The 127,547-nt window shown below is 55.6% G+C and overlaps 3 protein-coding genes across 10 annotated transcripts; 2 read left to right on the top strand and 1 right to left on the bottom strand.

Moving 5' to 3' along the window:
* The first annotated feature begins 6,975 nt into the window (after nt 1-6,975).
* SIN3B (SIN3 transcription regulator family member B) lies at nt 6,976-42,978 on the top strand. Of its 4 annotated transcripts, none has more exons than XM_045778424.2 (19): nt 6,976-7,117; nt 7,363-7,469; nt 8,735-8,888; nt 15,176-15,376; nt 17,318-17,461; nt 24,099-24,221; nt 25,332-25,418; nt 25,860-25,978; nt 30,027-30,234; nt 31,066-31,182; nt 32,305-32,543; nt 33,287-33,470; nt 35,658-36,261; nt 36,452-36,621; nt 38,887-39,060; nt 39,317-39,409; nt 40,411-40,505; nt 40,734-40,938; nt 41,028-42,978. In XM_045778424.2, exons 1-19 carry the CDS (start codon nt 7,001-7,003, stop codon nt 41,256-41,258), a joined length of 3,372 nt encoding a protein of 1,123 aa, XP_045634380.2. In that variant the 5' UTR covers nt 6,976-7,000; the 3' UTR covers nt 41,259-42,978. The 4 variants fall into 4 exon arrangements, with proteins under 4 accessions (XP_045634380.2, XP_045634379.2, XP_087723312.1 ...); XM_045778423.2 differs by having other exon boundaries at nt 25,329-25,418; XM_087867186.1 differs by lacking the exons at nt 6,976-7,117; nt 7,363-7,469; nt 8,735-8,888 and adding an exon at nt 10,196-10,341 and having other exon boundaries at nt 25,329-25,418.
* A 2,065-nt stretch (nt 42,979-45,043) lies between these two features.
* F2RL3 (F2R like thrombin or trypsin receptor 3) lies at nt 45,044-49,664 on the top strand. 2 transcript variants are annotated; one of them, XM_045778837.2, is made up of 3 exons: nt 45,044-47,917; nt 48,209-49,179; nt 49,495-49,664. In XM_045778837.2, the coding sequence occupies exons 1-3, from the start codon at nt 47,638-47,640 to the stop codon at nt 49,567-49,569; spliced, it is 1,326 nt and encodes a 441-aa protein (XP_045634793.2). In that variant the 5' UTR covers nt 45,044-47,637; the 3' UTR covers nt 49,570-49,664. The 2 variants fall into 2 exon arrangements, with proteins under 2 accessions (XP_045634793.2, XP_045634791.2); XM_045778835.2 differs by having other exon boundaries at nt 48,209-49,664.
* A 906-nt stretch (nt 49,665-50,570) lies between these two features.
* Nucleotides 50,571-124,706, bottom strand: CPAMD8 (C3 and PZP like alpha-2-macroglobulin domain containing 8). 4 transcript variants are annotated; one of them, XR_015726699.1, is made up of 42 exons: nt 124,470-124,706; nt 120,295-120,446; nt 118,713-118,735; nt 116,567-116,732; nt 116,433-116,485; nt 116,145-116,162; nt 115,676-115,730; nt 113,654-113,767; nt 112,131-112,215; nt 110,807-110,915; nt 108,932-109,159; nt 106,290-106,460; nt 103,251-103,379; nt 98,439-98,622; nt 97,183-97,355; nt 96,457-96,606; nt 95,917-96,078; nt 93,953-94,095; nt 90,534-90,596; nt 84,996-85,227; nt 80,914-81,067; nt 80,408-80,538; nt 78,506-78,557; nt 72,821-73,119; nt 71,995-72,220; nt 70,227-70,403; nt 66,595-66,676; nt 63,215-63,371; nt 63,027-63,101; nt 61,716-61,881; nt 60,708-60,794; nt 60,495-60,631; nt 59,908-60,063; nt 59,745-59,807; nt 58,779-58,963; nt 57,072-57,159; nt 56,085-56,159; nt 55,335-55,440; nt 55,136-55,246; nt 54,122-54,331; nt 53,431-53,549; nt 50,571-51,784 (listed from the first exon to the last, which is right to left on the bottom strand). XR_015726699.1 is itself a non-coding variant. In XM_045778708.2 (42 exons), the coding sequence occupies exons 1-42, from the start codon at nt 124,697-124,699 to the stop codon at nt 51,763-51,765; spliced, it is 5,523 nt and encodes a 1,840-aa protein (XP_045634664.2). In that variant the 5' UTR covers nt 124,700-124,706; the 3' UTR covers nt 50,571-51,762. The 4 variants fall into 4 exon arrangements, 3 of the variants coding, with proteins under 3 accessions (XP_045634664.2, XP_087723310.1, XP_087723309.1); XM_045778708.2 differs by having other exon boundaries at nt 53,431-53,554; XM_087867184.1 differs by having other exon boundaries at nt 53,431-53,523.
* Between the last annotated feature and the right edge of the window lie 2,841 nt (nt 124,707-127,547).

The raw sequence follows: 127,547 nt of genomic DNA, 5'->3' as shown, positions 1-127,547 counted from the left end.
TATTCTCGGGGCTCCTGGGTGGCTCAGTCAGTTCAAGGTCTGCCTTTAGCTCAGGTCATGATCCCGGGGTCCTGGAATCACACCCTGCATCTGGCTTCCTGCTCATTGGGAAGCCTGCTTCTCCCTCTGCCCCTCCCCCTGTTTGTGTTCCCTCTCTCGCTGTGTTTCTCTCTGTCCAATAAATAAAATCTTTTTTAAAAAAAGGAATAAAGTTATTCTTGAGCATAACCACACACCAATGAAAACGAAGTTGTTTTTTAATATTTAATATCTCTCAGTAGGCATCCCTAATTTTCCTAATCAGCCCTAAAACATTTTTTATTGCTGTTTTTTTTTTTTTCAAACTAGAGCCCAATCAAGATTTGTTCACATACTGCACGTGGTTGTTTTGTCTCTTTCATCTCTTATATTCCAGATCAGGCTTGCCACCTATGTTTTTTTTTTTTTAAGATTTTATTTATTTGATAGAGAGAGAGACAGCCAGCAAGAGAGGAACACAAGCAGGGGGAGTGGGAGAGGAAGAAGTAGGCTCCCAGTGGTGGAGTCTGATGTGGGGCTCGATCCCAGGATTCTGGCATCTGGCATCACACTCTGAGCCAAAGGCAGATGCTTAACGACTGAGCCACCCAGGCGCCCTGCCATCTGTTTTTGTAAATAAAGTTTTATTGGAACATGGCCACACCCATTCATTTACATATAGCCTATGGCAGCTTTCATTAGTGACAGGGAATGTATGGCTCCAAAAGCCAACCTGGCCCTTTACAGAAGTGTGCTGATCCTGGTCTTAAAGCTTGATTAGATTCAAAGTAAAACGTTTTTTAACAGATTTTTTTTTCCTTAAAGAAGGATAAGGTAGGAGGAAAAATTTTTCCTAAGATTTTATTTATTTATTTGTCAGAGAGAGAGAGAGAGAGAGAGCACAAGCAGGGGGAGTGGCAGGCAGAGGGAGAAGCAAGCTCCTTGTGGAGCAGGGAGCCCGATGCGGCACTTGATCCCAGGACCCTGGGATCATGACCTGAGCTGAAAGCAGATGCTTAGCCAAGCCACCCAGGCGTCCCAACAGATTTTTTAAAGATTTTATTTATCTATTTGAGAGAGAGTGAGCATGTGTGCACGCGCAGACACACACACACACACACACACACACACACACACACAAAGTGGTGGAGGGGCAAGCGGACTCCCCGCTGAGCAAGGAGCCCCATGGTGGGGCTCGATTCCAGGATCCCAAGATCATGACCTGAGCTGAAGTTAGACGCTTAGCTGACTGAGACACCCAGGCACCCCAACAGACTTTTTTTTTTTTTTAAGATTTTATGTATTTATTTGACAGAGAGGCAGCGAGAGAGGGAACCCAAGCAGGGGGAGTGGGAGAGGGAGAAGAAGGCTTCCCACTGAGCAGGGAGCCCGCCGACATGGGGCTTGATCCCAGAACCCCAGAACCCCAGAACGCTGGGATCATGACCCAAGCCGAAGGCAGACGCTTGATGACTGAACCACCCAGGCGCCCCGCCCCTAACAGACTTTTAAAAGCGGTTTTAGCTTCATGACGAAATTGAGTGGAAGATACAGAGATTTCCCACATACCCCATGCTCCAAGACACGAACAGCCTCCCTACTATCAAATGGTACCTTAGTTACACTTGATAAACCTGCATTGACACATCTGTTAAAGAAGAAACAACAGGCCTAAAACAGTCACTTGGGCTAAGCTCCACACCAGCAAACCAACCCTTAACACCTAATTCGATAGCCCTTCCCAGGACTGGACTCTTAACCGGTCAGTCTGGAATTTCCTGGTCCGCGCTAGTGAAGTAATCCACCTGAAGGACCCCCTCCATCCCCCAAAGAAAGATAATCTGTTGTTTCCTGCCCCCTTCGGTCTATAAAATCCTTCCATTTTTTACAGCTCCTTTGCGCTCTTTTCTGTTTGCTAGACGGGATACTGCCCAGTTCATGAATCACTGAATGAAGTCAATGTGATCTTTAAATTTACTCAGCTGAATTTTGTTTTTTAACACATCATCATCACAAGGTAAACATTTTTGGCAAGACGACTTCATAAAGGATTGGTTACACGTTGCAGTGTGACAACGTACCCACACTTAGCAGCTGCATGTAATAGCCGTGTATGATCTCACGGTTTCTGTGGGTCGCGAGTCCAGGCTCACTGTGGCTCGGTCCTTTGTTCAGGGTCTCATGAGCCGGGCTGGGATCTCACGGAGAGGCTCACAGCCCTCCTCCCCACTCATTCAGGTTGTTGTCAGAACTGAGCTCTCATTGCTGCAGGATGGTTCCAAAAGGCTGCCTCTGTCCATAGGCATGCACGACATAGCTGGCTCCTTAAAAGAGGAAGGATCGCACCTGTCTGTGGCTTCGAGGCTCTGACCTCCAGATCATCTTTCAAAGGATGTCCCTGATTAGGTCAGGCCCACCCCAAATAATCTCTCTTCTGGTGCCTCAAAATCAACTCAAGGGGACCTTAAACCCACTTGCAAAATCCTTTCATCCTTTGTCATGCGGTGTGATGTAGTTGCAAAAGTGACATCCATTATACTCACAGGTCCTGCCCACACTCCTGGATGGGCGATTAGATGGGGTACACACACCAGGGGTGAAAATATTGGGGCCTGCTTTAGAATCCTGCCGCAACACGTGATTCTGGACTTTAGAGATTTTGGTCATAAAGTTTGCTATCCGGAAAGATTCAGATTAGTTCAAAGTAGGATCCTTTGATCTTTTTAACCCTGCCAAAATACTGTCCAAAGAAAAGACCTACCTATGAATCTTACCATAATGCTATTACGCTTGTAAAATGGTGGAAAATGTGTGTTGGTCCATCTAAACTGTCAACTTTAAGGTTTTTCATTTCATCCGTGTAGACAAAAACAGTAAAGGAAAAAAAAACTCATCATTTTTTATGCTTTATAAAAATAAAAATGAAAGATGTCTGTGTACTGTTGTCCACATATTGAATGTACACACACACACACACACACAGAGGCACGCACACGCACACACATATCCGAGGTAGAACTGGCTTGTGGTTTCCTGTTCTCCAAATGAGTGAGGGCTTTCTCAGATCACGTGAGATCTGTAAAAAGAATGGAAAACTTCAAGTGATCCTTGAAATGTGAATAGACTCATCCGCCTTGGAGGCGGGGAGGCACCGAGGGAGGACCCCGCGGTGTGTCCAAAGCCCACACGTGCAGTTGGCCCTCCAGGACAATGACTAGTAGATTGCCAGGGGGTGCTGGTGTGAGAATGACAGTCCAGACATCTGGTGGCCTCAAGAGGTGCAGGCCGCCTTAGCGGATGTTCATACAGGAATGCGCTGAAACTGAGCTGGATCCCTTTCTGGGCTGGGAGCCCTGAATCCTCGAGGCTTTCTTCCTCCTCACCCCCCCCCCCATCTACCCAGCACCACATTCTCTCTGCTTCACCTTCTGAATATCGCTCCCTTCCACCCCCTTCTCTCCACCTCCACTGCTCCCCTCCTGGTCTAAGCCACCATCGTCCTTCTAAATGATAAACAGCCTCCCCGCACCCTGCCTGGCCACCCTCCAATCACTTCCCTGCAGAACAGCCAGGGCATTCACTTCCAAATTCAAAGCTGCTCAAGCAGCTCCTCGCAGAAAACCCATGCGCGATTTCTACCCAGGACCAAAATTTTTAATTCATTCCATAAGGATGAGTGGTCTGCCTCTTCTGGCCTCAGCACACTTATCCGCACCTCCCTGCCCCCACTGCCACCCCTGACTCTTCTGCAGTCCCACCACCCTGGGGTCTCTGTCTCTCGCTCTAAGTTCAAACGTACCACCTTGCTTCCCATCGATGGGCCCTCGCACAGCTCATGGTGAATGCCTACGAAACCTTTAAAACTCATCTAGAACGCCACCTCCTCCAGGAAGCCTTCCTCATCCCCTGCTAGACTGGGTTAAATCCCTGGGGTGGCAAAACAGTCATGGCAATATTTCCTGTCCCCTGTGCCATTCCAGAGCCTGGTCACTCCCCAGGTTCTGGAGTCTGTTTCCCCTCCTTTTGAATTTGGGATGGACTTTCTTTTTTTTTTTTTTTTTTAAGATTTATTTATTTGAGAGAGAGAGAGCTTAAGCAGGAGGTGCAGGGAGAGGGAGGGAGACTCTCGAGTAAATTGCATGCTGAGCGTGGAGCCCGTTGTGGGGCTCGATCTCATGACCCTGAGATCACGACCTGAGTCAAAACCAAGAGTCAGACCCTTAACCGACTGCACCACCCAGATGCCCTGAATTTGTCAGGGACAAAATTTGTAACAGCCACCACGGAAAGACTACCATGGAAATGATTCTTTGTGACTTCCGAGGCTGGATCAGGGCAATGATCCAGGACAATCGTTCTTAGAACACTGCTGCCATAATGCTCAGGCTGAACAGGGAAAGGTGGGGCTTCAGGTAGGGAAAGAACAGGGGCCCCGACTAGGTTCTGAGGGTATTTCAGGTATCCAGACACTGGGACAGAACAAAAATAGAGATAAGGAAGAAAAACCAGAACCCCTGTCCCAACTGCTAGGGTTCACATGGTTTTCTAAGTAATTACACTGTAACCACAGAAAATAGAAATTAACCACAAAAAAGGATCAGCCTCAAAGGAGAAGTTCACTATAAAGATTAACCAGACCTAGCAAAACACATCTATAGATCACAGATGTCACAAGAAACAAAGACTCACACGCGATGTACAAGCATCCTCTCTAATTCCAGGCCCCTGACCTAACCACGGGCAAATTTCCGCAGAAAGTCCTAATAGAAGGCCAGAGATGAAAAGCCCTCATTGGTAACACTGTCAGGACCCCTCTCACTCCCGAGAGCTTTTTCTGTACGTTTGCTTAATAAAACTCGACCGCTTTGCTCACTCTCCTTTGTCCGTGAGATTCATCCTTCGACTCTGTGAGACAAGAACCTCGTTCTCCTGGGCTTCAAGGCTGCACGTGGGTAGGTGCTTCTGGGAACAGCCGTGGCGCGGATTTCAAACCACAGCCAACAGCAACTGACAGATGTGTGAGTAAACTCTCAGAAGATTCCAGCCCCAGCCTTCCAACCACCCAGCGGACACTGAGGGGCCAGAGCCATGAGCTTTCCCTGCCCGGCTGCCCAAATTACAGACTGCAGAACAAATAAATGTTGTCATTTTAATCCTCTAAATCTTGGGGTGGTTTGGTCTCAGCCACAGTAACTGGAATATAATAAGTGTTAACACTTGTACCTTTTCTTTGAACTGTTACAGTTTAAACTTCGTTGTGTGTGTGTGTGACTATTTGATCCCTGTCTTTCTGGAAACACTGAAACCTCTATGAGGGCAAAAGCCTTGCCCGTTTTGGTCACCATTCTAATCCTGACACGGAGTTTGGCAAATGACGCCCTCCCTGCCAAGGTGTTCTTAGCTTTCCCGCACTTCCTCACACACAAAAAAAGAGATGCCATTTGGTCATTGCTTGAATGTTCATTCATTTGATAAACTCTCACCAATGTGGCTCCATGTCAGGGATTTGTGTCAGAGAGGAAGCGCAAAAAGAAGGTGAGGTGTAGGGGATGGTGGGAAGGCAGAGGAGGGGTCCTGAGGTTGTGTTTTGAAGAATGCGTAGGTGTTTTCTGGGTAATGAAGAGATAGGACAGGGCTTCTGACAAGAGAAATGGTGTGTTGCTGATGCATGGGGCCGGGAAGCAGCCAGGCTGGGCAGGCACTGACAGAGGTTCCACAGAGGTAGTGAGGGTGGGTGGAAAATTCTGCAAGAAAAGGTTTGTAAGAGCGAGGTTCTTGCTGATGTAGGAAGGACAGGGTTCGAAGCTGATGGCCAAGAAAGAACTCTTGAGACGTCTCTGGTGCAAAAAGCTGATTTTATTAAAGCACAGGATGGGACCGTGGGCAGAAAGAGCTGCCCCGAGGTCATGAGGAGTGGCCGATAATATACTTTCAGGTTGGGAGGGGGTTAGGGATAGCGTAAGTCTCTAAGGAATTTTGGAAGCAAGGTTTCCAGGACCTTGAGGGGGCTAGCTACTGCTGGGAAAGTCTTTATTACAATCTAGTAAAACCTGAGTCCTGAGACCCTTCAGATGTATATAGGTGAGTCATATGCTTGGGGGATGATTGCCAACATGTATCTTGGGGGGTTTAGAGACAAAGGAAGTTTCCGAAGGAATTTTTATATGTTTAAGTAGACTTACAGGATCCTGGGGGTCGGGCTAAGACTGCTTTTTGCCCTTAACAAAGTATCAACATTGAGGCAGTTGAGTCCCTAGAGGAAGGTTACTCTGCCTGTTTCAAGGACTTGTTAATGCGCTGTAAGTATTAGAGAAATTTAATAATTTTTCTTCTTAAGAGGCTCCTGAACCGGTCCACTGGGGAAATGATGCGATCAGGGCTAGGGAAGTGAAGAGAGAAAGGGAACTATGTCAGCAGTCAGTTAGCAAAAAACGCACTTTGCAAGATCCCCTGTGGTGCTTTGTGTCCCTGGCCCATTGTCATATGAACCCTATAAAGCAGGGGTCCACAAATATTTTTTAGTAAATATATGACGGTCTGCACATCCTAGGATCTGTCACAGCTACTCACCTTGCTGTCGTAGCGCAAAAGTAGCCACAGATGATAGGTACACGAGTGGGTGTGCCTGTGTTCCAGTAAAATTTTATTTTACAGGCACCGAAATTTGAATTCCAGAAATTTCACGTGTCACGAAATAGCCTTCTCTTTTGAAATTTTTCCAACTTTAAAAAATGTGAAGACCATTATGAGTTCGCTAGTGGAGCCGGACAAAACAAACGGCAGGACTTGGCTTGCTCAGTCGCACTATATAAGGCATTGGTTAGCTTTTCAATTTTGGGAGTAAGATCCCGGAGCAAGTCCTTCAAGGAGCCACGCCCCTCACACGACATCATCAAGCCCCCGCCCCCTCCGGGGCGGAGCCTGCGCATGCGCGGCTGGTCCTCGGGCGGGGGCGGGGCGGGCCGGGGCTCCGACTTCCAACATGGCGCACGCTGGCGGCGGCAGCAGCGGCGGCGGTGGCGGCCCCGCGGGCCGGGGGCTGAGCGGCGCCCGCTGGGGTCGCTCGGGCTCCGCGGGCCACGAGAAGCTGCCGGTGCACGTGAGTGCAGCCCCCACCCTCCCTCGGGAACCCTGTCGTCCGGCCCCCGGGGGCCGATGCCCCTAGCCCGGGCCCCGCCCGGCCCCGCCTCGGCCTCCTATCCTCACGGCCCCGGACCCTAGTCCCCTGACCCCTTACCTCGGCTCCTCGGAGGCTCGCCCCGTCCCCCTCCCCGCCAGGGACCCTTGTCCTCCGTCCCTTCCTCTGCCGACCCCCGCCCACCGGGACCCTCCCCCTCCCCGCAGGTGGAGGACGCCCTCACGTACCTGGACCAGGTGAAGATCCGCTTCGGCAGCGACCCTGCCACCTATAACGGCTTCCTGGAGATCATGAAGGAGTTCAAAAGCCAGAGGTACCCGCGGGACCCCTCCCCACCCCGGGGGGGCCGCCCTGGGCCGCGATCCGGCTGAGCGGGGTGGGAACCCCCCATCCCGGCTGCCTCTCCGCCCCAGTCGGATGACCTTGCGCAGGTCGTGGAACCTCTCAGAGACTCAGTTCCTTCTAAAAAACGGGAGTGGAGAGTATCCCCCTGTGGAGCTCTTGTGGGGATTCCTGGAAGGAGAGCAGGGATGGGGTGAGGAGAGAGCAAGAGAGAAGTCCGCAAGCGCGAGAGTCCGGTCCTGTCTTTACTCAAATTGATTTTTAAATGAATTTTGTTCATCAAGGATTTTTTAAAATTAATTTTAATTTTTTTAAGCACTACATTAAAATGTTGTTTGTCTTGATTACTGAGTGTTTTGGCTCCCTCTCCCCCTTAAATCTTGTCACCAAGGTGAGTGCCTCACCCAACGGCACCCTAGTCCCAGCACTGTTGGACGGTAATGCGCATAAAATGCTTTGTAAGGGGCCTGGCACATAGAAAGGGTTTTAAACACATTGGCTGATTTTGTAGGCACACAGGAGGGTTAGAGCTAGATGGGGGACCTGGAGATCATGCCATCCTCAGACAGGAGGCTCTCTCATGCTTAGAGTGGGCCAGGGCTTGCCCAGACCAACCTTAGGGGCAGTCAGGACTAGAACGCGGGCACTCTGACTCTTAGATTCTCAATGGCCTCATCCCCATCAGGCTGCTTCCCCCCTCTGAGGAAATGTGGCAGGGCTAGCCTGGTTTCCTTCCAGGAAAGACAAGCTAAAGCCTTGAGGGGGCCCCCCTATAGCCATGAGGGAGACCCCTGGCATTGTTGTGTAACCCATACTCGCAAGGCCTTTGGTATTTATGCCTTGCCATCACTTGCTGGGATCAGCACCTGTGTCATAGTTCATCACGTTGCTTAGAGGGCTGTGGCCTCCTGCCACTTCTTGGAGTCCTGGACTTTCACTTGGCTCTCCTGACATTTTCAGAACTGAGCGCGTGTGTGCTCGGAGTGTTTTGGGGGAGCTGTGCCATGCAAATGTCCTGTGGTTCTCGCTAGGAGGGCACCGGGAGCCCGAGCCTGGTTACCATGGAAGTAGATGACACATAACACATTGGCTGAATCACACTGGTCACATTGCAGGGTGTTTTGTTGTCCTTCGAGAAGCTCATTGGGTGGCACTGTCAAGCGAGCTGGGAGTAGATTTCGCTTTCCAGGTGCTCCCCAGGACTGTTCTGCCCACTCTTATTCTTTTTCGTTCTAGCATCGATACGCCTGGAGTCATCCGACGCGTGTCGCAGCTCTTCCACGAACACCCTGACCTCATTGTTGGATTCAACGCTTTCCTTCCCCTCGGGTACAGAATAGACATTCCCAAGAACGGCAAGTTAAACATACAGTCGCCTCTGTCTAGCCAGGTATGCGGCTCTGGTGGTCTGGAGTGATCTGGCCCTAACACGGCGCGCCCTGGTACCCAGGTACTCAGGTCAGGCAGCCCGTCTTGTGTAGCTTGTTGCCGGAAAGCCAGCGAAGATCTAGTCTTTTTCTAGACACGCTGCTCCCTTCTAGCACAGGTCAAAACAGATCAAAATCCCTACCCAGCCAGCCTTTTTATCCCCCATCGATCCATTTGGAGGATTCAGATCAAGAGTGGATATGGTTGTTTGTGTCAGGGGGGCATTCTCTTTAACAGTTCTATGTCCTGTCGAAATAACCACCCACCATCACCAGGCTCTTACCCTGAGGCTCTCCCCGTGAGGGCGCCAGGCAGGCCGCACTTGTACTCCGGTATGGGCTCTCTCTAATCATCCCCAGGTGCCAGCCACAAAATAAAGCTGTTGAGCTGCGTGTGGGAATAACCATTTTGTTGTCTCTGGGCCGCATTTCATTGCCAGCAGGGTCGTTGGCTCAGCTCAGGCTTGTGGCTTGGTTCCTTCTGTCTCTGGTGGCGGCTTGCTGCCTCCTCTGTCCCTACAGTCCCTTCTTGCCTGAGCCCACCAGACCCCCTGAGGAAACGAAAGCCTGCATGAGCTTTCCTCTTATAAAGTAGCCATTGCTTTTCCTCCACCTTGGCCCCGTCGCTGTAATGCCTTAGCAGGGTCCCTGACTCCACCCACGAGGCCCTCCCCCATGGCGACAGCCAAAGCGTCCCCAGACATTGCCAGATGACTGCTGGGAGCCCCATCGCCAACATCGAGAACCCCTGGTCTCCGTGAACCAGCTCTTTCAGCCTCTTCTGTCTCTGCCACAGGGCTTTGGGTTTTAGTGGGGATATAAAAATCTACCCCAGGAAGCCTTCTTTTGGTTCTGCCTCTGATGGAGGAGATTGCGGTGTTGTATCAACACAGGAGTCGCATTTGGAAGGAGAACAGCCAGAGGCAGTGTGACAGTGACCTCCCTCTCCGAGAGGGACCCGCATGTCAATTCTGCCTTCTCTCTATGCGAGGCAAGCTCCGCCACCAGCATGTTGCCTCATTAAAGCCGAGGAGAGCGTCTCAGTTTTGAAAAGGAATTCGCAAGCGCATGGCCGCTGAACTCCAGAGAGCTGCTTCCATTTCACATTTACAGATGGAGCGCGGCCAGCCAGCTGGAGGGCTCGGTGCTCCGGACGATGAAGAGCCATCACGGATTCATCTGCGGAACCATCACGGCTGGGAAGAAAAGCAGGCTCGTTTGCAGCGGTGCGCAGGGAGCACTCGGACGAGTCTGAACATGGGTGTGTTGTGACCATCACTCCCTAAGAAAGAGCGGAGGTCGGAGACCTCAGTTGTAGAAATCGCCTTTCTCAGTCCCGGACCATTGGAGCAGCTCAGCTTGTGCGGCTGGATCTCCGTGTGAACCGCACCGTGGTCACTTGGAGGTGCCCTTCCGGTCAGTAGCCATAAGGCCCTTGCTCTTGTGCTCCCTCCGTGGAGAGGTGCTGCGGACAGAGCGAGACCAGACCGGCCTTGTCTCCCCCTGACTTCACAGCTACTATGTAACCCGGCTTTGTGGTCTTGCTAAAGCCCGAAACCACGACGTCTAGGGCCCCCTTCTTCCGCTGCCCACTCTGTTTCTGTCCACATCGATTGACCTGCCAGGTGTCCTGCCCTGCTTCTCAGCACTCCTTCCCACTAGGCGTAGGCGAGAAGGCCTCTTGGCATTCTGGAGTCCTTTGAGAGGCCACAGTAGCCCGAGAACTTCTCAGGGCTCAGGGCTCCCCACGTGCCATGCCCCGGTGATTTTTTTGTTTTACTGGTTTTCCTAGCTTCCGTATTTTGAGGTTCACCTTCATTGTTTTTTTTTCATTTCTCATCTCCTCGTGGGTCCTGTCAACTCCAGGCAGGGAGGGAATAGCTCTGAGGTGCTGGGGAAGAGGAAGCCGGGGAGTCCCAGGCTGTGGGGAGCCCTTGGTGCAGGTTTCTCAGCCTTGGCCCTATTGCCCTCGGGACCAGATTGTTCTTTTCTGGAGCAGGCTGTCCTGTGCACTCTACGGGGCTGAGCAGCAGCCCCGGCCTCCACCCTCCACCATGTGACAACCTAGAAGTGTCTCCACACGTCGCTAAGGGCCTTCTGGGGGACAGAACGGGCCTCTCTGAGAACACAAGTCTAAGAGGAAGACAGACAGACATGTGCCATGATGTGGGGCATGTGGCCCCAGGAAAGCCACGGCAGCATGGTGGGAAGAATGTCCCCTTGCTGGGGCTACAGCCTCCTGAGTCAGCATCATGTTGGAGCTGGTCATCGGGTCTTGGTTGTAACATCACTCCCCAGAGAGCCCTCTGCTCCCACCCCCCAGTCATTCTTGTACAGCCCCATTTTGTATATTGTAAAATTGCAAAGCCAGGGTTTGAAATTGGAAATCCAGTGTGTCTTGGTCGGCCTCGCCTGGCCGACTGAGCCCAGATCAGGCAGGACCCTTGTCCAGTTCATGACTGTGTCCCTGTTCTGGGGCGGTGCCAGGCACGTGTTGGAGGAGCAAGACACCGTGTGTCGGTGGGAAGGTGATGAATCTCAGCTCCCGGGTTCCGTTCAGAGCCAACCCTGCCTCCTGGGAGCCGGCCCCAGCCGGCTTGAACACAGGTAAAGGTTAACCCTTGAGCTCGTACGATAAGTGACCCTTTACATTCAGAGGCAGGCCTGCCGTGTTCTCTTTCGGGGGGAGGGTCATTTAGAAGTTCAGTGAGTCCCTGGTGGGTTGTCTCTCATATATGTGTCTTAGTCACACGCGGACCAGGTGTCGGCGGCCTCCTCTGTGCCAGGCGCTGGGGTTTATTCAGAGTCTGCTCGGGGCTCTTGCATGGCAAGGTGGGGACTCGTGAGATGCGGGTGGACAGATGAGAAATACGTGAGGGGCTTTAGTGAGTGAAGGCAGGGGCAGGGCTTGAGGGGCCATGGGCAGAGGCCACGTGAGAGCTCAGGAACCCTGCCTGTGTCTCGGGGCGGGGGTTTCCTGGGCCCGGTCTGAAGGCCTGAGGTGGCAATGAGTGGGTGTGCTTGAGAAACGCCCAGGGAGCCTGTGGGGTTGAGAGGTAAAGTGGAGAGGGTGGGGGAGAGAGCCAGGAGCATGGGGGAACCCGTAGAGAGTTCCAAAAAGGCAGTTCTGGCTGTGGTGCCAGAAGTGGACGGGGGGCGCCCCCCGCCCCGGTGATCCAGGCAGAGTGGGTGGTGATGAAGACTGGGGGGGGCAGGGAGTCAGAGTGGGAAGTCCAAGGGGATTCTAGGATGCCTCAGGCTCTGGGTGAAGGTGGCAGCACCTGCTGGGGTGAGGGAGGCCTGGCAGCGGTGGGGACGGCAGGGGCGCCACTCTGTGTTTGGAATGTGCTGTTGGATGAGGTGTCTCGTACGTATCCCGGGGGCTGTGTGTGGCCACTCAGAGGTGGGCTGTGCAGGGCTGCCCATCGGTGTCTAGGAGTATACCTGACTGTGCCTGGATTAGGCCGCCCAGGGCAGGCACAAAAGAGAAGAAACTGGATTGTTCCGGAAGGTTCAGAGCAGGGGTTGGCCAAGGAGCCAGAGCCAGCTTGTATTTGTAGGAGAGTGGTTTTTACATTTTCCAGAGATAAATGTTCTTAAATTATGACAATATTAACATAAACTCACTTTTTGTAACTATTTAAAGTATACAATTCAGCAGGTTTGCGCGTATTTACAGTATCTTACAACCACTCCCCCCTAATTCCAGAACATTTTTATCGCCCCAGAAAGAAACCGTATCTCACAGTTCTTCTCTCCCACCAGCCCCTGGCAACCACTAATCCACTTTGTCTCTGCAGATTTGCCTGTTCTGGACGTTTCGTTTTGTTTTGGTGGAATCGTGTGTAACTCCTTGTGTCTGGCCCCCTCCCCACCCCGCATGATGGTGTCGAGGTTCATCCTCGCAGCCCGTGTCAGAGCTACATTCCTTTCTAGAGCTGAGGAATAGGTCGTCGTAGGGATGCGGCATGTGCGTTTATCCGTTACCGCTTGGTAGACGTTTGGGTCGTTGGCACACCTGTTCGCGATTCTCGGGTAGATACCTGGAAGTGGACTGGCCGGGTCACGCAGTAACTACGTTTGACTTGTGGAAAACTGCCAGGCTGTTGGCGGCGGCAGCTGCACCATTACTGTCTGGCCCTCCTTGCCAAGCCCTGGCCTTGAGGGGCTTCTCCATCTTGTCCCCGCGCCTCAGTCCAGGGCATGGGAAGGGGTGCACGGAGCTTGAAAATGCCCCTGAGGAGTGGTGCGGAGCTCCCACGAGCTCACAGCCTCCTCTGAACCAGATCTCCGCTCCGAGGCTGCCCCCTTGCCCGCCTCCCTGGCTCCTTTTAGCTCCTTCCACTGCCAGGCCAGCACACCTGGAAGGAATGTGGTAATCAGTAAGAGAGTCCCCAGAGGGCCTTAGGAAGCGTCCCACTGCCAGGGAGAGATGGTATTTAGAATTGTGGCTGCTGTGGGTCTCTTGTGTCTCTGCTTGTCTCAGCTCAGACTTTTCTAGAGTTGCCTCTCACCTACAGTTTGGGCTGAATTGTGTCCTCTCCCCAACCCCCCACCCCAATTCATCGGTTGAAGTCCTAACTGTTAGTACGTCAGAATGGGACTGTTTTTGGAGACCTTTACAGAGGTCATTAAGGTAAAATGAGGCCCTTAGAGTGTCCCCTAATCCAGTCTGACTGGTGTGCTTATAAGAAGAGGACATTTGGACACGTGGAGCAACCCCCACACAGAGGGACGACCACGTGAGGACACAGAAGACGGCCGCCCACAAGCCAAGACGCCTCCAGAGATCCCACCTCTGCTGAACCTTGATCGTGGACTTCAGCCTCCAGGACTGTGAGGAACTAAATTTCTGTTGTGTAAGCCGCCCAGTCTGGTGTTTTGTTACGGCAGCCTGAGCAGAGTGGGACACACCCGCCCCGGTGAGAGCGAGCATGCCCAGCAAGTGCGTCTATCCTGATGACAGCTCTGCAGCTTTGTGCCCGGCGTTCCCCATCCTGCTGGAGTCTTCGGGTCCGTGGTTGGTGCCCCGTGCCGAGGGGGATGGAAACACCAGGCTGTCTGTTCTTCATCCATTCGTCTGATTATTCCCAACACTGGCTGGAGCCCACTCTGTTCCAAGCACTGTTCCAGGCACTTGGGCTATGGCAGTGAACAGTGTGGACTGTCTTCCCTCAGGGCGTTTGCCATCTGGTCAAGGGTGGACAGACAATAAAATAAGTAAAATACGTGTGTGTCGGAAGGTGACATGTGCCACAGAAAAAAATAGAGCAAAAAAGGGGCTCGGAGTGCTGGGAGACAGAGGCCATTTTGGTTTGGAGCCCCGCGTTCTGGAAGACTTGCTGAGAAGGTGTCCTCTGACAGATGCCTGGAGCTGCGCTGGGGGGTTCCTGACCTGCTCGAGAACCAGCCCCTGTGTGTGTCGGACCTGCAGGGTGCCGGGGGTCACTCCTGACAGCCCAGTCGTGGTTTGTGGGGAGTCATCAGACATGCATAAAATTTCAGTTTAGAAACATAAACATCCCGTTCTTCAGGGGGGTGGGATCAGTCCCACCCCAAATCAGGATTCTGGGTTTCTAGAGAGAGACGTGTGTGTCTGTTTTCTATTTTTATTTGTATGGACAGAAAAGCACACAGATGGAGTGCAAGCACCATGACTGGTCAGGGCCCGTCTCTTCTCTTAAGTGACTTACCCCCGGCTTAGCAGCAAGAGTCCCACGGTCCTAGACAACCTGGGCGGTGGGCCCCCCCCACCTCCAGGGTCCCCACTTGCCCAGCGCTGCTGACAGCAGGTGCTTTCACGCCTCAAAACAGTCTTGCTGAATGGGCTGGCAGGAGATGTGGAAGGTGGCTTTTGTAAACACAGCCCCAAACTCCACTCTAGAGGGGATTAAACGATCCCGCTTCGCGTTTATTTCTCCTGCATGCTCATTTTTCAAGGTGTCGGGTGTCCGTCAAACTTCCATGCTCTTTGATCAGAGGGAGGTGGGTTCATGAGACTCACCGAGGACGGGGCAGACCCACGGCGCAGTGAGGGAGGGGTTACCTGCCTGTGTGTGCCCCCCGGCCCCCCCTCCCCGCTTCCCTCCCTCCAGGCCCCCACAAGGAACGTTCTCCTGCATCTCCTTAAAAACCTTGGCTCCTTGCTGGGTGTCGCTTGCTCTCAGACAGACCGTGGCTCTGTCTGGTGTTTCTTACATCTGTTTGCGGGGTCGGGACTGCCCGTAACTCACTGTCGTGCTGTTGGCAGGAGAATTCGCACAGCCACAGCGACTGTGCAGAGAACTTCAAGCCGCAGATGCTGTATAAGGAGGACAAGCCGCAGGTGCCCTTGGAGTCGGACTCCGTGGAGTTCAACAACGCCATCAGCTACGTGAACAAGATTAAGACGCGTTTTCTAGACCACCCAGAGATCTATAGGTCGTTCCTGGAGATCCTGCACACTTACCAGGTACGAGGCCCCGCATCACACTGGGTGGGTGCAGGTGGTGCCATCCCGCTTTCAGGGGGCATCTGAGGCTTCCGCATTTTCTGGTCTGAAATTCATGAAATCCTGTACAATTCCAATGCGTTTTTTCCCTTTTTTTCCCCTTTGCATTAATCTTTTTCTTTGTACTGTAATAAAGTATACATAACATAAAACTTACCGTTTTAACCCTTTTTAAGTGTCCAGTTCAGTGGCATTAAGTACATTCATGCGTGCAGCCTTCCCCACCATCCGTCCCCAGAGCTTGTTCATCGTGCAGAACTGAGACTGTCCCCATTGAGCAGTAACTCCTGCAGCCCCTCCCCCAGCCCCGGCTCCCACTGTCGCACTTCCCGTCTCTGTGAATTCGACAGCTCGAGGGACCTCCTATAATACAGTACTTGTCCTTTTGTGTCTGACTTCTTTGGCTCACGGTGATGTCCCGGAGGGTCATCCGTGTTGTAGCCTGGGTCAGAACTTCCTTCCTGTTTAAGGCTGGAGAACATTCCATGGCCTGGACGCACCACTTGTGTTTATCTGTTCATCCATGCCTGGACACCGGAGTTGCTCCCGTTTTTGGCTCCTGTGAATAATGCTGCTGTGAACAGGGGCATCCAGATACCTGTTGGAGTTTGGTTTTGTTAGGATTTTCATTTGCTCCTCGAGGCCCCTGTGCATCCCAAGAAGTGCTAGGAAACTCACAGTACAGGGATTTAGAAAGAACCTGAGAAGATGGTCTTCTTTTTATAAGACGGCTTCGCTAGTGTTTTGACAACACAGCTCCCCTCTGTTGATGCTGATTACAAGTGGATTACAAGTGGGCCCTGGGCCAGGCAGCGGGGCAGCGGAGATGAATGGCTGCTGCTTAGTTCAGTCGGGATGTGGAAGAGACTTAGAGATGGATGGGGTGGGAAAAAGGGAAGTGTGTAGAAGTCTGTCCGGATTCACGGTTGCGAGCCCCGACTGGGGCCGGTGGGTGGGGTTGTCAGGAAGGGCCGATTCAGCTTGAATCCTGAGAAATCAGTCAGAACCATCAGGCAAATGAGTATAGACAAAGGGTGGACTTTCTCGGTACTGGAAACAGCCTATGCAAAATCCTGGGGGTCAGAGCAGACCGCCAGCTTCAGGGGACCTGAGGGAAGGGGAGGGAGACATCAAGGGCTCTTGAGGGGTCGTCTCATGCCCTTTCCAGCCACGGTGTAGGAATCTCGAGCTGTGTGCTTTGGGAGAGCCCCAGTACCGCCACCTCTTGCTCTGTCACATTCTCGGGGGTAAAGTTGACAGGGATGTATTTCTAATGGCCATCCTGAGTTCTGCTTCCTGAGTTCCTGCCCTCCCGACCCGGGTCCCCTTCAGTCCTCATCTTGTTGCTTTAAGCTCTGGATTAGGCCATCTTCCTTGAACTCTTGGGGTCTTTCTGACTCTGGGTGGCCAGGTCCCTTGTCCTGGTAGTGCCTTTCCTTCCCTCGTCACCCTGTTTCCAAGGCCCAGTGCCAGCTCCCCACTCCCCGCCCCCTGTCCAGCTTAAAGGGCCCCCTTTGCCCTTGTGAGGGCAGTGGGTTCGTCACTGACCATGTACTTCCCCTGCCTCTGGTTGAGCACACGCAAAGACTGAGGCCAGATCATTCCATGACTGTGTCCCTGACCACATCCCCTCCCACTCCCACGTAAGCCCCATCCCTGGCCAGGGCTCGGGCTCTGTTGTGGGGTGGGACGAGGACAGAAGCATTCAGGGCACCCTGAGTTGTTAGGGTGGTGGACTGGGTTCCTTTCTCCCAGCGGTGGCGGGCATGGGCTCTGCCAGGCGGTTCTCTGTTTCGTGAGTCATCCTTCTGTCCCCTCCACGGTGGGATGCCTGAATGTCACAGCCTGGGGTGCCTCGTTCCTTGGCTAATGACTCATTTTCCCTTTCCTGAAAATCGGCAGAAGGAGCAGCTAAGCACAAAGGGCCGGCCATTCCGCGGCATGTCTGAAGAGGAGGTGTTTACCGAGGTGGCCAACCTCTTCCGGGGCCAGGAGGACCTGCTGTCCGAGTTTGGACAGTTCCTGCCTGAAGCCAAGCGGTCTTTGGTGAGTACGGAGTGCCCACCTTGGCCCAAGGGCCACCTCCTCAGCTGGGACCCTGTTGGGAGGTGGAGAGCATCCCGCTGTGGAGACCTGCTTGTAACCAGTGCCTATGGGAAGGTGCCGGTGGGGGCAGTCTGAGGCTTGGCAGTGACTGCGGAGTGGGGGCAGAGGGCAGAGAGGGTGAGGAGGGGCCTGAGATGGGGAGGTTGGGGGTGCAGACTGCATCATCAGCCTTGTTCACCCCGTCATGGCCTGAGGCCTGCTGGGTTGCGCTTTCCATATCCTCTTTTCATTGTATTTTCTATGAACATAAGGCTTTCTTAAAAATTGAAGTAAAATTCACATAACATTAAATGCACCATTTAAAGTATACCGTTCAGTGGCATTTGGTACATTCACAGTGTTGTGCAGCCAGCACTTCTGTCTAGTTCCAGAACGTTCTCATCACCGCAAAGGAGACCCCGTCCCTGTGAGCAGTCACTCCCCATTCCCCCTCATCCAGGCCCTGGCACCCACGCACCTGCGTCTGTCTCTGGAGATGGATCTGTTCTGCACATTTCATGTGAATGGGATCCCGCACCCTGTGGCCTTTAGTGTCTGGGTCTCGCGCAGCGTGAGGTTTTCGCGGTTCATCCACGTCGCAGTGCGCATCGGTGCTTCATCCCTTTATGTGGCCAAGTCACACTCCGTTGTGTGGACGGACCACATTTTACTTATCCAGCCATCTGTTAGTGGACATTCGGGTGGTTTCTTTTTGGTGATCGTGAATGACGCTGCTGTGGACATGGGCGCGGGAGGATTTGTTTGAGTCCCTGTTTTCACTTCTTCGGGGTCTGTACCCAGGAGTGGAATTGCCGAGTCATACGGTGACTGTTTCACTTTTTGAGGAACTGCCAGACTCTCTTCAGGGCAGCTGCGCCATCTTCTGTTCTCACTAGCCACGTACTTCACATTGTCCCCAACACCTGGTGTCTTGTTTTTTTAAATTACGGCAGAGTCATTGTGAAGCTGGACCTCATCGTGGTTCTGATTTCCATTTCCCTGGTGACTAATGATATTGAGTGTCTGACGTGCCTGTTGGCCATTTGTATACCTTCTTTGGAGAACTAAGTCCTTTGCCCCTTTTTTAGTTTGTCTCTATTATTGAGCTGTAAGGGTTCTTTATATATATATTCTGGGTACTAGGCCCTTATTAAAAATTTTTCTCCTTTTTGTAGGTCGTCTTTTCACTTTCTTGTTAGTGTCCTTTATTTTTATTTTTTTTTTAAGATTTTATTTATTTGACAGAGAGAGACACCGCGAGAGAGGGAACACAAGCAGGGAGAGTGTGAGAGGGAGAAGGAGGCTTCCCGCTGAGCAGGGAGCCCGATGCGGGGCTCCATCCCAGGACCCTGGGATCATGACCTGAGCTGAAGGCAGACACTTAACGACTGAGCCTCCCAGGCACCCCTTGTTAGTGTCCTTTAATGCACATGTTTTTAGTTCTGATCAAATCCAATTATCTATTGTTTCTTTTGTTGCTCATGCCTTTAGTGTCTCAGAATCTATACCAGATCTGAGGACAGGAAGGTTTCTCCCTGTATTTTCCTCTAAAAGTTTTTATAATTTTAGCTTTCATAGTTAGGTCATTGATGCATTTTGAGTTAGTTTTTGTTGTATATGGTGTGAGGTAGGGATCCATCATCATTCTTTTGCAAGTGGAGATCCAGTTTTCCCAGCACTGTTTATTGAAGCGACTTTTCTGTTCCCATTGAATGGTTCTGGCACCCTTGTTGAAAACCGGTTGACCATAGTTGTATGGATTTGTTTCTGGACTGTTTGTTCCAGTCCATTGATTCCCACGTCTCTTCTTAGGCCAGCACCACACTGCCTTGATTACTGTAACTTTGTTTTAAGTCTAAAATGAAGAAGTGATTTGAATTGTGTTCTTTTTCAAGATTATTTTGTCTAGTCAGGGCCTCTCAGAGTGCCATATAAACTTGAAGATCAGCTTTTCCGTTTCTGCAAAAAAGGGGGGAAAGTCATTGGGATTTTGATAGGGATTGCACTGAATCTTTAGAGTGCTTTGGGGAATGTTGCCATCTTGATAATGTTAAGTCTTCTGATCTTTGAACATGAGGCATCTTTCCATTTATTTAAATCTTCTTTAATTTCTTTCAGCAACATTTTGTGGTTTTTGATGTACATGTCTTGCACCTCCTAAGTTAAATTTATCCCTAAATATCTTATTCTTGTTTTCTTAATTTCATTTTTGTATTGTTCGTCATGTATGTATGTACAAATACCACTGATTTTTGTGTGTTGATTGTGTGTCCTGCAGCTTTGCTGAGTCTGTTTACCAGCTTTAATAGTCTTGGTACATTCGCTAGGATTTTTTATATGCATGTTACCATGCCATCTGCTAATAGAGATAGTTTTCCTTCTTCTTTTCCAGTTTGAATGCCTTTTAGTTCTTTTTCTTGGCCTAATTGCTGTGGTGGAGCCTCTAGTACTGAGCTGAGTAGAAGTGGTGAGAGGAGGCACCCTTGTTTTGTTCCTGATCCTAGAGGAGAAGCCTTCCATCTTCCACCTGAGTGTGCTGGGAGCTGTGGGCTTTTCATAAACACCCCTTAATCCAACTGAAGAAATACCCTTCTGTTCCTAGTTTGTTGACTGTTCCTTTTCCTCTTTTTGTTCCTCTCTGCTTCGGATGGTGACCTGGGGCCTGCGCACATGAGAGGTCCCCTCACCACCCCCCCCACCAAAGTGCATCACTACCACCTCTCCTGGGTCCTGCTTCTAAGTGAAGCTGCAGTGGGGGGCAGGGCTGGGGGGCGCAGCAGTATCAAAGTGGGAGGGGCTTGGTGGGGTGGGTGCAGGAGTCTGGGTTTGGGTACCATCAAGAATCACATGACCTTCCAGTGTGCATGAGTGCTGCCTCAAAGTCGGGATGCCACCCAGAAACACTTCCTGACTCAAAGTCAGAGAAGCTCTGTGCCTCTGCGGGATTGACGTCAGGTCCTGGAGCTGTCGCCCATCCTTCACCCTGCCTGGAGCTCTGGGTGTCCTTAGGGGCTGGAGGGCTAGGCAGAGCCCCGGGAGCACACAGCCTGGGCCAGGACGCTCACTCTGTGTCCGCAGGTGCTCAGGAGGGCTTGAGCCAACCACGTCACTCACTTCCCGGGCCTAGTTGCCTTCTCTCTCACATGGCGATGGAGGCCCCCCTGCTCAGCCTTGGCGAGCCGTCATCCTCTAAGTGCTTCGCACTCGGCCCAGCACGTGTGCAGTGCTGCAGGAAGAACAGCTCTGACTGTTGAGGAAAAGTACGCAGAGGATCCAGATGGATTGTCCCCACCCCCTCCCAGTGCCAATGTCGCCCGCCGCCCTGCCCTCCCCAAGTGTCCACCCAGGCGGCAGGGCCTTCCTCTGCCTCCCCAGGGCCCACTGGCCTGCTGCCTGTGGCAGGCCCCTGAGGAGTACCTGGGGAGGGCTGGCAAAGCCCTCGTGTGCGATTCCCGACCTCTCCCCGGGGGACAGGGAGCTCACCTCCACCAAGGACAGCTTTGCTCCCAGCTGAGCCCATCTCCTCGTGTCCCCACCCTCATGTCCACTCTTAGCTGCCACCGCCCCCCCCCCCCAAGCACAGCATCCCTCCTTAGGCTTGGTGCGCTTTTCCCAAATAATGTCTTGCGCTGTCCTGGCATCACTCTCATTTCTTTCTCTGCTTGCCAGAGAGCCTCCTAACTGGCTCCAGGGGCCACATAGACGAGGAGCAGAGGAATCTCACTGCCTCCTGCCCGCTGCGCACCCTTGTGTGGGTGCGGCCTGAGGCACAGTTGCAGGCACTCGGGCCTCCAGGTCCCAAGAGCTGGGGCTGTGCGCTGCCGCGTGCCGGCTGACCCTGACTCGCCCCCTTGTGTGGCCCGCTTGGTCATCCTCTGTCCTTGGTCCGCTGTCATCCTCTTGGATCTGCCTCTTACATCTCGGCTCCAGCCTCTCTGATGGCGGCTCTTTCCCTGAACCCTGCCCTCGCTGGGGGCAGCGCGGGAGACAGGGGCAGCCCTCCTTCACCCCCCCCACAATCCCCCTGGGAAGGAAGGCCTGGCTGAAGCTTTCTCCGCTCTGGCAGAGATCAAGGGGCCAGGGACGTGCCCTTTCTCTACACCCCAAGGAGGCTGGAGAGAGCAACCGTGCCTGGACAGGAGCTGGACCAAGGGCACACAGTTGAAGGGCCCTGGCAGGTCACCTCCCCCGAACCTCAGTTCCTCCTCTAGGAAGCGGCCATGAGGATGTCTCCCCCTAAGCCCTCTGGAAGGTTCCTCAGCAAAGTGCTTGGCCTGGGTGAGGGGCTGCGAGCAGAGCCCCTTCTGCTACAGCTGTGGGGGGCAGGGCACGGCAGAGGCTCGGGAACCGATAAGCAGGCTGTGGGGCTCTGCAGGCCTGCCACAAGGACAGCCTTAATTAGTTCCCTCTTGTGATTTCCTCTTGGTGTCGGTGACTCAGTGCTGGGCGGGCTGCAGGGGGCAGTGGAGCCCCCGTCCTCTGATTGCTGTGATCGCGGCGCCCCCTGCTGGGCACCACTCAGCACTTACGAAGCTGGACCCCGACAAAGCCTGCCCTGGAGAAATAAGCATCTCCCTCAGAAAAGCACCTGCCCACACAGTTTCTGGAAATAGCATTCGTTATCAGTTCAGCAGGGCTTATTGATTAGAGCGTCTTGTACAGTTTAAGCGATTGAATCAGTTTTTTAAAAATTATTCAAAATACCCACATAGAATCTGTTGTATAATTTGATCTTTATCTTCACCGTCCTTTATATTAAATTTTGAATTTCTATTAAAACAGCAGGAAAAAGAAACCAAAGATGAAATTTGATACTGTTCTAATTAAAAGTGGGCTAAGTCAGAGTCGACAAACTTTTTTTTTTTTTTGTGAAGGGCCTGATAGTAAGTGTCTTAGGCTTTGCAGGCCGGTGGGTCTCTATCACAAAGACCTGGGAAAGCAGCATTGGATGGTATGTCAACCAGTGGGCATGGTTATGTGCCAATAAAACTTTATTTATAAAAGGGGGCTGAGCATGGTGACTATGTCAGCCCCTACCCAGAGGGTCTTTAAGGGTCCATCTAGCTCACATGTTCACAAGTGGGGACACGTAACTATAAAAAGTAAGAGCTGCCTGAAGTGTTAAGGACACTGGGTAAGACTAAGCTTGCCTTCCAGCTGGGGAAGCGTGGCTGGGCCGCAGTGGGTCTGTCTCCCTGGGAGGCCCCTGGTCCACTCAGCACCTCACGGTGCCACCTGGCCGCCTCCTTTACGGGTTGGTGCCTGCACCTGTTCCGGCATCTACAAAATGGAATAGTTGAAAGTGTTTCCACTTAAGGTTCTTAGAGTAGCTCTGAATCTTCAGAAGACTGTTCTCCAGAGAAGCATAATCCCCTAAGGGCCAGGTTTTGCATATAGTTAAATGATAGGTCTTTAATATTACCATTGTAATTATTATCATAAAAATCATGCCCGTTCATGAGAAAATCAAGCACTAGTTAGGACATTAGGTGTGAAAAGTAAACTTCCCCTTGTCTCAGTTTCCTGGTTGCTCTCTTCAGAGTTCAGGTACTCTCAAGTGTCTTATACCATGTATTTTTCTAGAAATTTCCTACACAGGGACAAACAAGTGTTTATCCTTTAAGAAAAGCTAAATGGTATCCTGTTTATTCTGCTCCTTGGGTTTTTTTCTTGTTCCTTAAGAATGTATCAGGTATGCCTGTCCCCAGCAGGGGGGCAGAGGACACAGACACAGAGCTAGCTCGCTGGTATCTGGTAGTTCTGGCTGTTTTGCTTGGATACACCACGACTTACCCAGCCCACACCTCAGGCCAGCAGTACTCCCTTCAGGTGGCATCTCCACATCCCAGGTCCGGTGGTGGGGTGACTTGCGAGGTACCTCCCTGGCCCAGCACACATCTTGCAGAGAACCCAAGGTCTGTCTGTCTTCCCCGTGTCTGCTCAGCTTTCTGGCACATTCGCATAAATGCCAGTCCTGAACTGTTCATCCAGAACCGTTCCTCATAAATATTGCCAACACCCTGCGGATACCCCACTTGTGATGGCCGTTCCTGTCTGAAGCGTAGAGCCTGGGAGGACCAGTGAGGGAGGATGACAGTCCTCAAGACCTGTTTTTCCATTCGTAGAAAAGAACACAGACTTGGCTGGAAGGCCCGCCAAGGGACCTGGTGGCCGTCGGCTGTTTCTTGCTGCCAGGGCTTTGTGCCTTTCAGTCCCCTGCCTGAAATGCTTTCTGTGGGGCATGCAAGCATGCAGGTGGACTCCTGTTGTCAGTGGTGTGTCGGGTGAGCCTACACACCAAAGCCCAACGCTGGTGTCTCCCTACTGTGCCCTCCTTCCCTAGCAGGACCCTCATCCGTCGCGGCCTTCTGTGCGCCTTCTCCCACCTTCACGAGGTTAAGATTATGATAATCTGGGTACGCCGGTCTCTCCCCTGGTAAACACGGACATCTCAGGAGCTAGAGTCTCCTCGCGTGCAGACGGGGGCCGTGGGCTGAGCCCGAGTTGGTTCCACACACCCACACACACCAAGAGCGCGTACTGAGGGGCCCAGCTGTATCTCTCCAGCACGAATCACTGCCCGGGTTTGTGTTCTTAGTTCACAGGAAATGGGCCCTGTGAAATGAACAGTGTCCAGAAGAGTGAGCATGAGAAGAATCTGGAACACAGCAAAAAGCGCTCTCGGCCCTCACTCCTCCGTCCGGTGTCCGCACCAGCCAAGGTAACCATCAGCTGTGCGCATAGATACCCGCCTACACAGACACCCAGCAACCTGGCCCTCCCTGTAGACGACCTAGGGAGCGATGGCAGAGGCTCTAAGCCGCAGGCCCGGGGCATGCGCGGAGTCTGGACCCTGGACTCACTGGAATTCACCAGCCGTGGGACCTTAGGAGGTCGGCTCACCTCTAAGGTGGCTGTTCACCCATTACCCGTGGCTCACAGGATTGTTATGAGAAGCGTTACCTCTTCCTGTGGAAACAGGAGGTACTGCCAGGTCCACTCCATGGTGGCTCTTTCATGGGCAGGGCCACCGTGTGCAGTTGTGCAGGTCGGTCACTGCACAAGGAGCACTGTTGAAGGGTGAGAGGGGCTGAGATCCAGCTCCTGCTGCACTCATCACCCATCCTGGTGATTGTCTAATTCCATCGTTTTTTGTGTGTTTACTAGTTGGCTTTCTGCTGTAGGGAAGAGCTTTTCCTTCGTTTCCCTTTATTGGGTTACCTACATCAACAGGGACTCCGGGTTGTAATCCGTGACTTTTATTGTTCATCTTGGCATCTAAACTGTCTCAGATTTGGCTGGTGGGACCCTTTCCAGCTGGCTTCTGTGTCCTCTAGACATATCGCCACATTGGGAGATGGTTTTGTAGGGTCCTCGATGCCCCAAGAGTATAGCCAGTTCTGGTCTAAGTCCAGCTTAGAGACAAAAGTGTCACAGAGATTAAAGCCCAGGCTTCTCTAGGATCATCTTGTCTTCTTTCTGTCCCCTTGCCACCACCATCACAGCCACAGGACAAAACAGGCAGGCGAGAGGTCTCTGATACTGCATCCAGGGGTACATCTCCCTTGCTATTCCAATTTTGTGATACTCCTGCCTGTTACCAAAAGCCCTAAACTGCCGAAATTTAGAGCCCCAATCGTGGGTGGAACAGCTGTGACTGTCACCCTTCACTAGGCCGCGGAGGCTGAGGTGGGTGGTCCTGAGATTTCCTCCACAGGGGTCCCGGGCAGACCCCATCCAGCCCCTCGTGACAGCTGCTGTCAGGAGAGCTCATCATCGGCGACGTTGTGACTCTGACAAAGTCACAGCACGGAATTTCTCTCCACAGAAGAAAATGAAACTCCGAGGTACCAAAGACCTGTCCATCGCTGCCGTGGGGAAGTATGGCACTCTGCAGGAGTTTTCCTTCTTTGACAAGGTGAGCTGTCGAGGCCAGCCTCACCCAGCTCGGGTGTGCGGGACGGGAGCCCCTGGAAAGGGTGCCGGTAGGGTGGGCAGCGGCTGGGGCAGGCTGGGGAGAAGGGCTGGCACCCAGCTTGCACGGTGGGAGGCGGTGCGGGCAGGAGGCGGCGGAGCTCGGAGCGCACGCAGGTTTGAAGACACACATTGGCCTCCCCGAAGCTGTGTGGCTTTTCGAAAGCCAGGGTCGGTGGCAGGAGCCAGGAAGTTGGTCCCGTGCACATACCCTCCAAGCTAAGAATTAGTTGTCTGGAGACCCTTGTCCTGCCGGCCACATCCTGTCACTTGAGAGCACGTGCATCGGTGGCTCCTTGTTCACCTAGTGATGTCTGAGCCAAAGGGTGGGGGGAGTGCAGGTCAGCCTGGCCCTCCAGGGCCCCCTCGTTCCCTCTCCCCGCAGGTTCGCAGGGTGCTGAAGAGCCAGGAGGTCTACGAGAACTTCCTCCGCTGCATCGCGCTCTTCAACCAGGAGCTCGTGTCCGGCTCCGAGCTCCTCCAGCTCGTCAGCCCATTTCTGGGGTGAGTGACACTTCCCACACGGGTGTGTGTCCATAAACTGTCCACCCTTCTGTTGCTTGTCGCTTTCGGAAAACGGTAAATGCTTTCTTTGATTTTCGTTTGTAAGTCGCCATGGTGGCGGAGGTCGTTCTAGATTAAGCCGCAGTAGAGTGAGAAAGAACACAGGCCCTGGGCTCTTCTCCCACCGTGACAACCAGGATGCTGACACTTGCACAATCCACCCGTCCTGTCGGGTTTTCCTGGTGCGTGCGTGTGCGTGGGTGTGCGTGCGTGGGTGTATAGCTCCATCACCTGAGAAGGTTCCTGTGTCACCACAACAGTCAAGAGACCGAGCGGCTTCAGAACCACAGGGATGCTTGTGTTGACCTGTGATACCCACACCCACGTCCCTCGTCCGCCCCACCCCAGTCTCAGCCGCACACCCCCGGCAAGCCCCTAACCTGCGTGACAGAAGTGTTCTGTAGCTGGAATTACACAGTACACAACCTCTGGGGATTGGGTTTTCTTCACCCAGCCTAATCCTCTAGAGATGCACTTGATGCGTGCTTTTAAAAATTCTGCCAATCAGAAATTGCCAGGAGGAAGGAAATGGCCACTCGGCACCCCTGCTGGCCAGAGAGAAGCCCTGTTCACGGGGCCAGCGGGCCGCTTCCAGCACAGGCTGCCGAGTGGGGCAGACCCTGCGGGCTGGGCGGCCGCCGGGAGGACAGAGGTTTTCTAGGAGGCGAAGGCTCGTGCCGGGGGCACTTTAGGAGCGGAGTGGGCCGGCCCAGCATCGCCCCTGCTCGTCAGCTCTGTCGCATCGGGCGAGTTCCGTAGACAGTCTGAGTCTCCGTGTTCCTGTGATGAAACGGGGATGTCTAGAGGCAGCACGCGCGGTTTCAGAGCGCTCCACGGGGGCCGTACACGTACGACCTGTGAACCGGCGTCTGGAACGCGGCGAGTGCACATTATACAATGACTGTAGCAGCTTCGTTAGCCCTCACGTCCTCCCCAGGGACAGCTGCGTCCTGAGCCCTTTACTGTTAATTTGAAAAAGTTTTTTAACTTTTCTTTTTAAATATAAAATAAAGCACAGATCCAGGAAACCTCATGATGGGTGACTTGATGAGTCATTTTTAGGCAAAGCCCCTTGTACCACCCAAGTCACACACGGACCTTCGCCGGCCCCCCGGAGCCCCTCCCTGTGCCATCCCATCATGCTCCCCCAAACGTATCACCTGGGAGCGAGCGCCTCCCTACACTAAGGGTGGCGCGGGTCCTGTCAAGCTCACGGCTCACTCCTGCCTCCTCGTCTGGGTTTCATTTTAGGACGCATCTGGGAGTCTCTCCCCACTTGACTCCCTGCCGTTTCTGTGGTGGCAGCCCCGCACCTGCAGTCCCATCCTCCACGTCCCTCTGTCCACCAGGAGGCAGTGGCATCCACGTTCTGTGGTTCATTCACGGATTTATGCGTGCAGTGGGGGTGCAAAAGAGAGAACCTCAACAGTATTATTCACCTTTTGGCGGCCCAGGGTAGATGCTTGATTTCTTCCTTTATCACAATGGTTGGATGATGAGTCATATTCCTGTCCTATCAGGACCAATCAGGGACCAATTCTTTTTTTCTTTCCTTTTTTTAAAGCATCCTACGGGCTCATAGACACATTTGATGTGTTTCAATATATTTCTTATTTTTTTAAAGATGTATTTATTTTAAAGAGAGAGCCTGAGTGGGAGGGCCAGAGGGAGAGGGAGAGAGACTCAAGCAGACTCCCCGCTGAGCGTGGAGCCCGACACAGGGCTCGATCCCCCGACCCCAAGATCACAATCCGAGCCGAAACCAAGAGTCCGATGCCTGACGAACTGCGCCACCCAGGCGCCCCCGTTTTAGTATTTTAAAGACGAGGAGGCTGAGGCCCAGAGTGAAAACGTCCCCCTTTCCTCAGAGAGCTTGCCGTGGTGACGGGTGGGTCTAGGGTGGCTCTGCCTAGAAGCAGCTGGCCCTTCGCCCCTCCTCTGCCCTCCGGGCGTGATGCTGTCAGGCTGGGCTGCAGCATCCTTTTTTTTTTTTGAATTCGGTACTTCTTGGGTGTGTTTCCATGTGAGTTGTGAGTCGACATGATCGTTGGTGGCGACTGCGCACTGTTCCCTCACTTGTACGAATCAGGGTTTTCTCAGCAGGGCCCGTAACGAAGGACGTCTGTCTCCAGTCTCTATAGTCAGTGCTAAGGTCACGCTCCATAGGTTGGGATACTCGGAGGTCAAGTTAGGGTCGTCAGGCAGTGCTTCCTAAGGTCCTGAGAGGGTGCACACGTCACGGTGACCTTTTCACTTGGGTTCGCTTTCCCAGGCTGCTGAAGATCCCTGGCCCAGAGCGGGATGGCGCTGTTACACACCCTCGGCTAAAGCGTGGCTGGCTTTTTCTATGGGCTTGGATTGCACGCTCACTCCCGCGGCAGTGTGTCTGGGAGCTCAGAATCCAGTGCTCTGGCTCTGGGTCCCAGCTGGGGAGGGGATGCTGTTGCTGGAAGGATGAAGTGCTGTGGCGGGTGAGGGGCCTGTGGCGGCCTGTGCCGGGCAGGTTGCCCAGTTGGGTGGGTCACCAGCCCCAAGTCCGAATTGGGACCCTGCCACCTACCAGCAGCACGAGAGTTTCTTTGTTTGCAAAATGGCCAAACCTACCTCCTGCCATTGTCGGAGTGGGAGGGTAGGATTAAGGGAGAAGAATAAAGGAGCTCAAAATTGGAGGTGCTGAGCAGGGGGGCAGTGTCGGGTGGGGGTCCGCTGTTCCTAGTTCCACGTGCAGAGAGCAGCGTTGGGGGAGGCCCACGGGGGTGTGCAGCAAAGAACTACAACGGGCTGTGCTCGCTCGCCTTGCTGTCACGTCTGGCTGGGCTAGCGATCACCTCCACAAGACCTCCCTCGTGTTGTGAGCCTCGGCCTGGGTTTGCACGCCCAGGGGCAGCCAGGCACGGGGGGCCCAGAGATCTGCCACCTGCTGACGGCACAGCGGGAGTTGGGCCTGGCGTGGGCTGTGTCAGAGTGACAGTTCCCCCTTCAGAGAGCTTTCACGTTGGCGTTTATCACGGCTGCAACGTTAGATGTCCTTTGCACGGGTTTTGTTGATGTCTTCCCTCTCCAAGTTTCCGTTTGCTCGTGGGTTTTCCTTGTGAGTGGAGTTGGCACGGGGTCCCTACAGCGGGGCTCAGTGGATGGCCATGTCAGGAGGGGAGTGTGTGGTTCACAAAGGGAGCTGCGGGAGGCAGGATTGCCGTGCCACGTGTCAGAGTTACTGCATCCTTGCGGTAGGATTTTTTTTTTTAAGATTGTTTTAAGTAGTCTCTACACCCAGTGTGGGGCTTGAAGTCATAACCCCAAAATCAAGAGCCGCATGCATGCTCCACCAACTGAGCCAGCTAGGCGCCCCCGGTAGGGTTTGATACTCATTTAATCACAAATTCAGGTGACATTGGGGGCCAGTTGTATTAAAACCTTCCCATTGCTTGGCCGTTACATCATGACTTGCGTGATCATGTCTGTGGAGGGTTTCCTGGGAAAGGATCTCAGGTAAGAAGACTCTGGAGCGAGAGTTGGCAGACTTTATCTGTCAGGGGCCAAGGAGCAGTACTACTGAACTCTGGTATTGTTGTGCAAAACCAGCCACAGGCAGTACTAAGCAAATGGACACAATGGTGTACCAATAAAACTTTATATGCAAGGACAGGCGTGGACAGGTTGCCAGTAGTTTACCAAGCCCTGGCCTGCTGCCCGGCCTTTTCCAGTTAAAGAACATCACTAACCCCAGCTTCTGCCAGTCTGAATTGTCTATTCCAGCATGTTTCAAGGCTCTCCTGTTAGTGTTGGGACCTGGCTGGTGACAGGGGCGGGAGGCAGATTGACTCACACATTTGAGGGCATTACATACATCCTGATGCTTGGTTCCACCTCTCGCCCCTCCTCTCTAACCACTATTAGCAGGCGTCTACAGGAAGCCATTCTAAAATTGCTAGGTCCCTCCCAGAAAGCCCCAGGGAAGCCAACTTACTGTTTGTCTTTATTTCTGAAGGAAATTTCCAGAACTCTTTGCACAGTTCAAGTCCTTCCTGGGGGTGAAAGAGCTGTCATTCGCCCCACCCATGAGCGACCGATCCGGGGACGGAATAAGCCGGGAAATCGACTACGCATCTTGCAAGCGCATTGGATCCAGCTACCGAGCGCTCCCCAAAACCTACCAGCAGCCCAAGTGCAGTGGGAGGACGGCCATCTGCAAAGAGGTAGTGCTCCCTGGCGGCTCGTGTCGGCTTACGTGATGCGTCACCCCCCACGCTGCACAAACACCCATCACCCCCATGGTTTACATGAAAGAACTGAGCATCGACCCCCCTAAATATTGAATGATGGGTGGTGCTGGGATGCGGCCAGACAAAATGCCTGAGCTGAGACAATGGTTCCTTTCCCTGCCGGCAGCTTTGGTAAACCGCAGAGCACATGGCATTGGCTTCGGCTTTGGCGTATTCCTCCATTTAGATTTACATGTATTTCTGCCAGGACCCTGCCCTGTCCCAGGTTCCCTGCCCTGGGTATGTCTCCGTTTAGCCCGACCATCAAATACTTTTTTCAGGTTAGTAGACAGGCTGTTACTCTGTTTCTAGAATTCAAGAGTGCTTGCTGGATTTCAGGATATCTAGTCCAGGGGCAGCAAACTAAAATCCAGCCCTATGCCTGCGTTTGTAAATAAAGTTTTATCGGCACATAGACGTGCGCATTCATTTACGTAGAGCCTGTGGCTGCTCTGGCAGGACAGAGGCAGAGTCGAGTCGTCCTGATGGATGGGCTGGCCCGCAAAACCTAAAATATTTGTTCTCTGGCCCTTTACAGAGAACGTTTGCCAACCCCTGAAATAGTACGATTTGTTTACTTGACCACAGTCCTGTTTTCTCTTAAAACCACTTTAAAATTAAGGTTGCCATCTGTATGAGAAGGTACTTTCCTATAAAATCCAGATTATATTGCTTGTCTCTGTATCGTTTATGCTGTACGGCACAGTATACGGTCCTGGCCACCGAGGCCTACCGCACTGGTCACAGCGTTTCCTCTCGGTGCAGGTGCTGAACGACACTTGGGTCTCCTTCCCCTCTTGGTCAGAGGACTCCACTTTCGTCAGCTCCAAGAAGACGCCCTACGAAGAGCAGCTGCACCGCTGTGAGGACGAGCGTTTCGAGGTGTGTGTGCTGGTGTTGCTGAGATCGGGGAGCCGTTGGGTGCAAGCCTGTCCCCGCTTCTCTACTTTAGTCTGTCCTTCTCCCTCTCCCCCCACCCCAGGGGCAGTGGGGGGGGCGGGGGGCGGAGGGCGTATCCGGATCCTCTCCACCCTCCCACCCTCTTCAAGTCTCTTTTGCAGTATCCGAGATTCCAGCACTTTCCAGCAGGGGGCAGCACCCAAAAGTGTCCCTTTTCTGCCTTGCTGGCCTCCAGGCTGGGTAGGCAATGGTGCTGTTTCTGTCTTAAGTATATTTATTTATTTAAATTAAATCAATTAACTCAAGTTACCTTAATTTTTTTCATCAGAGTGCTTATTGAAATCGTTGTATATTTACATGCAGCAAGTGATCCCGGCGACCCTTGTCCCAGTGGTCATAGCTTGTAAAGTTGCAGGCACAGTGTCCCAGCCAGGAGGTTGCCAGTGACACACCCCGAGATCTTATTCACGTCTCCACAGTTGAACTTGTGTTTGTGTGTGTGGTGTATACGTGTGCACCTGGGTATTCTCCACCACCACTAAGATACTCCACTGCTCCCCCACCCCTGGGATCCCTTGTGCCGCCCTTGACGGCCCTCCCTGCCTCCCTCCCCACCCCACCCCATGCCTGATCCCTGGCAGCCACGCTGTCCTCCAGCTCTGTCACTCTGTCGTGAGTGGAATCACAGTGCGTTCCCTTTGGGGATTGGCTCCCCATCAGCACGTGCCCTGAGAGCACTCCCTTTTTATTGCCGTTGATGCCCACGAAGTGGGCCAGCCCGGGGCCCGTTTCCCTCCTCAGATGGGGCCACCCTTCTAGCCGCTGGATGTTCGTGCAGGGGTGAGGAGCCCACGAGTCTTGTTTTGTGGGTGCCTGGCTCACACCATTGCCGGGGTCGGACCCCAGCCCCTTAACCAACCGTGCTTGCTCTGGGCCCCTGGAGCCGCCTCAGGGCCACCACGGCCTGGCGTCCGTCATCCCCGCCCAGAGACACAGAAGTTGATCGGTTCTGTCCGCGCATCTCTTCTGCCAACCCAAGCTGGTCCCCGGGGTCCCAGGGCCCTGCTGCCCCCCGACAGCCGACCCCTGCCTTCCTTTCCATAGTTAGATGTCGTCCTGGAGACCAACCTGGCCACGATCCGCGTGTTGGAAAGTGTGCAGAAGAAGCTGTCCCGGATGGCGCCTGAAGACCAGGAGAAGTTCCGGCTGGACGACTGTCTGGGGGGCACGTCGGAGGTGATCCAGCGCCGCGCCATCCACCGTATCTACGGCGACAAGGCTCCAGAGATCATTGAGAGCCTCAAGAAAAACCCCGTCACTGCCGTCCCTGTCGTCCTGAAAAGGTGTGCTCCAGATTCTCGCTGCTCCGCCTGCTGCAGGCTGTCCCCGTGGAGCTCATTAGTGCTGTTTGTCACCAGTGTGAAGGGGGGCGGGGAGCTCCCCGGGGCCTCGGGCTGGCTTAGTGCGGTTTCCAATCTTTCTTCGTCACCCCGTTCTACTCCTGAGAGAAAAACACAACTGCACAGTTGTCTGTGTCTTTCTGGAACTTTCCACCACGCACGTAATCATATCCAAACATGAAATGTAACTATTTTAAAGCACAAACAGGATCGTTCTGTGGCACAGCTTGCCTTTTACTTAGCGGTGCATTTTAGGAACTTTTTTGTGCTGGTGAACAGGTATTAATTAAGTGGCTGCCGTTGACCACGTGCTGTGCTCAGCCCTGGGGTTGCAGAGCCCAGCCAGGCTGACACAGTCTCTTCTCGTGGGGCTTGCAGTCACGCGAGTGAGCCCGGTGGTTGATCCAGCACCCACCCAGAGTGTGGTCAGTGCCATGGGCCAGGGCAGGGAGGAGGTGCTGGGGCAGCGATGTTTGAGAAACTAAAACCAGCCACGTTGGTTCTGCAGAACCGTTGCTCCCTCCCGTCTTCTTCAGCACGGAACCCGCGGCCCAGGCCAGGAGCCGGCTGCCCTGAGTGTGGGACACTCGGCTGGGCCCGTGGGTGGATGACAGGCTGCCCGTGCAGCAGGGATGACGGGTGGGTGCCCGGGGTTGTCCCCATGCTGAGCCCCTCTGACCCCACAGGCTGAAGGCCAAGGAGGAGGAGTGGCGGGAGGCCCAGCAGGGCTTCAACAAGATCTGGCGGGAGCAGTATGAGAAGGCCTATCTCAAGTCCCTGGACCATCAGGCTGTAAACTTCAAACAGAACGACACCAAGGCCCTTCGCTCCAAGAGCCTACTCAATGAGATCGAGAGTGTCTACGACGAGGTGAGGCTCTCTGCCCAGGGCTGCGCGGGCAAGGGGTCCTGGCTCTGCTTCTGGCTCTCCCAGTCTCGGGCGGGCTGCCAGCTCTCTGCCTCTGTTTCCCTAGCATCCCTCTTGCAGGGCTCTGTGGGGGTGGAAGGGATGTTTCTGTGGCACTCAGCGGGTCCAGGGGGAGGATTGTGGCGGCTCTGCTGTGGCTAGAAAAGGGCTCTCCCCTCCCCTGCCTCCTTCCCTCCCACTTACCCCTGGGTAAGTCACTGTCCTTCAGGTGACTTCAGCTGTCCTTTCTCTGCTGCCAGCTGTGTGCCCGGCACAGGTAGACCCTGAGAAGGAACATTCCATCTGACCCTTAGTCACAGACCTTATTTTAGCAGTGATGAAACTGAGGCACGAGAGGTGGCCACTTGCCAAGGCCAGTCGCGGGAGACCAGGGCTCCGGGCTCTAGGCCTCTGCCTCTAGCCGCTGCCCTGGGCCTTCTTGCCAGCTTCGGCACAGTCAGGCTTGTGGGGCCTGAACCACAGAACTAAGCCAGAGCTGGGTCTAGACTTCGAGCATTTAGGCATCGAAAAACACGTGCAGGGGCGCCTGGGTGGCACAGCGGTTAAGCGTCTGCCTTCAGCTCAGGGCGTGATCCCGGCGATCTGGGATCGAGCCCCACATCAGGCTCTTCTGCCATGAGCCTGCTTCTTCCTCTCCCACTCCCCTGCTTGTGTTCCCTCTCTCGCTGGCTGTCTCTATCTCTGTTGAATGAATAAAATAAAATCTTTAAAAAAAAAAAAAAGAAAGAAAAAGAAAAACACGTGCAGGGAGTGAGTTACTTGCAAGAGCCTGTGATGGAAGCCCCTTCCCTCCTGCCTCCCTGCCCTGGGCAACTGTCAGCCCACAGGGCCCACCTGCAGCTAGTCCGCTTTCCTCGCTTGACTCCTCGAGTCGGTGGTCCAGGCTTGAGAGCGCCACCCCCACTCCCCCCAGCAGCATCTGTGGGACAGCATCAGAAAGAATGGATGAGGTGACCGGTGAGGCCCACCACAGTCACCACTGAGTTCCTTCACTCTTTCCCTGAGGGCTGGGGGAAAGGGGTACAGCACTGTTTGGGGCCAGAAGTCAGCCCACCAGCCTCGAGGGCTCTGCATGTGCAAGCCCTTCGTGCATTAGGGAAGTCCGCCCTCACTGTTGGGGGTTAGCAGAGCACAGTTCTGTATCCCATGCATCGGAACTGGCTCCAAGGAAAGCACTTACAAAGATTTTTGAGGATGTTTGTGGCACAGATGAGATGGGGACTCACAAAGCTGTAGGAGAAGGGAAGTCACGCCAGAGCCAGGAGCCAGGCACAGCCGCTCTCAGGCCTCCCCGCCAGCGGGGGAAGGAGATCTGGGGCTGCGGCAGAATTCAGCGTCACTGAGGGAGCACGACCTCTAGTGGAAAGAAACAGGAGTCGCCCACCCCAGAAAGCCGAGGCCCTGGCACTGCACCTGTTTTCTGTCGGTCATGCCTTCTGTGGCTGTTCGAGGAGCCCCCTCAGTGCTGTACCCTGGGCTGGTCACCTAGAGATGAGGGAGACCCAGCCCTGCCCCCAGGAGCCCTCCCCCTGCAGGGACAGCATCCACGCTCACTTTTCTGAGAGCCAGGGTGTGTGTCGGCCTCCGTGCCTGGTGGCTGGGGATTGGTGCCACCCGGGAGAGAACGTTGTCGGGCCTGACCTCAGCAGGCAGTTCAGGGTAGTCTGGAGGGAGTGTGATCGTGTACCAGTTCGCAGGAAGCAAAGTCATGAGCTGGATAAAGACTGAGGAGCAGCTGTGGTTTTCCAGGGCCAAAGAGCAGAGGGCACGTGCAAAGGTCCTGCACACAGCAGGAAGGAGCTCAGCCCCCTGAAACATTGAAAGAGGCCAGGTGGGTGGGGGGGGCTGTAGGATGACATGCCAGGGCCTGGGGTCCTGTCATTAGCAGTGCAGGAAGGCCTAGGGGGCTGTGATAGGGCTGACCATACTCCTGTAGGTCAAATCACTCCAGACCCAGAGAGACAATGGTTGGAGTGGGCTGGTGACCGGGACCGGGCAGGTGGGAGGTGCTGGGCTGCACCCGGACCAGAGTGTGATGCCTTTAGAGCCTCTGGCCCTGAGCCCCCCCCCCCCCATCTTGGACTTGTCCCAGCTGGTCTCTTCCTGCCTAACGGCCCCCTGTCCCCCCAGCACCAGGAGCAGCACTCCGAGGGCCGTAGCGCCCCCTCCAGCGAGCCGCACCTCATCTTCGTGTACGAGGACAGGCAGATCCTAGAGGACGCAGCCGCCCTCATCAGCTACTACGTGAAGCGGCAGCCGGCCATCCAGAAGGAAGACCAGGGCACCATCCACCAGCTGGTGCACCAGTTCGTGCCCAGCCTCTTCTTCTCCCAGCAGCTGGAGCTGGGGGCGTCCGAGGACTCCGCCGACGAGGGCAGGGGGAGCCCCCAGGGGCAGAGCACCGAGCCCGGGGACCGCAAGAAGCCGGCGCCCGGGCCGCAGAGCAGCCCCCCGGAGGAGAAGGGGGCCAGGGGCGAGGCGCCGGCCTCCGAGCAGCCGCCCCAGCAGCCCAAGCCCCTGGACGACGTGTACAGCCTGTTCTTCGCCAACAACAACTGGTACTTCTTCCTACGCCTGCACCAGACGCTGTGCTCCCGCCTGCTCAGGATCTACCGGCAGGCGCAGAAGCAGCTCCTGGAGCACCGCGCCGAGAAGGACAGGGAGAAGCTGCTGTGCGACGGCCGCCGCGAGAGGGGCAGCGACCCTGCCATGGAGCTGCGGCTGAAGCAGCCAAGTAAGGCCTGGGCCCCAGGGGGACGCACGGGTGCTCCCCTCCGCCGGCCGGCCGGGGCCACCGTCCCGGAGCCTCGGGCCGCCCTCAGGACGCCTGTGGCGGGAGGCAGCGTGCTGCGGGGATTCGGAGTCACCCTGCTGCGGGCCACACATGTCTCTGGCCCCGGGTGACCGCCGTCCCCGCCCTTCAGGTGAGGTGGAGCTGGAGGAGTACTACCCAGCCTTCCTGGACATGGTGCGGAGCCTGCTGGAGGGCAGCATCGACCCCACGCAGTACGAGGACACGCTGCGGGAGATGTTCACCATCCACGCCTACGTGGGCTTCACCATGGACAAGCTGGTGCAGAGCATCGCCAGGCAGGTGAGCGCGGGGCAGGTGAGCAAGGGCAGGTGAGCCCAGGCAGGTGGGCACTGAGGCAGGCGAGCGCGGGCAGGTGAGCAGCCAGGCAGGTGGGCACGGGGCAGGTGAGCGCGGGCAGGTGAGCAGCCAGGCAGGTGGGCACGGGGCAGGTGAGCGCCAGCAGGTGAGCGCGGGCAGGTGAGCACCGGGGCAGGTGAGCGGCCCGGGCCAGGCAGTGAGCAGGGTGGCAGGAGGCCTCTAGCGCCTCCAGGAGAGGCCCTGCCCGCCCCTCCTTCATTCCATGCTGTGCGGTCCGCCCCGGGGTCAGCACCTTTCTTCTGTTCTTTTAATTGAAGTAGAATTCCTATATCACAAAATTCACCATTTTCAAGTGAACAGTTCAGTGGAGTTTAGTGCTTTCACAATGTCATGCAGACACCACCTGTATCTAGTTCCAGAACCTTTCCGTCGCCCCGGAGGAGCCCCCGTCCCCACGAGCAGTCACCCCCGCATTCTCCTCCCCCAGCCCCGGGCAGCCACCAATCTGTCCTTCGTCTTAGGGATTTGTCTGTTCTGGATGTGTCGTGTAAATGGAATCATACAGCGTGTGCCTTTGTGTCCGGCTTCTCTCGAGCTCAGTACACTGTTCTCCAGGTTCATCCACGTCTAGCCTGTGTCAGAAGTGCGTTGCTTTCTCTGGCCGACTCCCCCGCCATCGTGTGACTGGACCACATTGGTTCATCCACTCTTCTGGCGATTGTACAGGACTCCTTTGACTCCTCGTCGACGCACCTTTCTTGAGGTAGCGGCACGTGAGGAACCGTAGGCCGCTCCTCCTGGAGGGAGGCTACTGGCCAGTTATCCGCATCGCTGAGGATAGCAAAACGTCCCCCAGCTGCATGTCAGCAAGAGGAAATCAGGAACGTGAATCAGACACATTATTATAAAGAGCAAAACCCCCGATGAGGCAAATGTGGTTTTGGGACGCAAGTCCTGCTCAGTGGCCACCAAAGTCGTTATTGTTCAACTTGGTTTCCTATTTATCCAGGAAGTCTATTCGCCATAAAGCAAAAAGCTGAGTAAAGAGTAGCATCCTCACCCTCCCACCCAGATACAGTTGCTAGAAGTGGCATTTCTTTTCAGACTTCACAAACTTCTCATCGAGGCAGACATACACAGAAGCGTGCCCCAAAGCTGAGCGTGCCGCTCGGTCTTGCCGGACAGCCCCGGCCCTCCCCACGGGCAGGCACCCACCTGCTCTCTGGCCGTTACGGGGCTGGGCATGCGTCCCGGGGCTGGGCGTCCAGTCTGCCCCCGGTGGGCCCCCGTTCTGGGGACAGCGGCCTCGTCTGTAGCACCCAAAAGGGTTGGACCAGATCGGACATTGATGAATGTTTTTGGTTTTTTTTTAATTAATTCCCCTTCATCCCATCAAGATGGGATGGACATGGACAGATGTCTTCTATAGTACTCGCTTTTTTAAAAAAAGAAAAGGAGGAACAAAAATGAAGGTAGCTGAAGCCCTGGTAGGGCCAGGATCCCCCCGCCCCCCGAGCTCCCCGCTTTCCAGCAGGCTGATGCTCACGGGGCCCTCTGCACCGCCGTCGGCAGCCTGCGGGGCCCTGTGGGCGCTCTTTGCCTCACGTTCCCTGTTTGATTAGCATTTCTTTTCCGTAGCAGCGGCCGGTGTTTACTGGGATCTTGCCGTGTGCCCGGCACCATGTGAGATTTACGTGTGGCCACACGTTGTATCCATTCAAAGCAGCGCGCGGGGAGGGCCCCGAGGCCCCAAGATTGCAGGAGCCCGTCCGGGGCCGCGGCTGGTACCCAGGGGCGCCGACTCCCGCCTGCTCAGCCTGACCCCGCCGCCCGGCTGCTTCCCTTACTCCTGTCTTCCTACACCTGCGGGTTTCAGGCACGCTTGTAGGGGCTCAAGAATTAACTGTTTGTAGCAGAAGACCCGGGAAATTACTTGCCACAGCACCACCGTTAGATAATCCCATCCCCGGTTTGGCACGTAGCCTTCGCTATTTTTTCTGTGTGTTCCACACACCCAAGCAGGGCCTGCTGGTCCGGTCCAGTCTGCTGTGCTCTGGGCTGGTTTTTGATCGGGTCCGCACCCAGCGCCCGGCTGCCCAGCACAACCCTGTGGACCCTGGCCTTGAGGCCCGCCTCGTGGACTCGGCTCACCTCCTCTGTGGGCGAGGTGCCCGGGGCGGCAGCTGTGCCTCACCCCTCCCCGGGGGGTGCGCACGCCGGCCACCCACTGGCTCTCCCTCCTCCCAGCTGCACCACCTCGTGAGCGACGACGTCTGTCTGAAGGTGGTGGAGCTCTACCTGAACGAGAAGAAGCGGGGTGCCGCGGGGGGGAACCTGTCCTCCCGCTGCGTCCGCGCCGCCAGGGAGACCAGCTACCAGTGGAAGGCCGAGCGCTGCATGGCAGACGAGAACTGCTTCAAGGTAAGGGGGGCCGCAGCCTGCCCCACATGAGGCCGGGGCTGCGCGGAGGGCGCCCACAGCGGGGGAGGACCGGCGGCTTTGCTCGGGCGCGGGAGGCAGGCTGGGGCTGGGCCTTGACGAGGCTGCCAGCCTGCCTGACACCACGCAGTCTTCTTACTGGGCCCCCGGAGCCTGGGGAAGGTGGTCGTAGCTGACCTTTCAGCCTCGTTGTGAGCTCGGCCCGTGGCTTCAGGCTGCTCGCCCCCCTCCTCCCCAGGTGATGTTCCTCCAGCGCAAAGGGCAGGTGATCATGACCATCGAGCTTCTAGACACCGAGGAGGCCCAGACAGAGGACCCCGTGGAGGTCCAGGTGAAGCCCTGTCCCGTGCTCTGCGCCTTCAGCACACCGGCGGGGTCAGGGGCAGCCACGGGCAGCATTGTGGGGCTCCCCCCAACAAGCCCTGTGCACATGCTGGCCAAGCATAGGCTGCAAAACGTCCGCGCGGAGAAGCCTCGCTTGCAGCATGACCATTGTCCTCGGAAGCCTGAGAGGGGATGGCAACTGCACATGCCCCCCCAGGGGCCAGTGGGGGTATCCCGGGGCAGGAGGCCATGTGACACCCAGGCCACCCTCCCCGCACAACCCTGTTCCTGGCTCTTCCCACCGCTGCCATGGGCCCGCAGTCCCTTGAGACCCTGTGGCGCGTGACTCTGCACTCCTCGCGCATAAAGCCCAGGTGCCTGACTCCGAGATGGAGAAATTCCCTGGCCCATGCTCTGAGATGCACATTGTACGTGGGGTCCTGGTCTCTGTAAGCCCCCATCGGCTTCACAGGGTCGCGTCCGCCCCCCCCACCACAGCCAGCAGGGGGCTCCCTCACCACATCCTTCCCTGTGTTTCTGGGCTTCCCAAACAGGAAGTTTCCAGTAAGTGTGGTTTGGTGAGGCTTGAGTCTGGCGTTTATAGAGGGTGGCGAGCAGATGAAAGGTCACCCAGACACTGCAGGCCATGCCCACCCCAGACCCGGGCGGCCCCTGCAAGGCCTGCCTTCTGCTCATCCCCAGCGCCTCCCTGGCCGTGCCCTGCTGCACGTGTCGTGATGTTGTTGTGCTCCCCAGACCCGGCTCTCCTCTGTGCGAGGGCCCCGTTCCCCGTGTGAGCTTGTCACGTGACGGACACAGAGAGGACGGTACACAGCAGGGACGTGTCCACGTAAGCTTGAAGTGTCGGACTCCGGCTCTGACGATTGCTCCATCCAGAGCTGCCGTCTGGTGGTTTCCATTGCGCATCCACTCTTCTCTGGCCGCCATCCTCCTAATGCTTCGGGGGTGCGGGTGAAAACACAAGCCTGTCTCCCTCTGTCCCCACAGCACCTGGCTCGGTACGTGGAGCAGTACGTGGGGACCGAGGGGGCGTCCAGCTCGCCCACCGAGGGCTTCCTCCTGAAGCCCGTGTTCCTGCAGAGGTAAGAGGACCCGCAGGTGCGGTTCCTTCCCGCGGGCCCGGGGAGGCCCCTCCCACCGCTGGCAGCACCGGGGCCTGACTGGGTTCCCCGTGCTGCTGGTGGAAGGACTGGGGTGGTGGTGCCCACGGCTTCCATCTGCATTTCTCCGACACCGGGGAAGTCGGACGTCTCCACGGCTGTTTCCGGCCGTGAGGATTTCCCGGTCCGCAGACCTCCTTTCGCCTCCAGGAACCTCAAGAAGTTCCGCAGGTGGCAGTGTGAGCAGGCGCGCGCCCTGCGCGGCGAGGCCAAGAGCTCGTGGAAGCGGCTGGTCGGGGTGGAGAGCGCCTGCAACGTGGACTGCCGCTTCAAGCTCAGCAGCCACAAGATGATGTTCATCGTCAACTCGGAGGACTACATGTACCGCCGCGGGACCCTGTGCCGGGCCAAGCAGGTGCCCCCCGCCCACGGCCCGGGAGCCCGGGCTCCAGCCCGCGGCCCGGCGGCGGCCGCCCTGACCCCGTGCCCCGCCCCCCTCCGCAGGTGCAGCCCCTGGTCCTGCTGCGCCACCACCAGCACTTCGAGGAGTGGCACGGCCGCTGGCTGGAGGACAACGTGACGGTGGAGGCGGCCGGCCTGGTACAGGACTGGCTGATGGGAGAGGAGGACGAGGACATGGTGCCCTGCAAGACGCTCTGCGAGACGGCACACGTGCACGGGCTGCCGGTGACCCGCTACCGCGTGCAGTACAGCCGCCGGCCCGCCTCGCCCTGACCGTCCGCGCCTGACGCGCACGCTGCTGCGGCCGCTGCCTGGGCCTGGAGCTGCATCGGCACTCTCACGAACGGCCTGAGGGGAGCAGCGCGTCCCCCAGCCTTGCTGCTACGGGCCGCGAGCGCCGGAGAACGGTGGGCTTGTGTCGGCCTGTGGCCCCGTGCTGCCATCCCTTTTGGCTTCCCTGCTTCCTTTGGGCCTGTCCTGTGCCAAACCTGAACCCTTCCTGCCCTTGAACTCCGGGGGCTCCCTCCCTGCGGGAAGGGGGAGGATCCACACGCTGGCCAAGGAGCAAGTGATTGCCTTTATGTACCTGCTGGGCCGCTTTCGTCACTTGTGCCAAATCCCCAGGCGGGGGCACCGCCGGTCCTTTTGTGCATACAGCGTCTGGAAAGGTCCGTGATGAACCATGCAGGGGTGTGTGTTTGGGAGGGGGTCGGCATTCAGGAGACCCCAGCATGGAAGGAGTCGGGCCGGGGTGGATCTGCTTGAAAAGCATGTCCTTCCTGAATGGTTCTGAAAGCTTCCGGAAACTTCCTGAGCTGGGCCATGCCTGCATCTGATAGTCGGGGCACGGGCTAGGCCCGGCTGATGCTTGGGGTCCTTGGTCACTTTGAAAGCCAGGAGGAGCCCGCTGTTGAGGTTCCGCTTTGTTGTCAAGATGTGGAGTGGGCGGGCAGCAGCAGAACTGTCGAGAAGACCCCACTCTGGAAAAAATGAGATTCCAAGTCCTGTATTGACCTGGCAGCCTCACTCTGAGCTCTCGAGGGAAGGGGCTCAGCCTGAAACTCCCGCTGAGCTCAAGTGTCCCCACACTGGGAGGGCCCAGGGGTGCAGTCATGTACCTAGGAAGGACATTCTAGAAATACGTATACGCACACACATATTTATCCGTAAGCTCTCTTAGTGGTTGTGACTTCTGCAGCAGCCAAGTCCACGGTTCCTGGGTCGTGAGCGCCTTCGTCGTGGGACTCTGCAGACCTGCCCTTGACCTTGCCGTTCCTACAGCCACCACCTGGATGGGATATGGGCGTGAGGCACTGAGCAACTGTCCTACCGAGGTGTGCAAGGCTTTCTGTGCCAAGAATGCCAAGCAGTTCGGCAGAAACAGCTCTTCAGAATTCTTGCACCCTGAGAAGCCCTGGCCGGGCTCCTGGCACCATGAGAAGGGGATCAACCAACGAGGGCCCAGAACCATCCCCGTGTACAGCCTCCTTTCTGCCCAGCGGCAGCCCTCACCCTCCCAAAACTGAGCTGTGCCAAATCCGCGGTTCTGGGAAGTGGAGATGTGTTTCTAGAAGTTTTCTAGAAGTTACCTGTGGAACTCAAGGTTTGCAAAGCCTTTGACTCGGGGTCTGGGCGATTCCAGGGCCAGTGTGCCCCGCCCGGGGTCTCCTAGCCCGTGTTTGCTCAAGTCTACCAGGCACTTTGTCCATATCCTTGTTTTGTAAGAAGGGAACTTACCGGAATTCCTGAACCAGACCCTCCCGGCGCCCCCCTCGGGAGCCCGTGGCCCCTTCCGTGCCTCCGTGCGGGCCTGGGGTGCGGGCCACACCCCGCCGAGCCCCGCCCTGCATGCTTCTAGGGAGCGTCTCTTCTGTTTTTGAAGAATTTCTGTTCTGGGGCTTGTACTTCCTTTGCAGCTGTTTTGAATGTAGTTTTCCTTTTCTATTTATTTGCACATTAAAGTTAAAAATTAAATATTGACCTAACTCTGCGAGGCCCTCTCGGTCGTTGCTTGTCCCTCTGCGAAGCCCAATCCGCACCTGCGCCCCCGAAGTTCCCAAACCCCAAGCACCACCCCCTCGAGGCTGACCCCCAAGAGGGTCCTGTTCCCCCCCACCCCACCCCCGTGTCGCCCCACCCGCAGAGTGTTCTGGAATGTTCATTCCCAGCTCATTTACTTTCACTAGAAAGGAGAGGTGTTTCCTTCTAGTGTTGTGCGTGGAAACCCGATTTAAAGACTGGTGTTGGCTCTGAGCTTTCTCCGCCCACCCAGTGCAGGGCTCTTTCCCTCCCCCACCCCACAAAGCCACCCTCCCTCCCTCCGTGCTCTCTGTTCCCTGCTCCCACCGGGCCCCCCCCTTCCTCTCAACACACCTCCTGTGACTTCGGCATCACTGTGTCCTCTGAACTCATCTGGGCCTGCTCCCATATGGCCCCGCCTGCAGGGAAGTGGGAGACCACAGCTCTTCTTAGGGTCCTCTGAGCAGATACCCCTTGAGGCTCCTGGCTGGCCTTTCCCCCACCTCCCCCTCAGTGCCCACCGCCAGGCCTCACCAGTCAGGTCCCTGCGCTGAGACTGAGCTGCCCGCAGGACCCGTCTGCTCCCAGGTGCGGTCCTCAATCTCTCCGAGTGGCCCTGGCTGCCTTCCGGGGCCCCCCTCGCCTATGTGCACCCCACACACACGCAATGCCCCCTGGTGCTGCACACCTCCCCCTCCAGAGAGTCAGGGCTCCGGGGGAGTTGGGTGAATGAGGCTCAGTGCTGTCCCGGATTCCTCCTGGCCTCAAGCCCCCGTCGTCGAGGATGGGTTCCAGGGTCCTGCATGCCCAGACTGGCCTTCCGGTTGGAAGCGCTGGGAGAGGTGTGGGGGGGGTGCCGGCCCTGGCCCTGGGCCCTGCAGCCTCTGAGAAGGGCACGGCCCACAGAGGGGGCGGGGCCTATGGCTGCGATCAGGTTGATCAGGTCGCTGGCAGAGAAACTGGAGGGAGGGTCTCCTGCTGGCCCTGCCGGGAAGGGGGCATGACCAGTGCGGGGGAGGACCTGGCCCTGTGGACACCCAGCCTGCAGCCTGGTGAGGCGCTGAGCAGGGGACCAGCCTGGGTGCCCGAACTCCTCAGCCACAGAGGCGCCCGATCCTAAGGGCCTGTCATTCCAGGCCACCGTTCCTGCCGCTGTTGAAGAACAGCCCTGATGAATAAACCAGCCCTCCGTCCTCACTGCCACGCACCTCCCTTCCTACCTCCTTCAAGCCTGGGCAGGACCAGCTAGGTGGCCCTCTCCTCCCCAGGGTGGTGGAAGGAGCAGGCGTGTGATGCTTGGGGAGGGTAGGGGGGTTTCCAGTGGGGCCCGGTGAACACTTCTTATTTATTATTTCTCTCCTGTTATTCGTGAGGGGTTGGTCTCATTTTGCAAGGTATCAGCTTCACCCCTGACGTCCTGGCTGAGAAGGAGGCCGATTGTTCTGGGACGTCAGGGGGCCAATTGTTTTGAACAGCAAGTTGACCTCACGGCAGTCCCAGGAGGGCGGGGGTGGGGACCGGGGGAGCTAGGACCTCCCAGTAGGAGGCGGAGGGCCCAGCGTGCTGGATGAGGTCTGAACTGCTAAACTGCTAGAAGGTTGCCCGAGGGTCTCCAGCGCCCCGTCCATGCGCCCTGTGTGCGGGAGCTGCAGCGCGTGGTTCGACGGAGCAGCTGGGACCGAGGTCCCAGGGGGGAGGCACGGGGCTTCTGAGGTTGGGAGAGCCAGACCTCCAACCCGGACGGGGTCAGAGACCCCTCCTCTCGGCCAGAAGTGGCTTAAAGTCGCTGCCCACAGGCTGCGCCCGGGAGTGAGGGAACGTGGAGGCACGGTTGCCGGTGCCCATCTGCCTTTGAAGTGCGGCAGAAAGAAATCGAGGTCTCTACAAAGGCCGCCCCAAGAGGCATCGCGTTGGCAGGACTCCGGAGTGTCTGACGGGTGCGCTGACCTCCATCTAACACCGGAGACAGTGAGGTGGGCCGGGATGGGTTCTGGGGGCTTCTGGGGGGCCGGGGCGGGGGGGCTGCAAGCTGAGGGAATGCGGCACCAGCTGATGACTCGGATCTGATTGCTCTTTTCCCCCACGATTTAAATAAGTTTTTAATTGTGTTAAGATTTAGCCACTCTAAGAATCCGGTTCAGTGGCTTTAAGTGCCTTCCCATGCTGGTGCGGCCCTCCCCACCCTCCGTCTCCAGGACCCTTCATCTTCCACGCTGCAACTCTGTCCCCATGAAACACGGACTCCCCGCCCCCAGCCCCTGGCGCCCACCATCGACTTCCTGTCCCTGAAAATCTGACCCCTCGAGGGACTTCATCTTCCTGCCATCATACAGCTTCGATGCTTTTATGACTGGCTTATCTCACTCCGCATCGGGTCCTCAAGGCTCATGCATGTTGCAGAAGAGCTTGTATCAGATTTTCCCTCCTTTTTTTTTTTTTTTTTTTTTAGATTTTATTTATTTATTTGACAGAGAGAGAGACAGCCAGAGAGAGAGGGAACACAAGCAGGGGGAGTGGGAGAGGAAGAAGCAGGCTCCCAGCAGAGGAGCCTGATGTGGGGCTCGATCCCAGAACGCCGGGATCACGCCCTGAGCCGAAGGCAGACGCTCAACCACTGAGCCACCCAGGCGCCCCATTCCCTCCTTTTTAAAGCTACTATTCTACCTTTTCTTAAAGTGTGAGTTTTGGGGGCCCCTGGATGGCTCAGTTGGTTAAGTGTCCAACTCTTGGTCTCAGTTCATGTCTTGATCTCAGGGTGGTGAGTTCAAGCCCCGCACTGGGCTCCATGCTGGGCATGGAGATGATGATAGATAGACAGATGATAGATAGATAGATAGATAGATAGATAGATAGATAGATAGATAGATAGATAGATGATAGATAGATAGATAAAATGTGAGTTTTTATGGAAAGTGACAGATGATATAGAAAATTCCAACAGTACAAAAAAAGCCCACAGAGAAAAGTAGGCACTCGAGTCCCTCTCCCCAAAGGCAGCTGCCCCCAGCGTCCTCCAAAAGTGCCCCGCCGTGGCAGGTCGCCCTGCGCCTCCTGTGGGGGGGGTTCCCCCACCCGCCCGGCTGGAACAGGGTGGGTTCTGTGATGGGACTGTTGATACGCACCCCGCCTCTGTGCGGCGATACCCCCGTACGGGCGATTTCCTACACGCTGCGTGCCTGCCATCAATTCCCAGACATGGGGCTCCTGAGTCAAACCACCCTCCTTGGGGGCTCCCGTCCACCCTGCCCCAGAGTCGCCCAGCTGCCAGCCCCTCGGCCTCCCCTGCACAGGTTCCCTGCTCCGCTCCTGGAGGGCAGCAGGGGGTCCTCATCTGGGTTTCCCTGTGCGCTGAGAGTGACCTTGGTCACCAGCTGCCAAGAGACGTAGGTGTGGCTGAATTTGTCACTGGTGCTGGTGGAAACAGTCCGGAAATGGGGGAGACTCCTGGCTAGGCCCCTGTCCCAGGCGGAACTCTCTAGGCCTCGGTCCCCCACCTTGGGCTGGGGGCAGGGAACTCAGCATCTCACCCTCCGCTGCACTGACTCTGTCTAGGACTGCTCGGTCACTTCCTGGCTGGTCCCTGTGACCTCGGGTTGTGGCTAGATTAAGGCTCACAGCACCAGGACATGGCCACATCACTACCCTTCTCCCATCCCTAGTTCATTTCTTCTTCCTTGACCGTCCCCTCAGGGTCCTCCTGCCCTCAGACCGCCCCTCCCCCGCAGCCACCATGGCCCAACCCTGATCACTCGGGACAAGAACCCCAGTGCGGAGCTTCCCCAGGGCAAGATGGTCGAGGCCTCTCCCAGGAGGGGCATCAGGGGGGATTGTGTGCAGAAGAAAGAGTAACCTCCTTACTGAGCCGCTCTGCATTTTTTCAGCTGCACAGTGGGCCCCATCTGAGAGCAGCGACGTGGAGGGGCCAGAGGAGGGTGGGCGGCTCAGGGGCCCTTTGTCCTGGGCTGGCCTGACCACCTCTCAGGCTGAGGTCTGGCCATGACCATCCCCGGGAGCCCTGGGCTGCGGATGGAGCCAGGATGGGAGCCCAAAGGGCTCTGAGAGCCAGGGATGGGCCTCTCCCAGGAGGGGGCCAAAGCTGGGCTCCTCTCTGCTCCCCAGGGTAGCACGTGGTCAGCGTCGGGGATCTGGGCCAAGGATCAAGACCTCCTCAGAGACCCCTCTGTAGACCCCAGTCTCACAAAGCTCCTTCCCTTCTCTGCACCTCACTTTGGGCCTGTGTTGGGGTATAAGCAAGGCAGCAATAAGGCAGAGCAGCCCCCACAGAGGACCTGGGGTCCTTGGAGAGGGGGAGGATGGCTCACGTGCTCTGACCTGTGACCTGGGGAGGCAGGGCTCTGGTCTAGCCAGCCACGGACAAGAGGTGGGTGGGGGCTTCAGGAAGGGCCGAGAGCCCCTGAGTACGTGACCTGGCGGGCTGTCATGGGAACAGGGGCCGCAGACATGACTGGGTAGCAGGAAATAGCCACTTGGCCCACAGAGGCTTTCTGGGCTGAACAGGGCTAAGGGCGGGGACTGCAGCCTGGAACCTCCCCCCGCATCTTGCTGGCCCAGCACTTGGACCCTGAGGGTGTAACTGACTGACCCTAGCCACCAGGCCTCCTCTGGCCACACCATGGGCCTGCCACGGGCTTGTGGGGGCAGGGGCTGGTTTATCTTACTGGCCCCTGTCCACTGCTCTACTGGCACTCAGGAAGCTGGGGGTGGGGGTCAGCCAGGCAGGAAGCCTGAGGTCAGTGGCCGCAGCCCAGAGCAGCTGGCGCCCAGCCTCGGCAGCATGTGGGCACTCGTGCTGCTGTGGCCCGTGGTGCTGGGGTTCGGCCTGGAAGATGACAGCCAGAACACCCTCACCTACGACGAGGACGACGAGATGGGGAGCGCGGGGGGAGTTAATGGTGAGTGACCTTGGGCCCTGTCTTGGGACGGCGGGGGGGGGGGGGGGGAGGGGAGGCCTAGAGCTGATGAGTGGGAAACAGGAAATCGGTGGGGGGGGGGGGGTCCTCCAACTCAGCCCTGAGCCCACAGGGCTGGGGGGTGTCTGTCCAGCTCTGACCCACCAAGTTGGGGGCTCCTGAGAGCTGGGGCCTGGACCGTAGCTCCTCGGGGGCAGCACCGGCGGGGCTGCGGGGTGGGGGGGAAGGTGGGGGTGACGCCTAGACTCTCAACACCTCTCCCCTTCCCCCCAGATGGCACACTGGGGCCCTTGACCGGGCCCCAGGAGGAGACCCCTCACTCGCCCCACCTGCGCAGCTTCCCCGGCCAGGTCTGGGCCAACAACAGCCACGTTCTGGAGATCCCAGACAGCTCGCGGGCGCTGCTGCTGGGCTGGGTGTCCACGAGGCTGGTGCCCGCTCTCTACGGGCTCACCCTGCTGGTGGGGCTGCCCGCCAACGGGCTGGCGCTGTGGGTGCTGGCCACCCGGGTGCCGCGGCTGCCCTCCACCGTGCTGCTGATGAACCTGGCGGCCGCCGACCTCCTGCTGGCCTTGACGCTGCCGCTGCGCATTGCCTACCACCTGCAGGACCAGCACTGGCCCTTCGGTGAGGCCGCGTGCCGCGCGACCACAGCCGCTCTCTACGGCCACATGTACGGCTCCGTGCTGCTGCTGGCCGCTGTCAGCCTGGACCGCTACCTGGGCGTCGTGCACCCGTTCCGAGCCCTCACCCTGCGGGGCCGGCGCTTGGCTGCCGGGCTCTGCGCTGCAGCCTGGCTGGCGGCCGCTGCCCTGGCGCTGCCCCTGGCGCTGCAGCGGCAGACCTTCCGCTTGTCACACTCGGACCACGTGCTGTGCCACGACGCGCTGCCCGTGGGCGCTCAGGCCTCCTACTGGCGGCCCGCCTTCCTCTGCCTGGCGGTGCTCGGCTGCTTCCTGCCGCTGCTGGTCATGCTGTTGAGCTACGGGGCCACGCTGTGTGCGCTGGCGGCCGGTGGCCCGCGCTACAGCCACGCGTTGAGGCTGACCGCGCTTGTGCTGGCCTCGGCCGTGACCTTCTTCGTGCCCAGCAACATACTGCTGCTGCTGCACTACTCGGACCCGCGCCCGGATGCCTGGGGGGACCTGTACGCCGCCTACGTGCCCAGCCTGGCGCTCAGCACCCTCAACAGCTGCGTGGACCCCTTCATCTACTACTACGTGTCTGTGGAGTTCAGGGACAAGGTGCGAGAGGGGCTGCTCTGCGTGGCTCAGGGCGCCTCCGCAGCCTCCAGGGAGGGGGGCACCCAGGGCACTGGCACCCGGTCCACCTCACTCGTGTGACGGCCCCCCAGAAGGTGGGCAGAATGGAGAGGGGGTCGTACGGGGTCGATCGGGACCCCCCTCCCAATCCACGTCTACTGGGGACCCCTGGATGTGAGCTTATCTGGAAATAGGGTCTTCGCAGGTGTTCTTAAAATTTGGTCACACTGGCATAGGGGAGACCCTAAATCTGCTGTGACCAGTGTCCTTATAAGGAGAGGACACACGTACACACAGGGAAGGAGGCCATCTGACCACGAAGGCAGACATGGGGGTGCCGCAGCCACAGCCACGGAACACGACGACTGCTAACAGCCACCAGAAGCCGGGATGGCAGCCTGAGACACTCCCCCTCGGAGCCCCCCCTGCCCACACCCTGATCTCAAGCTTCTGGTCTCCAGAACTGTCAGAGAATAAATTTCTGTTGTTTTAAGTCACCTGTTTTGTGGTTTTTGGTTACTGCAGCACCAAAAAAGGAAGATGGGGTTAAATGCCTATTCCCAGGCCCAGCCAGCACTTTCACGTCCAAGGTGGGGTGGAGGCAAGGCTGATGCTGCCCTGGACTGGCAGCAGGACCCCTCTCAGGAGGAGGCCCAGGCGGAAGGAGTCCTCCTACCCCAAAGCCCAGGGTCTAGCTCTGGGATGGGCTCCGGGGTTTGGGGCATCTCCTGAAAAATGGAGGCTCTCATTCTGCTTCCCAAAGCCTGGTGCGGCCTGTCATTAGGACCCATAGGACTGTCACCTACTGTCACCCTGGTGGCAGGACAGCACTTGTTCCCTTCCCCAACGTCTGATCCTTCTTGTTAACGTCCCGCGCCACCACAGGACCAGGCGGATGGGCAAGTGGAGGGTGGACAGGTGGGCCTGGGGAAGAGGACTGCAGCCCTGCGACCCCCACCCCCAGCTGTTTACCCTGGGTCTGAGCCGTTCTGAATGAAGTGGGGGGGTACCACATGGGGAAGGGCAGTCAGTGCCCCCACCCCGGAAAGCAGCATGGGGCACTGTGTCCGGAGCCACGGAGACATCAACTGTGGGAGTAAGCGGGCTCCCCCAAGACAGAGGGGAGTGGGGGCCATTCCTGGGCTTCCCATCAGGGCCTCATATGTGTTTGGTCTAGGGAAAAATGACCCAGTGGGCAGGCAGCCCCAGAACACACATGTGCGCCCATGAGCCTGGGGAAGTGTAAGATCAGCGAAGTGTACCCGTCAATAGCCTGGTTGATGATACAGTTTTCCAAGTTGTTACCGCAGGGGAAGGCTGGGTGAATGGTACCCGGGACCTCTCTGTACCGGTAGAATTTCTTACAGATGCGCGGGAGTCTACGATTAGGCTGAGGTGCAGGTGTTCGAAACGCTCCTCCCCACCCGCTCTGAAAGGCTGAGCTGGAGACTAGGGAAGAGATGCTGGGGAGCCTGATGGGAGCTGGGGCTCCAGCCCTCAGCGCTGCCACCCCCTGCCCCAAGCCAAAGCCTGCCTGTGACTCTGGAAATGAGCTTTTATTTTAGGAGCAGCCTCCCCAGGGAGCAGGCCCAGGGCCCAGGAACTGTCCCTTGTAGGCTGGTGGGGGTGAGGGGCTCAGCAAGTGGCCGGGGGACCCACTGGCTGGGCAGCACCCTCAGGGTCTCTGTGCTGTCCCTGCTGGAGGTCAGAGACAAGCAGCACTGGCTGCAATAAATACCACCGCACGCACAGGGGAGAAGACAGGCCATGCCCGGGAGGGACCAGAAACAGGCATCCCCTGCGGTTCCCAAAGAGGAATGTGACCACAGCTGGGAGGGTCCCCCAAGGAAGGCAGGTCTGGTTGCGGAGCTGGGGCTCCCCCACCAGGAAGCTGGGAGAGGGCAGTCCCTTTGTGGGGTGCCAGGAGATTGGGGGTTCAGGGGGTGAGGCCCCGAGGTGGGAATCAGCCTAGTCCTAGAGGCAGGAAGCTGAAGGGGCATCTCCCAGAGCCCACAGCAGGACCAAACATTCGGGGACCCCTGGGGTGAGACAAGATGGGGGTGTGTGGGGACTGTGGCAGTTATGGGACAATTCGAGGTCTAGGTCCAGGGGCTCGGCAGCTCAGGTGCCCCAAAGGGGGCCTGAGCTGTGTATTTTGGAGAAAGGCAGCCTGTTTCACTTCGAAGTTGGTGATGAGGGCATGGATGCTATCTATGTCCCTGATTTGGCTAAATGTCATCATGTCTCCTCCGGCAGAGGCCTTTGGCCAGGATCCTTCCCAGGAGCGTCCCCTCTCCTGGAGGGGGTGCTGCTCTGGCCTGCTCCGGCCCCAGGTGCAGCTGGGGAGGTGGCGGGATCGAGGCTGACCCTCCTGCTGACGGAGGCCTGGGAGGAGCCCATCCTCCATCAAGGCAGGTGTCTGCGTTCTGTCTCAGGTTCATTTGGAGGCTGGGGTCACCTGGGGCGGGGTCCGCCCGCCCACCAGAGAGTCAAGGGAGCTCTCCCATTAGTGGCCCCCTTCCGGCGGGGCCGACAGGGACAGGACGCAGCTCGCAGCTCCGAGCGTTAGGAAGAGAAGCCACTCTGACTGAAGAGAGAAAAAGAGAAAGACAAGGTGGGCTGCCAGGCTTTCGGGGGCGGGGGGGAAGGCATGCCCTTTGCTGAACCCACCTGCATGTCGTGGCTCAGCCTGGCTGCCTCTGCCCATTGGGGCAGGTGCATCCCCCCCCCCACCCCTGCAGAGGACCCTCAGGACCCTGCCCACCCCCACCGGACAACAATGTGGGTGGACGGCAAGGGAACTCCGCGAAGTGAGAAAAGCCAATTTCCAGAGCATTCGGTTTACACAGCATTCCCGGAATGACAGACTCCTGGGAGGGGTGGGGGGCGTGGCTATAAAAGGGCTGTCGTGTGTCTTGCCTATGGTGGTGATGACACAAAGCTACCCGAGGGGGAAAACTGCAGCCTCAGTTGTGACAGTAGGGAGAAATGAACAAGTAAGCTTCAAAGTTTCAGGACGTATATTGTCATCCCCGGAGCTGAATCACAGTGGAATGCTAAAAAAATATTCCATAAATGCAAAAGGAGGCACATGGAGGACATTTTGAACAAATATTGAAACAAAAGCCATAAGCCCGGCTCGACCAATAACTATCTTGATTGCACATGGACCGAGCCCCAGTGCCTGGTGTGGGATGACGCAGCCCTGAACTGTCGGGACTCCGGTGGGTACTGGTGGAAAAGCAGTCCCGCTGGGTTTGCTGAGTGAGGCTGAAAACCTGCCGTTGAAACTGACGTGTGAGCGGGAGAACCTGCCAAGGCAGGCGGGGCGCGGGCAGACACAGCCTGAGGCCTGACAGTGCCTGGCACCAGCCTGAGCTGATAAAGTCAGCCTGTTGCTTCAACCTCTTGAGTTTGCTGTAATTAGACCCACAAGATTCGCCTCCTCCAGGAAGTCTGCCCTGCAACCCCTTCTCAGCCTCATCCACTGGGCTCTCTGTCTCCCACCCATTTCCTTCTCCTTCCCCTGGGGTGACAAAGATTCTCTGATCAAACTCCGCTCAGGCTCCTCTTTTCGACTATGTCTCCACTTTGGGACTTTGGTGTTCATCTCCGCACTGTCCGGTTATAGCAGGAACCCTGCTACGTCAGTTCATGCCCGAATCCCAGCTCCATACCTCATCACCCTCGACATCTAATATTTAATCGTGTTCCACCACCAGCCCTGGGACGCTGTCTGAGACCCTGGCCTGCCTTTAGCGGGGATGCTGTTAGGTGGTTTTGGCCAGAATCCCTCCTTCATCCCTCATGTTTCCGGTCAGTGATTCTCAGTCCCCTGGCCCTCCTGGCCCTGGCTATAAACCCCCATTTTTTCTTGTAGTATTCAGAGCTGGGTCCTGTCTTCATCTCCACCTCAAGACCCCACTGCAGGACCCTGCTACCTATCTCCAGTCCCCTCCCTTGAATAGTCTTCCTTGCCATCTTAACAAGCACCATGAATAATGTCTTTCTTTAAAGCCTCCTGGGGTTGCATCCTTGGGAGGGCTCAGCCTCACCCTGCTCGTACAGGCTGTTCTCTGATGTGTGTTGGACAGACTGTGGGCAGAAGAAAGAATGGATCTCCCACCTTGTTCCTGGAAACCTGCAGGCTGGCCTGTCTACTGGGCACTCCCACTCCCTGTCAGGTCCAGGGCAAGTAGGGGCAGGGATTTGGGGGGCGTGCTTAGCTCTTACCTGTCCTCTGCCTCCCCCTCCAAGTCCATCACCTCATGGCCGTGGCCGGCTGCCAGGTGCCCAGCGTCTGGGGGAGCTGGGTCATAGTCGTAGCTGTAGGAGGCAGAGGCCGGTGTCAGCTGCTCTGGAAGGAAGGGGGGCCGAGGTCGGCAGGAGGGCACCGGAGGGGGAGGATCTAGACAGCAGACAGCTCAGAGAGACCATGAAAAGGAGATAATATGTCCCAGAGCAACAGACAGGAGGTGGGAGGTCACAAGGATGGGGGAAGGGGACACAGAGCTCAGAGACGGGTAGATGCAGAAAGGCAGAAACTTGGGGTGGGGGTGGGGAGAGACTCAGCAGGATTGAGAAGCCGCAGAAACCCAGACAGAACCAGATATGGGGGAGGATACAAAGCCTAAGGAAAAGAGACTGGAGGAGCGTTGCAGGAGCCACAGCTGGGGGGAAGCTGGGAGGGTCAGGGAGAGACAGGGAATCAAGGGCTGTGAGAATCAGGGCAGAGGGGTGGGGGAAAGGAGAGAGGAGAAGAGGAAGAGGAGGAAGTGATGCTAGACAGGAGGGAGCCGGTGATGGGGAAGAGGAGGAGGAAGTGAAGGGGAGGAGGTGATAGGGCCGATGGAGAAGATAGGGCGATGCACTATGTCCATGGGGAGCTGAGGTCCCGGAGGCCAGACCCAAGGTGGGTCCTCACCGAGGGCACAGTGGCTAGGGGGCGCAGGTTCCAGTCTCGCCCGGCCTAGACAGGCAGCCTCCTGCAGGTGGCAGGCGCTTGTGTAGACGACTCCATTGGAGCCGCACAGAGGGTCCCCGCCGGCGCTACAGTCACGGGCGCAGCCACAGCGCGTAATCTTCGCCCCCTCCTCTGGGGCTGCCGCAGGACCCCGCTCGCCCAGCGACCAGCCTGGGGGCGAAGCGACGTCGGAAAGGTCTTCGGGACCCCACCCCCAAACTGGCCGGCGCTTCCCACCAGGCCTGGAGTGGGGGGAAAGTCCCTGGTGGCTGGGACGACCTTCCACAGGGTGGGGACTGGGGCGCGACAGTTACTGGGAGTCCCTGAGCCCTGACCTGGTGGAATGCCATGCAAGTATTTGCCCACTATTTACGAAAACAAATAAAAGTTATCAACAAAGCAATCTAAACCTATTTCAAAATGTTTAAAAAATAAAGAAAAGGGCCCTGGAGGCACCCCAGGCCCGCCCAAGACCTTTGCCGCGGCCACTCTCTGAGCTCATGGCCAGGGTCCTGCAGTTCCTACACCTCTGGTTCGTGGAGGAAGGGGAACCACTGGTTCTGCTCTCGGGCCCTCCCACAGCAATCGCCCTAAGCGCTCCCCAATCTCATGTGCACCCCGCTCGGCCCCGCCCCTCCTCACTGCCCGCCCACAGCCCTCTCAGCCCCGCCCCTTCCCACTGCCCGCCCACAGCCTGCTCGGCCCCTCCCCTTCCCACTGCCCGCCTACAGCCCCCCTCGGCCCGCCCCTTCCCACCTCCCGGCCCCACCCTCCTCGGCCCCGCCCCTGCCCACAGCCCGCCCACACCCCCGCTCGGCCCTGCCCCCAAAGTGTGCACCCTTGACGGAGCGCCGTCCTCCTGCTTTTACTAAGCTGTCCTCCTCTGCCTGGAGACCCTGCTTCCCCGCTCTGATCTGAGTTCGAGAGGACGGTCGGGGTGCTGGTGGTAGGGGAGGCAGTGGTCCGCGCACTCACCGGGGCCCTGAGCCGGGGCGCGCTCCACCTCGTTGCACGCAGGCCCGGAGCACAGCTCTTGGGCAAGCGGACTTCGGGCACTGACGTTGTAGAAGCGCGAGGCTTCAAAGGCTGCGGGACGAAGCAGGGGAAGAGTGACCAAGCGATGGGGTGACAAGGTGAGGAATTGAGCTGGGGGTGCGGGTGGGCGCAGGCCTACCAGGCTCGTAGTAATCGTACACAGAGATGGGCAGCGCGGACGTCCTGCCCACGACATGTTCACGCAGCGCCCGGAACCGCACGCAGGTCAGGCACCGGCTGGGGATCTGCGGGGTTATCAGACGGGTTTAGGCCTGGTGGGGGCCCCTGGGTTCAGGGATGAGCTACAGCCCCTATGCTCTGCTATGCCTCAAAGTATGGGCCCAGAACTGGCCGATTTCAGGGTACCCAGGAGGTGTGAAACACAGAAACCTGATGCCACTCCGCTCCGTGGGTCCTTCCGTCCTACCTGGAAAAACATCTCTGCTGGTCTTTCACTCCCCATTCCCCCACCACCCCCCCCACCCCCAAACCCTGGCACCCTCTAATCTGCTGTGTGTCTCTACAGATTTACCTGTTCTGGGCATTTCATATACAGGGGATTACGCACCATGAAGCCCTTTGTGTCTGGCTTCTTTCATTGCGCACGTTTTCAGTTCATCTACACGCATCAGCACTACGTTCCTTTTTATGCCTGAATACTATTCCATCCCCTCCAGACTTTTCCCACCCGAGTGAGCTGGCCAGGGCACAAAGCCACCAGCTGCGTCAGCTCTGCCTGGACTGACTGTCCCTATTTCTTTTTCATGATATGAGATGGTTGCAGGAACTGCCCTGGGCCCTGACAGCTCTGCCCTCACCCACATGGGTGCTGCGGAAGCCTCCACCCCCGCCCCCGCCCCCGCCCCCACCCCCACCCCAGTGACAGTACCTCATCGAAGTAGAAGAGGACTCTGCGTCCAGCCACCTCGTACCTCTTCAGTGTGAAATGCTTGTCAAAGAGCAGCTGGCGAGGAAGCCAGAAGTCAAGGTCCACCCAGCCCCAACGTCCCCAGCGCTTGCTTCCTCCCCTGTCTCTGTGGGGCCTCTACTGGTCAGTGGGAGGTGGACCAAGGCCCCAGAGGCTGGCGGCTTGCCTATGGTCACCCAGCAAGTCCCCATGGGCCTGGGCCAGGGCCAGGGCCAGGGGATGGCGGTCAGGGCGACCCAGACCCTGCCAGCCCACCCAGCACCCGGGAGAGGGTATGTGAGTCTGGTTACCCCTACCCTGAGCTCCCGCCTTCCCTCCCTTTCCCTTCCTGCAGCATCCCTCGATCCAGCCCCAGCCCTAGGCTAGGCCTCCCTGTGGCACCCGAGGTGCCCAGCTGAGCCCTGCCACCAGCTTTTACCTCAACTGCAACATTCAGCCACCATCCAGCCTGGGACGTCACAGTTTTTGATACATAAACCCAAGGCCTCTGTGCGGGCCCTTCTCCTTACCCTGGCGCTCTGCCCAGCCTCCCTGATCACCCCACCCCCAGGACTGGCCTGCCTTTCCTTCTCTGTCCTCCCCACACTGCAGACCTCCTCCGGCCTTGGGCAAGACAGCACCCCCCTTTTGTGCCTCCTACACACAAAAGGGGACGTGAGACTGGTCTCTTTTGAATTTGAGGGCAGTGGCAGGTTTCTGGAGAACCAGGGCTGAGGGTACCCTATGGCACCCCACGTTCTCCCCACAGCACATCCGTATTTGCTAAATCCCTTCTCCATCACCTGGCTCCCACCCCTTCCCACCTGCCCCTCAACAGGCGACCAGCCCCAAAGCACCAACTATGCCCAGAAAGGGGGAAAAAAATTATGAAGGGCTAGGAAGTTGCAACCTGGACAGGGCGGTCAGCTAGAGACCCCACCTGGCTCCTGCCTGCCGGCGCCCCCTCACCTGCTCCAGGCTCTCGATGTCCACCCGGAAGCCCGAGAGCAGGGGCACCTCCAGGACAGCCATATTGGAGGACCCTGCATGCAGCCACCTTCCAATGAGAGGAGAGATAGGCCCTCGAGCTCAAGCCCCATGGCAGAATTCACGGCCCCCTCTGACACCCACAATCCCCGTGGCTGAAGTCCTGGGGGAGCCCACCCTGGGCTTGGCTGGGTGGCCCACCTGTACAAACACAGCTGGCCAGGCCATTGGTCAGCCCATTTCACAGCTGATACCCTAAGACCATAGGAGAGGGCTTTGCTGAGGGTTCTGGCCCCGATCCAGGTCTACTGACTCTGGGTCGTGCTTGCCCCGAACCCCAAGCTATGTCCCCAGCATAGGAAGCAGCTCCGTGGGGTGAGCCCCGGTGACTAGGGATCCCCACTCACTCCCCAGGGCCAGCCATCCATGTCCCCTCCTGTGACATGGGGTGTGCGTAATTGGCCTCTGGGGCCTGCTCCATGCCAGGCCCTCCCAGTGCCGGGTGCTGGTGACAAGGAGGGACCTGCAGACTGGGGGCCCAAGGGCCATGGTGGCCACAGCCCCTGGGGAGGCTTCCTGTGGGGGTGCGGCCTGAGCACACCCATATCTGGATGGCAGTGGTTCTTTCTGACACATCTGAGAGACGAACAATGATCTCCCCAGCAGGCCTGATGGGGCCAGAGTTGGGGCCAGCCTGGCTGCTTCCTGCTCCCCCGACCCCAGTTGACGGCAGGTGGAGGGTCATGGCGGAGGAGGGCGGTGTAGGCAGCTCCAGTGGGCTTTGGATGCCATGACAGCCATCCACCTTTGGGCTCCCAAACCGTCACCATGGCAACGAGCATCCTACGAGGGCAGCTGCCTGTGCCCCCCCCCCCCCAAGGACCCTCTGTGGCCTGGTCCCAGGATCACCGTCAGGGAACCTGGAGGCCTGGGTCTGGTGTATCCGGCAGGGGCCACAAACGGCTGTCCCCACCTGGGCCACCTGCCTCACCTGTCACTGGGGTCTGCTGCATCCATCTGGAAGCTTCCATTGCCCTCTTCATTTCAAAAACCATCGGCAGTCTAAGTGCCTGACAGTAAGCATTTGGTTGCAAAAGCTTCCATTTGAAAGATACCCATCTTGGATCAGCCTACTGCCAGCTGCGTGACGCAGCTGCAGATAAAAAGCTAGACGAGGGTCAGGCGCCCCCACACAGGAAGTTCCCCTTTGAGAAAACCCCGGGTCACCAAGAGAGAGCGGACCCGCTTTCCCCTTCCTGCTCCCTCATTCCTGCACTTATCTTTTTAAATTTGCCCGTAAGAGGGGACTGGCGAAAACCTAGGCCCCCACCCCTGCCCCAGTAAAAGGCAAAGCCCCACCCGGGTCCAGACCTTCTCTCCACCTGTGACCTCGCAGTGTGGCCCTGGGCCTGCCCGGTAACGAACCTTGTCCCTCAAAGCTCCCCGACGGTTGTTGCTGCGGTATCTTGCAACCACAGTGGGAACTGCCAGGGCTGGTCCAGCCACGGCAGCGGGAAATGTAGCGGGGGCCCGAGGAGGGCCCCGGGCATTCCAGCTGACAGCCTCGCAGTCCACAGGCTCAGACTGAGCACCTGCTCGGCACCCTGGTCCCAGGAGGCCGTGCTCCTCTGATACGGCCCCCCTCGGAGGCCCAGACAGGGGTGCCAGCCAGCGGGGAGGTGGCCTTACCTGGTGCACACCTCCAGGGTCACCTGGTACTCCTGGTGATGCTGGTCGGCCGCTGGGTCGTCGTCATCAGCGGCGGAGGCGGGAGCGGGGGTCCGCCGCGGCTTAGCCTCGGGCTCCTGGAGGCTCACGAACAGCTGGAAGGCTGGTTTGGCCACCGGGTCTGGCACGTGGTAGGTGACATCAATCTGGGGGTTGGGAGGACTGAGGCTTAGGGAACCCGGGGTGGGGGGAGGGGAGAGGCAGCGGCATGGCTGGAATGATGACAGAAGTGGCATCAGCGACAGACGTGGGGACTATTGTTACTTCATTTAGTCCTGCAATGGCCTAAGTGAGCGTAAGTCCGACCATCATCCTCTTTTCACACATGTGAAGCCCAGGTCCCACAGCCTCCAGGCCTCTCCCACCTATCCACTGTGTTGTCTGGGCTCCCATTTTAGAGATGGGGAAGCTGAGGCTTCCAGGGTCTCCAGGCAGACCTGCCCACTGATCACTAGCCACAGCGCACAAGCCTGGCCGGCTCCAGCCCAGAGTGCAGCTAAATCCCCGGGCCTGGTGACCAAGGGGCTACAGGGAGGGCGAGGCTGAGGCATCCTGGTCCAGGGGCTGAGGGAGGGCACCCAGGTGGGGCATCCTGGTCCAGGCCGCCGCAGGGACAATAAACATGAGGCCCTGGGCCAACTCCAGGGGGTGGGGGTGGGGCATTTGTTTATGGTCAGAGACCACCGGATTGAGGGCCAAATGGATTTTCTTGGGGGGCCCCCCACACCCGAGAGGAGGCACGGCCACCTGCCTTGGGCACACTGGGCTGCATTACGGGGGACAGTCTGCCCCAGGGTGTCTCTCAGCCACACACATCCGCCCCACTCAGCCTGGCCCACCGTTGAGCCTGGAGCCCCCAGCCCGCCCCTCTGGGCGCCCCCAGGTTCCAGGTGCCCCAGGGAACACCTGATGTCCCTGCCGCCTCACCTGCATCAGGCAGCAGCCTTCGCCCTTGGCACTCACGAACAGCCCCGTGGGGAGGCTGGGGATCTGAAAGAGAGAGGACACCGTGACGCCCTCCGCAGACACACAAGGGTGGGCAGGCGGGCAGCGGGGAGGGGCCCCCAACCCCTGGTCCGGGAAGACACACCGCCGCTGTCTGCAGAAGCTTCTGGTTCGCCCTGTGCAGCTCGAAGGTCTCCTGGTAGTCCAAGTTGGTCGAAGCCAGGGAGACGGTGAGGTTGACGCTGCCAGCGTAGGACAAGATGGCATACTCTGCCAAGGCCTGCAGAGCCACGCAAGTGTCCTGGGCATAGACGAGGAGGTGCTGTCAGCCCCAGGGACGGGTCACCAGCAGCCTCCCTGCCCCTACCCCGGGAGGTCTGGTCCAAACCAGGGGCACCATGCGTGTACCCTCTCTGAAGGCCAGAGACCCGTGTGGCTGGAACGGAGAGTGAATCTGGGGCAGACGTCCACAGCCTGGGGGCCCCGACAACGGGTAGGCATCTCCGCAGAGGCAGAGGCTGGATCCCAGTCCCAGAGCCAAGTGTGTCTGTCTGTCCGTCGGGATCCACCGCGCCCTCCCCCCCCCAGCCTTCCCCTGGACTCCATGTCCCCAAGGAGCCACCCTCGGACTTGAAGCCAGTGGTGCCTTCCTGGTGGGCTCTGAGCCCCGAGCCTGGGCCTCAGTGACCCCGCTGGGACCTGAGCCCCTTCCTCTGGCCCTGCTCAACTCACCTGAGTGGAGGAGAAGCCCCCGAGCGCGTTCCGCTGCTGGGACAGCCACTTCACCACGGGCAGGGCGGTGGCCACGTCACCCACGAGGGTGTAGGTCAGCAGGGCATAGGCCGTCATTTCCACCTCGGCTGAGACCACTGCAACGGACGAGGCTGGCTGGGGCCTTTCAATGCTGGGACCCAGCACCCAGCACCCAAAGCAGGGGGCCAGTACCTGACCGAGAGACCCCATCACTGAAGCTGGAGAATGCGTCCTTGTCCGCGTCCCGGGAACCCGTCAGGCTCCAGTGGGTGACCCCATCTGCAGGACCAGGACAGGTCAGGGACCACGACCTAGTGAAGTGTGCGGCCTGGCATCCCGTGGGGAGGGTCACCGCAGGTGGTCTCAAGAAGAGACAACCGGGGGCGGGGGGGGGGGACGGTGTGGACCCCAGAGGAGGAGGGTGCCGGGGCAGAGGGTTGGGGGAAGAAGGGCCTTGGGGCTGTCTCCGATCTGCAACTCCGTGACAGACCCCGTCCCTCCCGCACCCCTGGCAGACATCAATGGCCTCCCTCCTGATGGGGCCCTGATGGGGCTCCAGCCAACCCCACTCAGGACCGAGGAAGCCACTTGCAAAGGTTCCAAGGATTCTGAGCTCATGTGAGGCATAGAAGGGCCTCAGACCATAGAGAAATCGGCGCTCCCTGCCCAAGATCTGAAGCAGGCGCTCCTAGACACTCTCATCCAGGTGGCTGGTTTTAAAGAATTTTGCTTAAGTTTTTTTTTTTTCTTCCTAGCCATGAAAGCATTCCTCAGGTGACATCATAAGCTGAGCAGCTGCTGGGGAAGGTGGGGAGTGGGATGAGGGCCGGAGGTGGGACAGGAGGGGGCTCAGTCTAAGCCTCTTCGACTGGGGCTCCCCAAATATAGTGGATAGTCATTTTCTCGATGGGGAGACTGACATCCCAAAGACGGAGAAGGCTTCGCAAGGCTCACCCAGGGATGGAGGGCAGGGGCCCTCCCTGGGGTGGGGGTTGCTATCCCCTATTTCACAAGAGAGAAAAATGACACTCGGGCTCAAGTCAGTTCATCAAATGGAGCCACCATGGAGATGGAACGAGTAACAAACCAGAGTGAGCAAAGGTGCCTCCTTAGTGCCGGCGTGTGTCCATGAGCCGTCTACTGGGTGCACTGTGGGCTGGCCCCACAGTGGCCTCAGGGGTGGCAGCGGGGGTCCCCTACCCTGTGTGATGGCCAGGCTGCGGAGCTTTCGCAGTGCCGTGGGGGCTGCCGGGCTGTGGAGCAGGGTCAGCGCGTAGGTGGTCAGGGCGCTGCTGTAGGGGTCCACGGCCTGGGGCGCGTTGGACTCCAGGAAGTGCCTCGCTCTGGCAATGGCGCTCCTCTCCTCCTGCAGGATGGGGTGGGGAGCTGGAGCCCTGGGAGGCTGCTCTGTTCCCCCACCCACCTGCCCACCCACAGATTCCCAGGGCGCACCCAGGGAGAGCGCTGGATGGCTCACAGACTCTCATTTTGCCTCCCTATGGAGCTCCCACAAGCCTGCAGACCTGGCTTTCAAAACCCCATCCCCTTTATGTTGGTGCCAACTTTTTCTGAATGAGGTCTGAGCACAGCAGAGCAACTCAAAAGAAGTTCTGGGAAGAGTAGGCAGAGCCCTGACCACTCTGTCCCACCTACCCCACCACCAGGCTGGCTTCTGAGAGCCCTTGCCCAGGCCCACCTCACCCTCTAGGCCTCACCTCCATTGTCACCTCCTCCAGGAAGTCCACCAACCCTGATCACACTTCCCCCAACCCCAGTGTGAGCCACTGGACCACAGAAACTGAGTCCATATCCAGTGACAGCTTAATTCAGAGAAGAGGCCCAATAATACCAGTTAAGTGGGAAAAAATGAGTGGTTAGAAGCATTAATGAAGTTAGCAAATGAGCATTGGTGTTCCTGTGGGCACCAGTGGAGCCACAGTGTCAAGATAACCCACAATTCATCATCAGAGGATGCAGTACTGCTGGACACAGCTGTTAGCAATGGTGGGGTGCCTACCCCCAAGGCTGAGATCCACCATGGACACCCTCACTGCAGGGAACGTGCTACTCCCACCCCTGTTTCACAGAAGCAGCAATGGCTCCCGAGTCCTCCAGGACACCCAAACCTTGACTGGCTCCAGTACCAACTGTAAATGAAGGTTCTAGACACTTCCCCCCAAAACGTTCACAAGTTTTTGTATAGGACTCCCTGACCGGCCAGGAACCTGCTCTAGCCCCAGATGAGTCCCTAAACAGGGACTGGGGGCATCAGATCGTCCTGGGAGATCTCAGGATACAGCTCCCCCAGCCCCCCCACCCCCCGCCCCAATTATCACAGGAATTTCGCAATCTCCTGCCCAGGCTACAAGAAGGTGGACATCCTGGGACCGCTGAAAAGCACGAGAAGGAGTAGAAGGAGGGCATCAAGGAAGAAATAAGGCCCGCCAGAGGATGGCCAGCCTGGCCTGCAGGGGAAAGCCTCCTGCCGCTCCCCGGCCGCCCCGGGCTCACCTCCGAGGCCGGGCCCGTCTCCAGGAGCGCAGCCACCACGTAGGCCGTCAGCGGGACTGTGCCATGGACCCCACCCTGCAAGAAGACCCCCGAGCCTCACCCCGAGCCGGAGGGGACAAGCCCCGACAGCAGCGGGGAGCAGGCGGGGCAGGGCGAAGGTGCCAGAAGGAGGCGGAGGGGCCGCTCACCTGGATGTCCTTGTTCAGGATCCTGCCCACGGCCGGGAAGGAGCCGTCCCCCCGCTGCTGCCGGACGATCCAGCCCTTGGCAGCCGCCACCTCCTGCGGGTCGATGAAGATGAAGCTGCGCGCCTGCGCAAAGGACTTCAGGACAAAGGCCGTGAGCCTGAAATAGGACGAGGCGGGGACTGGGAGGGCCACGAGCTGGGGGCGGTTGTGCAGGGGAGGGCCCCGCCCATGTGCCCCCTGAGGAACGGCGCATGCTCCCCGCACAGCCCCGGGTCTCTGCCTCCTCACCTGTGACATGGGAGGGGCCGCCGTGCCCTCGCAGGGCTGCTGTGAGCGCTCCAGGGAAGGGGGTGGGCACCCAGCAGGGCCCAACGACAGAGGCCAGCCTCCCTCCCGGACCCTCCCGCCCTGGCACTCGAGGCCTTCCTGTGAGCTGGTCCAGCCCTGCCTCCCCCTGCCACGTGCAGTGCAGAAGACCTTCCTTGTTGCCCCTCCGCCGCCACTGCCCGAGGGATCCCCAGCCTTGCAGAGAGATCTCCAGTCTTTCTCTGGACCCTGTACCCAGGGTGTCTTAGACGCTTGGACCCCGTTAGGGGCATTTCAGTCCCTGGACCTGGGAATGACTTTTGAATGGGCACATGAGGTGAGGCTGGGAGAAGCTGTTGCAACTTTGCCACCACGAGGGGAGTAGGCACTGTGCTGAGAGAGCCCACAGGGACCAAAGGAAAGAACCGGGGGCCCTGATGCATTGCGGGGCTGCCAGACTGGCCGGCCCTGTAGCCTCCCCAGCCCTGCGGTGTGAATTGACATTTAGAATTGCCTCTCAGGGGGGCCTGGGTGGCTCAGTTGTTAAGCGTCTGCCTTCGGCTCAGGGCGTGATCCCGGCGTTCTGGGATCGAGCCCCACATCGGGCTCCTCTGCTGGGAACCTGCTTCTTCCTCTCCCACTCCCCCTGCTTGTGTTCCCTCTCTCGCTGGCTGTCTCTATCTCTGTCAAATAAATAAATGAAATCTTAAAAAAAAAAAAAAAAGAATTGCCTCTCAGCCAGATTTCTGTTGCTTGCAGTCGAAAACATTGCATCAACCCACTAGCCTCAGTTACCCCGTCCAGGCACTGGGCAAGTCGTGTGTCCTTCCTATCCTCACAGAATGAGGTCCCGCTTGTGTCTCAACACTCCGCCCCCGTGTCTTTCCCCAGAGGAAGCCTCTTGGGCACCCCCACTCTGGGATGGGTGTCTCTGGACTCCCAGGACCTCCTCACAGCCCACTTCTGTGTCATAGCTGTCCAACCTTGGCTTTGCAGCCTGTGCCTCGCCCACCCCGCCTCCGTCCCCACTGCATCGTGGTGCACCTGAGTGAGGTTGGTGGCGCCGAGGGATGAATGAGGGGGTGAAAAATCAACGCAGAAAAACCACTGAATGGAAAGCAAGGAGCTGAGAGGGACGAGCAACAGGGTGGAGGAGCAGGCCCCCCTCTTCAAGATCAAGTGGCTCCCCCACCCACGTCCACCAGGTGGCTACTGTCCAAACGGCAGAAACCAACAAGTGTGGCGAGGACATGCAGACCCTGGGACCCCTGTGCGCTGTCGCGGGACTGTAAACCCATGCGGCAGCTGTAAAAACCCGGCTGTGCGGTTCCTGGCCAAGTTAGAGGTCGAGCTCCCATGGGATCCGGTGACTCCACTTTTGGGAACATCCCCTGGGGAAATGGAAGCTGGGTCTCAAAGAGATATTTGTACATCCGTGTTCACGGCAGCTCTATCACCTATCACAGCAGCTAAAACATGGGATGACCCGGGTGTCTAGACTGAGGAAGAGATTCACAAAATGGGGTGCCTCCATGCACTGGGATGTTACTCAGCCTTAAGAAGGAGAAACTCCGAGCCCCGCTCCAGCACGCTTGAACCACAAGCACACCCGGAGCCGTGAAGCAAGCCGGGCAGAAAAGGGCGCTATGATCGCACTCACGTGAGGTCCCGGAAGTGGCCAAATTCACAGGGACAGAAATTAGAACGGGGGTGCAGGGGTCGGGGGAGGGGGTGCTGGAGCTGGGGAGTCTTGTGTAATAGACACAGAGCGTCAGATTTACAAGATTAAAGAGTTCTGGGGACGGATGGGGGTGACAGCTGCACAACAGCGTGAATATAGTGAATGCCACTGGACTGGACACTTAAAAATGGTGAAGATGATAAATTGTATGTTATGTGTACTTTACCACAAAAAAAAAATTACGAGAATGAAAATCAAGGCCGTTTGGTCAATTGCCAAAATGTGAAATAGCCCATAACCCCCAGGCTGCGTGGACCTCCCCTATCCTAGGAGTCTGCTCATCTCGGCCACTCTCCCTCCCGGACCCCCACACCCATCCTTTCTCCAGCCTTCGGGGGCACCTGCACAGCCAGGCCACGCTCCGCTCCCATCTCCCAAGCCGGCCCCGCAGGCAGAGGGAGGGGCCAGACACCGTGCGCATGCGCAGGCGCGGTGCCGCGGGGCTAATGGGGGGTGCGGTGCCCGGGGGCTGGGCAGTGTGGAATTGCCACCCTCTCCCTGGGCAGGTCGGTCCGCTGCAGCCAAGTGAGCAACACGGCACCCGGCGGAGCTCGGCCAGCTGGGTCGCTGCTCCCGCGGGCCCTGGCGCTGCTGCTGTGCCGTGGACACTGTGTGTCCGCTTCAGGACGGGGAGGGCAGTTTTCATACCCACGAGTCCGCAGGGGCGGCCCGGATGGCGCGCGGGGAGAGCAACCCCATCTGGGGACAGGAGTTGGGGTGCCCCACAGTCTCTGCGAACCCCAACGTGGATATGGCAAATCCTCAATCACGCAAACTGCTGGGCTCTGAGGATCCCAGGGAACAAGTCCCAGGGGCGCGCAGCCCCACGCTGGGCCCTCCCCCGGCCTGGTCTCCCCAAAAGCCAAAGGGAGCCATGTGCAAGGGAAACCAGACTCCGGGCTGCTCTGCCCACACACTCCCCCATCCTCAACCTCCCAGCGGTGGTACGGCCTCCCCTGTCCCCTCCTACATGGGGCCACCCCCACCCTCCCTTTCAGGGTCCAGCAGGCTCTGAAGAGGCCCCGAGCACTGAGGACCTGCTCCCAAGAGGCTGGAGAGCAAGGGCTCCGTTCCGGGCAGCGTGGCAACAACAGCGGAAAGAGTAACTATGAGAAAAGTCACTGTCACTGCCACTACCCACCCATCGCCGCACCCAGGGCCCAGCAGAGCTGCCCACATCCAGCCCTCCGAACCCCGGGGGGCCGGGACCATGGCTGTCTCCTGGTCACCCTGGGGATCTGGCCCCAAGCGTCCTGGCCACGTGGTGCAGCACGGGAGGCTGCCGCTTCGGGTGGGCGAGCCCCGTGGCCGTGCCCCCTGAGTGGGGACTCACCACATGCTCCCTGAGGCGTCGCGCTCCCCGAACGCGCTGTAGGAGCCGTCCTGGTGCTTGTAGGTCAGCTGCCGCTGGTAGCCTGCGGAGCAAGCGGAGGGGTCAGCGTCCTGGGCTGGGACTGGGCCTGGGAACGTCCCTGCGACCCCCACATGATGCAACACTCACAGCCGGGGTCGCCGAAACTGGCCCCCACCCACATCTGGAGTCTGGGAAGAGCCCCACACCCACCACTGGAGACCCTGAAACGGCTCCACACCACGGGTGTGCTGAAACTGCTATTTTGTTCCTCTCCTTTCCTGACATCACCTCTCTCACTCCTGGTCACACACAGGCCTTCAGTCATGCCTGGGAGGTCAGGGACCTGCACCATTTCGAGGCAGCACCCTCTGTCCCCAGGGGTGGGGAAAGAGCCAGAGCAGAAGAGCAAGGGGGCAGGGGAGGGAGGAGAGGCGGCCACTCGGGCCACACTGGGTGTTTGGCCTTATTGTGAGGGCAGCAGGCGGCATGGGCCGGGTGAGCTGGGGAGGGCTGCGAGGCGACATGGTCTGTAGGGTCTGGAGAGGAAGCAGGGAGACCGGGATGTGGGCTCCATCCAGGCAAGCAACAACCATGGGCCTGCATTGGGTGGTGGTGACAGGTGGGGAGGGTTTCTGCGGTATGGGCAGAGCCGCTTAGCTGGGCCAGGGCAGGAGGAAAGAAAGATCCAGAGGGAGCCAAGGTTTGCAGCTTACCCGCTGGAAGGATGGTGCTCTGCCCCCAGCGGTGGCAAAAGCAGCAGAAGGAGTTCTGTGCCAGGTGGACCATGACCCCCCCCCCCAGTTCATGTCCACCTGGAAGCTCAAGATGGGACCTTATGGGGAAGAAGGGTCTCTACAGTTGTGATGATGTTGAGGATCTCCGATAAGATCGTCCTGGAATAAGGTGGGACCTAAATCCGATGACTGGTGTCCTTAGAAGAGAAGAGACGCAGACACAGGAGAACGAAAGGCCCTGTCTGCGAAGTGCACTCCACGGGGCCATGCCTACAGCTGTGACAGCAGCCCCAGGAAACGAACACCAGCAAGCCTGGCAGAAAACCAGGGAAGGGGGCTTGACGGGAAGCTTGTAGAGTCAGAAACGCCCATGGGCTGAAGGGCACGGGGTCTGGCTGTTCAGGGAGCTCCCGGCTGCCATTGATGACTAGGGGTCATTAGACTCGGGGTGGCGTTCAAGGCCCGAGCCTAGACGGGTTCAGCGACCTGGGCGTCCCTGGGCACAGACCGAGTGGGCTTCTTGGGGGCTCCCGGCAGTCTCTGGCCAGCCTTTATCAAGCCAGATTTTTGGCCCACGGCAACCCCTGCCTTTGCCTTTCCGTCCCAGAGTTTCCACATTCACTATGAGCTCTTGTGCTTTCCTTTTCCTGTTGAGGACAGATGGTTCTGGATCATCAGGACTGCTTTTGGAGATCTTCTACAGGCAACTTTGTCAGGCCAGGAGGCAGGAATTCCAGACTCACCTCGGGAATCAAGGCGCTCACATGCCTCAGTTTCCCCATCTAAGAGGGACCCGACTTCCTCTGAGCCGGGCACGCGCTGGTCCTTCTTGAAGGCAGACATTTCCAAGGTCATGCCGGTGGGCTCTCCTCTCACTCTGGCTGGGACCTAGTGCCCTGGCCAGCCAATCCAATCCAGGCGAGCCTGGGGTCTCAGAAGCCCTCACCACTCGCCCCTGCATGGTCTCAGGCTGGCTGCTTCCGGGAGCCTCACTTGGGGGTTTCTGGGAGGGCAAGCTGGGGCAGCACAGGTGGAAGTGCACGTACCTGCCCGCTGTGAATGCCAGCTTCACAGCTGGGTCACATCCTCTCCTTCCTCCCCTTTGCTCCAGCTCCAGCCCAAGGCCAGAAGCACACCTCCGGAGGCCTCAGGACCTTGGCATCAACTGACTTAACTCCCTTGCTACACAGATAGGAAACTGAGAAACAGAGAACAGGTCCTACCTGAGGACACAGAGCAGGTGCCTATGACAGAGGTGAGGCTACAGCCTCCCCGGGGCCCCTCCTATGGGGCCAAGACATGCAGAGGGGGCGGGTCAGGGCACTCAGAGATCCAACCCTCCCACATGGGGGCTGTACCCTTTCCTAAGGATCTGATTCCTGGTGATGGAAGATACTTGGTGCTGCGTGATTTCTGAGGCTGTTCTGTGCTAATTTATTTCTGAAGATAGTGAATGCTGTATTATGTAGGGGGAAGAAACTGGAAATACCCCCGCCACGTCTAAGAGTTTAGGACGTTGTATTCCATAAATGTACGCCATGGACAAAGAGCGTAGCCTAGAAAGTGACTATGAACACATGCTGAGACCCAGCGATTTTACTTCTGGACACGCACCCCACAGAAACTCAGATGCTTTCGCCAAGCACACGGACAGGATGCCTCAGGGCAGCAGGGCTCTAAAAGCCCTGAACGTGAAGCTGCTCCAGTGCCCGTCATCAGACACGCTGCCCCGATCCCGTCACGCAGCAGTGGAGGCGCACGGACCACGGCGCCCACAGCCCGGGGACAAATTGCACATACACGGCGTGTGGCGGGGACACACTGTAGGACGCCACATGACGAGGCACGAAGAGCGACCGTGCTAACCTGTGTTGCTGGAGAGCGTAAATTCAGAGCCCACACAGACAGGGGGATTCTAGGGAATTGTTTTTCTTTTCTAAATGTTTTTTATAATGCTATTACATTGCTCTTTTTTTAAAGATTTATTTATTTGACAGACAGAGAGCACAAGCAGGGGGAGCTGCAGGCAGAGGTAGAAGCAGACTCCCCGCTGAGCAGGGAGCCCGATGCGGGACTCGATACCAGGACCCTGGGATCTCGACCTGAGCCACCCAAGCGCCCTATATTGCTTTTCTTGTTAAAAAATTTCTAGGGGCGCCTGGGTGGCACAGCGGTTAAGCGTCTGCCTTCAGCTCAGGGCGTGATCCCAGCGTTCTGGGATCGAGTCCCACATCAGGCTCCTCCGTTATGAGCCTGCTTCTTCCTCTCCCACTCCCCCTGCTTGTGTTCCCTCTCTCGCTGGCTGTCTCTGTCAAATAAATAAATAAAATCTTTAAAAAAAAAAAATTAAAAAAAAAATTTCTACATTTTTAAGAACTAGGAAGATCGGTAGGGGAAGAAAGGGATAAAGAAAGGGGGGGTTATCAGAAGGGGGAATGAAACATGAGAGACTATGGACTATGAGAAACAAACTGAGGGCCTCAGAGGGGAGGGGGTGGGGGAATGGGATAGACCGGTGATGGGTAGTAAGGAGGGCACGTTATACACAACTAATGAATCATCGAGCCTTACATCGGAAACCGGGGATGTACTGTATGGTGACTAACATAATATAATAAAAAATCATTAAAAAAAAAATTTCTACATTTTTAAAAGATGCCGTTCCTCTCCCCATAGCTGATTCCCAGCATTCAGAGCCTGTCCTAACAGGGGCAGACCCAGGACTCCTGCCGACAGTGACCAGATGGGGCCACTCCGAGTGGCCTCTTTCACCCACTTGGGTCCCTTCGTCTGCACCCGCTATGCCGGGCCTGTGGGCTGCCTCCCCCCTTGCCCTCCCCCCCGGGGCGACCCCCCCCGCCCCCGCATCCCCAGTACCTTGTACCAAGTAGTCCGTGGTCTCTCGCTCCACCTCAGGGCTGAGCTGCCGGGTTTTCTGCAGATACTTCAGGACAAAGATGTTGGGTGCAAAGTGGATCATATTTTGCTCTCCGCAGCCAAAGGGCAGCCTCAGGAGGTTGCTGAGGTGGTTCAGGGTTGGCCCCATGACGTCTCCTGGAGGGGAGGAAATGAGCGCCGGCTGTAGGCCAGCCTTGACTGCTCCCCTGGCTGTCCTAGGGACAGCTTTCCCCAGGGCGGCCTATGGCCTGACACTGGCCACCCACCCTCTGACTGCCGCTGCTGCCCTTTGGGACCAGACTGCACCCCGTGCCCACTTAGCCCAGCGGGGGCCCTGGCCTTGGCAGCCACCCGCTGGAACTCTCCTACACATCTCTCTCTGTGTTCTTTAGTCTCAACTCGGTGCTTTTTCTCTACCTCATCATTATGCTGAATGCTCGTTTCTTTGTGGCTTTTAAAATAGGTGCCTTTAAGGCTATACATTTTCCTCTAAGTACAACTTCGGTTGCATCCCACAAGTGTTGATAGGTCAATCCAGCCATTGTGGTTCCACTTTAAATATTTTTTTCTAATTTCCATTAGGAAACGTGATTTTCTCTTCAGCCATGAATATTTAGATTTTTTTTTTAGTTTCCATACACACATGACATTGTTGGTATATTTTTCAGTTCTTTTTTCCTTTCGATTTCTCCCGTGCTTTCCTCCCTTCAGCACTCTCCGTTCCTCTTCTTGGCTTCTCTATACCACACATCGCTAATGGGCCCTCCAGAACTCCTGCTGTTCCCTGATTATACCTCCCTTCCTTCCTTGGCTTTTCCTCCTGCCCATAGAGGCTGCCACTGCTCCTGCAGGCTCCATCCATGGCAGAGCCTGCCTACATTCTCATCACCTTCCTCTGGGCTTCCCAGCTTCTTTTCCACCTTCCATCCCACTGTGCTGAAGGCACTGGCACAAAGGTCCTGGCCTTAACCCCCTCTCCATCCCTGCTCTTCTGCTTGCTTCCCTATGCTGCTACCCAGGCCATTTGCCCCTACGGCCATCTCTGATTTGATCTCCTGGCTCAGAAATTGTAAGCTCCCACATCTTCTGATCCGGCCACAACCACCAACCAGTCTGGGCCCCAGGGCTTCTGTCCTCTGATGTCAGAGAGACCCAAGACCCCTACATTCAGGTCTGTGTTCCCCTCCCGGCCTCTTCCCCAATCTCCACCCTTCCAACACCCAACACCGTGTTGACCACACAATCCCCACTTTCTACTCCTGTACCTGGGCTACAGGAGACAACCCACACCCCTCAGACCCCTGGTCACAACCACTGACTCCTGCTCAGCAAATGCTCTGGATGTCTGCCCCTCTCACCAGGAACCCCACCTTCCACCCTGCACCTTGCTGACTTCACCCAGACTTTCTGTCTTCTTGCACATCACCCCACACTCATTTCCCTCCCAGAATTCACCACCTGCCCCTGGGGGTTGCCTCACATAGGGCTTGGACAGGCTGGGTCTGGACCCACCGTGGGCAGACTGGGAACACCTCAAAGACAGGGTTGGGGTCATCTCTGGATCTGCCCCGGCACAGAGAAAGCACCAGAAGCTGCTTGTTGGGTGAATGGGTATGGGGCTGGAAGCCCCAGAGAAACAGATCCCCAGTAGAGGCTGATGTGAAGTTGAGTCTGGAGTGGACACCTTGCCCCTTGGCCTGAGTCCTTGCCCCCATTCTCCCCCGGCCAGGTTACCAGGCAGACGCACCTATGACAGAGGCCACTGCCCGCTCAGACCCAGGGATGGCGCTGTGTGGGACTCCCAGGGTAAAAGCCTCACTGTAGCTCTCGTCCACCTCCACCTTCTTCCAGATGCGGAACTCACCCACCGAGCCCCAGCCAGTGGAGAAGCCGATGAATCGGACCTCTGGTGGTCTGGGGAGAGTCCAGGCCATGATGACAGACTCATTGGAAGGCTCTGGACCATGGCCAACCTGGAAAAAGAGGCCAAAGCTGCTGGATGCTGGAAGGAAGCACACAGTGGTGCTCAGGCAGCAATGACACTGGCTATGGGGGGGGGGGTCATAGACAGAGAATCTAAAGGTCACCTCATCCATTCAATGGCCAACAGAGACACAAGTGTGGCATCTACAGCTTCCAAAGTCATTGGGCTCCCTGGAATCTCTGGGCCTTTGCACATGCTACTCCCTCTGCCTGGAACACCTTCCACTCTCCAGTTTGCCTGGTGAACTCCTATTCATGTTTCAAAACCCCGTTTGGCTATGTCCCTCCTCTAGAAAGCTCTGTTAGCTGCTCCTTTTCTGTGTCCCCTTTGCCTGGCACCTAAAATACACCAGCCCCCATTTCACTTGCTTATATCCACTTTCCTTCTCCATGACCTCCCACCATCCCTCAGCTCCCAAATCCCTACACCCCTGTAAGTGACTCCAGGCAGACTATGAGCAGCCTGAGGTGATGCCCTGTGTTTACCCTCCCCCCTCCCTGCCCCCTGCCAGAGCTGGACACAGAGCAGGAGGCAGCAAATGCCCAGGAGCATGACGTTCCCAAGCCCACCCCAGTCAGCCCGGCCGTGCCTGAATGAACCCTCCATGCCAGCTGATCCAGAATGTTCTGAATTCATCCCAGGAGAGGATCTTTGCCGTGTGTGTGCTGGCCACAGGGTCGCCCATCTTGCTGGTGGAGATCCAGGACCTGGTGTTCTGGTGCCCCCCCAGGACGATCTCTATCATGCCTGCTGTGTCCTGGGGCCCAGCAGACAAGGCCACTCGGGCATCATTGTGGGCTCGCACGGCCACATCAAAACGGGTGAGACACAGCGGCCGCTGCACATACTGGAACTCGTATTTGTTGGGTGTGGAGATGTGGACTCTCTCTGGATGGAGGGAAGGAGAGAGGGGTTGAGGGCGCCCCTGGAGGCATCTGCCTCTCCCTGCCTGTGCCCAGAACTTAGAACCAGGACCACGGGGGGCCCAAGGAACAGCAAACGGAGCTGGCTTAATGACAGTTCTGCCAACAGCACACAAAAGAAGAAATGCTCCCAAGGATCAATTCTACTTAATCGATGTGCAGACTTAATCGAAAGCTGCAGTAATCCCAACGGTGCAGTACCGATGTCAACACAGGCAGGTGCACAACAGAACAGAGCAGGGAGTCCAGAAAGGGACCCACACGTGTACGAACAACTGATTTGAAACAAAGCTGTGAAGGCAATTCAATAGCGAAAACTCTTTCAACAAATGGTGCTGGAACAGCTAGTTAGCCAGAAGCAGAAAAGGGGAACTCCAATCCACACCTTGCATGGTCTCCAATGATCAACTCGAAATGGATCACAGCCATTTGATAAGCATACAACCTAATACTACAAAAACTCTGAGGAGAGAACATAGGATTTGGGAAAGATTTCTTAGATACAACAAAAGCATAATCCATAAAAGGAAAGACTGAGCGATTGGACTGCATCGACATGAGAAACTTCTGCTCTTTGAAAGACACTATGAAGAGAAAGAAAAGACAAGCCACTCACTGGGAGAAATGTCTTTGCAAAGCGTCTATCTGGTAGAGGACTTGTATCCAGAATATATTTTTTAAAACTTCCAAAACTCAATTTAAAATTAGTGTTAAAAGATCTGAATAGGCGCTTTACTGAAAAAAAAATATATCTATCATCTATCTATCTATCTATCTATCTATATCTATCTATCTATCTATCTCAGTAGTAAGCAGGCACATGAAAAGATGCTTGAATGATGGAAATGCACATTAAAACCACAATGAGATATCATCAGACACCTATTAGAAGAGCTAAAATTGGGGCGCCTGGGTAGCACAGTCGTTAAGCGTCTGCCTTTGGCTCAGGGTGTGATCCCAGCATTCCGGGATCGAGTCCCACATCAGGCTCCTCCGCTGGGAGCCTGCTTCTTCCTCTCCCACTCCCCTGTTGTGTTCCCTCTCTCACTGGCTGTCTCTCTGTCACATAAATAAATAAAATCTTAAAAAAAAAAAAAAAGAAGAGCTAAAATTAATCAGATGGGACAACCCCAAGTGTGGATGAGGAGAGGGAGGAAGTGATTGTCACCCCCTGCTGGTGGGAATGCAAAATGGTACTACCACTTCAGAAAACTGTGCAACCGTTTCTTAAAAGGTTGAACCCCTACCTACTGTATGATTTTGCTATTCCACTCATAGGTACTGATTCAAGAGAAAGGAAAATACATTACCCATACAAAGACTTGTTCATGAATATTCATAGCAGCTTTATTGGAAATAGCCCCAAACTGGATATAACTCAAATGCCCATCAACAGGTCAATGAATAAACAAAGTGCAATGCATCCATTCAACGGAGTCCCACTCAGCCTTAAAATGACCAAATCATTGATATACACAACATGGATGCAACTCAAAATTTCTATGCTGAGTGAAAGAAACCAGATAAGAAGAGTACATTTTACATGATTCCATTTATAAGAAAGTCTAGAAAGAGCAAAGTAATTTATAGAGACAGAAGGCAGGTCAGTGGTTCCCTAGTGACAAGGGTAGACAGAGCGAGTGGTTACAAGGGAGCATGACTTTTGGGTTTAATGGAAACCCTCATTATCTTAGCTGTGATGGTTTCATGGACGTACACATATGCCAACACTTACCAAGCTGTACACTTAAAATACGTGTGAGTTATTGTATGCCAATTATACCTCCATAAACATGTTAAAAATATTACTGACTCTACTTTGAATACAAATATATATTCAGGCTAGCATAAATTATGATGTAAAAAATAGAGAAAATATATAAGTGTCCAACAATGTTTCAAAACATTCCATAATGGTCAAATTATGGAGCAGTCGTTTTGGGTGTTTTGTTTTTTTTTTTTAAGAATTTTATTTATTTACTTGACAGTGAGAGAGAGTGTGTGCACACACGTGAGCACAAGCAAGTGGAGAGACAGGCAGAAGGAGAAGCAGGCAGAGGGAGAAACAGGCTTCCCGCTGGGCAGGGACCCCAACTCAGGGCTCGATTCCAGGACCCCGGGATCATGACCTGAGCTGAAGGCAGATGCTTAACTGACTGAGCCCCCCAGGCGCCCTGGGAGCAGTCATTTGATAGAACATACTGAAGCTGTTTTGAAATGCTGTGTATAAAGACTTTACAGTAACCAGGAAAAGTGCTTGGGATATGTTAAATGAGCGAGGCAGAATTCAAACTCATATGGCTCATTAATAACAACTACGTTAAAACAAACAACAATCAATCCTATGAAACCAAATACAACAAAATGTCAGAAGAGGTCATCTATGGATGCAAACCAGAGGAGATAATTTTCCTGCTTTCTAAATTCCCTGTAATACATAGGTATTGCTTTTTCTTTTCCCAGTTTTTTTATTGTGGTAAAATACACATAATGTAAGTTTGCCATCTTAAACATTTTTAAGCGTACAGTGGTATCAAATACCGTCACATTGTGCAAACACCAGCACCGTCCACCTCCAGAACTCTTTCATCCTGCAAAACTGAAACTCTGTCCCCATTAAACACTAAGTCACCAGCCCTTCCCCACAGCCCCCGGCTCCCACCATTCTTTCTGTCTCTGATTTCAACTTCTCTAAGTACTTCATATGAGTAGGATCATTCAGTATTCGTACACATGTATCACTTTCTTTTTTTTTAGAGGGGGAGGTGGGGAGGAGCAGATGGGGAGAGACAATCCTAAGCAGGCTCCAAGCTAAGCATGGAGCCTGACTTGGGGCTCGATCTCATGACCCTGAGATCATGACCTGAGCCAAAATCAAGAGTTGGATGCTTAACGGACTGAGTCACCCAGGCGCCCCACACATGTATCACTTTAAAAAATATTTTTAATTTAAATTTTACTGAAATAATTATAGATTCACAGACAACTGTAAGAAATAATATGGAAAGATCTGTGTCCTCTTGACCCAGTATCCCCCAGTGGTATCTCACAAAATTCAACTACAGTATCACAATTGGGATATTGACATTGATACAATCCACTAATCTTATTCGGATTTGCCCAATTTTATTTGTACAGGACCCCTCCTACTGTCCTTTATCACCATATCCACACCCGTCCTCCCCATCTCAGCAATGACTTATAATATGATCTCCATTTCTAAAATTTTGTCATTTCAAAAATACCATAAATGGAATCATTTATAGACCTTTTGGGATTGAGGCTTTTTCACTCAATCCCCTTTACCCAAGTTGCTGCATATATCAATGGTTTATTCCTTTTTACCAGTGAATAGCACTCCAGGGTATGAATGTACCAGAATTTTGTATAACCATTCATCCACCAGAGGACACCTAGGCTGTTTCCAGTTTGGGGCTATTAAAATAAAGCTGATAGGAATGTCTGTGTATGGGTTTTTGTGTAAACAGAAATCTTCATTTCTCTGGGATAAATGCCTAGTAGTGCAATTTCTTTGGAACATGTGTAGCTTTTTAAGAAACTACGAGCAGTGGCCATACCGTTTACAATTCCCACCAGCCATGTATGAATGATGCCTTCTCTCCACATCCCGGCCACCTTTTATTGTGGCAATGTTTTTTTTTTTTTATTTTAAGTCATTCTATAAGTGTGCATTGATCACTCATGATGCTTTATTTTGCATTTCGCTAATGGTTAAGGGTTTGAACGTCTTTTCGTGTGCTTGTTTGCCACCTGTGTATCTTCTTTGCTGAACTTTCTTTTTCCCACTTTTGTTTTTTTTTAAGATTTTATTTTTAAGTAATCTCTACATCCAACATGGGGCTCAAACTCACAACCCTGAGATTAAGAGTCATATGCTCCACTGACTGAACCAACCAGGTGCCCCTCCTTTTTCCCACTTTCTAATTGCATTGTTTTATTTATTGTTGAATTTTGAGAGCTCTTTATATATTCTGCTACTAGTCTTTTGTTGGATCTGGGTTTGGAAAGATTTTCTCCCAGTCTATAGCTTGTATTTCTTCCTCTTAACAGCATCTTTTGCAAAGCAGATTTTTTTTTCTTTGAAGTAGGTTCCACAACCAGCATGGAGCTCAACATGAGACTTGAACTCATGACCCCGAGATCAACACCTGAGCTGAGATCAAAAGTCCGATGCTTCACCGACTGAGCCACCCAGGTGCTCCTTGCAAAGCAGTTTTTAATTTTGATGAGGGTTCATTCCTCAGTTTCCTTTTATGGGTCATGCTTTTTGGTATCATATCTAAAAACTCTTCACCTAGCCCTAGATTCCAAAGATTATCTCCCGAATTTTTTCCTAAAAATTTTATAGTTTGACATGTATGTCCACAATCCATTTGAGTCAATTCTTGTATAAAGTGGGCTCTTTAGGTCAAAGTTCATGCTTTTGCCAATAGATGTCCAATTACTCCAGCACCGTTTGTGGAAAAGGCTCTCCTTCCTTCATGGAATCGCTTTTGGACCTCTGTCAAAAATCATTTGAGCACATATGCACCGTATTGTTATTTAGTACAAAAAAGGGGAAACACGTCAAGAGGAAGCCTGTGTCCAGAGTGGTCCATGTGGGTCACGGCACCTGTGGTGCTGAATGCCTTGGCAACGGCAACCCCCAGGGACTCCAGCTCAGATCCTCAGCTCCACCACCTGCCAAAGCCTGGTGGGGGACTGCCCAGTGCGCGGCCAGGCCTGGGCTCCAAGCTAAATGGTTCCTCTGGGAGGGACTGGACAGGGAGAAGGCAGACCCTCCCACCAGCAGCCCCGGGTCACGTTCTGCTTAGCATCTCCCTGACCCCGCCAAGGCAGAGGCGCCCACGGGGCACTCTGTACCCATTTCCTTTTCATGGGTCATGTACAAGTATAATGTCGATTTCAGGGGACTGAGGCAGACCCCGAATCGCACGCCTTCTGGAACCCACTTTAATTTCCTATTTTCTCTACAGGCTCAGGATTCTGGGTCAGCCTTGCTTCTCACAGCTTTCCCCTGACCCGACTCTAAGACCTCCCTTCCCTGGATCCTAAGCTCCTCACCCCGGGCCCTGCGGACAGCCTTATTCCTGCCCGGGGTCTCTCTTCTCATTGGCGCCTCCAGTCTACATTCGTGGGCACTGCCTTCCTGCATGGCAGATGCCCGACCCTCACTCTCGCTCATGCTTGTCAGCAGCCCAGACATCTCAGTTCTCCACTGCTGTGTTTTCAGAGCCCAGGAAGGGCAGGCATCCACTTAGCAGCGGGAGAGCTGCGACAGTGTGGGGCTAAGGGCCAAAGTCCTCCGCAGGGCGGGTGCAGGGACTCACCGTTGGGACAGAAGAACGCACTGTAGGTGTACGCACGGGGGGCTCCCTCCGGCTGAAACAGAGAGACGGGGAGAACTGAGTGCGGAGGGGTGGTCGGCTCCGGGGAGCGGCCGCCTTCCCATGGCAGCAGCTCTAAGTCTGGACCCTGCAGGGTGATGCCAGCGTCACAAGTACATGGAGAAGGACCAGGCTGCCTACTTCCCAGGCCCAGGTGGGGAAACTGAGGCTCATTTCCCTTCTCCAGGCTCTGGTCAAACCAACTCACCACCTGCTCCTAGACTGGTCATGCCTGCCACACTCCCCCCTTGTCCTCCTGGTGTCCCAGGCTAACCAGGGAGCCTGCCTCCTCCTCCATCCCGTAGAGCGCACGCAATGGCTCCCAGACGTCTTCCCCACCCTATATCTCTTGGGAAGGTATTTCCGTCACCTGCAGTTTCCCCCCCAGCAGACGGCAGGCAGTGTCGCGTGACCGGCCACCAAATAACCGATCCAGCAAACCAACCACGCCCCCAGAGCTCTCCCGTGGGGTGGAGCCGGAGAAGGGTTTTGCTGCTTTATCAAGCCACACATCAGCCACCTCCTGTTTCCAGAAATCCATTTTTCCAGTTCACACTTCAGTTTTTTTGCATTGACATCTCGGGTCTTCTGATGCCTGAACGTCACCTCCTGCTCTCAGACAGCCCGCACAAAGTCGTACCAGCTGATGCTGCACGCAGAGGACCACCAAGCACCTGGACGAGGGGCCCAGGGACAGAGAATCCCTCTCTGCATTGAGAAATTCCTTCCGCAGATGGAGGAGACAAGAACTCCAGGCCTGTAAGTCCGCCTGGCTGCTCTGTCTGGGTGGCCTGCCATCTGCTACGGCCGCAGGAGGGCGGGCTGCAGGCCAGGGAGCAAGCTCAGGCTGAGCAAAGGGCTGCCAGGGGTCTCCGTGCTTCCTGTTGAGGCCATCCCATCCTGCTGGCTCACGGAGACTGCATTCCTCATCAGATGACATGCTTGTCCCCGAGGAATCCATCCTGTCCTGTCAGCCACGCTGTGGCAATGACTCGTCCACCTCCAGGACTTCTGCCCCTTGCGCGTGTGGCTCCAGGCGCCGAGGGAAATCCTGCGTGCTCAGCACTGCCGGGACCACGGGCAGGAGGGAGGACAGCTGTTTGCAGCTGGGCCACGGGGGAGGGGCAGACCCTTGGGAGGCTTCGAGGAGCTTCATCGGCGCTGCTGGGCACCCTTCGTGTAGCGTGAGAGTCTCAGCAGGGCTCTGGGCTCCGATGTGTCCAAGCAGCCCCCAAAAGATGGGGCATCGCGGCTACCGCATGCCCAGCCCTGTGAGGGATCATGTGCATTCTCTCTGCCCCCCCCCCACACTGTGGGGTGAGTGTGAGCACCCCTGACTTGGGGAGCACCGCTGGAATATCAAGACAGGCACCCAGCTCACACTAAGTGGCAGATCCTAGATTCCCAGCCGGGGGGCGGGGGGGGGTTGTCAATAAGACCCCATCCTCTGGGCCCCTCTGCTCTAGGCTCTGTGTCCTTTCTGCACAGGTATTCCAATGACAGCCATCCAAATACCAGGTCATGACAGGTATGACAAATAGGAAGTCGGAGACGGAAGCACACCACGCTCTAAGATGGTCAACGTGGGGGTCAGAGGACACTTCCCCGCAGCCCTTGCCAGTCCCAGGCCGCTCCACCAAATCTCACTCTACTGCAGGGGGGCTGGATGCTGCAGTCCCCTAGGGAGGAGACACAGAGACCCCTCACCTGCCCCCAGACCGACAGCAGGACCCACGGGGGCTGCCCCGGCCCTGCGCAGGGACCATACACTCCAGCCAGGCCCCCACCCCATGGCTGATGGAATCAGGCCCTGGCCAAGGGCCCTGGGTGAGGACACGGGCTTACCTCAACCATCACGCTGCGCCTGATGTGATCCCTCCCGACGGGGACCCGCCTGTCAGCGAAGCTCTCCTCCAAGTGTTTGATGGACTTCCCATCCCGGCAGCAGCCTGTCTCTCCGTAAGCTAGGGCTTTGGCTGCGGAGATTTGAGCGCTCAGTGCTTGCTGTCAGAACAGGTTTCCACCTGGGGGGGGAGCCATACCGTCCCTCCCCCTCGGACAACGTGTTTGCACGTGCAGGAATGTGTGCACGCCTGCGCATGCTAGGCCGGTGTGGCACCTAAGCTCGGCTCCCTCCAGGTGAAGCTTCAGGTCCCACCCCTGGGGACCGCCCCACCCCACCCCTCCGTCCTGACCCCTGACCATCCTGACCCAGTCCCTCTGGCCTGCTTCCCCAGCTGCCGTCCTGACCTCATCTACTGCCCCGCCCACCCCTCACCTGTGCCTGGGCTCAGCACGCGGACCCCTTGGTGGCCCGGAGGGGGGATGCCTGAGGCAGCACGGGGCCTCACCTGTGACATTGCTGAGTCCCAGGTCACTGAAGGACAGAACCACCCAGGCGGGCTCTGTCTCCCCAGAGGCCACGCACATCTTCTTGGTCAGATGGCGTTTGCCGGGATGCCCGACAAACCGGATGCCCTTGGGAACTGAGATCTTCACATGCACCTGCAGAGGGCGGGATGCTGCTCATGGCACCTGGGTGCCCTTCCAGCACGTCCCACTGCCCACCGCATCAGCCCTCCCCCAGAGCCGTGCTCTTCTGGGACAGGCTCATTCCCGTTTCCAATCAGAACCAGCTACTTACCATTGTCTTGCTCGGAGCCCTCTCTTTACTTCAGCCCCCCAACACCCCACGGGGGCAGCTTCCCTTCAGGACCAAGGTGGATTCAAGGGCATCTTCTCCCGCGTCCACCCAGGGCACCAGAGGGGAGGGACTTGCTGCCCCACAAAGCACTTCTTCTGGCCCTCTGTCCCACCTCTGAGGTCCGTGGTGTCATAGTAAGAGTTCTGTGTGTGCACACGTGTGCCGTGCATGCACGCATCTGTGTGCATACCTACGTGCGTGTGTGTAAGTGTGGCATACGCACACACACGTGCACGCATATACACATGCACAGTGCCCGAGCGCGCACACACGCGAGTGTGTCTACGCGCATGTGTGGTTACCCCTCCCAATCTATTGCAGGCTCTTTGGTGCACATCCATTTGTCCGATCAGCACATATGAAGCACCTAGTGGGTACAGGCGCCCTCCTAGGTGCTTAAGTAATGAAGCCGAAGAGGACACGAGTGATCCCTGGGCCTCAGAGGATGAACACGCCTAAGTCACACATGAGACACGTGTGATGGGGAGGGAAGGAGAGGAGAAAAATCTAGTGGCAAGTGTGACAGAGCGTCTGACTCCTGCCTCGGGACAAGCCCAGCTGGACCCGAGTGCGAGGAGCTGCTGCAGCGTGTGTCAGGAGCCCCCACGTCCCTCTGAGTCAGCGCTCTTCCAAGGAGGGAAGAGACTTAAGAGCCAAGCGTCAGTGAGCTGTATTTTCCAGGTCCTGGGTGGAACGACCAGCTGTCCATGTTGGGGGGGTAAATGGGTCTGGTTCCCTGGTGCCTTGGGGACGTGTAACAAAGCAGCCGCCAGTGTGGGCTTGGAGCTAAAAGGGGCACCTGAGGGTCCTGTCTGCCAACTCGGTGAGGACCCTCCCTTGGGGGACCGCCCTCTAGATCAGGGATCAGTCTGCACTTATACCGGCTTTTTCAGACTGCGGTCTTACTCCCCCTGGCTATACGCTACCAAAAAAGAATGACAGAGAATGGATCGTATGCCTGTCCTGAGCCTATTTCTCATGTCCCCCTCGGCCCCCTCCAGGCCACACCATAGCCACTGCCTTGGTTCCTGGCACAGTGGCTCTCACCCAGATGAAGGCACGAGGCTCTGACCTCCTCTCTCCTGCTTTTCCCATCAGACCCTAAAGCCCAGCCAGACCATGTCATGGGCAGTTCCCAGGACAGGCTAAGCTGCCTCCTGCCTCTGTTGCTTGCACATGCTGTTCCCTCTTCCAGGGATGTCCTTCCAGGCCCTGGTGCCTGACTCAAACGTTGCTTGAAGATTCCTGAGTTCAGGGGAGCTGCTCTTTCTTGGGGCTTGCCCGGCTCCCTGTAAACACCCAGTTCTAACACAGCTCGGCCCCAAACTCCCTGGGAGACCTTGGACATGTAACGGTGCATCTCTGAGCTTCCTATCTGGGAACGATTCCACCCCCAGCCCTTCCTCCCCGGCCCACGCAGGTGCTTGGTATCAATGCGGACAAAATCCTGAGACCAGCGCTGGCCTCAGAGGTTAGCAGTGTGAGCGCTCCGAGGTCGAGCGCAGGAGGACCCCACGTCCTGGGCCCTGGGGTCTTCTGATGTCTGCACAAGGCCCGGCACACACTGGGGACTTGGGCACTTGGTTCCAAGGGATGATGAATGAGAACCACCAGCATTTCACACCGAGGAGCTCATTTCCCATGGCCTCTGGGTGTTTCATTCCTATTTCAGAATCTGCACTGACTGCTTTTTTTTTCTTTTTTCCAGTTGACATTTTCCTTTAATTAAAGGCTCGAGGGACAAGAAGCTCCTAGGTGACAGCACATTAACGTGAGGCTCTTCTATAGAGTCAAAGAGACACTGGAGGGAAAGTCACGTGTAAACGCCAGCATCGGACTCATACTGTGCCCGCTGGACGCCGGGGCGAGAGCTCCCTTACGAGCCTTGAGGCTGTCACACACCATCGCGTGCAACAAGCTTCTGGGCAGCGTAACCATTCGGTGGACAGATAGCATTTGCAAAGGGAAAAAAGGAGTAAAGCATCGCATGTAAGCTCCAGGTCCCCCTCTGCGCCTGACTCAGAACGCTTGCTATCCTGGCTCTGGGCCAAGCTCAGAAATGATCACAGACCACAGCCATCCCTGTTGAGGCTCACGAGGGGCCCTCGTGCCTGCTCTTTCCCTCCTGCCCCAGAGAAGCCGGCGGTGGGGGTGAGCGGGGCCAAGGTGAGCTCTCATGTCTAGTTTACAGATAGGGAAACTGAGGCAAACTGAGGCCGTAAATAGAAATGCCAAGCCAAAGTCCAGTCTTCTGGGGGACCAAGAGGTGTAAACATGCTGGACCCCCAGCAGCCTTGGGTGCCCTGCAGGTAGCAAAACTGCTCTCTAACCAGATGTCCTCATTTTTTCAGGAAAAAAAAAAAGGGAAATCTGGGGTTTGGGGATGAAATCTCTAGTTTCCACAGTGTCTGGCTGAGGCTGCAGCTCACATCTTCTGCCCTCGATGTGGAATGAGCCAGCAGCCCTGGGGGTCCCCACACACTTGGCCAGGGCCAGGAGGAAGTCAGCCATGTCCCCAGCACGTGGCTTGTCGGGGTGAAGCTGAGACCTGCAGAGAGCAGGCCTGCTTCCAGCTGGACCCCTGATCCTGCCCCTCACTCACCCCTCCTAACCGTGGAGAGCCCTCCATCTCCCTTCCTCCCTCCCACCAGCTGACGTCCAGGTCTAGCCAGCCTCAAGGATCACAAAGGTGGGGGAGGGTGAGTGGTCCTTGCCTCCCCAAGTTGCCCTGATACTCAGACCCCGGTCCCCTGAAGCCCCCTTCCCTATCATGCACCCACCTGGTCTCACAGGCCCCCTCGCCTGCCGTCCTGCCTCATCACCAGATTCTGAAATTCCCCCCAGCCTCCAAGGTCAGTCCTAAGCCCACCCCCTCGGGGTAGCTGTTACGGGTTCATTCGTGGCTCCGGGAAAGATATTTTGAAGTCCTACACTCCTGGCACCTGTCAATGGGATCTTATTTGGAAACAGGGTCTCTGCAGAAGTCACTACGTTACAGCGAGGTGAGGGCCCACCCTACGCCAATAGGACTGGGATCTTTAGAAGAGGACCCACAGACCCAGAGACGTTCATGGTGGGGAAGACTGGGAGGGACGGCCACGTGCAGACAGACTGGAGCCAGGCGGCAGGAGGCGTGAGAGGGGGGCTCCCTGAGAGCCTCCGGGAGGAACCCGCCCCGCCCACACCGAGACCTTGGACTCTGGCCTCCACAACTGAGAAAGAATCCATTTCTATTGTCCTCAGCCTCCCAGTTGGTGCTACTTTGTTGCGGCAGGAAGCGGAGAGAGTCACCTCCTCCACGTCCTCCCTCCGAGGAAGTGGAACCTGGGGCCCCGCTGCCCGGCCCCTGGAGTTTGCGCAGCATCAGCAAGGTCTGCGGTCCTCATTGTTCCTAGCACGTGCTGACCCATGCAACCCGTAACCGCGGGCGACTCCTCTGTCCCTGACGTTTGTGGAAACCGAAACACCAACCAGTGGAACAGCGTGGCCACGTCGGCGAGTGTGCAAGTGTAAACGGGGATGGCGAGCACCTGCTTTGCAGGATTTCCTGCCCGTCTCCCCGGTAACACAGCTGCCGCTGCTCCCAGGTCCCCCTCCCCATTTACAAAGATGCTCTGTCCCCTTCCAAGCCGCTCAGGCTGACCCCCCCATCCCTGACTCCTGACATCCAGGTGCCCCACCCCCACCCCTGGGCACAGGGAAGGCTGGGGGAGGGGGCGGGTTTAGTACCTCGGCACAGGTGCCCACGTAGTTGTAGACACTGAGTGGGATCTTGGCCTGCTCCCCACGGACCACGTTGGGGGGCAGTGTAAAGTCGACAAAGAAGGGCTTGAAGGTCTTCAGCAGGGCAGGCGCGGCGACACCCAGGCCCCAAGCCTCGGACAGACCCACGGCGTCACCCACCCAGCTGGTGATGGAGTCCGGGACCTGCACGCTGAGCGTCTCCTCACCGGATGGGTCACTGCGGAAGGATGGACAATCATAGGCCCTTCTCCAGGGTCAGGCCAAGGCGGCCGGATGGGGAAGGGGGGACTGCAGCAAGGCCGGGCGGGGGGGGGGGGCCCAGGTAGGCGTCCCCGCAGCCAGGAAATAAGCATTTAGGCACCACACGGCGCGCGACAGGAGAGAGCCGCCCCTCGGCCTGAACTCATATAATCAGAAACACGAATGGCTCTCAGGACAGCTGTGGACACAGGGTCACCCGCCACGTGGGTTCAGCCGTGCCGACTCTGGTAGGGCACGCCCCGCCCTCTGCAGGGGAGAAAGACATTGAATTGAGGGGACCAGTCATTGGGGGCATGCTTGTGTCTCCCAGAAAGGTACATCCGAGCCCTCACGCCCAGTGCCTGCGGACGTGACCTTATCTGGAAACAGGGTCTTTGCAGGTGAAATTAGTTAAGATGAGGTCAGGCTGGAGTAAGGCGGGCCCCAATCTAATGCTGGGCGTCCTTCTAAGAAGGAAATTCAGACACAACAGAGGAGACGGAGGCAGAGATGGGAGGGATGCAGCTACAAGCTACGGACGCCAGAGCCCCCAGAAGCTGGAAGAGGCCCGGAAGGCTTCTCCCCTGCAGCTTTCAGAGGGAGTGCAGCCCTGCCCGCACCTGGATCTCGGACGTCTAGCCTCCAGAACTATGACAGAATAAATTTCCGTTGTCGTAAGTCACCCAGTCTGGGGCACTTTGTGACAGCAACTGTAGGAAACTCACGCAGTACAAAACAAACAAACGTAAAACGTACCACCGAGAATTTTTAGATTGTCTGTGGAAACAATAATATTTGGGGATATCTATTGGGTTAAATAAAATATATGATTCAAATGAACTCCACTTGTTTCTCTTTGCCCGTTGTCACGTGGCACTAGGAAATCGGGAATGACGCACGTGGCTTAGGCGCAATTTCTCTCAGATGGCACCCGCTGCTCAAGGCTCCCCCTGCCTCCGGCCAGTGGCACCCCTGATCACTCTAGGACAGCTTGCGAGGACAAACGCTGTGGTCTCCTTTGCATTTCCAGGATGTCCTTTTGAGATTTATCTTAATTTGGTGTAAGAGTCCTCGGAGGAGAAAACCCATGACCTGGGGAGAAGCCCAGGAAGTGAAGCCCAGACAGCTCCCGGCCTGGCAGGAGGCCAGGCTGTTCCTTACTCACCTGCCTGGACTCTGTCCGCTTCCCAGGAGCCTGACCCTGGAGGCCCTCATTGGGCGGCCGGACACCCCAGCCTATGGCTCACAGCAACCCCACAGGACCTGCGGCCTCTATTCTCCCCTCTATGAGGATCACATGCTGTCACCCCATTACAACTCATGTGGCCTCTTCCCAGTTGGCAGGACATTTGTCCACTTCATATGGTCACAGCCAACTTTTCTGTGGACCCTGGGTGCCACCAGCCTGCCCCCCCAACTAGGGTACATCTACTCTTCCTGGCCTGGTATCCTTGTCCCAAGAGACTCCTGTGGAGCCCGACTCCCAGTTAATAATCCTTTGTGTGATTCTTTCTAGTCCTGACTACAGGTCATTACAAAGGCTCTCCCTGGCTGCCGTCAGGGGACGCTGCCTTCCCCATAGCAGGTTCGAGGCACAGCCAGCATACTGTGGCCTCTGAGGGGAATTGCCAGCCACACTTTGCCTTCCCAGCCCCACTGCCTCCGTTCCTAGGTCTGTGTGTCACTAAGGACCTGCCTGGGCCCCAAGGGCTTTAGGTGTCTGAAGACCATTGCCAAGGTCTCCTTATCAGTGGGAGGAAATCTCAGAGGCATTTCTCCCCGCTTTGGCTCAGCACCCAGTACTTTCCCACTCTGAGCCCTCCTTCCTCCATTCCTCCAACACCAGGGTCCGTAAAACTGTCAGAGTCTTTTGCCCAGGGCTCCCTCCACAATGAGACAACTCCATGTCTGATCTACTTGCAAGGTGTGACATTCTGTGGGAAAAACAGAACAGGAGGAGTCAGGCTATACTGTCAAGGTAATGATGAAAGGCTTCACCATGGCTCCTTGTGGTTGCTTGAATTAGCCACTCCAACACCTGACAGCTCAGCTTTCCCTCTCTCCAGCTCAGCTGAACTCTTGAAAGCTCCAACCTATCCCACCTTTGTTGCATCTTGACCCTTGAGCCTTGCCCAACTGCTCAGGGTTACCTGTTGCTTTCACGCCTGCACCACACCTGGCTCTGCCCACCAAGATCAGACTGTTCCCTCTGCCTGAAATAACCATGAAACAACCACAAGAATGGGAGCTGCCTGCCAGCCTGGCTGGGCTCTTGCTATGAACCGGGAGCTGCACAGTGTACTGCCACTATCCCCAAGACCTCACAGAAGGGAAGTGGGTAACATAGCCAAGGATGGAACATCCCGGGTGCTGGAATGAGGATGCTGTCCCTGATCCCCGCCATGTACCCTGAGCTAGGTTCCTGCCCTGTGCTGGCATCTCAAAACTGCTCTAAGGCACATAGAAAACAAAGAGCACAATGACAGACGTGAGGCCCTCCTTATGAGTAATTACATTAAATGTAAATGGATTAAACTTTCCAATTAAAAAGCAGAGATCAACGGAGTGCATTAAAAAACATGACCTGACTATCTGCTGTCTACCAGAGACTCACTTTATCTCAAGACAAAAAATTGGTTGAAAGTGAAAGGATGGAAAGATATGTCAGGTCAATAGTAACCAAGAGTGAGCAGGTACAGCTATCCTGATATCAGACAAAATGGACATTAAGTCAAAAAAGGCTACAAGAGACCAAGAAGAACATTATATATTAATAAAAGATTCAGTAGAGCAAAAAGATATAAAAATTACGAACATGTATGCACCTAATAAGAGACCACTGAGATATAGGAAGCATACATAAATGGACAGAATTCAAGCAAGAAATAAATAGTTCTACAGTAATAGTTGGGAGACTTCAATATCCCGTTCTGAATAACAGACAGAATAACCAGACAGAAGATAAGTAAGCAAGTAGAAGACTTAACACAATAAAGCAACTAGATCCAGCAGACATTCACAGAACACTCTACCCGGCAACAGCACACACATTCTTCTCAAGTGCACACAGGACAGTCTTCAAGACAGATCATGTATGAGGCCATAAATGAAGTCTCAGTAGATTTTAAAAGGTAGATATCATACGAAGTATCATCTCTGACTATGATGGGACAAAGTTAGAAATCAGTAGGAAAAGGAAAACTGAAAAATTTACAAATTTGTGGAAACTAAACATAATCTTCATTAATCAATGGATCCAAGAAGAGATCACAAAGGAAATTTAAAAATACCCAGAGATGAATGAAAACAAAACATAACCTATCAAAACTTATGGGATGCAGTAAAAGCAGTGCTGAGGGGGAAATTTATAGCTACATATCCACTAAAAAAGAAGAAAGATCTCAAATAAACAACCTAATTTCACAATTTAGAGAACTAAAAAGAAAAACAAACTAAACCCAAAGCTAACAGAAGGAAATAATAAAGATTAGAGCAGAGATAAATGAATTAGGGAACAGAAAAGAGTAACAGCAAAACCAAAAGTTGGTTCTTTGAAAAGACCAGTGAAACTGACCAACTTTTAACTAGACAGACTAAGGATAAAAAGAGAGAAGACTCAAATTACTAAAATATGAAATGAAAGTAGGGACATTACTATCCATTCTCAGAAATAAAAAGATTAAAGAAAAGTACATGAACAATTGTATGCCAAGAACTTGGGTAATCTAAATGAAATGGACAAATTCCTAGAAATGCAAAACCAACCAAGACTAAATTACAAAGGAGACCAAAATCTGAATAGACCTAGAGCTGAAGAGACCTGCAAGAAGATTGAATCAATAACCAAAAATCTCTTTACAAAGAAAAGCCCTGGACCTGATGGCTTTACTGGTGAATTCTACCAAACATTTTTTTTTTTATTTTTAAAGATTTATTTATTTGCTTTAGAAGGGGAGAGGGAAGGGAAGAAGGAGAGGAAGAGAGAGTTCCAAGCAGACTCTGAGCCAAGTGTGGAGCCTGATGCTGGTCTCGATCTCACAACACTGAGATCATGACCTGAGCTGAAACCAAGAGTCGGAGGCTTAACCAACTGTGCCACCCAGGTGCCCCAAATTCTATCAAATATTCAAAGAAGAACCTTGTGCACTGTTAGGGGGAGTGTAAAATGGTGCAGCCACTGTGGAAAACAGTATGGCAGTTCCTCAAATAATTAAACATAGAATTACCATATGAGCCAACAATTCCACTTCTGGGTATATACCCCAAAGAACTGCAAGTGGGGTCTCAAAGAGATACTTGCACACCTGTGATCACAGCAGGATTATTTGTCATAGCCAAAAGGTGGGAGCAACCTGAGAGTTCACCTTGTTCAAGGTGCCAACCCTGGTACCAAAAACACTATCCAGCACCAAAAACATCTGGCCCCAGAAAAAATAGATACATTTGAATGATAGCAGACAGACAGCCCATCTTAGATTTAGACCCCTAGAACGAAACGCAGTCATCTGGATCTGTTCTGACCAGGAGTGAAGTCTTTCCATAAAGGGGACACACACATCTTTGTGAAAGCAGCCAGAGGAACCCCCAGCTGGGAGCTCCGTTCTGTGATGACCACGTGCCATGGCATCTTGTGTCTAGAAGGGGGGCCCACCTCAGCAGTAAGCCCACCCATGGCCTGGGGGGCATCTGACCTTTCCTGCCTAACTAGTTTCCCAGGGCAGGCCATCATGACCTTCCACTAGTACCATTGGTGTTCTGCCACCAAGCATTGAAAGAAAAAAATCCAAGAGCATCTGGCAGGAATTTGGCACAGCAGGGCTTCTTCAGAAAGAACTGAAAGGGGGGAAAATGTGGAAAGGAAATATGCTGAGAAAAGCAGCCTGTTTTGTGGGCAGGAGCCCGAGTCCCCTGAGGAGTGAGGGAGGTGGGGAGGGGGTCAAGTTCATGTTCCAGGGAACTGTAATTGTTTTAATGAGCTCGTTATGCAAACAGAGCAGATAGAGTTACCCCAAGTGGGAGTCGTAAGAGGCACGAAGAACCTGCATTTCGTATTTCCTGAGCAGATGTCCGAGGCTGCAGCGGGATTTGGGGCTGACTTCATGGTTTTGAGTTTTATGTGTTGGAAAAGGATGCCCAAAGTCTGACTCAGATGCTGATGTCAGATCTGAAAGCAAATCCACTGGGAACGATCTGGATTTGCCTGAGTGCCTTGAGTCAGCCCGCAAACACAGCGAAGGCACAGCAACTTACTGTTAAAAAAAAAAAAAAAAAAGCTCACTGTACCTGATGTTCAGACAACGCCAAATCCATGTTTCAGGGAAGAAGGTCCTTTTTCTCTTCTCTGCTCTATGACAATTTAAAAAAGAAATGAGAAAGTGTCATGGGGCATACCTTAATTCTGTTACCTGGCAGGTAAACTTCTACCCAAGTAGAACTTAACAGAGTAAGTCTTACCTGGAAAGACTAACATTGGACTCAGTCAGGGTGTCGTGGGTTAGTTCTCGTGGCTGTCAGTTAACACTCTGCCTGATTAGGATGGAACGTGCTAGTTCTTTTACCTGGCAGGGCTAACATCCTACTTGACGAGGACTCGTGGAAGTGACACATCAAAGGTTTGACAGAATCACCTTAACTCAACAGTGGCACGTCACATCCTGAGTTTAGAAGGTAAGAAGGGTCACAGGGACCCCCCCCCCATGTCCTCCCCTTTGCTAATTTCCCTCCCTGGGTTTGCCATGTTTTTCCCTATCATCACATTGAGCTATCCACCCCCCCCAGCCCCTCCCTGTTTCCTAAAGAGCACTTCCCATCCTAGGTTCATCCTCAGAAGCCTCACGGCCCACCTTCCTCAGGGACTGTCTTATCCTTTAAAATAGTAGTAGTAGTAGTAGTAGTAATAATAATAATAATAATGATGGGGTGCCTGAGTGGTTCAGTCAGTTAAGTGTCTGCCTTTGGCTTAGGTCATGATCCCAGGGTCCTAAGATCAAGTCCCACATGGGGCTCCCTGCTCAGCGGGGAGCCTGCTTCTCCCTCTGCCTGCCACTGCCCCTGCTTGTGCTCTCTCTGACAAACAGACAAATAAAACCTTTAAAAAATAAAAATAATAATAAAAACAAGCCCTACTTGAAATTTGGCAAAACTTCTCAAAATTAAAAATGCTCACATCCTTCACCCTGGAAATACCCATGGACACAGGTGCCAGGACAGACAAATGGACTGGTTCATGGCAGCAAACAACCAAAAATCTCCATCAAGAGGGTGATGGGTTAATCAGATGGTAGCACATTCATGCCATGGGATGCTACCTGTCAGTCTAACCAAGTGAGCTCAGTGCAGACATACTCAGATGGATTGGTCTCCAAGACTTACTGTTGGCTTTAAAAAGGAAAGCCCATATAGTGTTTTCTAATTGCTTTTTTTTTTTTTAATTCTCAGATAGGGGCACCTGGTTGGCACAGTTGGTGAAGCGTCTGACTCTTGGTTTCAGCTCAGGTCATGATCTCAGGGTCCTGAGATCAAGCCCTGAGCCAGGCTCCGTGCTGAGCACTGGGTCTGCTTGGGATTCTCTCTCCCTCTCCCTCTGTCCCTCCTGCTCGTGCTCTCTCCCCCCTCTAAAATAAATATATAAATCTTAACAAAAAATCCTTGTATATGCACAGAAAATTTCTAGAAGGATATCTAAAAAAATACTGACCACAGTTGCCTCTAAACAAGGGAATGGAAGGTCTAGAGGCAGGAGAGAGACTTACATTTAATTACATAAACTTTCACACTGCTTGAAAAAATTTTAACTGCTGCATGTGGTAAAGGAAAGTATCTTGTCCTCAGAACATGGATGTATGGATGTGTGATCCAGTTACAAAAAGGCATGGACACTTCCTTTTAAAGGCATGGCTTATGCGTTTCTGCACTGGGATTTACGATTGCCTTTGTGGTTTAGGGTTTCAGAAAATTACTTTCATACCCACTCTAGGTCAAGCTCTTGGGGGTCCTGGCCCCCATGAGAGGGTCAAGACCCCCAAGGCGGTTTCTAGTGGTGGGAGGCCCTCACCCAACCACGTGCTAGAAATGCCTCCATATGCATCCAAAGTACCCAATGGGGAGCTTGGTCTGCCCATTCCATGATTTGGAGTTTAGAAACTGGGACCCTTGTGGGTCTGCCACGCTCTTGCTAAGTGTGGAGCCCAGGCAGGAAGAACCCAGGAGAACAAAGTATCCAGCATCTCAATCTAGATAGAGAGGGTATGAAAGATGGAGAGGGCTTTTGTGGATAGGCCTACCAGGGCAAGAGGTCCTCTGGTCCACTTCTGGCTCAGAACAAGGGCTGAGGAGTGTGGGGCCCACCCTCAAGGTCTTCAGAGAGACCAGATCCTGAGGCATTACTGACCACACAGACGCCAGCCCCAGCCCCTTGGTTCTGTGTCCCTCTTGGAGGAGTGGGCAGGAGGGAGTAAAGCCAAGGCCTGCCTCCTCCATGCCAGCCCCTAAATCCAGACAGAGTGGGGAGCCAAGGTCTTCGGAACACTCCCCCTTCCCCAGCTAGCGGGCTGAGAGCTGGGCTTGAGAAGGGAGTAAGAGAGGCAGCAGAAGAAGGGGGTGGGAGAGAAGGGAGGGGAGAAAGGATGAGACAGGAGAGAGGAAAAAAACACCACCTCCTGCGAAACAAACTTTCCAGGACTCCAGGGACAAAGTCACAAATCTAAGGGGGAGATGTGAACCCCTCTCTCTCAGTCATCGATGAATTAGCAAACAGACAAACAAGAAGTGAGCAAGAATATGGAGGATTTGGGCATCCCCATCGATAGGCTTGACCTAAAGTATGCATAGTGAGCCTTGTAGAGAATTGATGGGGGCTGGGTCTTCTTTTCAAGAAGACATGAGCCTTTATGAAAACTGGCCACACAAAAAGCCTCCAAAGTAAGAACCAGACAATTGATAACGTGCAGACCACGTTCCCTGACCATAATGCATGTTTGATACAAATTTATAAAACATATTAAAAATATTAATTTAAAATATCACTTTAAAAATTTAAAACATGTCCACTCCTGGAGAAGTCACAGCTCAAAAAGTTAGCACCTATTTTGAACAAGCAATAATGGAAACACTTCACAGCACAACTCGGGTGCTGCCAGAGCAGCACTCTGAGGAAAATTCATAAGCTCCAAAGGCTTAAATGTGTAGAGTTAAAATAAGAGACTGAAAAGCATTACTTGGTGTCCAACTCAAAAATGCAGAGAATTGAAGGAGAAAAGGGAAGAGAGAAGAGGAGAAGGAGGAGGAGGGAACAGGTGGAGGATAGAGGTAATCAAAAGAATGTTCTAAGCACAGTCCCTGGGAGAGGGAGGGTCAAAGCCCAGCTTCCCTCCCCACCCCAAACCCTCTGTCCCAGGGAGCTCTGCTCCTGATGCACCTTGCTCCCTCTGCAACCCCACCCCCCACCCCTGCTGCAGGGAGGTGAGGAGGGGGACTGAAGTGCTTGGTTCCCCAGCCCACTAGGTCAGTAGTGACTTCACGATATCTGAAGACATTTTCGTTTGCAATAACCAGGGGAAAGGGGTGCTATTGGCATCCGCTAGGTGGGCACCAGCGACGGTGTTCGGCACCCACTGTGCATGGACAGCCCCGCCACGGAGAACGATCCAGCCCCTAATGTCCACGGGATGAGGTCAGACAGCGCTGCGTGAGGCAGCAATTACCTGGGGGGGTGTCTGGAGGACCCCGCTGCCACCAGGCTTCCCGTGTGGGGCTGGAAGGCAGGGACAGCCTCATCGGTGTACAGGCCGCCATCCTGTCTGTGGTTGAGGCTCACCAGGTTGGTCATCACCACCAGGCCCGTTTCCTAAGCAACAGACAATGCCCAGAACCCCGGTGGGGAAGCGGATGTGATGGCCTGAACAGTTCCATCACTTTGGGGCTACCAGCCCAACATCACTGCTGCATCATGGCTCTGGGGGGAGTCAGTGCTCTGCTCTGGGCTTGGTGACACGGGCTGAGGGGATGGTGGGACCCAGTAAGCACGCAGGGCAGAGCAGCGGGGAGGCCAGCGCATCTGCAGCCCAGGCACAAAGAGCCATGTGTATGACTCTGTTTATGTGAAATGTCCAGAACAGGTCAATCCATAGACACAGAAAGCAGATTCATGGTTGCTGGCGGCTGCGGGGGGGGGGGGGCAGGAGTGACTGCTCATGGGGACAGAATTTCCTTTTGAGGTGATGAAAATGTTCTGGAATTAGAGGTGCTGGTTGTACAACATCTTGAGTGTCCTAAATGCCACCGAAGTGTCCCCTTTAAAAAGGTTCATTTTGGGGTACCTGGGTGGCTCAGGTGGGTAAGCGTCTGCCTTCAGCTCAGGTCATAATCCCAGGGTTCTGGGATCGAGCCCCACATCAGGCTCCCTGCTCAGCAGGGAGCCTGCTTCTCCCTCTCCTGCTCCCCCTGCTTGTGCTCTCTGTCAAATAAATAAATTTAAAAAATGGTTCATTTTTCTGTTAATTCTGCTAATTGTGAATTCCACAATTAAAAAAAAAGTCAGTTGGTACCCTGTCTGATCTAGCCCAGAGACAGACAACTGCCATTGTGACTGTTAATAACCTTCCTCACTGTGCTAAATTATGGGATGGGGCGCCTGGGGCTCAGTCGTTGAGCCTCTGCCCTCAGCTCAGGTCATGATCTCAGGGTCCTGGGATCCAGCCCTGCATCACACCGGGCTCCCTGCTCGGCGGGGAGCCTGCTTCTCCCTTTGCCACGCCCTCCACTTGTGCTCTCTCTCTCTCTTTATCTCTCTCTCAAATTAACAAATGAAATCTTTAAAAAAAAAATACTGGGAGCAACTTGACTGCGGAGAAGCCCCACCCTAGACAGGCCAGCTCTGCTTCTGGAACAAGGAATGTAAAGTCAGAGGCATCGCCTCTTAATTCCAAAAGCTGCCAGGGCCCGGGAGTTCAAGCTGCCCGGTCAACAAATGTGTAACTGAAACGTCATCTGTTCCAATGCAGAAAAAGATACACGTATCAATACACATAGACAGACATAGATGTGTGATGTGTTTTCTAGCTACTGCAGCAAAATGTTAATTGTGGGATCGAGGTGGTGGGTATATACATGTTTGCTAATCTGTTCAACTTTTCTATAAGTCTGAAAATCTTCCATAATAAAAACAGGAGAAAAAAGATGTGTTTTAAATGATTCTCACAGTGGGATGAATAGCACTCACAGATGGGCCGTGCAGTCAAGTGGGGACCACCAGCGTGCTCATGTGGGCTCCCGGCATGATCTAGAAGGATGCTTGCGCCTACTGCACCCTGGGACCCCTGGCCCCCGTAGCCAGGAAGGAGGAGGACGGATGTGAGCTACAAATGTCAGGGTGGGTGGCTGCCTTCCCAGGGTGAAATTTTCCTTCCTGCAAAGCACCCTTGACGTCTTTGCTCCGTTCCAAGTTCAAGTTATCAGTCGACACTCATAACGTGCTGCACCTTGTCTGCCTTGCATATTGGGGGGGTCTGCTTACGAGCTCTCATTGGGGAGAATCAAAAATTAGTTCTCCCCCAACCAAAGTTTGGAAACTCCCCCCCCCCGACCGTCTCTGTATCCCCCAGATCGTCTGTTTCAAAGTGAGAGGCGCTAGGAAGGGGGCAGTGGGTCTAAGACCATCTGTCCTTACAGCGAAGGCAGACCCGGAGTCCTTGGTGATGCCCCAGGGCCACGGGAAGACGGAGGAGCGCCGGCGTCTTCGGGCCGCCAGTCCGGCCCACCAGAAGGACCCATCCTCCCGGGACGCCCCGAAGGCATCAGAAACATCATAATCTTCCAATTCCTGGAAAACCTACAGGCAAAGGGGAACAGGGACCGGTCGACTGGAGGTTTCTTGTCAACCCAAACCAGCTCTCGGGGGTCTGGCATGCTCCTATCTCAACCTCCTTTCACGAAAACACTTGGAGACCATCTTAGGGGATGGGCCTCAGTGTCATCAGCCCCTTCTAAAGATGGGCAGAGGGGTTGCAGAGGTAGGACCCGGACAATGTTATATTGCAAGAGTCTGATGAATCTGACCCCAGGATCTTTCAGCTCACCAAAGCAGCCATCAGGACTGGGTTCACCAGTAAGAGACAGAATCTAGACTCACAGGGGGCCCTTCACTTACTGGAAAGGGAGAGCCCCCCGTGGAGGTGCTGGACCCTGGTGCCCGAGGGCCCCCACGTACCTGGGCCGGAGTCAGCTGGAACCCAGACCTAAGCAGGTAGATGCTCTTATCCACGGCAGTGACACACACACAGCTGCCCCTCGCAGCCCTGACCCGCAGGTCAACCACCTCCCCGGGCTGGGTCTCGTTTGCCGAATAGGTCAGCGAAACCTGGACCCAAATACAGCAAAGAAATCGGGAGCTTGGCCACTTCTCCTGACTGACCCACCCACCCTCTCCACCTGCCAACAAGAGTTGACCCTCGCCAGCTCAGTGGGGACCCTGGCCTTGCTGCCCAGGCAAGGACAAGGGCGGGAGGCAGAGTGACAGGAACAAGGCTGGTGCAACTGGAACATTCTGTGCGGAGGACGGGAGATGAGGGGAGGGGTGGGGAGACAGGCACCAGCTGAGGGCATGTGGCAGTCAAAGGATGCAGGGAGAGGGGGCAGAAGGCTGAGCCCACTGCTGGGGACAGGAGGGGTGTCCCCTAGGTCTGGAACCCAGTGGGGACACAGAACAGCAGACTGCTTTCCCTGGGTGGGATTAATGCAATCCCCCTCTGGGGGACTTTTGGAGGAACTCCAGTAAAAATGCAACTTGTGTTGCAATTATTCCTGAAGGCAGTGTGGCCCTTGCAGTCACCCTCTGGGGGTCCAATGACAGCTGTGAGCAGCCCACCCAGGGACAGACACCCTGGACAGTGCTTGCCTGTCCCCCGGCTCCACTGGCTGGTTCCCCACGTCCTACCTGGTTTTCAAAGAAGGTCTCAACGGCAAACTGGAGGCTGTCGGCAACCCCTTCTCCATTCTCCCTGACATAGAAGACGAGCAGGCGGCCCAAGGGGACCATGCTGGGGCTCACGGCCAGCTGAAGGGAGGTCACACACACGTTGACCTCGGCTGCTGGGGCAGGAGGGGGCTCTAGGACAAGTCAGAGGTGGCGCAAGGCATGAGAACCCAGCAGCCCACAATGGGACCACCACTGCCCCAGGCTGCCCTGGGGGTGACATGGGGCACCTCAGGGGGAAGGGCTGGCCCTGGGTGAGTGCTCCACGGATACTCACATCCCCTGTTACTTCACCTAGAAGGGAAGGGAAGCCCAAAAGGATGCGGGGATATGATTCCCAAAGCACCATGCCCGGCCAGCAGTTCTCAGCCAGGACAATGCTGCCCCCCAGGGGACATTTTTGGCTGTCACGACTTGGGAGTGCATCTAGGGCGCATCCCCGGCTGTGCGTCATCCCCAGCCTCCCCCTACAGAGCACAGGGAGAATGATCCAGCCCGAACATTAGTAGCACTCGGGGTGGGAAACTGCCTTCCCATGAGAGGGACCCTGTCTTCCAGTCTCTCTATGCATCTAGTTAGCTAGCTAGCTCTGATTCTCATCTACTGGTGACTTTTCCTCTTAGGGACACCGGCAATGTCTGCAGACCTTTTAGATTGTCATACTGGATGGGTTGCTGCCGGCACCAAATGGGTAGGAGGCCAGGGACGCTGTTTCATACCTTGCCCCGCACAGGACGGCCCCACCCCAAATGGCCTGTCTTCAAGTGTCCCCACCGCCCAGTGTGGGGATCCTGCTTGAGGCAGAAGGGCTACGAAGCAGGAAGAGGCTGGGGAAGATCCAGGGGAGGCGGTGGGTCTCGTGAGAAGCACATGGAGTCAAGGAGAGAGAGGAGGGGGGCTCCTAAGTGGGAGGGGGACCTGGGCAGAGTCAGAGAGGCCCGCTGGCAGATGGCAACACGGCATGGTGGGGGCCAGTCTGCCCCTATTCCCCTGCAGACAGGCAGTGAGGACAGCCTGGAGAGGACCTCTCCACCTCCAGCAGCTGGTCACTGCCCGCCTCCTGGCCCCAGCCCCATCTTGCCCAGAACAAGTGCCCTCCGCCCCGAGGCAGGCACCCCTCCGGGCTGAGCCCTGCTTACCCCTCCTTTCTGGGGTGACTCGCCCCAGTCTCAATGGTTCAGAAGACGCAAGGAACTCCTGCCTGTGGCCTGGCTCACCTGTCTCAGAAAGGTGCATTAAACGAATGGGTGTCTCTGGGGCCGCCCGCCTGCTTCTCTGCTGGGTGAGGCGGGCGGGCTGCTGGCCCGAGAGCACGATATTGCCCCGCGCAGTCACCTCGTAGTACAGGGTGAAGTTGCAGGGACACGTGGACTTCACGGGGAAATGGGCTTCCTCTCCGACCTGGGGGAGACATGCAGCGTGGGGAGCCCCGCCTGGCACCCCACAGCCTGGCACCTACACAACACCCACCTTGGGGCAGATGGCTGCTCTGGGGCCACGGGGAAGCCAGGACCTGGCTGAGGCAGGGGCGAAACCCTCAGAGCCGAGAACTGGGCATCATGGCAGTGGCCATGTCCCATGGCAGCCTCAGCCGTGGCTCTGCAAATGGGACTGTGGTCGGATCAAGCGTAATCGGGCTGATTACGACGGGCCGACTGTGCAGTAAAGAAGTGAACTTGGCCCAAAGAGCGGTCTGGCCTTTGTCCCCCAGCCCCCGAGAGGGGATCTCTAAGCCTCTGAAATGTTCTGCCTCATAAGTATCTTGGTTTATCCAAGGCCTCAGGCCACACGAGATACTGACGATATGATTTATGAGGGCTGGGGGGCCTGGGTCACACTCCGTCAGTTTGACCTCTGGAGGGGCTGGGACTGAGGTCAGCTATGCAGGTGGTCAGCCAGGGCTATGGGACGGACCCCCCCTCCCGCCCATAAAAACCCCAGACCCTGAGCATCCCTGGTCACATATCTGGTAAGGGTCTAGTGTCCAGAACACATAAAACTCTCACAACGCAACAGCAAAAAGACAAACAATTTTCTAAAACTTAAAAACAGCAGGGGAAGCTGGGAGGAAGGATTTGCGGGATCTCCCTGTACAGTCCGAGCAGCTCTTCTGAAAATCCAAAATTATTCCAGAATTTAAAATAAAAAAAAAGGAAGTACGATAACAGATGATAACATATTGAGCAATTTTGTTTAAAGGCCTTAAGTCTGTAACATACTCTGAACCATCACGCAGCACCAAAAATAACAGGAGGGAGGAGAGCTGGAAAGTTCTTTCTTTTTTCCAGGGGGATCCCAGCTAATAAACACAGAAGGAATGACAGCATTCAGAACGGCCGTCACGCAGCCCCTATGGCGGTAACGGATTACAGCAGGAACGGTCAGTGATGCCAAAGGCCACGCGGGAAAGGTTGTTGGGGGTCAGGACACTGCGGCACGGGCCTTGGATTGTCACCCGATTATTTGGCAGTCTCACCTACAAGGGGAAAGCGCTGGTAGGCATCAGACCCAACGCAAGGATAAGATCGGCTTCAGCAACACTGGGGCCTCCTAAGTCTGTGCCTTTCGTCAGCGCGCGGCCGGAGCGACACGCACGGAGCAATTTTGCCTGATTCTAGTTCAGAATGTGGGATCATCTACAAGACCACAGGCCTGGATTCTTCACGAAAGTCACGGCGATGAAAAGGCAGAGGCAGGGACTGTTGCAGAGCGAGAGCAACTATGGACACAGAAGAGCCAAATGCAGAACGTGAAGTGATTCATGCGCGTTCCCACAGGCACACACAGGTGGTTGCATGCTTACGCGTGTGTGCACGAGATTGTGTAGTCGTGCATGGGTGTTCACACGCAAGATGTAAGTTACATCTGGGGGCCATCTTTGAAAATCGGAATATTGCCTGTGAATTAAACAGTATCTTGAGTTAACATAATTTTCTTAGCTGGGACAGTAGCCTTGAGATCATGCTGAGGAATGCCCTTATTTTTAGGACATGTTATGGTCAAGTATTAAAGAGTGAAGCATCATGATATCTGTAACTTATTTTCCAATGTTGCAGCAAAAAAAAAAATCTGAAGGAATAGATGGATGGCTGGGTGGTTGGATGGCTGGGTGGGTAAGTGGACAAGTAGGCGGGTTGAGTGGGAGACCGTATGGATAGAGGCAAAATGTTAATTCATAAATCTAGGTAAAAAGCATACGATTATACCGTTTTTTATGATTTTTAAGTTTGTAAATATCCACCTTATAAAAAGACACCTAATCAAAAGTCCCCTTGAGTTTCAGATGTTGGAAAAAAGAAAAGAGCAAAACCTTTCTCCCCTTCACGCATGAATCCCATGACATCACAGCAACCCTAAAAGACTGGCTTGACAGCCCCCGTTTACAGAGCAGCTCCCCGCTGCATGCGCCTGGGAGCTAGAGGAAGGGGAAAGGACCCTGACACAGAGCCCAGGCTGGACCCAGAATGGCCACTCTTGTCTCAAAGGCCTGAGGTTGCACCCAGGGCCCCTTGTGACAGTCGCTGGGAGAGGGGCTGGCTGGAGCCTGCTGACCCGACCCAGGCAGGATGGACATGTCCCTCCAAGAGGAAAGTCTGAGTGGCCCAGCCAAGTCCTTGCCTACTGGGAACTGCAGTGCCGGCGGCTGGGGACACAGGGCTCCTTCCCGCCCCCATGGGACGGCAGCCAAGGCCAGCATCCCCACAACGCGGGGCTGGTTGAATAGCATTACAACAGGAACGGCGTGTTCAGCCAAGCCAGACACAATCTCATCCGAGTTTCTCATTCTCATAACCCCTGCAGCGGGCCATTAAGCCCCCAAAACGGGCAGCCCCGGCGCCAGGATTCCTCTGAGCTGCCTCCCAGGGGCCCCTGGCAGCCTCGGGTCTGGGCATCGGCTCTCGGAAAGGGAGTGCCAGAGGTTTACGGGGCTGGTGAGGCCTGGCAGCAAGGTCGGGGAGCCCGCCCCCACTCACGGCAGCCAGGCTCTGCCCTTGGGCCTCTCAGCTAAGGGAGCTAACAGGGTGCTCTATCATACATCCATCCTTCTACAGATGAGGGGGTAGGCAAACCACAGTCTGTCCATGCCATACGACGGAAAGACAAGGCGGAAACTTCGATGCATGATCAGCGATGGAAGTAATGTGAAAAAGCTACGTGCCGTGTGGTTCCAACTACAGCAGTCCCCCTTCTCCGTGGTCTCGGTGACCCGCCATCCAGGGCGGTCTGGAAGCCGATGCTCCTCGTGACATATCATAAGAAGGTCAGGGGCAGCCTGACTCCGCGTCTGAACGCCTGCGCCATTCACCTTACTTTAGCCCCTCACGCAGACATTACACCACCTTGTGAGCACAGGACTGTGTATTTTGAGAGAGAGAAACCACAGTCACATGACTCTTATTACAGTATATTATTAGGGTGGTTCTATTTTATTTTGAATTATTGTTGGTAATCTCTTCCTGTGCCTGGTTTGTACGTCAATCTGCGTCATAGGTATGTACGGACAGGGAAGAACGAACAGGTAGGGTTTGGTACTATGCGCGGTTTCCAGCAGCACCGGGGATATAGGGATGTATCCCCCTGGATAAGGGGGGACGACTGTATACGTGGGATGGGAAAACAGCTATTTTGAGTTGCTGCCTGGGCATGTGATGGCCTGACAAGCTGCTCCCAGAGTCTGGGCGTTTATAGGACGACCCGAGCTTAGGATTCCGGCCACAAGTTTACAAGTTCCTGCCTCACTTTTCCCTGCGTGTCTTTTAAAATAACTACTTAGAGGCGCCTGGGTGGCTCCGTCAGTTAAGCGTCTGCCTTCGGCTCAGGTTGTGATCCCAGGGTTCTGGGATCAACCCCCGCATTAGGCTCCCTGATTAGTGGGGAGCCTGCCTCGCCCCCTCCTCATGCGCTTGCTCTGAGAAGTAAACAAATAAAACCTTTAAAAGAAAATAAGCACTTAGCACTGACCCCCAAAATATTAGTGACCTCCTCTTCAACCACCTTATGAGTCACAGGTGCTTGCTGCCCTGCTGTCTGTCTCCTGCTTGCTTGAGACCTGGGACGGAGGACTGCTCTTCCCCCGGGGCACTGGGCACCCGCCCACCCCCCTCCCAGATCTGTAAATAAATGCCATGACGTGACTTCCTTTTGCGCATGTGTATTGAAATTGTGCCTCCAATCCAAACAACCCGTTTTCACTTCTCCCAACACGATGAGACATTCTGGAAAAGGCAGAAGGATCAAAACAGTGAAAAGATTGGTAGTCGCCAGGGGCTAGCGGGGAGGGAAGGAATGAATGAACAGGTGGGGGGAACCCAGAGGATTTTTAGGGCAGCGAAATAATTCTGTACGATAGGCTATAATGCTGGATGCATGTTGTTATATGTTTGTCCAAACCCACGGAATCGGCAATACCAGGAGAGGCCCCTAACGTACCCTGCAGACTTTGTAGTTAATAACGACACGTGGACACTGGCTCACCAATCGTACCAGGCGTGACACCCTAAGGCAAGCTGCTAATCTTCAGGGACACTGCACGCAGGGGAGAGGAGATCCAGAGGAACTCTCCGCACTTTCTGCTCCGTGTTTACGGCTCCCTATCTCCACACGCATCTCCGAGCATCTTACTTAATTGGGATCTTTGAAGAGACTGGGAAGAAGGATCACGAGACCCAGCTCCGCGGCTGTCTCATCTCTGTACCATGTCTACAAGCGTCAACTGGGGAAACCCGGTGTCTGCGCCCAGCAAGTGCCAGCCTGCAGACGGGGGGAACCTGGGCCAACAGCAGGGGTCCCGCCTAAGGCCTGGGAGCAAACAACAGCACACTGAGGGCCAGGTTTATCACAGCAAACGCCGGGCTACAGCCTAAATGTTCACCATAATTAAAGCACGGGCGTTCATTCCGAGGAATCGCCCCTTGCTGGAGGGACAGGGGCTCCAGCATCAGTACCAGCAGCAACCCTGCTGGGGCATGCGCAGATCCCCCCAAAGGTACGAGCTCACGGCTTCCTAGGCACACACCTGAAAGCCTTACCTGCAGAGGGCGGGAAGGCAGTTGCAGCTGCAGATAGCACTGGCTGGGCGAGTACCAGCTGCTGAGAGACAGGTAGCTGGGCAGGTACTGGGCCCCCACGGGCTTTCCACTGAGTGCCGTCACCTTGGTCTGAAGAAAAGAGGGTACTTGGTCAAGGCCTGGGTGCTTGGTGGAAGAATGGGGTCTTGGCGATGCTTCGGCCTGCCCTGGCCTGCAGCAAGACCCTCTCATGTTCCAGTTTGCCTTTGGGGACCCCCGTCGCCAGTTCTCAGAGACCAGGGTGCAATGTGCCTTAACGCACTGTTCCTCCGCTCCAGGGAGCAAGTGGCCAAGACTGGTCACAGGGTGTTCGGGGGTGGTCACCAAGAGACAGTTCTATCACAGGCGTATTAGGAAGCCCTCCCCAACCCCCTTTCTTTCTTTCTCTCTCTCTTTCTCTCTCTCTCTGGCTTGCCAGTGGCCCTGGTGGCTTCTCAGAGGGGATAACAGGCCTGGGAAGTGACCACGGAGAAGGTGGTCAGGAGAAGGAGCGGCGGTGCGGGAGAGCATCCGCGGGGCTCTGGACACTGCTGCTCCCTGAGCTCAAGCCCTCCCCCTCCGCGTGCACCATGCGGGGTGGTTATACTGCTTTTGTTCCCTTGGGGTTGGAGCCTGTTCCCTTCACTTGCTGCTGAAAGACTATAGGGCCACACAAGGGAGAGGCCAGAGGTGCAGATCAAAGACTTCTGTGAGATCAAGAATAAAGAAGTTGGCCCATTTTGTGCCCAGTTTCTGGGAGGTAGCCTCTAAAGCCCTGGGATCTCTGAAGGGATGAGAGTATCTCTGTTATGCACGTTGTGTCCTGGTAACCTGTGCTACCAGGCTGACTCAGGGCAGGGACAAGGGGCTGGGGCTTTGAGATCTGTGCTACCAGCCGGACCTCCGAGGGAGGGAGCTCTGGCTAGAACCAGAGCTGAGGCGCAGAGCCAACGATTCATGCCTATATCACGCCTACGTTATGGACCCCGATGGACACCGGGGCTCGAGTGTGCACCCCTGGCTGACAGTTCTCTGTGGCTACCGTCACATGTCACACGTCACGAGCCGGGAGGGCAGTGTGTCCCAGGGACTCCACAGGGACAGCACGAGAAGCTTCAAATGGGGGACCCTCCCAGCTCTTACCCTCTGCCTTGCTCTCTTTGGTTTTTTTAAGATTTTATTTATTTATTTGCGAGCAGAAGCAGGGGAAGCAGCAGAGGGAGAAGCAGACTCCCCGCTGAGCAGAGAGCCCAGTATGGGACTCGATCCCAGGACCCTGGGATCGTGACCTGAGCCGAAGGCAGCCGCTTCACTGACTGAGCCACCCAGGCGCCCCTGCCCCGCTCTCTTTGGCTGGTCCTAATTTGCCATGTCACTGTAATAAAATTGTGTTTGCCAAAGATACAAACTTCCAGTTAAAAAGTAAGCCCCGGATGGCACGTCCAGCGTGGTGACCAGTTAACACAACTGTACTGTATATTCGAAAGCTGCTAAGAGTAGATCTCCAAAATTTCTCAGGATAAGAGAAGAAAAACGTGTAACTACGTGTGGTGCCAGCTTTGACCACGCTCACTTGGTGACTGTTTCACGACACGTGCAAATATGGACTCACGTCGTCCACCTGAAAGGAACATACAGCAATGTGTCAATTACCCCTCAGTTAAAAAATAATTAGGGCCGCCGGGGTGGCACCGCCACTTAAGCGTCCGAATTGATTTCAGCTCAGGTCGTGATCTCAGGGTCCTGGGCTCCAGCCCCACGTCGGGCTCTGCACTCAGCGCGGAGTCGGCTTGTCCCTCTCCCTCTGCTCCTCCCCCCAGCTCATGCTCTGTCTCTAAAATAAATAAAGACATCTTTAAAAAAATAAAAAATTAAAAATAATTCTCATTTACAATTAGTTTTGCTTTTAAAAGAGTAAAAGGCCTTTTCCTAACCATATTTAGTCACAGAAACAGAACATCTTCCTACTAAAGTGACATTTTTGAGAAAATCTCGTTTTTAGACATGTATCTATGAAATAAAAAATTATTCAGCTAATTCTGGTATTTGTAGTCATTTCGAGGCTTTGCTGCTACTTAATTGCTAGGGGACTAATGGAAATGAAGGAATGTCTTTCAATCATTAAGGGAAAAAAGCTGTAACTGTAATAATGGATTTGTAGCCCGGTGAAGGGCTGTAGCCTGGAGACTCTTGAGCCTGCAGTGTGGATGGTTAAAAGTCTTTAAGGACATGCCACCCCACAGAGGCCATTGTCACCCCAAGTGTCCTCAGCTCCCACCTACACATTTACTCTAGGCTGCCCCCCACCCCTTCCCTGCCATCCAGCATCTGTGGGGCCGTCACAGAGACAAGATGAGGGGTGCTGGGACACTCTCTTCTATCACTCCCGCTCTTCCCTCCCCTGACAATGGGACCCTATGTCCTGCCCAATCTACCTTCACAGCTCCAGGCTCGGTGGCCTCTCCGTCATCACCTCCTGTCTGCCCACCTGTGGCCCCCTCCCCCAGTACTCTCCCATTATAGTCACTGGAGCAACTGCTGGGTATCCAAAATCAGACCACTCTGTCCCCCAATGCTGCCTACTGGGTAAACCCCAAGCACCCCTGTGAGGTCAGGTGCACCCTTCCAGCTACCTCTTCTGTATCTTCCTGAAGGGCTCAGCCTGGCTGGGCCTTGCAGGACCCAATTACACAGAGGCCTCTGGGCCTCTGCATGCTGTTCCACCTTCCTGGAAGCAGCCTGGATGACACTCCCTAGGGTCAGGAGTCCACATGATGAGATCCTTTCGGGCCAGCCTCCTTCAGCATGACAGAGCCCGGAGCCCTCACCTCTCCATGACCTCCCATCTTGCCCTGGGTTGGGCTGGTTATCCATCCCCCAAACTCCCCATCAAAGACTGTAAACTCCCTCAGGGCAGCAGTAGGCCACAGGTCCACCAAGGTGGTGCCCAAGCATGGACTGGGAAAGGCACCAAGGCCGTATCTGGTGGCTGAATGACAAGGGTCCAAGCAACTCACCCACCTCCAGCCACACGTGTTGGGCTGACATGGGGATGAAGGGGATTTCAAACCCCACCAGCCCTCCCCGGGACACAGATTCGATGGTGTAGATGTTGTCCTTCGGTGTCAATTCTGCCCTGATCTGGACCGTCACCCCCTCGGCTGGGCTGCCATCCGGGTAGGACAGCTCCACCTGGAAGGAGTCACCAAAGATTCAACACGGTCAGGGCAGCACCACTCCCCAAACTGATCTAATCCCCCATCAGAATCCCAGCCAACTTCTTCACAGAAATTGACAAGCTGATCCTAAAATTCACAAGGAATTGCAAGGACCCCCAAATAACCAAAATAATCATGAAAAAGAGGAACAAAGGAGAACTCACATATCCCAATTTCAAGTCTCACTGAGAAGCTACAATACTCAAGACAATATGGTACTGCCATAGGAGAGACAGGGAGATCGATGATGGGATAGAACTGAGAGTCCAGATGGAAACGCACACATCCGTGGCAAACTGGTTTCAATAAGGGTGCTAAGACCATTCAATGGGGGAAAGAACAGTTTCCTCAACAAATTTCCTCAACGAATGGGACTGGGTGCCTACACGCAAAAGAATGAAGGTGAACCCCTACCTCACACCATCTACAAAAGTTAAAAATGGATCACAGACCTAAAGTTAAGAGCTAAAACTTTGAAACACTTAGACGATGGGGGGCGGAGTGGGGGACCTTCACGACCTTGGACTTGGCAAATAAGTCACAAGGTAGGAGTCACCAGGTGCTGGCCGTTAGCCTGGTGCTGCATGGAGAACTGGACCTCCTGGGCCACGTGGTGTGGAATTAAATGAAGACCACCTGAAAAAGAATGAGCAAAGGCTATTTATTCCGAGCTTGCTGTAGCAAGGGAGTCACAGCCACCATCACTGGTGTTTGGCAGAGGCTCAAATGCAGGTGAAGTGGGAAAGCCTTACAGCGAGAAACAGGGAAGGTGTCAGGTGTGTCCCAGTTGGAGGCTACTGGTCTAGAGAAGCTGTAAGTGGCTAACTGGAAGCACGGTATCCCAGGCAATCGGTTAGGGGAGCACACAGGGACTCAGTATCCAACCAGGGTGTGGATTTATTTCTGCACTCTGAATTCTATCCCAACGGTCCCCATGTTCAAATCACAGTGTAGGAATCACCACGTGTTGGCCATTGGCCTGGTGCCACGCTGAGGTAGGAACAGAACGGGCAATGCTACAAATAGTTCCGTGTGATGCTCAGACCTCATTCAGACAGGTAGAAAAGGCAGTCAGAACAAGGGATTCAGAAGACAGGGATTGTGGGGCGCCTGGGTGGCTCAGTGGGTTAAACGTCTGCCTTCGGCTCAGGTCATGATCCCAGGACCCTGGGATGGAGCCCCACAACAGGATTCCTGCTCAGTAGGAAGCCTGCTTCTCCCTCTCTCTCTCTGCCCCTCCCCTCCGCAAGTGTGCATGTGTGTGCTCTCTCTCTCTCTCTCTCAAATAAATAAAATCTTTAAAAAAAAGAAGAAAAAGAAGAAGAAGACAGGGATGGTGTGAAAGAAATATGGTCTGTGGGCCCCGAAGGACCCTAGAGTAGTCCCTCGCCTGTGCAGAAATCTTGTGACAGGTGACGGGGGCTTCAGACTACATAATCCCCACTTACAGCTCTGTTTCTTAATGCAGACGGTGGGTAATGTCTCGACCCTACGTGAAATGCTCTCCCATTCATTGATCTGACAGCCCAAGCCCCTTCTTCATGCACATTCCGACCCCACTCCTTGTGCTTTAGCTTCTATACAAGCTGGGACCCTCAAATCCAGGGGCACACAGGTGTGTGTCTGTGCGCAGACAAGTAGGGGCTGGGATCCGGGCACAGAGAGGAAGGAGGTCTCAGAACAGAGGGGGAGTAGCAGGATGCAGCATGAGGACAGGCCACCAGGATCCTATGAGTGACCCACGGAAGGTAAGTGGGGCCAGGGATGTGGGTGGCGGGCAGAGCTGGGGTCAGGGGTGCAGCCAGCTTCCCTCTGGGGTAACACCGGGTGTCACTGGCCTTGCCCCCACAGGACACAAATGCCCAGTTCAGCAATTAAGACAAGGATCTTGGGTTTGTAGTCACCTAAAACCTGACCCTGTCTAAGAATGGCACGGTGGGTGGGTAGGAGGTGGAGGCCTATTCAAAATGCCACGTTCCCCGGGGGCCTGACTCAGTCTGTCTCGGAGCAGGAGATCTGCCTCTGCCGGCATTCCTTTGGATGCTAGTTCCTCCAGAAATAAAGTCAACCGAAATAAGAAACACATTGCCTTAGAGAAACTGACTTAATAAATGGATACACCAGGGTCTTGGTAGGTACGGGCATGTCTGTCTATGTTGAATAAAGCGGACCATCCTTCTAGATGGAGCAAAGTGTCCAGTGCCTCTCCCCCTGGGGTACCGGCTCTTGCCACACACAGCAATGCAGCCCTCGGTCCCCCGAGAGCAAAGGTTACACGGTGCAATTAAAGGACGCCGTCTTCAGCAGGGTCCCCACTGCGGACCCACGATGCCACCACAGTGGTTTCATGGTGGTCCTCGAGCGGAGTTGGGGCGGGAGGCAGTGTGGAGCCTGCGCCCTCGGATGCCCCCCACCCCCGCCCCAGGCCCCATCCCCAGCGCTTACCTTCCCCACGTAGGACAGACCCGGCTTGAACTGCTTCCTGGTGTCCCTGGAGTAGCGGACATCCACCAGCTGCCTCTGCACAGGGGTGGAGGCGTCAAACGCCACCTGCTGGCTCCCATCCACACTGGTCACCGTGGCCCAGATGCTGACGGTGCCCCGGAAGTGCTCGGGGACATCGGCGGGGATCATGTCCTTCACACAGATGTCGAAGTCCTGGAAGCCGTGGATCTGGAGGCAGGAAGCGCACAGAATGTGTTCACTCAGGGTTGGAGTGGCTTCGAGGAACGACTCTCAAAAACACATCTGAAGTGCAGGACACTCCACGGGCTGGAGGGCCAGAGGGACACGCAGTGACACGGCCGACCTGCACTGGGGGTCACTGGATCCCTTGCTGGAGATGCAGCAATGTCCCGGGGAGTAAGATGTCCCCTGGAGTAAGATGACTGCCCGCCAGCAGACAGCGGGGCAGTGATTTGAACCGGGTCACCCCCACTTTGGAACACTCACTCCGCTCCCACTCCTGGGGCACAGAACGCCCCCATTCGATCCCTATCTCAGGACCCAACTGGGGGCCTGGCAAACAAGCCACTTGCAGAAACAGCTTCGGAGAACATTACTCAACAAATCAGAGAATAAGGCAAGGGACACCACCAGCAGAAGGGATGACAGGGTCCAGGGCTAGAGGCCCCACAGAGACAGAGGACCCCCAGACTCTACATACTTGGGAACGTGAAGTCATGCAGCCACTTTGGAAAACAGTCTGGGAGTTTCTCAAATGGCTAAACTTAGTTACCCCTGAATATACAAACAGACCATGGCAGGACCATATAGAAAAATGGCCGACCCATTCTCTACGAGCCAGCCTCGAAGGACGTCTGACCCCCATGTCTAGCAACCAGTAGGAAGACAAACCCCTGTAACAACCAGCCCCAAATGGCTGGGACTTGATTAATAACTGACAACTTCAGGCGCCTGGGTGGCTCAGTCAGTTAAGCATCTGCCTTTGGCTCAAGTTACGATCCCAGGGTCCTGGGATTGAGTCCCCCATCAGGCTCCCTGCTCATTGGGGAGCCTGCTTCTCCCTCTGCTCCTCCCCCTGCTTGTGCTCTCTCTCTCTCTGTCAAATAAATAAATAAAATCTTTAAAAAAAAATACTGACAACTTCTCTGATTTTTGTCCTTACTTCTTTTTTTTTAAGATTTTTTAAATTTTTAAAAAATGTTTTAAAATATTTATTTATTTAAGTAATCGTTACACACCACGTGGGGCTCAAACTCACAAGCCCGAGATCAAGAGTTGCTGACTCACTACTGACTAAGCCAGCCAGGTACCCCTTTTCCTTTATTTTATTAAAGACTTATGTATTTAATTTCAGAAAGAGAGAGAGTGTGTGCGTGCATGAGCGGAAGGGGCAGAGGGAGAGGGAGAGAGCATCTCAAGCCGACTCTGCTGAGTGCAGAGCCCGACGTGGGGCTCGATTCCACGACCATGAGATTCTGACCTGAGCCTAAACCAAGAGTCGGATGCCCAACCCACAGTGCCACCCAGGTGCTCCCAGGTGCCACTTTTTAAGGAAAAAAAATTTTAAGTAAACTCTACCCCCACGGTGAGGCTCAAACTCATGACACCAAGATCAAGAGTCTCACGGTCTACCTACCGAGCCACCCAGGTGTCCCATTCTGCCCTTACTTCTTAGAACCAACTGAGAAAGCCAAATATGCACCCCTAACCAATTACGGGATGCTCCCCTTCTAGTTAGGTGCTGCAGGGAACGGGTACACTAAAATAAAATAAACGATCATGGAGCTGAAGCCAAGGGCAGGCCCTGCAGGAAGGGATCCATTGGGTAAGCAGCATGGGGTCTCTGCTCCTCACCTTTGTGGTTCTGAGGACGGGGCGCCCCACCTCCTGGCTGTAGTACCCCACGCCATTTACAGTCATATTGATGGCTAAGGTCCCTGAGACAGGTTTCCCAAAGGTATACCTGAAACAAAAGGACAAAAGGGGTTAATCGCACACGGAGCAGCAGGGGAGGGGAGGGGTCAGCCTCAGGAAGGCCAAGCCAACCCCCCAACGTGGTGTGGTCAGCTGATACAGGGGTGCTTCTCCATCCTACATTCTGTGCCTATAGCCCTTCCCATAGCCCAGAGTCAGCATAGATAGGCGAGCATAGGGGCCTGCAATCCTCTGCACCAAGACTTGTATTTGACAGAAAAAGAGACCAAGGGTCAGAGAGCCTGGCACTTGTTGAAGCAGGACAGTACAGAGGATCTAATAACCATGGGCACCAGGGAAACCTGGGCCTAAGTGCTCTGGTGAATTCAACTTTGAACCAGGGATCAGACCACTTGGTTTCCTCACCCAGAGAGTGGGAATAAAACGATCCTCTCAGAGAATGCTGGTAAAACTTAAGTGTACATTTGTCATGCCTTATGCAGAGGGGACACCTGCTTACAGGGGCCCAGGAGCAAGATGGCAGATCACAGTGAATTAAAAAGTAACACCAGGCGTTTTGATAGTATTTTCTAAACTATACAAAAGGTGTGTCTACCCAACATATCTTTGGATTTTATTTTGCTTTTCAAAATCTTATTTGAGTATAGTTGACAACATCCTTCAATTTTAAAACACGTAGCTGGGGCACCAGGCTGGCTCAGTCAGTAGAGCGGGGGCACTCTTGATCTCAGGGTCATGAGTTCGAGCCCCATGTTAACAGGCGAGATTACCTAAAAAAAAAAAAAAACACCCAAAAAGAAACAAAAAAAACCACACAGCTAGAGGAGCTGAGGGCAGGAGAGCCAACCTCCACCATAAGCTCTAGTACGTGGCAGAGCTGGGCAGGAACACAAGCCTTGGAGGACTTTCCCTGGGGGGCCCGCAGAAAGGGACAGGACACCTGGTCAACCCTCACTTTGCAGCTGGTTATTAGCCTGGTCATGAGACAGGCAACCCCTTCAAGAACTCCCTTGCGGGTCAGCCCATTTGTTGTGGGTACTGTCTGCAAGGAAGATGGGGGACACTGGAAGGGGAGAGAGAGGGGTGTGCCCCAGGAGGAGGGGAGCAAGGGCGGGAAAAGGGGGCTACTCCCCCAAGAGGGGCGCGTCTGAGGGAGAAGAGGCCTGCGGGGGGGGGGGGAGTGTCCCGGGAGGGGGCGTGTCTACAAGGGGAGGGGCTCGCCCCTGCTGACCCCCTTTCTCACCTGGCCCGCACAGTGCCCTTCTCGCATGTGTCCAGGTCCCGGATATATGGGGGCGGGTCAATAAGGAGCTCAAATTTCGGCAACACTGAAGGAGAGAGCAGAGAGAGGGAAGGGCGGCTTCCACCGCGGGGGTGGCCTCAGAAAGTCCTGGAGCTGTAGGAGGGATAACAGCAAAGCCGCAGCCCGGGGCCACCACGAGGCCAACACCACAGGAATCCACACCCCCACCCTTCGTTGAGCACGGGCAGCATTCTGGGGATTTTGCTGACCCGCATCTATTTCCTACTTTGGGGGGACGCACACTCTTTTTCTCCTGAGAGGCCCACATCTCATCATTTTTAGGCCATTTGCTCTGCGTGCAGCCCGGCCCAGAGGTGTGCAAGGGCTCAGCCCAGGGAGCGGCCAGCCATCTGGTCACCCTGGGCAGCTTGGAGAGGAGGGACGAACACCCCCAACACCGGGAAGCTGCACGGAGGAAACGGGAAAAAGCTGGTCCTTCCAGCTTATGACACAAGGCCATAAATTCCTTTCCTTTTACTTCCAGAGCTTGCACTGGGCTTCTGCCACTTGCAACCAACAGCCCTGCCCTCTACACCCTTTCCTTCTGGGGACTTCTTCTTGAACAGAGAAACCCCTGACCAGGTTAAGGGAGAATTTCAGCACAGAAGCAGAGTAAGTGGCTCTGGTCCATGATCGGTCCCCAGCTCCTGTTACTGGAGCCATTTCCTGAATGGCTCTCAAGGTCTCAGCTCCCCCATCTGTGCACAGGGTCGGGATGACGACGAAGGAACCAAAAGAAATGGACTTAAAAAGGAAGGGAGGGGTCGCCTGGGTGGCTCAGTCGGTGAAGCGCCTGCCTTCCGCTCGGGTCATGATCTCAGGGTCCTGGGACTGAGACCCGGCATCGAGCTCCCTGCTCAGCGGGGAGCCTGCTTCTCCCTCTCCCTCTGCCTGCTGCTCCCCCTGCCTGTGGTCTCTCTCTCTGTCAAATAAACAAATAAAATCTTTTAAAAATAATAAAAATAAAAAATAAAAAGGAAGGGAATTCTGACCCAGGCTACGACATGGATGGACCTGGAGGACATGATGCTGAGTGAAATATGCCAGACCCAAAAGCACATATACCACAAAGCCCCTGGGCGAGTCGGTCATAGAAACAGGAAGCAGGACAGCGGGCGGGCCAGGGGCTGGGGAAGGGGACGGGAGTTAGTGTTTCCTGGGGTCCGAGTTTCAGTCCAGGACGATGAAAATGTTCTGGAAATGGAGGGTGGTGATGTCTACCCAATAACACAAATGTCCTTAATACCACACAACTGTACACTTACAAATAGTGAAGAGGGCAAATTTTGTAACGTGTGGTTTATGATAATTCTTCCAAAAGGGAAATGACAAAGTGCCCAGCTCTCTGCCCGGAGCCCCAGCCCATGGGGCTGCCGCCGTGCTCCCCCATCACCGGCGATGTCACCGGGTCTGTGGTTTCGCCCAGATGTGAAATCCTAAGATCGTAAGATTCTCCAGCTTACCATACTTCTGAACTTCGAAGGACTTGTTGTACACGTGGCCTTGCATTTCAACAAAAATGAACCATTCTCCCAGCACCGGCTGGTCAGACAGGGGGAAGGTCATGTTGGCCACACCTGTGCACGGAGAGACGACCGGTCATCCTGGGGCAAGAGCGTGTGCAGAGAGCCAGCCAGGCCCGACCATACTCCATGGTTGGGGGCTGCCCTGTCCATCCCAAGACATCACGCGGCATCGCTGGCCTGCACGCACTAGATGCCAGTAGCTCCTCCCCCCAAGTCACGGCAACCCCACATATTCCCACATAATGCAAAGGTTCCCTGGGGGCAGAATCCCGCCCCCCCCCCCCCGCTGCCCCCGCCCACCAGGCAGTTACTGCTGCCCAAACTGAGCAGATTCTGAACAGGCTTCAAGACAGAGCACCGCTCTCCCTGCAAATGGGCCCCCCAAAATGCCACCAGCCTCAGACAGACAAGGCAGCTTTGGCTTTGGGTCCGTTCCTCGGAACCCCGACAGGAGCTGTTTTCACGCTGGGAGGAGAGTTGGGATTTTCCACGAGGCTCCAAGGGAGGAATCTCAATGGCGCAAAAACTCCAAATGCCGCGTGGGTATCGGTCACTCCCGAGTGGCACTTGCTCTGCCTGTCCCCAACAGTGACACCGTGAGGGCAGCTCAGCGGGACTCCGGGGAAAACCCAGAGACTACACAGCCCCCACCGCCCCTCTCCGTCACTGTGGAATTGGCAAACGTGACGGCAAAAGGTCTCTTTCCTCACATATTCTGAGCCTTCGAAGGTCAGAGGATGTTTGGGGGTGCATGTCACCAACATACCTTTTCTATGGGGCCTCATTAGTCCGTGGTCAACATTACCAGTCACTCCCCAGGACGGGAGCAAAACTGCACCAGTTGAGAACCCCTGGTCTACACATATCTCAAGGAGCTTTTTAAATGGGGGCCCAGTCATTCCCTTCCCCCTGTGTTCTGAAGATCAAGTCCGTACACCTCCTTGCAGCCCGAGAGGCCCCCTGGGCTCACTGCTGCTTCTGGCGTCAGCACTCCTGACACGTAGGGCCTCCCTCCTGTGCCCGGCCTCACTCTCCCTGCCATCCACCGGGCCTCCTGCATGCTGGGCCTCTGTCTGGAACACATTCCCTGGCCCCTCGTTTGGCCTGGCTAACTCTGCTCCTTCTCCACTTTGTTGCTGGAAAGGCTTTTCCTCCAGGCAGCCTTCCAGGATTGTCTCTGCTTCCCCAGGCTGGGCAAGAACCCTGTTTTGCCCTCTCTGAGTTTGTACTTCTCCTTGCTAGCACTCATCATGGCAGATGTTATCCGCGGTTTAATGTCTGTTTCCCCCACTGGGCAGAAAGTTCACCCTTTGTCAGCATCTACTTCAGTGCCCAGCAGATATCTGCTGGTAGGAAGACAGTCAGTGAGAGGGAGCGAAAGGGCCCGATGGGGAGGGTAGAGTAGAGGAAAGCAGGCCGAGTGCCAGGCAAGAAGGCAGGATGGGTCACCAAGAGAGTCCAAGTGTCCTGCCCTTGGCTCCACGTGGCCCCTGCAGCCCCAGGCTGGGAACTCAAGGAAGGACAGTCACGGAAGCCCTGTCCCTGCTTGTCAGCCCTCCCCGAATATCTCAGAACAGGAAAGAGGGCTCAAGGCCAGACCAGGGGACCCGGAAGTGTAACACTGCATAAACCACCACAATCCACCTGCCTCCTAGATCTAGGCCCTGCACTCACAGAGGCACTTGGGGTCCAGGACCCCTCAAGGGGATGACGAGGCGGAAGATCTGCAGTGGGAGGAAGACGGGAGGTGCCAGCAAACAAGACCCTCATGTTCCCCCAAAGGCCTCAAGTTATGTGCAGGAGTCCCAGCTGGATGCCGGGGCCAGAGAAGCATGGGTGGGTTGTGATGCCGCAGGGAACGGGTGCACTGAGAGCACAATCTAGTTTCCCTGGAGATTTATTGCATCTGCCCCCCAAAACTGCAGAAGGAGAAAGGGGAGGGGATGGGAAGAGGCTTACCACAGCAGAATGGCTCCAAGTGTCTCCATTCCGTCATCCTCGAGCCCCTGGGGTCCTGCGGCGGACAAACACCCGTAGTCAACTCAGGCCAGCCGGTGTGTGCCCGGCACACGTGTGTACCCTCCAAGCCCTCTCTCTAGGGTGGGACAAGCGTGGAGGGCAGGCCCCCAGAGGAGCCATTTACACGGGAGCAAATGAAAGCTCGGGGCACAGAAGCCACTGGTCTGAGGACACAGGGACAAAGGGGCCGGATCTGTCCCCATTTAAGGAGCTGGGTGCAAATCTACAGAGGCAAACAGACACACGCTTAGCCTGCCCCAGGGCAGGTCTAGGGCCCGCGATGGACCCCGTGCCCGCCTCGTGAGGCGCTGGGACAGGCAGGGACTACCTCGGCAGCAGACGGTCGGGGAAGACAGAGAGCAGGCTACCGGGCCCCGAGTCAGAGCGGAGGGGGTCACATGCCACTCACCAGAATGTAGGCTTCCAGCTGCAACACAGACAGACAGGCAGTGAGCGCAGCCCCCTGCAGGCCCCCAGCCCTCTGAGCATGTGCCACACGCCCGCAGTGCTCTGGCCTCCCTCTGTCCCACAGACCTCCCCCTGGCTCCCCAGGGGACTCGGAGCCACAGGACAAAACCCAGAACGGAGGTCGAAACTGGAAAGAATGGGGGGAAAAGACCAGAGGCTGGCAGTGCCCCTGGCCAGGTGGTCCCAGGCGGGTGTGTTCCAGGCACAGGGTTTTAGAAGCCGATCTCACCTTCTGGCTGACGGGCCTCAGGTTTGGGGTGACAGTGAAGATACTTATGAGCACTGGAAGGGAAGGACACCGTTGTGTAGCAGCTCCGGCCATGGCTGGCCCTCCCCTCCCCCCAGCCTGCGCGAGCCGCCCACCTCGGTGCCGGGGCTTGTACACCGGCTTGTCGGTCTGGATGAACACGGAGGCGCCCCGGCCGTCCACAGTCACAGAGGTCTGGTTGTGGAAGAGGGGGCCCTCCTCCGCCCGCCAGCCGCGGCCCCACACCTGCAGGAGGGCCTGGCCCCGGACGTCCGTGGGCACCTGCAGGCAGACCACAGAGCTTTGCGAACGACAGAGTGTTTCTCAACGTTGGCACCAATGACACTTAGGACTGGATCATTCTTTGCAGGGCAGGGCACCCCATCATTTCACGGCATTGAGCAGCATCCCTGGCCTCCACCCACCAGATGCCAGTAGCGCCCCCCCCCCCCCCCGTTAGGACAACCAGAAATGTCTCCAGCCACTGCCAGTGTTCCCTGAGGGGCCAGAATCCTCCCTGCCCAAGCTGAGCATTGCTCTTCAGGAGCTATTCTAAGAGTTAAGGATCCCAAGACCTTTTTTGGAGTCTCTAGTCTAGTCTGAAGATTCCCCTGGCCCCTTCTCTCCTAGAATTATACAGCCCTTCACTGGTCTCTTCTACAAAGCCACAGCACCGATCCTGTGAAGTGTCCCTTCTGAGGAGCAGTGGGCAAGGATCATGCATAATCTTAACCCCTGTCCAGTGCGGCCCGGCTTTCTGATTCACAAGAAAGCCGATCTGCTCAAAGGGCAGCTCTGGGAGACTTATCAAGGGCTTCCCAACTATTGACATCTGGGGCTGGCTCTTTCTTGGTCATGGAGGCTGTCCTGTGCACTGTCCCCAGCACATGGAGGCTATCCTGAGCACCCAGGAGGTGCCCTCCCCTGTTGTGACAACCAAAATGGTCTCTAGACACTGATGTCCTGGGGCCGGGGGCGGGGGGTAGGGCAAACATCCCCACCAGGTGGGAGCTGCTGCCTTAGAGAAAAGGTTCTGCTGTTGTCAGGAAGGTAGGAAGGCCTCTGTCCCGCAGCGCTCAGGCACTAGGGACACCCTGCAGAGGAGAGGAACCACTTCAGACTTGGTACGGATCACTGGGGGAGGGCACACTGTAATTCAGAATGACTCTCGATGTCACCCATTCATTCCGGGACTCCTCTGAGTGCCTGATAAAAGTTAAGGAACAGCTAACCCAGAAAATACCGACAATTTCAGGGCTTGTGAACCCCTTGAAATCCAAAGATTCCAGTTCAAAAACCCACATCAGAGAATTACCTACGGTGTGGTCTGGTTCACAAAATAATTTTAAAATAATAATATTCAATGCCGGTGAAGCTGTGGGAAGTTTGGTCTCTACTACGTCACAGGTGGTGCCGTGCAGGGGGACTGCTGTGTCTTGAAAGACAAAGCAGGACCAAGCACGAGGCTTGGTTCCTAACCTGGTCATTCTTCTTTCGGGGTGTTCAGCCCAAGGCAGGCATTCAGAATGCTAAGACATCTTGGGGGCACCTGGGTGGCTCAGTCAGTGAAGCACCTGCCTTCAGCTCACGTCATGATCCCGGAGTCCCAGGATCGAGGCCCACATCGGGCTCCCTGTTCAGCGGGGAGCCTGCTTCTCCCTCCCCCTTTACCTCCCACCCCCACAGATGCCCACACATGCACGCGCATGTGCGCGCACTCTCTCTCACTCTCTCAGATAAATAAAATCTTTTAAAAAAAAGAATGCTAAGACATCTTTATGTGCAAAGATGCCTGCAATGTTTGGATTATGTTATCAAAACCCTGAAAACAATCTTTTAAAAAATCTAACCATGTACAAGGTGGAGAGGGTTAATAAATTAGTACATAAAAGAGATGGGATAGGATGAGGTTAACAATAGGAGGCAAATTACTATTATAGAGATTTGAACACATGGAATTATGTTTACACAGCGCGTTAAGAGAAAATAGCAGGAAGTGAAAGGGGGTCTACCCTTTAATTGCAGCTATGAAAGAAATGTCTTTATGTGGATGAGGATTTATGGGAAACATGAGAAAGTGAAAAGTATGGGGGGATGGGATTATGGATGAGTTTTCTCCTTTTCTCAATTTTTTCTTCATTATTCATTGCTGACATCACCACTAATGATTTTTCTCACCACACATGAAACTTCTCTTGTTCCATTCCAAATCAGTTACTTCCAAGGTAGGGTTCGGTAAGATGTTACAAATTCATAGCTTACCTTCAGTTTGATTGTCCCTTTATCTAAAAAATAAAAATTAAATGAAAACAGTTAAATTGGAAGCTGGGTTTGCCTACCTCCCTGAGCTGTAGCCTTATAACTGGGGGCCTTCTCAACCCAGAGGAATTGTCTGTGGACGGACACACACACTGGGTCATGCCGGTCTGGGCTGGGATTGGGAAAAGTGAGAGGTTTCCTCCAAGCTGGTGAGAGCCTGAAGGCCAGAGGGGATGGACAAAACCGAACTATTCAGGGGAAAGCTGGCCAGCCCGCATACTTAATAATTCACTTCACCCCTGGCCCCATGCCCAAGGTGTGCTGTAAGGGGAGCAAAGAGAAGAGTCCAGGGCAGTGGAACAAGAAGGGTAGAGAGAAAGAACAGGAGACTGAGGTCCCCAGTAGACCTCCCTCCAGTAGATGTTTTCCCATCACCTTTCTCTTGACCCAAGCCGAAATATTTACCATTGTGACACCTGTCCGGGCTTTCTAAGACTTGATTTACTGTTTTTGCCTCCCAGTATCCGTTCCCCATTTTTTACTAGCAGAACCCCAATTTCCTTGGGGGGAGAGACCTGCCCAGCTCCCAGCTCAGGAGGTTTGGTGCGGCTCCGCCCATCTCTCTTGGGGCTCTGCGAAAATCTACATAGGCCTTCCCCCAGTCACAGTGATTGGTTCAGAGTTGAGCACATGACCCCAAATGGGCCAATCAGCATAGGCCTCCCCCCTGGACAGAGGGGTTGGGTCAGGATTGAATACATGACCCAAGTTAGGCCAATCAGAGAGAATGCTGGGACATTTCTCAGCGGGTTGGAGAACCTGTTATTCTCTCAGCTTGGGGGAGACGCAGGCCGGTTCGGAAGTGGGGCTGGGAGACGCAGCCAGGGATGCCAGTGGACTTGCCGAGTTATGACAGCCCATAAACACTTGGTTGCTGAAGCCAACTTGATGTGAGTTTTGGGGCGACCCACAGAGTCAGGACTGCCTGCACTCCTGCCTACCCAAGCCCTCTCCTGGTTTCCCCTCCAGGCCAGCCTCTCCCTCATCTCACTGGGGGATAGGTGCTGCCTCGCTGGCCTTAGGACCCCGACATCGTCCGTCTGTGTCTCCTGTGGCCAAATCACATTCTGTGTGAGGAATCAGGTGTCTCCCTGCTGGACTACAGACCCTGAGGCAGCTCCCTGCTCTCACCACCTGTGTCCAGGAGGCCCTCACTGTTGTTATCTGGCACCTAACACCACAGGGGCGCTAGAAGCTCGACCAAAGGTCTGAAGAGGTCCTGAGAGTCCCTCTGGGCCCCAGGCCCACCTCCAACCAGAAGGATGCCCGACTCCAACCAGATCTGCACCCACAGAACCTGGGCTGCAGAGAAACGATGCACCCTGATTTCCTAGACAGGGCAAGTTGCTGCCTCTACTGGGTCTCACTCTCCCCATCTGAAAAGTGGGGGGAAAAGAAATCTGCTTTCCTTCCCCTGATGGGAGGTGGGATGGAAGAGAAGCAAAGCAGTGCCCACACTGCCTGAGCCACGAAGGCCACTTTGCCAAGGGAGAGGAAGCCCTGGTCAGGCACCCCAGGGACCTACCCAAGATGGCTCCCTGGCTCCACGCCACCGCCTCGCCCTGGGCCACCAGCTGAGCCTGGACCATGACTTCCCGGGGGGAGTTAAAGATGGTCACACTGATGACTTCCTCCACTCCGGAGCGGAAGACAGAGGGCGCAGCAATCAAGTAGGCCCTGTAGGAAAGGAGAGCCTCAGTGAAGGTCACTCAGTTTGCAGTCAGTGCATTCTGCCACAGGACCTTTGCGAATGCCGCACCAACACTGTGAACCACTCTCCTGAGTAACTGGCAGGATCCCACTTCATCCTCACAGCCACCCTGTGACAAGCGCCAAAAAGCCATTTACAGAGTCAGAAATTAAGCCCTGGAAAGCCAAGCCACGTGCCCGAGCCAGTAAGAGACCAGGATTCAAACCCAGGCAGCCAGATTCCAGAACTCAGTGGAAAGAAACAAGGAGCTTCCTGCAGCATTAATCATAAGAACAAAACCCTGAAAATAAACTAAATGGCCCGAAACAGGAAGAGCTCTGTGAACAGTGGCACCAAAACAGGCCTCTCTTCCTGAAAATCCTCAGCTTCACCAACTGTGAAGATACTCCTGGAAGGTAGAGAACATTATCTTACTTTCCAGATGGGCAAGCTGTCGCTTCAGAAGGAGAAGGAATATGCCGCAGATCCCACAGACAGGGGAGAACCTTGGGGTGCCCGTAGGGCACCTGACCAGAGGCACACAGGTCCTCCCCACCTGAGCTCCCGCCCCTGGTGTTCTACAACTTTCCACGGATAATCAGAAAGTCTCATTCATCTCTGACCGTGAAAACTGCTCACAACGCAAAAGCAAGCACCAAGAGCCCAGACAGCAAAGGCAGCACAAACCCAGCTATGCAGAGAACTACAGGCACCAGGAGGAAACAGGCAAAAGGGAAAACACTAAGCCAGGCAATGAGAGTAGGAGAGATTTGCGTGTCTCAAAAATCCTTTCTGGGACAACCGGATGTCCACACACACAGAGACGAATTTAGACCCTGACGGAACGCCATACACTGAAGTGAACTCAAACTGGGTCAGAGATCTAGCAAGTATAAAACTAAAAGAGCGCTGGAAGAAAGCAGGAGAAATGGCTTCGGGAGCCTGGGTTAGGCAAAGATTTCATGCATAAGGTACTGATGCACGATCCATCAAAGAAATCATTGATAAACTGGACTTCATTAAAACTTCATGAAAAATCTGGCATTTTAAAAGACACACTGGGCTCCTGTTGGGTACCGTCCGGCCGCAGCACTGACCCTGGGAGCCCACCATGCTTTGTCCAGCTTGAACGGTGGCCAGAGCTCACGCACTCTGGCTTCCTACATGGACTGTCCCACTTCAGGACTGACCGGAGCCTGCAAGAACCTCGGGACATACCATGTACTTCCTATGTAACTCCAGCACTGATGAGAATGTGCCAAGACCCTACTTTTGTAAGCACGCAGCCCACATCCAGCAATGACTGGAACCAGTAACGACCCGGGGGTCCAGTGTTCCGACCGACTCCAGCACCACCCACCACCCACAATGACCGGGTTTCTACGTGCAGCGTCTGGCCTCAGCTGTGCACAGAGCATGCATTCATCCTGGGCATGTGACTGCATCATCTGGGGCATCAGTGACCCTGGGGTTCGTGAAGGCACTGTCCAGGTCCAGCACTGACCAGAATGTGGACGGATCCTGGGTCTTAGGTGTTCTCTCGGATTCTCATGCCAATGGGGTGTGCAAGCAGTGACAGTGGGGGAGACATATACTGCCTCAAGCATGGGAACTCTTGTTCTGTACGTGCTGTGTAGTGTCTTGCTGGCTCCAGCACCCACCAGAGCGTGCAGGGAGCTCCCTGAGCTCCCACGCACAGTGTCCGGCCTCAGCAGTTCACACAGCGAACAGCGATCCCAGTCACACTAGGTAGTGCCGTGTATTATCTAATCCCAACACTGGCCCGGGTGTGCAAGGCCTCTGGCTTCCTACGTGTCCTGCCCGCTGCAGCAGGACCTCAGGCCCCTCTAGGAATAATCTTTCCATCTAGCTCCCAGCTGATCCCCAGGACCTCCCACATAGCACACGCAGACCATGGAAGAGCATTCAGGGAATAGACAAGCCACACGTTCATGTTCCTTGGTCACGTCTTAAAGCCCGTATCCAGATCTCAGTTAGATTTTTCACCCAAAGGGCCTAGAGAACCCGACAGAACCAAATTAACTCTCCCTGAGGTTCAGGAGTTGCAGCTGTTGGGATGCTTGCCAGCCAAGCATTGGTGACCTGATGCACACACACGCCCCCCCCCCCGCCCCCCGGCATCAGGACTGACACTGGTTTCAGTCTCAGAAGGTCTCAGAAGGTCCCGGCCTGGGAAGGGTGGTGTTTGGTAAAGAGTAGACAGTACTGGTCTTTTTTTTTTTAGATTTTATTTATTTCTTTGAGAGAGGGAGTGAGCAGGAGAGAGCACAAGCAGGGTGAAGGGCAGAGGGAGAAGCAGGCTCCCCACTGAGCAGCAAGCCCGATGTAGGGCTCAATCCCAGGACTCTGGGTTAATGACCTGAGCAGAAGGCAGATCCCCAATGGACCAAGCCACCCAGGTGCCCTCAACAGTACTGGCCTTAGGACAATGTGCAAATCCGTGCTGCTTTCTGGGGTCAGGGATTCCTCATTCAAGTATCACATGGGTCAGGGCGCCTCAGTCAGTTAAGCATCTGCCCTCGGCTCAGGTCATGATCCCAGGGTCCTGGGATTGAGCCCTGCATTGGGCTCCCTGCTCAGCAGGGAGCCTGCTTCTCCCTCTCCCTCTGCCCATCCCCCTGCTTATGCGCGCTCTCTCTCTCACTCTCTCTCAAGTAAATAAATAAAATCTTTAAAGAAAAAATCACATGGGTCACAGAAGTGGGTATCCAGGGCTATTCCTAAACCCCAATCACTCTAGTGGGTTAGGCCACGGCTCTGGCTTAGAGGCCGACTAATCTAGAACTCCAGGTCAGTAATTTTGCAACTTCACTTCCTAGCACTTCGAGCCCCACACAGGGATTCCATTTTCCTTGACAGAAGGTAATATCCCAGGATGACTTTAGTCAGAGGCAAACACTCTTGAGAACGGCTTGAAACTCTGCAACCCAGAGACACTTGGTCTGTATAAGGCAGGGTCTGTACTTTAGGGCCCAGTCGAGCTGTGTGGTGGGGTGGACCTGTGCATGGCCAAATGTTTCTCAGCACCCCCAGCCTTCACTTAGTAGATTCGGGCAGCATTGCTTCCCCCTCGATGTGGACCAAAAATGCCCCTAGTATTACCCAATGACCCCAGGGAAGCAAAAATCATCTCCCCCTGGCTGAAGACCTCTATTTTAAGGAATGCCTTAAGATCCGGACAAAAATTTGCTGGATTCCAATGTCACAAGGCCCAGGGGAGGTAAATCCCACTGCTCAAAGCCCAGGATGGTGTCTTACTTTTCAAACTGTGATCCCAAAGGCACCGTGGCTGGAAGCGACACCACCCACCTCATCCCACGGTTGACCTGTTTTCTCGGAACTCCTAAGCAAGCGCTGCTGGAACAAGCCACCTCATCAAGGCTGAGGCCGGACTACACGGCTGAGCTCCGGCAGCTCCGGGCGGCCCCCCTGAACCCACAGCCTTGCAGGGCTCACCCCAACTTGGCAGGTCTGGGAATACTCCCGGTGAAGCCAACTCCTGGGAAATTCTCCTTAGCAGCTAGTTAATTCACCTCCTCAGCAGAAGCTCTGTAGTCAAACTTCAAGAAAAATGTGGAAGCCAAACAAACACTCCCTCCCCGCCACCACGCCCTCCCAAGGAAAACGGAACGGTAGGGCTCTCCTCCGGTTTCCCGGCCAAGACGCGCACCTCTTACCTCCATGCCACGGACAACTCGAAATCGCCACCCAGGACGACAGCCCCCGTCACACCAAAGGGGCAAGGTGGGGAGGAGGAGCTGGCCTCGCAGCCTTAGCTCTGGGGACTCCCTGTACCTCCGTGGGTTACCTCTGAAGGTCAGGGCACCCCCTTCCCAGTCCGACCCCTGGGAGTCAGGGGACAAGACTCCAGGTCCCGCCCAGTGCGGAGGCTGTGTAGCTTTGGACAAGTCGCTACACCTCTCTGAGCCGGTCCCCGGGACCCCCTCCCCGAGGACAGCCAACCTCCTCCGTCGCCCGGGGCAACTCACGGGGCCTGGGGCGCGGCGCACAAGCCGTCCCGTGGCGACAGAAGCAGAAGCAGGCGCCCGAGCAACGGGCAGAGCAGGGCGCCCCACATTTTTCGGCTCCGCGGGGGCGCCGCGCCCAGGGATGGGGCCGGGCTGGGGCTGGGCCAGGGTCGGGGTCCGCGCGCTGCGGTGCCCCCTGCGCCACCGGGGGCCCTTTGTTCGCAGCCCCCGCGCCGTGCGCACGGCGCCATGCGCCCCGCTCCGTGGCCGGCCAAGCTGGGGCAGCCCGGGACCAGCCCCCTCCCTGGACCCGCCTCGTCCCCGGGCCCGCCCCGCCCCAGCCCGGGTGCGCCCCGCCCCGCTCGCCCCCTCCCGGACCCGCCCGCCCCGCCCCGCTCCTTTCCCGGGACTCAGCCCCTGCACCTCACTCTCCCCAACCCGCTCCCGGGCCCTCCCCGCCCCCTGCCCGGACCCCTCGGTGGATCACCCACCGACCCTGACCACGCCCTCCCCGCTCCTCGGACCCGACTGGGCCCCTATGCCCCCCGCCCCCTCCCTGCACTGCTCTCTCCATCCTCCCAGCTCGGCAGCCCGCCCCGCCCCCTTTCCGGACCCCGACCCGCCCCCGCTCCCTTCTCGGGACTCATCCCCTCCGAGGACTCTCTCCGGACTCGCCCCACCCCCTGCCCGGGCCGGACCCCACCCTGGACCCACCCCCAGGCCAGGCCCAAGTCCTCCCCTTCCTCGGACCCAAGCTGTCCTTTCCTTCTCCCCCGATCTTCCGCGCTCCCGTCTCCCCGGGTTGTCAACCTCCTGGGACCCACCTCCTCCTGGGGCTGCCCCCCTACCCGACATCCCCTGCCTCCTCTCCAGCCTTCCTCCCCAGTCGCCCCCACCTGGCCCCCTCTGCGGACTCGCCCCGCCTCGGCCTCCCGGGAGGGAGCTGCCTCTCGGTGCCGCCTTCAAGCCCCGACCCGGCAGGGCGCCCACTCCAGCCAGGGCCCGGCGACCTGTGCAGTGCACGTGGCCTCAGGAGCGGAGCCCTTTGGGGAGACAGGCTGGCCAAGGGGTGAAACTTCCAGATGCGCAGCTGCCCCTGGGCCCCTGACTGCCGGTGCCCCTGATTGCGGGTGCCCCTGACTGCGGGTCCTCTCTTCTACCCTTTCCGCACCCCTGCCGCTGTCCACAAATCCCCTTGGCCAGGCCCCTCCCTCTCTGAGCCTCCCTTTCCCCTCTGACATACAGCAGGGTTGGACCCCTCAGAGTGCCCCCAATTGAGCAATGGCCCCATTGTCATAGGTTCCTGGGGGGGGGCGCACCTCCCTTCTATATCATGTCCAAGTCCTGTTCCCCCTCCTTCCAGCATCACCCCCCCCCAACTGGCACCATTGGCCCCTCTAGGAGGACCACTCCAGCTACCAGGGCCCTCCTAAAACTCTAGTGCTGACCACACTTCCCTCCTGCCCCAAATCTTTGGGGATCCCTGTTCATTGGGACCAAGTCCAAACTCCAGGCTGCCCTAATGGCTCGGCCTCACCCTGGCTCCTCAGATGCTTTGTGCTGAGCTCTTAAACTCTGCTCTTCTACCCTTTTCCTTTGGCTGCCCGACTCCTGCTCCTCTTGGAAGCTTCCTTTGAACCCTCCCTGTTCCCAGGCACCCTGGGTCCTTTAGGTGGCCTCCCCACCAGCCCTCTCTTGGCTTTAGGCCAAGCCATGGGCAGGGGACAGGAGGGCAGACAGGGCTTGCCCAGCAGATGTGGGAGGGGCCCTGCAGGAGCCTGGGGGGAAGGGGGAGGCAGCAGGCACAGGAGGGTGCTGAGCCCAGGAAGAGGTGCCGGCCTCTGATCTCAGCCCACTCCGGCATCAGGCAGGGCCTTCTAGTATAACCCTCCTGATAGCCATCTGTCCTGCCACTCCTCTTGCCCTTCGGTAAACTGGGCCCCACAGCTCCAGCCTCGAAGCCAGCCTCCTGCCCCTCCCTTCGCTCCCTCCTCCTTTGGGCTCTGGCCACACTAGTCTCCATGATTCCATGGACTGCCACCCACCACCACCACCAAGAAGCCAGCTGTCCCCTCTTCCTGGGATGGTCTTCCTCCTGGAGTCACAAGGCTGCTGCCCCCCCGCCCCGACGCTTCATGGCTAGCCCCACTGTCCCTCCTTCCCTGACTGCCGGTGTTGTAAGGCCTCAGATGTGACGGGCTGCCCTTCCAGGTCCCCAAAGGCCTAACTGTGAGCTCCCTGCTCTCACCAGGTATGCCCCCCACTCATCAGAAGAGGCTGTTCCCCACCTGTTCCCCTGTTAGCCTGACCAATTACACCCCACACAGCCTCAACCCAGCAGATCTCACCTCCTTGTTTCAAACAAGCCAATCACATCCTCCTCTGGGAACCAAGGGCACCCCACCCTCCTGTTACTACAAAGTCTGCCTCCTGCAGCCTCGGGCGGTTCACTCCCCTCCCAAGGGCAACCCCCACATGGTCTTGTGTGGCCAGCTGGGTCCTCCCCCCAACCCAGGGCTGTGAGTATATGACTGACTGCTGTCCGTCTCATCAGACCAGTGTTGGGTGTTGTGTGTTTGGCCATCTCAAACTGTTCAGGACAGGAGATCGATCCCTCCTTCACTGATGGGGTGAGAGGGAGGCGACCAGACACCACCATGCCCTCATCACCCAGTTGGACTCTCTGGTGCTCTGCACAGGAGCCATGACGTATTATCCCAGGGACACTTGCTGCCTGTCTGTCCCCCCTGGGGTAGCAGCCCCATTTGCTGCTGGACACCGGGTCCCTGGCTCCAAGTGGGCACGCAGTACACCTGTGCTGACATCCTCACCGGGCCCCCAAGCTGCTGTGGGGCCCTGGGGAAGAGCCAGTTGATCCATTTCTAGGAAGCGTGTGAGCTCTTGTTTCATAGGGTCATTGCTAAAAGTTGAGTTGTACAAACTTGCAGTTAAATATATGGTATTAAAAATAAAAGTTGTGGGCACCTCGGTGGTTAAGTCGGTTAAAGGTCTGCCTTTGGCTCAGGTTGGGATCCCAGGGTCGTGGGATCAAGTCCCACGTCAGGCTCTCTGCTCAGCAGGGAGTCTGCTTCTTCCTCC

Source organism: Ursus americanus, chromosome 14 (assembly GCF_024610735.1).
Source record: "Ursus americanus isolate L20-20 chromosome 14, mUrsAme1.1.p, whole genome shotgun sequence".
In the NCBI taxonomy this organism is placed as follows: Eukaryota; Metazoa; Chordata; class Mammalia; order Carnivora; family Ursidae; genus Ursus; species Ursus americanus.
This window is presented reverse-complemented; position numbering and strand designations above follow the sequence as displayed.

Excerpts from the sequence above, each read along its gene's own strand:
- SIN3B (XM_045778423.2), top strand. The coding sequence starts at position 7,001 with ATGGCGCACGCTGGCGGCGGCAGCAGCGGCGGCGGTGGCGGCCCCGCG. Across the intron at positions 36,622-38,886 it reads TGCAGAGCATCGCCAGGCAG|CTGCACCACCTCGTGAGCGA; the intron begins GTGAGCGCGGGG and ends CCCTCCTCCCAG. Across the intron at positions 39,410-40,410 it reads AGGACCCCGTGGAGGTCCAG|CACCTGGCTCGGTACGTGGA; the intron begins GTGAAGCCCTGT and ends CTGTCCCCACAG.
- F2RL3 (XM_045778835.2), top strand. The coding sequence starts at position 47,638 with ATGGGCCTGCCACGGGCTTGTGGGGGCAGGGGCTGGTTTATCTTACTG. Across the intron at positions 47,918-48,208 it reads GAGCGCGGGGGGAGTTAATG|ATGGCACACTGGGGCCCTTG; the intron begins GTGAGTGACCTT and ends CCTTCCCCCCAG.
- CPAMD8 (XM_045778708.2), bottom strand. The coding sequence starts at position 124,699 with ATGGCGCCGTGCGCACGGCGCGGGGGCTGCGAACAAAGGGCCCCCGGT. Across the intron at positions 81,068-84,995 it reads ACGTGGGCACCTGTGCCGAG|GTGCATGTGAAGATCTCAGT; the intron begins GTACTAAACCCG and ends CGCCCTCTGCAG. Across the intron at positions 59,808-59,907 it reads AGCTTCTGCAGACAGCGGCG|ATCCCCAGCCTCCCCACGGG; the intron begins GTGTGTCTTCCC and ends TCTCTCTTTCAG.